Source organism: Argiope bruennichi, chromosome 11 (genome assembly GCF_947563725.1).
Source record: "Argiope bruennichi chromosome 11, qqArgBrue1.1, whole genome shotgun sequence".
In the NCBI taxonomy this organism is placed as follows: Eukaryota; Metazoa; Arthropoda; class Arachnida; order Araneae; family Araneidae; genus Argiope; species Argiope bruennichi.
The window spans coordinates 7,681,954-7,803,849 of record NC_079161.1 but is presented as its reverse complement, the minus strand read 5'-3'; the positions used below and the strand labels follow the sequence as shown (position 1 = coordinate 7,803,849).

Genomic DNA, 121,896 nt, shown 5'->3' with positions numbered 1-121,896 from the left:
CCGTCTTAAATAATGACGGGGAGAAGACATTCGAATACAAAGGGTTAATTTTGAAATATATGTTAAGTTAGGGCCATTTATAATGTTCAGTTACTTTATCTCAGTAACTATAAAATGTGAGAGTGCCTCGAAGTCATTAATCCAAATAAATAAATTAATAGGAGCAATCAATTTTCAAAAATTAATAAAATAAAAATATTGACTAAAACAAATCACTAACATGTTGATATATTTAAAAATACCTTGAAATGTGAGACTAATTTTCCAATTTATTAAAGGACGGGCCTCATTTTGTAGACTGCCTAAAACCGAATAATGCCCAAATCCGCCACAGGGGAATAATTTTCGGAGAGTTGATTGATTCCACTATTTGAAAAAATGTGTAAATGTAAAATTCGCCGATAGCCATTTTTATTAATGCTTTTTCAAAAAATTTCTATATAAATAATGTTTTGTTTATTTTCACCTAAACAGTACAAAAACTATAGATAAGTTTGAAATAAGTAGCTGGAGTCTACATAGCGCACGATAGAAAAAAAATGAATTCACCCATATACCGAGAATGGAAAAAATTTAATAAATAAATCATAATAAAGTCTTTTAGCAAGTAACGGTAAGTAACAATCATTTCATCCTTTTTTCAGTCATTTCTTATATTAAGGCTGATAAGTCTCTTTTATCATTTGGCAAGCTAAGAAATGTGCCTATGTTCCTTTAGAATAATTTTAATAGTGTTTTAAATCTTTTTAAAAATTATTAAAAAATAGCTTTAATAGCATATTTTCAAACCTATATCCTTTGTTTGTTTTACCATAGTTTAAAAAATTACTTAACAGTATGAACTTCATTTGGTTGTCAATATAAATGATAACATTTTATTGATGTGTAAAATATTTAAAAAATTGCATAACTTTTTTTATGTAAAAACATAAACGTTTAATGAAAGTAACAATTAAAATTCTGAAATTAAAAATAAATTCAGTTATTGCTGAAAGTAAAAATCAATCTTCCTTTCATTTCATTTGCTCTAGTTGAAACTGAATCAATAAAATTTAAAATTGAGTTTTAAAAAGTGTTCAGTGAATTTATTTGCAATGCATTTGTTTCAACAATTCCGTCTGTTTATGTTATTCTAGTGGTGATCTAAGAATGAAACACGAGAAAACATTAAAAGACATTTAAAAAACATTACATGAACATTTAAAAAACATTACATGCACATTTAAAAAAAGAAAAAAACATTTCCTTATTCTCCAATAAATACTTCAAATATGCATACTGCTCCTTAATAATAAAGAGTATAAAACAAAATTTTGTTCTCTTTTTCAAACATAGATAAACAAATTAAAAATGCTAAGCACTTTTTACTTTTAAGAAACGAAAAGCAAGATTCAAAAAATATTAAATTTCTTTTTCTTTTCTAATTTTAATTTAAAGGTCTTTAATGCTTTTTTTTTTACAGAATTATTTCACTTTATTTTTAATTTAATTTAGGTTTTACAAAAATATTATGCAACAGCAATGAAGGTAATGAAATTTCTAGATGATATGCATATGGTAAATGGAATTAGGTGTTTTGTCAAATGGCGCGATAAATCATTGCAAATAGTTAACAATAAAAAGAAATGCATTAATTGTTCTTCATTTCAAAGAAACCATAAGCAAAAAATATTTCCAGTTTTTATGGCAGAGATAATACATCTTATCCGAGTTACTATTTTTTAGATAAGTTGAAATTAGTATTTTTTTAGGTTAGCTAATCATTAAATGTCTGATAATTATTTAACAAAAGAAATAATGAAAACTATTTATTTTATTCATACAAGTCACACAACTGCATGTGAAAAGCAACTTACATTTTAGCAGATATACAAATGATGTGACTAAATCAATCCATCACTTCTACTAACACACACAATTTCCGTACAAAAATAACTATTTACATACAGGTGGTGCATCAAAATATAATTTACAATGAGCAACTGACAATAACTAACATATAGGCACAAAAATATTTATAAAAAATTTCACAATCTGATTCTTGAGAAATTTTCACAACAATCTGTTTAATTTTCGAAAATAATAACAGGCAATTAAAACAAAATGGCCCTAAAATATTTGTTCCTTAGATATAAAAGGTTTTATCCAATATGACAAAATAAAATTACTATCACATCAAAATAACATGCAAACATATCTTGGGAGAAATCAATTATTTGAGTCTAATTTCGAACTTACTCAGTAAATACTGGCGAAAAAAAATCTTCAACCACAATAACAAGGAAGGGACATAAAATAACAGTTCTCTCACTAATTTTAACAATATCTAAACATATGCCTTCTAATTTTTAAATACACATCATGGATGGAATTCACTGAAAATCAACTTAAAAGTTTGTGACATTAAAAATAAAGATATAAAACTGCCACTGGCTGCGAGCATAAATTTGGAATGAAGAATTCAGATATTTATTTATGCAAAAAATATTTTTAAATCAAGGGAAAAGAGTGGTGAAGAGCAAACTACAATAAATATCTTTTATACAGGAATGAATTGGCACAATCGACTGTCTGAATGATGAATTAAAGGGAAACTTCAAATACTTTAATTCAGCATCATTACAAAATACTTCTTAAAAATAGTTTGAATTATAATACCCAAAAATGGTTCCATTAATACTTCGGAAGCATAGATGAAATATTGATGCTCATATTTACACAGATACCATGGAGGATTGCATTGCTGAATTTTTATACCAATTACTTCATTGATGTTGTCACACATGTCAGTGGGGCATATAAATTTAAAAATTGCTGGATAGTATTGATTATAAATTGCTTAAAGTACATTTCATTGATGCTGCAATGCAAGTATTTTACATTTTTCGTATCTTCAAGCCATTCCATGAAAAAAAAAAAAAATACATGGTGCATATTAAGTGTGTGTGCAATAATGGGCATTGCTAAAGCCATGGAGCTAAATTGTGGGAGAGGATGTTAGATGTCTTTTAAAAGTTATTAATTGGTTTCAAATAAATAAATGAATGAAAATAAAAATTCTTTTATTCACAAAAAATAGTTGAACTAAAATACCTACTTTTGATGAATTATTAAAATCATTAATTAAAATATAACTAATAACTATAAATATATTAATTATGATATAAGAATATTTTTACTTTGTTATTAAAATAAAATAATAAACCATTAATATGTTTATTAAGTGAAATGAAGTAGAATAAATCAATAATATGTTGATAAAGTAAAATAGCATCAAAATATGAAACTAAATCAACTAGTAATTATAAAATGGGCCTTATTATGGGCATTACTTGAAGGCATAAAATGCCTAAATCCAATACTTGCACACTACTTTCAGTTTGTTCCATAACTCAAAGCACATTATATTTTTCATGACACTTATTCATTATTATTTTAGTTCCCATGTACAATAAAGAGACCCCCCCCCCATTTAAATATATATCTAAAAGCAAACCTATAGAAAACAGCTTGAAGGAAATGTATATGGGCTGCTAATATTTACTTCATCCAAATATAGGATTTCACCAAAATATGTAAGCATAATCACTGACATTAAAAAAAAAAAAAAAAAAAAAAAAACATCTTTTAATTTGAACATTGGGTGTTTAAAAGCAATTTTTCAAAAATTTTAACTAAAGTTTGTTTTAAATTAACATAACATTAGAAAACATTATATAATTTAAGTTATATTTTCAAATTTGTATTAAAAGAAGAAGAATTTGCCTACCATAATTTCGAAATATAGTTTAACAGCACAGAAATGGAATTGAATCGTATTTATCATTAAACATTAAATCAGGTAATTTATTAAGGGAAGAATATTTTAACTATTCTTAAGATTTGTGTTTTAAATAAAATTTATATTCATAAACAAAATATTTATTATTCTATAAAATATCAGTTAAGTAATAAAAAACTGTATTTCTAAAAATATAATTTTTTCCTAGTTAGATGATAACTTGCTTGTATTTAGTTGCTGAAACATCGAGAAGTGTAATACTTTCTATAAAGATATATTTCTTAAATAATAAAAAAAATTATATTGAAAAAATGGCCATCTACATACAAAATGATGATAAAAATGAAATATGAATTACACATAAACAAAATGGAATGGTAAAACAACATACATCAAAGTCAACCATTTACCTGATCAGATAAAATTAAATAATATTTACATCCTTATGAAACCTTTTCAACAAACTGAAAATAGGCGATCTTAAATAGCAACAAGCATTGAGCAACATCAAAAAGTGGAAGTATTAAAAAATGCCTACATCTGATCAGTTAAATGGCCAAGTTGTTTCAAAAACAAGAACATGGTGTTTCACTGTACAGTGTACATGGAGGGATATAAAAGCACATATTTACACTATGCAGTAAACAAAAATGTGACTCATAATTTTAAAAGGACAAAACCGCTTCTGCAAAATCTCATACCCTTAATACCTGCATGATTTGTAATCCACGAACATTGGGTCTTAATGCTCATGTTCAAACGACGAAATGCCTTCATAACATGCAGATAAATGGCCTGATGCTGTATATAAATAATCTTTTGGCCCAACAGAGCATGTGGTTTTTCAGACCACATTTAGACCACATATTCTACACTGAAAAGTCCAAACAATGTTCTTCATCTTGCATTCTCTTAATCTGAAAGTAGTTGATATTAAATTGTCTATTGTAAGACTATTGGAAGAATTTTCAAATTGCATACATTTTCCTGAAATGATGCTAACTTAGCTCATCTTGATGATCATCAAAACCATGCAGTAAAAGTCTTTATTTGCATTGCTTCATGATGAAAAATTTTGTCTCGTCCAATAGGACTGTTATATCACACACAAAAGTTACTGCTGGAAACATGAAAGCTATAGAAAACCATATATACATAATAAAGCCTTCAATACTGTTTCCATGCAGCTGTAAATTGAAGTGAGAAAAAAGTACATTATTGGCATTTCACACAATGATTTCTCTAATAATTCTCCTTGACCGAGAATTAGGAGTTGAATATCCACTTTCTAAGCTTTCATCAAAGCACATAGAGTTGGGATGCATTTTTTCATCATCTCTCATGCTGTATGGATCTGGCAGTCCACTGACATCATAATAAGGAGAATCTAAAATAAAATAATTGCCTTCATGAAAATTTTGGAAAATAAAATAATCAATAATAACAAAGTGTATTTTTAATTAAGATAAATTGTACAGCAATTTGATATTTCTAACTTCTCTTTTAATGAATTCATCGTGAAAGTATACACTATTTAATATCAAAATTTAAGGAAAACATTTAACATTTGGTGTTATGGAAAAACGTTTCTCCTTAATCAAGACAGGATGCTATTTACCAAATGTTCTAATTCTTAATTTGAAATTAATGAAAAGTAGCAATTTTTAATAATAAAAAAAGAAATTAAATCTTTAACTTAGTTATAGGCCTAAATCTCCTGATATAATATTTGAATGACAGCTACCAAATCTCTAAAATAATAAGAGTATAAATTATAATAATTAAACTCAAAATAATGATCTAAACATCAACTATATAATTCAGTCACTAATTCTTAAATGAAAATTATTAATTAAATATGTGTTATTATTATCTCAGAAATAGACATATTTTCGCTATTCTACAATTACAATATATACATTCTTAAATTATGAAAAATTTTGAAAAATAACAGCTTATTTGAAGGAGATATTTTAATAACTGTAGTGAAATTAAATTAGCCAATTTTCTTTAATGCCTCATATGAATTTTAAAATATAAAAATATAAAAATAAAATATAAAATATAAAAAGCAAATTTTCACTAAAGCATTCTATCAAAGGATATTAAAGGCAAAAATGTTTTATTACGGTCAAAGAATATTAACAAGGGAAATATTCAATCTTTGATGAAAAATAAATTTAATATAATTATAGTAAGAATTTTCATGAATTTTGATAAAATTATATGTTACAATGTAAAATTAGGACTGAAAATTATATTCATTCCAAAAAATAATAATTACTAAATAGCTTCATCAATTAAAAAGTATATTTACTTATGCACATAAAACTGAAAAAACAGTTATATTCTATAAAATTATAATTATATTATTTCACTAATAGAACTTTTCATAGCTGTTCAAACATAAATTTTTATAAAGCTGTTGCGAATAAAATGCATTCATTTTCAAAACAAAAAATCCAATTTGATTTATTTAAAATTTTAAGATGTCAGATAATAATTCTTTGAAAATTAATTTTTTAAAGTATTTTATTAAAGAGGAGGGAAAGAGAAAATACATACGCAGATGTTCTCTGTTTTTCATGTTCATCATGTCATTATTGACAGGCTTAAAGTCATTTCCACTATAATAATCATTGACCATTTCACCTTCAAATGGATAATACGAGCCATCGGGAATATCTCCATTCTTGAGAAGCATATTCAAATGACTATTGGGTCCCATACCTAATCCTAGATCTCGGTCACCTGGATACATTAAACCTGAAAAAGGAGTAAGCATGCATTAATTTGAAAAATCACTTTTAGAATCATAAATAAACAATCACTTTTAGAATCATTTTAAAACACGGTCAAATTCTCTTCTTAAATTTTTCTAAATACGATTCATTTTACAAATCAGCTGCTAACTCTTTATTTTTTAATCATCATATATCTCCCATAGAAATTGAATCCGAATATAAGTTACTTAAAACTTGTGTCTGCAGGTGAATATCTCCTGCTTTTATTAAATTTTGATAGCAGAATTACCAAAAAGAAAGAAAAAAAATCAGAAAGCTCAAAAACATGTGATGCATTAAGCTTTAATAAAATTTTAGATAGAGAAAAATAAAAAAAATTATACCAAATGTGTTCCATTTTAGTCTGGATTAAAAAATCTTTTTACTAAAACAAAAACATCATTTAAAGTGTTCAAAACTGAAAAATGTTAAGCAAAAGTTAATTCTATAAAATTCATACTTTCTTAATACAAGAACAGTAATGAAAATATTGCTTTGACAAATTTCTTTAATTTAAAAGAAATTTGAATGAACTATGGTCAAAGCAAAGCAAGGTGAAAAATCGTTTAAATGAATTTTTTAAATTACATTTTTTAAGATAAAAGAATTAAAAATTTAATTTAATTATTTGAACGTACCGTGATCATTTGATCCAGGACACATATGATCATTTGGACCATCAGGCATTCCAGTCATATAGATATTTCCTTTGGGGTTCGAATCTAAAACATCCCCATGTTTCGTAAGATTTTCTTCTGAATAATATGGTAATGTGACAGGTGGGGGTCCAGCACTACAAAAGAAAAAATCTATTAGCTAAAAATAGAAATCAACTATGTAAATTCACATTACTTAGTAATTTTGAAAATGCATGCGGTGAGATAAATATTGAAAATTATGTTGAGAAATTCAATGATATTTCAAGCATACTTACTTCAAAGTCTTGATTTCTTGCTTCTTCTTATTACCTGAAAATGTAAGAGGACACATTATTGATTTAACTGAAATAATATTTTGAATTTTTATATTTACAACAAAAAAAATAGTATTCAACAAAAAAATATGGATTTTAAATCAAAATCAATATGTGCTTTTGCTTTTGCTCTTTCACCCAAATTGATTTAACCAGAAGATTATATCATAAAATATTGCACTAAAAATTGAATTTTATTAGTATCCATACTTTGATCCTAATACACTGATCATTGTTACATTTCTCATAATAATTTTAAAATCATGACTTTACAGCACATAAAACTAGAAAAGTTTTGAATAAATTTTTAACAAATAGCAGAGAAATGCAATTTACAACAGACTAGAAGGAACTATTTTACGCTACCTTGGTTTGATTTTCTGCACATGTAATAACATATGAATGCAATTATAGCAGCAACAGAAATGCATCCAGCAATAGTTATTATCACATACATGTTTTCTACACGAACGCCAGCAGTTTCCACAGATCGAGGTGCTGAATCTAATTATATTAATAAAAAAAAGTATTAAATTAAGTTTCAGAAACAAAAACAACATAATATTCATAATTATTGATAAAAATTAAATTTATTAATCACTTTTGAACAATATGAAATGATTAAATTCATAATTACACATCAACTAACCTGTATGCATCTTCCTTATGTTAGCATGAATATAATAAAAAAACGATTTAATCTAAATTTGTTACTTTTAAAAATATGTATAGTTGAAAAAAATTCTAAAATATGTTCTTAAATTTAAAATTATATAAATAATACATTTAACACACAATTGAAATACATTTGAATACATGCAATTAACATTATTTTTTTAATAAACAGTATGTACTATAATGTGCATTAAATTCAAGGGCACCATATGTGTAACAATATTTCTGTAATTATTTCTAAGTTTAAAACAAATAATAGGTTATTCAGATCACTACATAAATCTGGCTTTGTGAAACAATGAAGGAATTACAATTGTATACAAAATTTTTCACTTAAGTAGGTTGAAATAAGAAATTCCATTCATATTTTATGATTTTTTTTTTTTCCTTTTCATTTGATTACCAAGTACAAAAAAAGGTATCTATGCCGAAGAAAAAAATTATGTTTCCTGGAAGAGGTTAATATGTGAAGTGTTTTCAGGATAGTGCAGGGTATAAAATTAATAAAAGTCGATTGAAAGAAATAAGAATTCAGTTTACAAGTTTGTTTGTTTTTCTAAATTAGGTCAAATAAGAGTTTAATCATTCTCTGCAATGATACAAAATAACAGAATTTATTGGAACATTATAGAAGAACAAAATTATAATTGTTTTTAAAAAAACTTATCAGTGCTTCAGGGAGTGGGGTGGGTATATCATATTAAATATGATATGATTTCAAATTCTCATACAAAATATATCATGCCAAAATGAGAGGAAAAGCCATGTTTATGAAGCAAATATTTTTAAAAACAATGTGTGAATAACGACTACAGTAAAAGATCTATTTTACATAGATTAATAGAATATATTTTTCTACAACAAAAGAACTGTTTTACAAACATTAACATATTTTTCAAACACAAACTTTAAATGAAATTTTTTTATTGAAATATCTTCAGTGATATTTTTATACACTTTTCTTTAATATATTTAATTTTCAAATCACACAGATTCTCTTTTGAATGATAAACTTACCATCAAATGGGCTTGCAATCTTCGCATCTCCACACCAAGATTCATTGCTTTGAAGACAAAGAGTAACTCGAACATCACTGAAGCTCTGATCACCAGGCTTTAAATACACTTTCATTTCAGTTGATTCAATTTCAATATATTTTTGATGAATCCATTCTTCAGAATCTGCATATCTTGCCTGTACCTAAAATTTACATTTATAATCATTAAAAAATCATACATTTATATTTTTTTTTCTTTGAAATTAATCAACTTATGCAATTAAATTTATGTACACAATTTAAAAAATATTAATCATAATTATTCTTTATCCATAGCACATATATTAAGCACTAAATTGCCCTAAATGCTAAAAATTGTATAAAATATAATAAACATAAAATTGAAAATTTCATATTTTATTACTGCAATTACAGTTTAATAATAAGTAAATTTTTAATAATTTATTGGTATAAAGAAAAAAAGGGGCAAGTAAAAAAAGTGTTAAAAAGAGTTGGTTTTTTTTTTTAAATCCTTTTATTTTATTTTTTGAAGTTTTATTACTTTTATACTGCTTTTCAAACACTATTCAACCAAAATCTAAGCTTCTCAAAATTTAAGAAATGCTAACTATTATTTCATATAGAATAATTAAAGCTAAAGAGAGAGTTTTTATAACCATAAATAATTATTTCACAAAGTAATATTTCATCAAAAATTATAAATTTTTAAAAAAATGTTTATTTTAATTTTAAAATCTTAAAAAATAAAATGAAGGTAAGAAAATAAAATGTAGATAAAACTAAAACTTACTTTTGCAGACAAAGGAATAGGAAGAGGGTCAACAGCAAACGTTAGTTGACTAGTTTCTTTGTCAAAGTGAGCATCAATAGCACGAGGTAAATCTGTGAAAGAAAATATAAATATATATCACTTTAAAATGCTTCCTTAATAAAGGAACAAATTATCATCTAATGAAATTACTTTTTATATTTCAATCAATTGATTTGTTACATTAAGTCATTAAAAATTTACTTAAAAAATAAATTATGTAAAATTCTTATTTGTGTTTTAGAAATATTTTTTAAAGAATAAAACAGGAAATTTTTAATGAATTTTTAAAAAATGAAAAAACTTACCTCTTAGATTTGCTGCACAAAAAAAAAGAAAAGAAAATATATTAGTTAAAATCAATTCATGTTATTTATTACATTATATATAATAATATTCAAATATATCTCTTCAAACTATATCAAAATTTCAAAAATATTTTTCATACAATTATGCTTAAACATTATTATTAAAGCCACATTCTATTATTGTTATTAAAGAAAACAAAGTGAAAACTAGAAAAGAAGTATTAAATTTCAGAAGAAATTTTGCTTGATTAGTATTATACCTTGATTTACAGTACAGTATTATACAAAAGTTTTTATAGCTAGAATTTAAAAAAAGAATCATAAATTTAATTTGTCACTAAGTTTTAAAAAATAATCAAAAGAAAGAATAATTTAAAAAAAGAGACACAACTTACGTTTTGTTTTGATAATAATTTCTTCTGAATATGGACTGTATCCTTTGGGATTAACAGCTAAGACTTTGAATTTATATTCAGTCTCAGATTGCAAACCTAGACAAATAATCAAATTTTTGTGAAATTAAGAACCACTGTGAATTATAAAAACATTGATTCAAAACATCCATAATAAAATGAAAAATTTTATATGAAATCTCTATTTCAAAGATAGCAATAATTATTTTTATTAATTACTAACCAATGATTTCACAAACATTTTGTGATCTGCATGACTCATTTCTGCCTTTAACATTTTCATTGGCTGGCCAATAAGTAATCAAATATTGAGTGCTTGAAAATCCACCATTAAATCCTTCAGTCCATCGTAAAGTAATTTTGTCAGAACTGGCATCTACTAATTCTATATTAGATGGTCGCTCAGGGACACCTAGAAGAAAAATCAGAATTTATGATTTGACAATTTTGCACTTAAAATTAAATTATTACAAAAATTTAATAAAATATACTATTTATTAGAGTATCAGAAGTCATTTAATAATTTTTGAAAAACATAATTATGTAAACAAATACAAATAAAAAATTTAAGCACTTTGAAGTTAAAAAAAAATTAATTATTTACAAGGAACATTATCAATATTTTATACTTTTATTTTATTTATTTTGTTATTTCTTACTACTTTTAATTATTACATGTACCAAAAAATATTTTCAAAAAATTTCCCCTTCTCTTTTTCATTGACAGCTAATAACAAACTATGGAACCTTTTGAGTGGCTCTATTTTCTAAAAACAAATTTTATTCAATAACTCCATTCTTTTAACACAAATAAATTAATATTGATTGCTAAGTTTTCTTGCATACAAATTATTGTAAATTGAAAGAAAGAAATTAAAACTGCATTTTATTGCTAATGTATGAACATGATTTACAAAACAAAAACAAATATGTTTTTGGCTAAAATTTGCAATCAATTTAAATAGGAAATGATACATATATATTCAAACAGGGATTCTGATTTCACAATTTTTTTAACATTAATTACACCTACCTATTACATCTATGTTTTTTAAAAAGAAAAAATTACACAAATATCAACTTCTGCTGAATTTAGTAGAGAATAGAAAATTTCTGATTATGAAATTATGATCATGCAACATATTAATTTCAAAATTCTTTTCCTCAAATATCATTTCAAATGTTCACATAATACATACTTGCTATTAATTCTGTACTTAAATTAATAAAATTAAAAATACCTAGTGTAAATTTAAAATTATATATGTAAAAAAAAATTATATCAATGAACTTACCTTTTTTAACTAACTTGATAATAGTTTTCTTGTCACCAATTTGATTCCATGCTCGACATGTGTACTCCCCATAATCATTTTCTGTCAAATCTTTGATGGACAAAACACCAACATATGTATCACCACCAATATCAGTAACGTTTGTGCCATGATTTCCATAGTTATCAAGTCCTCTTCCATAGTGAAACCATTCGAAAACAGGTTCAGGATAAGCTTGCATAATGCATTTAAGTACTGCAGTCTCACGTGGATCAAAGGCAACTCTGTTGTATGTGTGTTTTACAATAGGCGAATCTATTGGAAAGAAAAATATGGTTTTACTTTTAAAATGTAGCTAATTTTTTCAATAAAATGATTCACAATTAAAACAAATATAGAATATCAAATAAAGAACCAAAAATACATAATGCATTAAACTACATATATTTTTTATATTAATATAAAAACTCATACAAAATTAACAATTTTTATCAAATTACTTCTATGATTAAAATTAAAGAACTATTGAAGAAAATCAAAAGTGAGACATAATACATTTTTCACATATTTTTTATGACAAAAAAGTTAGTTTCAAAAAGAATAAATCGTTAAATAAAATACAAGTTAAGTTATGAATGAAATTTTGAACTTTGTTATTGAAATACTAAATAAATTCCTATAAATTAATAATACATGAAAAATGTTCTATTGTTGAACCTTTTTAATTTAATTTCTATTTAATATCAGAAAGGAAATCCCATATTAGAAGAAAATCAAAAATCAAAATCATAACTTACGTTCTACTTTTAAGTTCAAAGTAGAAATCACTTCTCCAAATCCGTTATCATATACACAGGAATATTTCCCCCGATCCTCAGAAGTAAGACGGCCATTTTTTCTATCCCTTCCCTCAAAAACAAGCGTACTTTGTAGAGAATTAACATTATTATCCTCAATGCTGTTTGTAGTAATTATCTTGAAGAATCCACTGTCAGCAGGTATTGTCTGCCCATTGTGTACCCACTGAACCTGAGGGATAGGCTTTCCTCTAGCTCTGCAAGTGATGCTGAAATTTGCATCTGTCTCTTTTCTGATAACTTGAGGTCTTAAAGGAATAGTAAGGGAGACCGGTTCTGCAAAAATAACATTAAAAATTTGTCACAAAAATTTTGTAGGATTTACATCATTTAAATTTTTTTTTTAAAAAAAAACTTATCAATTTTTACAATTATATGTTTGCAAAAATATATGCATATTATAAAATACTATCGCATTATTTGAAAAATACAATGAAACCTAAATTACTAAAAAAATTGAAATGAAAATTTTATTCAAATGTTCCTAGAATCTGTGTGCAAGATTCATATTTTAAAGAGAACTTACAGATCTATTTTTCAATTAAATTTGAAGAAAAGAAACATAAAATTACTTTAAAAAATTCATAAAAACAAAACCTAAAAAAGTTTTAATAGTGATAAACTAAAGATTTGAAATAACAATCATCGCATGCATAATATCAGGATACATTTATAATTATGAAATGAGAATTCTACTGTTACATTATTAAAAAGGGAATAATTTAATTTTTTTTATGGAATCATACTAACCATAAACAGTCAAATAAGCTGAAGCTATGGAGCCATAACCTAAACTGTTTTGAGTCTGACAATAATATTGTCCCTCATGGCTAACATGGGCAGAGAGTAGAGTGTAATTTGCTTTACGGCTAAGTTCAACCTTTTCCTGGCCTTCTTTCCACCAGCGGTATTCAGGTAAGGGATAGCCTGGAGGTTTTGCTGAGCACATTAGAGTAAAGGGTTTGCCAGTCACAGCTTCAAGAGTTGCAGGTTGAATTACAGTCTCACCAGGTTTGTCTATAAAGATATCAAAATAGTAATAAATTCATTAGATATACAGGATCTCTACAACTAATGGCTAATAATCTTTGGGAAGGAATTTAGAAAATAAATTTATATTATCAAATATATTATATCTATTATTCACTAACCTGGAAAAAGTGTTACAAATAGCTCAATATAAATTTTTTCACTAACCATAATTTCTGAAATCTCCAATTCAGTATTTCATTAAAAAATGTCAGTTGTTATTTAAGCTTTTTTTCTAACTTGCTAAAGCATAGAAGAAATAACATTAAGTTATAAATTTGAGAAAATTGATGTCATTACTGAATATTAATTATAATTATTTTTAAATGTTTTTTTTTCTAATTATAAATGCTTAATATATGAAATAAACTTTTGCTTTTCAAATTTTTCAAAAAGAAAATCCAATTAAACATTACAAATATTTAGTAACAATGGAGTTCAGATAAATCTTTATCAATCAAAATAAACCCCTTAATTTTTACCAATAAATCTTTATCAATCAAATAATAATGATGATGATGAAACTTTAAAGAAAACGATTTCCTGAAAATAATAGATTTGGTATCATATTTATTACTAAAATTCCAATAACAAAACTTCAAATACAATTTAGAAAATTAAGAAATCAATTAAGAAGAAGCAATATATATTTTCTCAAATAAAAAATATATATATTTTTTAAAAATAACAAATTCTTACGTCTAATATTTATTAAGATTGATGAATTGCTAGAAGATTCTCTTTGCATAGATGATCCAGATGGCCGAGCAGTAGTCGTGGCTTTACAGAAGTATCTTCCGGAATCTTCAGAAGACACAGATTCCAATCTGAGGGTGTCACCACTCTGTCTGAAGAAGGGATCATTTTCTTTCATCCATTCAATGGTGTGAGGTGGAGGGTAAGAAGCTACATTGCATTTGACAGCTAGGGATTCTCCCAAAGAAACTTCTTTTTCTGGTAAAAGATTGACTGTGGGACCATCTGAAATTTGATAGCACATATCATTAGCAAGATTAACAATATTTTTGTTAAAAAATTTTTAAAAAAAACTTTGACAAATAAAATTAGAATCAAAATTTAACACAAACTAACAATGTGATGAGATCATATTAAAATGTATTCTATTTAAATTGCTAAATTTTTTTAGCTCCTGCACTTAAAATTCATTCAAGACACATTCAAACAGTCAAACTAGTTATGGATTTTGTGCAAACTTTGTTAGAGATTTGCAATACTAGTAATATGACCATATGGCAAATTTTATTCTTTCAGCATTTTGGTGCTTACTTTTTTTAAGTTTTTTTTCCCAATATGACAACAGATGGTATGGCAGACGTATTTCTTGTAGATGGATTTCATCTAAAATATTATAATAATCTTCTAATTTGGTATAATAATCCCACACTACACTTCATCTGTTTGACTCGCTTTGTTTGTTTAATTTTATTGATAAACATATTTCAAAAAATTATTTTTCAGAAGTCTAAAAATCTAAAATGTGGAGATTAATTAAAATCACAGGATCTAATTTTTGAGATATCATCATACAATCTCTTTGAATACTTTTATATGAGAAAGTAATTTCCTTATGGCTTCTCAATAATTACAAAATATAAATATTTTTTAACGAACACAGAAAAATAATTTTTAACAATAATGAAGTATTGCAAATCATATATTGAATAGTTTTACAGCATTGACAGAAGAAATTCAGGTAATTTAGGCAACAAGCTTTAGGATTTTTTATCACAGAAAATTATGTAAATCGTACATTTTACACACAACAAAATAATGATCAAAAAGAGTAAATAATTAAGTAAGGATTCCAGGATTGACAAAATAAATAACAGAAACTTCAGCTTCTTTTGACTTTTAGAATTCAAATATGCAGTCTTAAAAATAAACTGAAAACAGATCTTTAGAACATAATTGAAATTCAAAGTGAATCATACAATTTTAAAATATATGAATATTTTTTACATATTAAATAAAAAGACATAAAGTAACAAACAGATGAAGCCCTTACATAAAACCGCAAGCTCCAAATTAATTTGAGTTGCTTCTCCAATACCATTTTCAGCCACACATGTATATGTTCCACTATCTTCTGGCTTTACAGATGGAATGGTATGGTTCATAGTATGAGACAGCAGCTGCCCTGATTTCAACCATCTTACAGTACGAGTAGGAGGATTAGCATTTACCATACAAGTAAGTGTAGCATCAGCATTCACCATAATTCTCAGAGGATTAAAGGGACCGACTTTGATCCTAGGAGCATCTGTGCATTTAAAAAGAAACAAAATCTTTTAGTAATTATATCTGATAAAAACTTATATTGTTTTTTCTAAATATCTTTTTAAAAGAATTATTGTGGCAGTAGTTAATTCATTGTTTTCTGACAATTTGTTTTTAATATTAAATTAATAATAACTTTTTTAAGAATATTTTATGGCAATTCAGATTGAAAAAAATTTTACAGCTTTTATACGCATTTTCAGAGGAAAATAAAAATGAAATTCTTTATGAATAAATAAAATTGCTAGGCCAATACAATTTATCATAAAATTCAATAAGTCTATTTTTAATTTAATATAGTTTAAAAAATAATTTAATACTAATGAGATGAATGAAATTGTGGTTACATTTTTAAAAATTACATCTTGTTATACACATAAAAAGTTTTAAAATACTATTTTAAAACCCAGGATGAATGGGATAGATCACTTAAGCCTAATTTATGATTTACACTGATCAAGATATTGATTAAAATTTTTAAAATCCTGATATTTTGTAAATTTTAATTAAATGTCTACATTATGATTTTTTTTATAATTTTCTATCAATTTGAAAGAATGACAAAACTAAATTTTCTCAAACCTTTATAGACTTAAACATTATATAACATGACTTTATACAGAGTACTGTCCCATTATTTAAGAAGCCGAAATTCATTCATAATATCTTAAAAAATAAAAACACTTTCACTCTTTTACCTTAAATAGATTTGAAAAATTTTCCAACTCTATTAATACAAACCTAATACATACTAATATAATAAGATATACATACATTTTGGATCATTAATATACACATTTTAGATTCATTAATATACATTTCAGATATCAATTTTAAAATGCATACATATTCCAATATATTTCAGCTAAATCCTGATATAAAAATATTTACATTGAACTCTCAGAGCAACTGTTCCTTCCATTTTCAGTTCTTCGGGAATGGCTCTGTTCCAAACTGCACAGCGATAAGTTGCATTATCATCCTCCATTCTAGGATTGATAGATAAGACACTTGTAGTAGGACGATCTCTAGAACCACCTTTCTGTAGCTGAGCTTGAAGTGGAACATCTTCTCTATACCACTGAACAATTGGGTCAGGACTTCCACCTTGACTCATGCAGGACAAGGCAAAGGTCTCACCCTCTCGGGCCACAGGTTTAGGTGGAGTGATTTGTGGTGGACCAGGAGGAACTAAATTAAAGTTTGGAAATTTATTCGTTTTTTTCAATACTTTAAAAAGTACATTTATTTTAGAAAGACTAATTCAGGATATAATAGGTACTATTGAATTTATTTTCATTTTACAGCTAGAAGACTCAAGAAAGTAGTTTTCATTAAAGAGTATAAGTCCAACATATTAACTTTAAAAAAAAATTATGACTTCCATAATAAATTATGACTTTCATAAGAATTTTCAAATTTAATACTGTTCATACAATTTCGGTTTTATTAGTTTTTGATTTTAAATGGGCTATGAAAAAAATTTTATTGCATAATTCTTCCGCTAGATGGCAGCAGGTAGAGCCAAACATTCTTATTCTCGATCATTTCAAGATTAAGATTTTTCATTACATATATTATTTACAAAAAAAAAAAAAAAAAAACTTTTATGATATGAAAGCAATAACTTAAAATAATTTTCACTCAAAATAACACAGTTAATTTAATGTTTACAATATATATATATATATATATATATATATATATATATATATATATATATATATATATATATATATATATATATAATATTTTTTTAACAATTCTAATTTTCCACGACAGGTGGTAGCCCTAACTGTTAAATATATACAAAAAAATTGATAAAATTATTGAAAAAAAAACATTTAATCAAATTAAAAATCACATTCAAAATGCAACACTCTATAAAAGGTAAAGATCTTAAAATTTTAAATAAATGTAATGCCATAAGTTACTGAAAAATTATTTTTAAATATTAGCAACAAATATCAAAGCATTTTTAAACTCAGAAAAATATATTACTACAAAATACAATATAAAAAACATTTAAAATTATATTTCCATAATTTTTTGTGGAATAAACAAACTTACTCAAAACAGTAACACTGAATGCTGCAATAACTGTATAACTTAATTCATTTCTTGACTTATCTTTGAATCTACATTCAAACTGGCAGTTGTCCTTTTCATATTCAGCTCTTAAGATAGTTAGGTCATACCGACCTTCTTCTGGTTTAAAATCAACTTTATACAGACTTTCACTGTGAGAATCATTATTAATAGAGATGATATCCGTATTTGTCTTTATTCTCATCCAATAAACGCGCATCTCTCCAGATCTGTACTGATTGAACCTGCAAGTCAGTCTGATACTCTGGCCTTCCACGACATCTCTGCTATCGACTTCCAAGCACGAAACATATCCTAGTGCTGAAAAAAGAAAATCAAATTTGTAGCATTTCACAAAATGTATAAAGTGACAAATTACAATTTAAAAAAATTATACATTCATTTTTTAGCATAATTTAATGAGAAAAATCATGAATTTTTCAGAAGATATTTACAGTATAGAATTTAGTTCATTGTTTTTTACTTGGATTTTTACGTACAACAAAGAGGTTAGGATCAGAAGCGCTGAGATGGGGAAAATTATGTTGGCTAAAATCAGTGTGTCAAATTTCGAATACTACAGGAACGAAATTTTTAGGGGTCAAGTAGCGCAATAACATTATAAACTATAATCGTGTGTGTGCGAACTGGTGGGTGGAGGAGGAGACGATGCATTGATGTCGGGGCATCAACCTTAATGTGGAAGTGTGGATACGCTAATATAAAGTGCATATGCATTTATCGCGACTGTTTTATCCGACCAGGTGTGTTTATTTCTTGTTTGCGAAGTAACATGAGCAGGCAGGTGAAAAGCTCTGTATCCTCAGAACGCCAATTATTTTGCCACGCAATTATTTCTACAAAATTGAACAATATCGTTAAAATGTTAAACGACATACGACATCATTTTACTAAAGATTATAATTTCAAGTAAGTATAAAAAGCTTCAAATCCTTTCACCTTTATAATTTTTTTGTTATTCATTAAATATCACATTTGAAAAATAACTCAAACAAAAGCATGGAATTTTGAATGTTTTTTTCTTTGGTCCTCTTAAAAGAAATTTTTCATAACTGATATTTCTAAAATTACTTTATTTCTTTAAAAACACCGAAAGAAATTAATGAAGATATTTTATTCTGAAAAATTGTCATACTAAGGTGTTTCAGATAAAATTAAGATGATAAATAAAATAACTTTTAAGTAAAATTGATTTTAAAAACAGAAAAGGGCTCCTTACAACAAAGGTTTGACAACAATATTTTTAAAGTAGTATAGCTACTAACAAAATCCTAGCTTATATAGCGATTTTCGCTATGTTAATACAATTATTTAATATAGCGAATTTTTTGTAATAAAATAAGGCACAGAATTTTATAAAATGAACTTTCCGAATTTATTCACAATAACTTACGCATTTGTATAAAAAAATTAATTTTTCTCCAAATAAATAATAGCATTAACAATTTTTCAATATTCATTAAACAGGCAGTTTTAATTCCAAAAAAATATATCGCGGTTATGAATCGTCCATGTTGGATGTAAGCAGAACATACAATTCGAGCAGGTGATACTCTCCCAATATTTGAACTCAATACGAGGCTGAATATTCCGGACTTAACGTGAATCGTAAAGAAGACTTTCTTTATATATAAGCACGAAATATCAACACATATTCGTTTACCAACGACGAATTCCAGCAAATGCAAACAAGATTACCGATTTTCCCACCAGAGAGCAGCAGGGAGCGATCACAATACAGCAGGCGACAATCAAAGTGGAAGGGGGGGGGGAGACGAAAAAATAAAAGGTGTTCTTTTTATTCTCGCCTTGGGGTTTAGGAGTATTTGGCCTGGGTCAAAGACGTGCAAGACGACAAAACTTTTTAGCCTAGACAGCTGTGTTTGGTTTTGGGATAGGGTTCGACACTCAGTAAACACCGGTTCTACCGGCTTTTAGAGATTCAGGAAGTTAAGCGTCCAGAATGAATTCTTTCTTCTAAAAATCAGCCTCCAGGTAAAGATGCCGTGCTGGAATCTTAGCAGAAGAATATTAGCCCGAAGTATTTATTTGATCTTGGTATATGCGGTATTAGATGCACTTTTGTCCTTTATTCCTAAAGAAAACGGAAGTAAAATGGTTTTTCCATTTAAATTCATTAATTACCATCAAATCGAAAAATCGATTCAAACTTATATTTTCCGGTAATACTGAGAATTTTCGATAGAAATAAACATTCAATGCACTAGAAAATTTCATAATTTGTTTGTTTGCAGTTATTTCAAATTCTCAATTTGAAATAACTGCAAATACATTTCAAATTCTCAAATTTTATGGTACTAAATTACTCTCAAATTTTATGGTATACATTTCAAATTCTCAATTTGAAATGTATACCATAATAATTGCTTCTACTGCGAACGGAACCATTCATGCATAACCATAATTTAACTTAAAAATATTTCAAACAATCAGTTAGTTTGATAATAATAGTTGTAATCATAGATTTTTTTTTTTTAAGTAGAATCAGCCAACATGATCAACCAAGAGGAACAAAATAAAATCTTCTTAAAACATTTTGTATTTGGAAAGACAACTTTTTTTTCATTAAAAATTTTAAGTAGGAAAAATTTTATTGATGCTGATTTACAGCATACTGATTCATTTGTTAAAAAATAAAGAATTTCATAGATAAAATAGGATACATATACAGTTTCCTGTTATTGTCGGTAGAGATATTTCAATACATTTTTTTTTGCCAAAATAGTCTTTACAGTCCTTTTGACATCAAAGATTACCTTAAGGTCAAGGAAGTTGTAATCACCATACAACTACACTAAAACATATTCTCACAGAAAATAAGTATAATTCAACAAATATAAACATTCAATCCATATTGGCATAAAAACATAGGGAAAAACACCAAACAATGTTAAGTTCAAGGTCTTTGAAAAATATACCATTCACAATACATATGAATGAAAGTGAAAGCAGTAACGAATAAATAAATAATAAAAAAAAAAACATTATTTTTTTTTCGTCGAAAATGACAAAAAATCAGATAAAATATGAATAAACTGTATCTTCTAACGCACCATCGACTTTCCGACAAGATCTACACTCATAATGCGATCCGAGAACAACTGAAAGCATTTTTCCACTTTCCTGACTATCAACGATTTCCATTCTTCAGTGACTTTTAGCAAATTTCCTTGCTCTTTCAACAACAGTTAGATTCTTATCGCGAGGCGCGCAGAAGAAACCCACCTACGTGAGCACTTAGTGGCCAATTTTCGAGGCCCATCATTATCGTCCTTTTCCCGCCATTTTTTCCGTAAGCTCGTCCACTCTCTTAACAAAGACAAAAACGTCGAACTTGACCATGAAAGCAAAAGAAAAATAATCTTTTCTGGTAGAGGCAATGGATGAGTTGAAATAATAAAATGGCTGGACTTCTCATAATGTGTAGGACAATAGGTTCGGTCAGATAGCGAAGTCACGCTTGGCTGGTCACTACTCTCTGAGGGAAGGCTTTTTCTTGAGAACTTGGCGTCTCTCGTGACACCCTTAGCTTCCGCTGTCGTAGCGGTGGGGCAGGTAATTTCACACACTTTGTCTTGTCGCAAATTATCTATCTCGCAGAACTCCAAAGCAACCGCTACAGTGAGTCAGCTACTTACAAGATAAGGGAGGGTTTATAAACCTTTGCATTCCAATGGGTTCGAAGGAGTTCAGATATATTCGATGTGTTCTATTTAAGGAGGTTTATCAGGACTGAAAACGAAACTTAACTGTTCTTTGGAATAAAAAATCATAACAAGCATCCGTTTAAAAGTTTCGATTAAAGTTATAAAAAAAAAAGAATTTTCGTGTCATTTCTACACATAAGTGCAATTATTAAGTGGCAAAATTGGTCCACGGACCAAGGGGATTTTATCCGAAGATGCTATGGTTGCGAAGGAATGTAAACATTGCTGCTATCTTAAGACCCGTTCCTACGGCCTGTTGCCTTTATAGATATGGTCGTAAATCTGCCTACTAATCCATTGTAGGACCACCCCAACCTGTGGTAGGGAGTTTCCCGCAAATTATTGGTAAAAATGAAAAGACATCAAAGAACCCTAGAAATCACAAGAGAGAGTAATGAGTGCAAAAAGTGCCTGTCTGTTCACAAGATGCGCACAGGCCGTCGGAATGGGCTTAACAGGGCAAGTGCAAAGATATCTGTGGCCATTAGACAAAAAAAAAAATTTTGTGTTACTAGTTAGTACATATTAACATATTAGTGCACAGCTAACCTAAATATATTCATATTTAATATAAATAAATTATTGTTATTTCTCCTAGAAAACAGGTTTTTTGAGGGGCAGGGGATTTATTCCCTTTTACAAATTAATGATTCAATTAAAATAAGAAATTTTTTATAAAAGTATCCTTATTTACTGTGTGTTAATTTTTTTCTTATTACACTTAAAAGGAAAAATGATAAAAATGGCGTGAAATACTCATAGGCTGAGTAATGAAAGTTCAATGAATTTGGGGAATAAGCATGTCCTCTAACATTTAGTGAAACTGAAAATAATTAACGTCAAAGACTTATCGCACAAACTGATTTTACTTACTACCACAACTTAGTGCACATATCTCTCACGGATGTATTTTAGAAATTTATTATGAACAAAAAGGGTTGAATAGAACAACTAAAAAAGAATAAAACAAAAACATATAACGGTGATGGGAGACTACCTTTCAGGTTTAGGATCATCAAGATATACCAAGTGAAAAAATATCCGCTTTGAAAACCGCAATGAATACGAACCCTCGAAAGAAAAAGACTGGCTTCCTCTTCTCCGAAAGAATACCCCTAATTGGCCAGAGATTCATCAAGAGAAAATGACCGACGCACTCTGATTACATCTTGGAACATCTAAAGGGTAAATGGTAAGAGAACAATCCTTCTGCATCCTCTACGTCCTTTGATCGGTTAAATAACCACTTCATGAAAAACGACCACTGTGTGGAAAGGCCCTTTTGTGAGCATTCTCAATGGAAAAGGATGGATTCATTTACAGCAAAACGTGGTTGCTGAGGTGCGCTAGCTTTCATTGTTTTGTAATTGCCCTCTTGGAAGCTGTGAAAAAACGATCTGCTCCACAAGCTGAATGCAAGATCCTGTTTAATTAAATAAATTTATAGTTTAGAATGAAGTATTAATTAGATAATAACTTGGCTTTGACGTCTGAAAATCTTTCTGATGTAACAAAAGGTGCTTTAAAAGTTGTCAGTCAAATAATTACAAAGAAATAAAACACCAAGTTTCACATCTATTCTTTGGAAGATATTAATTGAAAAGAAGAGAAGCTTTATATATTAATAGGCAATAACATAAAGCGACCAGAAAAACATCCATTACAACAAAGGATTTGCTTAAGGAACTCGAATTATTAGGTGTATGAGAAACAGTGCTTATTCAAATATTGTTTCTGAAATCTTGTTCTTTGTTGTCATTGTCTGTTCTTTTAAATAAAGCTTTAAATAAAATAAAAAATTTAGATAATTTTGTATACTTTGATTTCAGTTTATTCTATTATTTTGTGATTACAAAACAAAATAAAGTATACAAATAAAGATCAATTCTTTTAAAGACCTAATTTAAACAGGTTTCCAAAATATTTCTTCTTTCCCCTTCCATTAGAATAGTCAAAAGATATAAGGAATATAAATTTGGAAACAATTTATAATCTTGATTCAACTTCACATTAATATCAGGTAGAAACATATGGGGGTGGAGAGATTGCTCAATGGCGTTACTGTTATTTTCTCATGAAATATCAAAGCCATCACAAACTTCAAGCATCCACAAAACTTTGTTTAAAATAGAAATAGAAAAATCAAAATGAAAATTATGAGAAGCATAAAGTATAGAAATTTTTCTCTTTTTATTACTTTTAGTTATTAGTTAATTTTCAAATTTAAATGAATCACTGAGGAAAAGAATTCCATAAGTTCAAATTCTATTTTCTCTCTCTCTCTCTTTTATGAATCAAATGGGTATATGCAGATCTAAATATTAAGTGTAAGAGTAGTTTTATACTAGCTTTATTTCATAGGTTTCAGGTATGTTTCAAACTGGAATATATAAGAGAATAATACTTAAATTTTGATTCATTTGAAAGGCAAATTTTGACTCATTGCGCTTCTCTTTGATTCCAATATAAAATTTTAAAAAGTATTGCTCTGCGCATTCATTCCCATTTGGAGATGCAACTGTATATACATCATTGATGATTTCGCAACAAAAACAAACAACTTCACATTCCAAGAATGTTACTTATTATTCTGCACGAATAAAAACTACAGTTATAAATTTTCCTTCGATTTGCTGAAAGAGGGGGGGGGGTAATTGTCCTTCTTCCCACTCAATCTTCGTCGATAATAAATTCTTAGACCGATATTTACCGATCAGTAATAAAAGATTGACAACTCTAGGGGAGGGGGGGGGGGGGGAAATGGAAGAAAAAGGTTTCCTGAACTGCCCTGTGTGGGTCTCCTTCAAGGCCAGCGATTTCCTTCCAGTTTCAAAGATCCATAATGATAAGGCATGGGCGGAAACTAAACACCTTGAAGTCTTGACGGCGGGGCACCCGCATTACATTATCACCCGCATCCACCGAATCCTCATTATAATGACTCTCGCTGAACATTAGACTAAACTAACATTTTCAGCTGCCGCTACGGAAGAGCACAAGCAACATCAACAGGAAAGAAAAAAGAAAAAAAAGAGCTTAGACCCCAGAGAGAGCAGATCAACGAAATTTAGTATAACCCAATTAAAATCAGTAGGGGGATACAGCTGCCTTTTTATATATAAAGAGTCAGTAAGTCCGATGTAGAGGATATAAACAGACAGCCATTAACTTAACTGCAATGGCAACAAGTTTGCAGGTAAATAAACTCACGCGCCAGCATAATAGGGAAAAGTCTATAGCGTTTGTGGGCCCACCACTGCACGGATCAGATTCGTTAATAAACCTCCTGAGATTTGCTGACATAATTAGTATTGCCACGGAACACGAAAGTAGAAAGTGCAGACGAGAATTCTGAACAATAAACAAAAGAGCCCAATAGTCCCTTGGTCCCCCCTTGGCAGTGTACTAACTGCCGCAGCTAGCTAAACAAAGCTTCATTAGGGCAGCTGCTGTTGTATGGTAATGTAGCTGACTCATATAAGTTTTAAAACGAGTCATATTAAAACAAAAGAAGAATTGCCAAGGGGGACCTTTCGCTTAAGTCGAAGCGCTTATTGAATAAACTGTTGTAGGAATAAAATGCAATTCAGAGTGGAATTGGAAATATTCTTTTTTTAAAAATCAAGAGTGGCATAAACCTTTAAAAATAGCAGTTTTCACAGATAGCATGAAGCAAGTTTCACAGATTTGAAACAGAAAGAAAAAAGAAGAAAAAGAAAGAAAAAAAAAACGACAATTAGGAAAACCAATCCTTATAAAGCTTTTACAGTTTACTTACGAATAATTCCAACTAGGAAAAAATTAGAATTATGAAATATACATTATGTATTATATAAAATTCTAATATTTTAGCACAAAATTAGAGTTATAGTCACAATCAATTTCATTTATAGTTATTTAAAGAATTTCCAGGGGGAAAGTTAGTAAGTGAAAAACGAAGTATCCTGTTAAGTTACAATGAAATTTTAAACCTTTGGGCGATTCTTTTATAAACAAAACTAATTTATTTTGTTTTACTTTTTGAATTCTTTGCATTTTAACACACAAAAAGATTTCAGAGTCACTAACAAATATCGATATCAATGACGAAGCAAATATCACTTAGTAAAGAAAATTAGAATGTAAAATATTATCTGAAAATTTTAAATGGTTACATCTTAAGGCAGTTTAGATATTACATATACTTCTAATCAGCTTAATGACTTAAACGCACTAATAAACTCAATGCTAAAAAAAAAAAAAATCATTTCACCATTCTGTATCAGTTGCTTTTAGAAATAATCTTTTTAAAGGTAATCATACAATGTTTTTGTAAATAATTATCCCATCAGTCTGTCCACTCATTGTATTGCATTGATAAATAAAATGTATTTTATAAGCTGCAGATCTGATAGGAGGTCATGGGTCCTTATAACAAGATTTTTCATTTCTTCTTCCATTCGAAAGGTTCGTTTTAAAGAAGCTATATAATTTAAATGGAATTCATTAGCTAAAAGTGTTGTTGCAGAAAACTTTACTCAAAACAAGTCACAGTTTCATTCTTCTTAAAATTTATGAATATTTTCTTTTATTGACCAAACTGTCGAATGTAAACAAGACCAGGCCTATAAATGTAGCAGCCGAGAATGCATGTATGATTCTGAAAACGCCACCTCCAAAAGAGTTCACGAAAAATCGTCTGTGGAGTTCCGAATCTGTTTGTTAACCTCGAGAACTATCGTTTGGGGTGCAATTTAGCCTCAAGGACAATGGCACCCCCTTAGTAACTCTTTAATAAGGAACACAAAGGTCTAATTGCAAGGGGCAGGAATCCATTGTGAAAGAGTCAGTGAAGTGTGGAGGAAAAAAAGATGGTATCGAGATACCGATATAATCAGATGGAGTGATTGTTTCCCGCTCAAAACTTTAGTCTACGGAATATCATGTGACCCCGCCTCGGCCAATCAGAGTGCTTGGCTACCAGATACGTTTGGCCTGATTTAGCCTAATAAGGCACGCTTTGCGAAAAATGGCGGTCCAGGATTGATAATTTGTTCTCGGTTCTTTGTCTAATGAAGAAAACAAAGATACCCGCAGCTAGGTCAGTTGCAGTTAAGAAATGGACTCGACAAGAAGTCGTTTAATGGCTTCTTGTCGAGCTCTATCAACTTCTTAAATCACATTATCAATATTTATGTCGTTAACGATGCAAAAAAGGAGTATCGTGTATGCAGTTTCCTGTTGGATTTTTCCCATCAGTCAGCACGGAACAAAAGAAACCTCTTTAAATAAATATGAATTAACTTATTTAAAAATAAAATACAACTCAACTCAACATTTTTGAATACCGTTTGAAAATACGTTAGCATAATTATAAAGTTCGTATCCTTATTTATCGGATCCAGTTCTTATCCTGGATTGATGCATTGGTTGTTTGTTACATTTTACCATCATGGGGGGGGGGGGGGGTGCTTGTTAATGAAATTATTAGATTTCGAAAAGGTGAACTTGGAAACTTTTAAACAAATATTACGCTTACTTTTTGAAGTAGTAAATTAATCATTATAAAACATTATACTCATGTATGAAGATCTGAAATACACACGCTTTCAACATTTGCATTTCTCGAAAGTTAAAAAAAACAAACATATAAATTTATTTTTATTTTTCAAATACAATAGTCTGCAGAGTTTTGAAGAACTCTGCAGACTATTATGCATCATAAGGTTTTCAGAATCGAAATTTTGTTCCCATATAATTAATTTTCTTATTGATAATAATTAGATTTTCAAATGCCCTTTTTCACCAAGAAATTTATGAAAATTTCAGCGTTAGAAGCAATTAATACAAAATCTAGTGTAATGAAAAAAAATTTTTAAGTATAAATGAAGTATAAATGCGACCATTATGTCTTTAATTAAAAGCAATTTTATTAATTTAATTTTGTTATATAAATAATTAATATTTAAATAATAACAATACATTAAAATTAATAAATTATACATTATAAAATATTTTGTAAAAGAAGAATTTTAATTAAAAAAAAGTGTTTTAATAAAACTTTTATACTCAAAATCGAACCAATTGATGTATTTTTTCATCCTATTAAATACATTTTTTTGAAGTTCTCATTACTTTTAGTTTTCAGATTTAGTTACAGATCTTAACATAATTTATATTTTGTTAACAAGAAATAACTTTATTTAAATCTTTTCTTTTAAACCTATTATAATCTTTTTTATTCTTAAGGATTTTTTTAAATCCAGAGTACTATTGAATACCATTAAAAATATGCTTTCATAAACATATGTTACCATTGAAAATACATTTTCATAAACATTCATTTAAAAATATGCTTCATAAACGTGATAACATTAAAACAAAACGCAAATGCCAAAAGAATAATAAATTTCTAAAATAAGAATTCCATTCATCATTTCAAATTTTATTAATTAAACAAATGGCAGAAAACTATACAATTCGGCCCATTTACAACCACCCTAGATCTTAAAATCCAATTCATGCTCCAATTTCAACTGAAGATGAAATAAACGTTTAAGAAAACACAGGTTTATTACAAACCGCATAACACATTACAAGACGGACTTATTCCGGTAAGTTTTACAAATTCTTTGCAAAATTCGGTCACTTAGCAAAAGACAAAATAGAAAGAGAAAGAAATAACAGTTGCCAAGTAAGTTTTTCAGCAAAAAAACGTTTCAAGACCGGATCTTTCGAAGAGTGACCTAATTTTTATAACACTGCAATAACTCGAGGATGAAACTGATCCTGATTATTCTGACGGGTGAGTCAGTTCTGTCTGATTTCTGAAATGACGGTTCAGATTCAATTAATTCTTATTCTAATTTTTCTTCTGAAACATTGCAAGTTTATCGAAATTGTAATTTTGATCCTGGTTAATGAACTATCTGGTTTTTTTCAGTTTTTCTCAAGAACAAGGATACATTTCTATACTATAGAGATTCTTTTTTTTTCTCTCCTTTTTTTAAAAAATTATTCTACATCAAGAAGATGAGTTCAATGTTTCCGGATTCAATAAACAACTGCCATTTTTTTTAAAAAAACTAAAAACAATTTAAGAGTTTCTTTTTTTTTTTTTTTTTCCCCTTCTTCTTCTTTAACTTCTTGGAAAAATGTTGTTATATCAAATTTTAAAAAAAAGGCTTATTAAATTCTTAACTTTTTAATTTTTAATAAGAAAAAAAAGCAGATAAAAATAGACATTCAATATAATTTACAAAATACTGATTTAACGATACGAAAATCAACAAAATAAATTGTGTAAAGATAATTTGACAGCTCAAATAGGGTGTTATTATCTTCTAGTTATAAATATATTCGCACAGTATCCCAGATCCATAAATGATTATAAAAATGAATAAAAATTAACAGAGACCTTCCCTGTTCTAATAATTAAATAACATAAATTCATTGCATAGTGATTTTTACCGCCATGAAAATTTTCTACTTCAATTAAATATGGGAAACAGATTATTGAAGTTATTTAGGGTAGGCTCCAGAGTATTCGAAGTTATTCGAAATTACTGGGGCGCCCTCTTTCTCCTGTATATCTATCATATGTTTGTATAGCGAGTGAGTGAGTGAGTGAGACAGAATCATTGGATGAGGTCAATTTTTGGACGGCGTAGAAATGACGTGAAATAACAATTTCGTGACAATTGTCACAAAAATAAGTTTGCATGTTATATACATCATGTTATAATATTCTGTGAGGTCACGCCCTTTATCGGTTTTGCAAGATTTAAAATGGATTTCAAAATCAAATTGATAGAGACGTATGTTAGGAGTATGAAATGATTTCAATATTTACTTTCCAGCACTTTTTTCTTTAATCATCACAAAAGACAAAATTGAGCTTGTGATACATTGGCCTTCATTGTTTATGAACATGATACCATTCTTCAAAATATAATTATAAAATTATATCATTCCGATCTTTAACACAATAACTATGACACACAAAGAAAAATCAGTGTTTTCCCTAAGTAGTATTTTTAGATTTAAATTGAATTCGAATATTATTTTCACGGTAAGAGACCGGAATGTAAAAATCAAGTACATATCGGCAATAAATAATTTTTTTTTTCCGTCTCTCCCTTCCATCAAATCGAATTAGATTTCTCAGAATGGCGGATATAACGAAAGAACTTAGCGGAAGAACTGCGGTGCGATGCGTAGAACTAATTGATGCGTGGCTTTGGAATGTCTTCTTAAGAAGAGAATATATGACTTCCAAATGTCTCGAATTCTGTTTCGCCGCGATGAAGAAGGATTATGTTTGCTTTTGCCTCCAAGGACAACTGTCAATCAAAGATTCCAAAGAGCACTCCTCTCCACTAACACAGCATTTCCATAACCGCAGAATGGACAACAGATGGTAAGGTGTATGTATCATCTGACGCATTCTGGGTTAAAACCATGGTCGAACATAGAGATGAATCATGTTGGTGACTAAAAAGATCTCGTCACTCGTATTTTGAAAAACTGTAACATTAAAATAAATTAATAGCAAATTATTTTATTATACATTTTCATATATTCATTTTTTTGTTTTTGTTTGTGTCTTGTCTCGAACAAATTGAAAATTTGCTAAATAAATAACTAATAAAGATGGAAAAAAGTGCTTTTGTCGGAAGGGGAAAAAAAGTGCTTTTCGTCAAACATTTGCAATGATTTTTTATTTCTTTTATTTTAAAATGAGTTAGATACATTTTTTTAATTATATGCATTATGTTAATGGATAAACTATTAAACATAAGTTTCGAAGAATTCGTACGAAACAAATACAAAAAAAAAAAAAAATATTTCGTTCAAATAAAAAATCTGGAGCTTGTAAATGAAAAAAAAAAAATAATAAATGCTTTTTCTCAATTATTTGAAATAAATTATTTTACTGCATTTATTCTAAAATGAGTTACATATCTTTTTTTAATTATATGCAACATTATGTTATTGGATAAACTATTAGATATGAGTTCTGAAGAATTCGTACAAAGCACTAAAAAACAAATTTCGTTCAAACAAAACAAAAAAATCTAGAGTTTGGAAATGAAATTTTTTTTTATTTCCATTTATTTTGTATAACAACCAACTCCTTCAAAATTTCATAATTGTATATATAACTAAATTATATTCATTAAATTCAAATGATTATCAAAAGAATAGTGTCACAATGATTGTTGTCTTCAGTTTCATAAAAATCGTCTGCGTAATAATTGCAATGTTCGTCATTCTAAACAAGTTCAAATTTATTCATTTCCGTTTCCAAATGTCGAGGAAATAGAAAAATTTTTAATTTAAAAAATGAGAAAAGATTGCTTTCGCAAACAGGAAAAAAAACAAAATACCAAACAGGAAAAGAGAAGAAAATAAAAGTCATAACGTCACGGTGAAATTAAAATCTACGAGAAGCGGATGGCAACGCCTTGTGGTTTTTATTCCAGCCGTACTTCCTCCAGACCATTTTCTTTTGTTGACAAGACGGAGTGTTTTGAAAAGGTATCTATCAGTGAGAAAATCTCATGACAGCAGCTTTCATCACATCTCTTTGTCAATCAGTCTAATTGAATGCGAACAAAATTTTACAACAAAAAGAAACTCAACAGGCGTTTTGACATAGGCAACGAACTCTTCCAATATTTCGTGGTTAATAATGAACTGGCGGATCGTTAGTCATTGCTTGTAAATTCTCAGATTTCTTTATTTAAAAAAAATAATTGACACTGCTTTGCTATTAGTAGAAACCATCCAACCAACAACAAAAAAAAAATCACTCATAAAGAAAATGTTGATTCTATTAATTAGCAATATACTAGGAAGTGACTTAGAAAGATTATCATTTCCAATAAGTTAAAAATACCAAATCATTAAGTAATGTAAACCTTAACTGTCATATAATGAATATTGGTTCTCCCCAGAGATGTGATAGAATTCATAAGCCAATTTATTTCGAAATTTGGGGAGGGAGAATGTGAAATCTATAGAATTTTTGCAGTTTCCACACATTTTACAATTAAGGAGTTTATAAAATTTCAATCTATATTTTCATAACATATCTATTTGATAAAAATTACTAAAAATCTCATAAAATTACTCCCCTCCCCTTTCAACATAGCAATTTTTCTAATTAAAATCAAACAAATAACTTGAGTTTTTGATTTTTTTTTTTTTTTTTTTTTTTGTAACCTCTAAACGGGACATTTCAAAAAGTTATTATATATATCAAATGATCAATTAAAATCTGTGCGATTAATCTTGGATCTTATGCATAGTTCACTTATGCATCAAATTATCAATTCAACAACCTCTTTGACGTAACAAAGCTCAGTTTCCAACACAAAATAAAAACTAATTCCAGCTTGTAGCTGGAAAAGGCAAGAAGGTGAAATAAATAAAATATTAAGTCTAACGATAAGACACTGCTTACAATTAAAAATAATAACGGTTTATCATTTCATGACTTAATCTCCGAATATTTATTGCTGTTCAAGATAATTCTTTTTTTTTTTTTTTTCCCCTTACGCCAGAATAATTGCACTAGAAAGGAAATGAAATAAAAATCGACACGGCACGTGCATTGTCGGTTGCCATAAGATACGCAGCTCAGTAAAAGTTACAATAAAATGACACGTCAGGATTAGGCAATATCACAGGCATTTAATCCACTTGTATCTGGTTCAGACACAATGCAACACAACAATGCAATGGCTGAAACGCAAGAAAAATTCTAAAAAATCACATAATCTTTAACGAATGCTCTTATTATCTGCAAAAGGCATTCAGTGACCTCTAAAAAACAATCAGGAATGGGTGTGACCCAGAACCAACGCGATTGGACCACAAATCCTTATTTACGCATTTTGGCGTTAGTTCCATTATCGTGGGTTCGTAATCCGAATTGTGAGTGACAGAAGACAAATAATAAAAATGGCTCGTTACTCTTTTTGAAGTGTTCTGCTGGCATCGGCTGAAAATGTAATCCGCTGAAGTGCTTGGAAGAAAATGGAAGAGTCGAACGAAAAAAGAGAAAGAAAAAAATCCTATTTGCATTTAAATTCTTTTTTGACACATTCATTTGCGGCCATCGCTAACATTTTGAACAGAAAGCGCAATCGCAATCCGAAGATATTATTCTAATCTTTTCGAAAGACGGTCATTCGAAGTTTAAACAATCAGTTTTAGCAAATAATTATTTTTGCAATGAGTTCATTAATGTTAGAAATATTTAAAGATTTCCTTCGGAAAATCAGTAATGTTAATACTTCGAAATATTTTTTTTTTTTCAAATACATCCAATTATTATTATTATTATTTTAAATACTCCGAATTATTACTATTTTTTTTTTTTCAAATACATAATTTTTTTTTCAAAACTGCTATATATATATATATATATATATATATATTTGGTCTTTATAAAAATCTCAAAGTTATTAATATAAATTTTGATGAATTCAGAAAAAAAAAGGTAAGCATTGAATACAATTAGCATTTTATAATTAAATTTTAAGAAAAATTTTGTTTCAACAATTTACAATAAAGCAGAAATTTGAAAATTTGAAGAAAAAAAAATGAATTCAAACTGATTAAATAAGTCTGTATAATTCAAACAGTAATAAAAGTTTGCGCTTATTGTTGATTTATTCCTATAATTTGAAATATATAATCCATACCTTTAAGTAAGGAAGTGAGAAATGAATGTTAAAACTGAATACTGCTATAAGCCTAAAATAATTTGGAAATTCGTTGCTTATGCATTGCGTCTGTATGAGATAATATATGAATATGTTATGACAGAGCTGTTAAATGAGGCGATAATATTCCCAAAGATATTTAACACCTGCTTTAAGTTTAGGAATTGACACTCTTAAATACAATCGCGTTATAATTACTTTTAAAACATTGCGGCATTATTTTAATAGATTTTTTACGAACCGTTTTTCTAAGTAAGAGTTCTTTCAGAACATTTCTACTTTTTCTGTTCCAGATCAGTTCTCCCCAATAGGTGCTTTACCGTTGTCTTTCCTCCCATTGACCTTGAAAGTTCAAGAACATAATTTCGACAATCGAACGAAGAGTCAAAATTCAAGGATAAAGAAGGAAAAAAAAAAAAAATCTTACATCAGATCAGAGTTGATCGCTGATAAGAAGTCATAAAAGATGCCCCAAAGTAGTGATTTAAAACCGTTAAAAAACATTTAATGTTCTATGGAATCACAATTCTGCAATCGCAAACGATTTAGAATTTCAACCAGTGATCAAAAGCAAAAAGAAATTTTTTTTTTTTTTTTTTTTTGTCTTTTTACTGATATTTACATCCAAACCATTAATATATAGGAAAAAAAGAGAGAAGAGGAGTTACTAAATCTACCTTCCCGACATAATCATGAGCGGAGCAGTTTGGTCACGATTCTTTTTTTCAGTCGACTAAGTTCATCGTTCGCCTCTGCCTTCTCCAATGGCTAATAGCTAAGGCAAACGAATACTCAGCTCGATATCAACTCATTTTGGATATAAAATAAATAAATAAATAAAAAAGAAGTTGCGCCACGGTGATTTTTTTTTATTTGTACTATAATATTATCGGAAGTACCTTTAGGGACCATCTACAAGTGATTTTGCGAATATATATCAAAAGTTTGTGACATCGTATACATTCAGTAATATTCCGATTACTTAATTCTCTTTAAGTATTAAAATTAAATGCTTAAAATAATATTGTAAAAATGATATTTTCAAATATAAAGAACCAAAAAAGGTATTATTTTCCCTTATTCACACAAAATTGATTGCTTATCATAAGTCAATATCGCAATAAAAATTTTGATATCAATTTTTTTTAACTAAAAATAAAAGGTAAAAAATTTCAGATTTATTTTTTGCTGCAGTATTAATTCTTTAAAAAAATAAGTGATTCTTGCCACAATTCAGCTATAAAATAATGAAAATATATCAGAATTTTTTTTAAGAAATAAAAAATTTCGATTCTTTTTAACTATCAGAAGATTCTTTTTGACCTTTCTCCATTTATTGTGTTCCGTTTGTCGTTCCATTTGTAAACAAGTTTTGCCTCGAATCGATAACTAGAATTGAATTAGAAAATAAAAGTATTAATCGACGGTGACTGAAAAGGAATTTAATTAAAAATAACTACTATAAAAATATTAATGAAATCTTATAAATCAAGATTATTTCTATCTACAAATGTTGAAAAATTATGAAATAAGAAGATCCTGTGAAATGTAAATGTAATCCAGCTATGTTCATTTACAGGATTTTAAAAATAAAATCTTTACGCATTTAAAAGGGCAGTCAAATGCATAGTAAAAATTTGTAATATAAAAATGCATACGTAAATTCAGTAGCAAAAGAAATATTAAATTTCCGAATATTGTTGTTTGATAGATACAAAAATAATTCCTATACTATATTTGTAACACATTAATTTATCATAAATTTTAGTTTTTGTGACGGAACAAAAAACAATGTGTCCTTAGTTGTAGTAAATTTGAAATACGGAATAACCTCTTCATTATGTGGGAAACGTAAAGAAGTTTAAATTATATAGTTTATAGGTTTAGTATAAAAATAAAGTATTTTCTCGCCATTAAAAGGAAAAAAATAATCACCTATATCAAACTAACAAAAATAATTAAAGCATAAATATTGTTACCAAGTAGTCCATAAAAATTGTGGCATAAAAAAAATTGATTCCATAAGTGACGCCTTTTCGAAATGCTTTATTTCCTTTAATAATGCTGCCAATACTGAAAACTGTTAAATTGCATTTGATTTCGAAGTTAAGATTCAACGATTTTCAAAATCTGCGCATGAAAAAGATCTGAAAACACTACGAAGTAGAGCTGAGAACTGTCCCCCTCCTGATCAACCTGCTGCAATTAACATCGGGCAGACCACGCCCGAACATCGCAACGGGTTTTTCTGGCCCGTCAGACAGGTTCTGGCAACCGGACCCTCCGAAAACCATTAACCAGGGCCTCTTAGGCCGAAAGGGCCCACAACTGTTCCCTTCCCTCCCCGCTCACATACGGTTTATAATTTAGGTGACTTCTTGTTTGCTTTTTTTCTGGAGAAGTGATTCGATGGCCGTTTAGAGAGAGGCGACTTATTTGAAAAAGATGGTGGTTATTCATTCGGAAAATTGTGTGGGGTTCTCGGATTGAATACATGATTGTCTGATGGATTCTCTAACTGTTTACGTTTTAAACCTATATCTGTTGATAATCCACTACAATTAGCATTCGACATCAAATAAATAAGAATTTATTTTTAACTTTTTTCATGCGTGAAGACATTCGGCTGAAACTGCAATTTCTTTATTTGTGATATTAGTTATTTTAAAGAATATTCTTAGGTACCAACCGCGAATAATTAAAGAGTGCTGCATTTCAAATTAAGACGGATTTATGACAGCAATAGGGGGGAAGGGGGACGGATAAGAGCATAAACTGTTATAGACATCAATTTTCAGCGAAAGGTTCCATGGAGGCAAAATATTCCGATGCTTAAGGCCCAAGAGAAAAAGCAAAGAAAACAGCCATGCTGCTGAGTACTGTCAGCGTTTTCGAAGCATTTAAGATTTCCGAAACCATAGTTGAAAGAGATGGGGAAAATCAATTGGTGTAAATGTAATTTCTGATAACTAAATATTATTATGTAAATGTAATTTCTGATAACTTAATCCGAAGACTTTACTAGGCATAACCTAAAAAACGTAATCATTTCTACGATTCATTACAAATAATTTTAAGCTGAAAAGGTCTTTATTTAATTTAAATTGATAATCCTGCCTCCTTTGACGACTAGCTGGTTCTTCAGGATTATAAATATTTTATGTAACTTGGGATTAATGATTTCTTTAGAATATTATTTTTAAGCTTCAAATTTTGATTCCGGTATAAATCATATTGACATCACCATACTGAAACAAGCTTGCATAAAATAAAACTAAATTATTGAATTATAATGGAGATATTTGAAAAGTCACGGAAATTTCATTCTAATGTCATTTTTCTAGAAAAAATCATTTTATATTTATTTTATTTAATATTGTTAGATACATGTAAAAAATTATTTTCTAAGCTTAATTTACAAAGAAAATTGACTTCTTAATCTTTTAATTTGAGCATTACTTGGCATGATGGCAATACACTGATAAAAAACTAATTTTTTTTACGCAAGAATAACGTGTTCGTAACTTTTATTTCGTGTTAGATATACTGTTGGGTTTTTTGCTTAAAATACTTTTTTAATTCATTACAAATGAAAAAATAAATTGTAGCATAAACTAATAGGTATCATTGAAAAAATAATTTTTTTAAAGGTTAGGAGAGTAAAGAAAATCATTTTTGTATTGTAATATTTCTGGTACTGTAACTGTTTTGATTTCTAACATTCTTTTTCGATTTTTAATTAAAATTCTATTTACTATTTCAAGGAAAAAAAAAATCCCACCATGGAGCACATATTTGCGCTCCAATATATATATTTATTAAATTTAGTAGCTCTAGGTGAAATGATCTAACCTGTAGAGCGCCAACACATACACACATTCATCTTTATTATAAGTAGCGATGAAAATAATTGAAACTTATAAAAAATTCAGGGATATCTAAAGTCGTACGCCAAAGAATTAATTACACGTAATATCCATAGAGATGCAGTATTATGCACCTGAAGGGCACACATTCTGAATTATACCCAGTAAAAACAATTTTTACCTAATTTAAATTTTGGTAGAATTTGTGTTGGTTATAAAAACAAATAATCGGAAGTAAAATTCGATTATTTACTTGCAAGAAAGTATATTTATTGCAAATTTCACCAAATAATACTGAATTAAATTAATAAAAGAAAGTAATTATTAAAATAATATAGAGAGAGGTATATAGACAAGTAATCGTTTGCTATACTGAAATTTTATAGTAAAAATATTTTATCTTTATATTAAAATGTAAGAAGAAGGGGAAAAAAAAGAAAGAAAGAAAGAAAAGACACACTCCTATTTTAGGATGAAAGAATAATTGAGTTGCAGTTGCTCAGGTGGTAACTGAAACATTCAACAAAACTCTTATTGTGCGGGGTCGTCTTCTAAACTGAAAAATATCGACGCTTCACTGAAACCGTCACTGTAAATTTCCGGCCACGCGGGAGCACAAAAATGAAAGAAAACGTACAAAGCATGAGTGAATTTAAAATCTATTATCGCTATTTTGGGCGAACAGTGAAGTTGCTTTCTTTTTTTCTTTTTTTTCCACGCTTTACAACTCCTTTTCTTCTTATTTAAAACTCTATTTACAGATGCCACGTTTATGGTCACATTTACATCAGACCACAGTACGAAGGGGAAACATTTTATAAGAAATTCAATTATCTAATATCGCTCAATTTTTTAAACTCTGAAATAAAAAATATTTGATCATAAACCTGCGTGACACCACATTTTTTTAAGTGCATCATGTTATTTTTATCTTTAAAAACACTAAAAATAAAGAGCAATCTTCCCATTTTTTAAGAATTCTGATTCTTTTGATTAAAATCGTTCTGAAAATTCGCATTATTTCGTTTTTCAAAGTATTTTTGTTATTTAATAACAGTTTGTAAACGGAACAAGCCAAATCTGAAATTAATTCTAAAGTTTACGAGAAAACGTTATTGATTTATTTGACATTACCGGCTTAAAGGACAAAAAAATGAACACAAAATTTCTTTAAATCGCATTAATTACATCATGATAGCTGGTTCATGATGAATAGATAAAAAAAAAATTTAGAAATTGAAAAGCGATATCTTATTAATTAATTAATTTATATTCTATGCTAACTTATCATAACGCAAAATTCGTAGCATCAATTCTTTTAAATAATCAAAACAAGTACTCCTTTAAAAATTTAAGTGCACATTAAAAAAGAAAAATTAATGGGAAATTAAAATCTTTTTGCTAATTTCTTACCCAAAACAATATTATATATATATATATATATATATATATATATATATATATATATATATATATATATATATATATATATAGAATAACGATGCCACAAAAATTATATAGTTAATTTACGAAATAAAAACCGTCTAAAAAATCGCTATCATTACAGAATCCCTTCCAGCCTTTCTAGGAAAAATTATTCAGCTTAAGATCCATGCCGCACCTCAAGAGCAGGATTAAATTACAATCATAGCCGAGAGAGCAGTCCAAACCAGGTTGGTAGGGGGGGGGTAGAGAAGGTAGATTGCGGCACGCCTCTGAATCCGAAAAAAAGTCTGCCCTTTCTCATAACCTTGATTAAAATAAAATCCTAACCGCAATCCTTTATGCATTTTAGTAGCATAGGTTAGAAGAAAAAACATTGGAAGGGGGGGGGGAGAGAACAAAGTACACAACAACAGCTAAATGAGTAACTAACCCCTAAAAATGAAATTACTATTTTTTTTTAATTTAAAAAAATCAAATAAAAATCAGAGATTGAAAATGGAGGATTTATTTGTTTATAAAAGAAAAAAAAAGCAATAGGAAATATATAATTATTGCCTACCAAAAAAAAAAGCAGCAAATATTTTTTTTTTTTTAAATTATTGAAATCTTGAAAATGGCAATGAATATCACTTTTTTCACAGTAATTTTGTAAGAATATTAGAATAATTCAGAATAATCTTGAAAGAATACTAGAATAATTCAGTATAATCTTGTAAGAATGCTAGGAGCTAGAATAATTATTTTGAAACCGAAGCCTTATTTTACTTATTGGTTACCAATTAATACAATAAATATTCTATTATTACGACGAAATACAAATGGGATATTTTTCAAATTTTCCTAACCAGAAGAGAATTTTCAACAGCATAAAAGTGACATTAATCATTTAAATGAATGTTTTAAGTACTTTAAGTACTTTTGCAGCCACTTAGACATGTTCTATTTTTATGATTTGATATTTTAAAGTTTTTAGAATTCAAAAATTTGAGATTTTAATGCAAAATGATTTGAAGGAATCAAAATTTGGACCTTTATTTGACCTCCACTTTTGAAATAAATTTTATTAAGTTTTAAACATTTGAAACAAAATATATGAAATTTTCAAAGTAGAATTTAAGTAATAAATAAATATTAAAATTATTTTTTAATTAAATTTCTTCTTGTGCAATATTCTTATAATAACGCTTCTTTAAGTATAAATAGAATTAATAAAATATTTGGTACAGAAAAAAACTAAAGTACATCGTTACAATTACCTCTCCCTGGATCATTCCAATACTTTAAAGTGTCGCCTCCCCTCTCCCCTCTTCGCTATTCCAGTCATTTCGGAATGCAACATTTACTATAGATTAAAAGCATCATAATAAAACAAACAATCCTAAAAAAAGGATTAAGAGGAGGAAGGCGTAAATCAAGGTGGACTCTTTGGTTTTGATTTCCACTTCGATTCAACGAACTTTTAAAAAATATAAACTCGAAAACTTTCTCATACGCGATTTTTCATAAGCCATTCTGAAAATTCATTTCAAAACTGAGTAAACCGGAAACAGTAAAAGGTGGCCGATTAGTTTCAATGGGATAAATAAAAACTCGTCTGCAAGGTTCATAAACACCACGATAAAAAAATCATTATATCCCCCAACATCCTTTGTTCTACACAACAGATGTTATAAAAATAAGCAACATGCGGGCATAAAATTAACAAAGCCAGCTACTGAATCATCGCCAAAATCACCTGCTATTAAGCTTATATCTAACTAACAAACGATGGACTTTTGTATCTGCAAATGGCGTGAGGTGAAGAGATGAGCTGTGTTGAAAAGGTCCTGAGGCCAAGACGAACCTGTTTGCTCTCTGACAATGAACTGCCTCTTATTTTTTTTCTTCCACCTCGTCGGTCGTTGACTCTAAATGACTTTTTTACATCATTAATTGCCTGGCAATGCCTCTTTCTCGGTGAATAAAGATTGTTTATTCTTGGATTACAAAAGCCAAAATAAATGTCTTTTTTAGAAAAATAAGAATAGTGACGGTTCGCTGCAGGGTTTTGCATGATCAAATATTTATTTAAATGAAATGTAGCATAATTTTAAGAAACTATTATTTATATGTTTATCGTGAAATTAATTTGATGATTAATATACGCAATTATTGAACGTAGTACCTAAAAAAACTTTTTTTCTGTTTTAAAGTATCTGTCAACAATAACTAATAAAAGAATTGTCAAATTTAAATATCCAAGCAATGCACATCGTAAGGCCCTTCTTTTGTTAAATAATCAATTTAGTTTCATATTTTAACATATTTATAAGATAATCGATATGATAATGGTTTATTTTATTTTAACAACTTTCTGAACCATATTTATTTTAAAATAAAGCAATAAAATTATTTAAAAGTTCATCATAATTATTAGTTAATAATTATTACTAAAGCAGTTATTTAAATAATATTATACAAAAATAATAAGTTTTAAGCAGACATAAAATTAAAATATTATTATTTTACAAGATCCTCCAAGTGAAAAATAAATAACTAATTAAGGAATAATTTATATTCCATATTTTTAAATAATTACTTGCACTTTCACTTACTCAGTAATTATTTAAATAATTTAATGTATTTATTAGCTTTCAGCTATTCTGTAGTGTATAAAATGAATATTTTTTTACAAATTTATTCATAAGATAGCTCGGTTTAAAAAAATGCAGCCGCTATCGAATTATTGGTCTACTTTCCCACCTTCATTCCATTAATAATAAAGAAAGATAATAAAAAAGAAGGATTTTCGCGCCGAAATCATTTCCACGTGCCTTTCACAGTCTGCATATAAAATTTAGTTTTATTCCGTTTGGCGCTTTTTAACTGACCACAGCAGAAATTATTTTATGGCCACACCGCATTAGTGTGTGTATGTGCATTATCTTTGTTTTTTATTTTTTTTAATGATGAATGAAAATAATGTTGTTCAATAGAGATGAAAATATATCTAAATTATTTTCAAATTAGCCTTTGTTATAATACAAGAATAAATGTGAAATTGTTGTGTACTGCTTTTTTTTAAAAATAATTCACGGGGGAATAAAATTTCTTTTGCAATTATTACCAGGTTATCCATTGTAAGTCAATAATAATATTTATCTCAAAATACAATATTACATCTATCTTTCCCTTTCTAAAAAAAGGCATTCTCAACAAATTCACAATGCTGCTACATTTAATTATCTGACAAAAAAGAAATTAACTAAAAGGATTATTTGGTTAAAGTTTAATCCACATTGGAAAGAATGTTTGCCACAAAATATAGTAAAATACTGTTTATCTTTCGTTTTAACAGTAACTAAAAATTAAAATAATTAATGAAAAACAAATTAAATTATATTTTAATAATCACACTATTAATTACAAAATTAAATGATCTTGTGCAACGAAGCGAATTTTTTAATAAAGCTGCGCTATCTATAAAGTTTTTGGAAATATATTACAGCATTAAACTTTTTTTCGGATCGACACTTGCTAGAATGTTTGTTTAAAAATTTATATAGTGAAAACCAGGCATGTAATTCATAACTGCACTTTACTGAAGTACAACCTTTATTCAAAAGTACAAACTTCAAATTTTTGATTTGCATGTTGAACTTTGAGCGTATCAGAACACCACAGAGAATAAAAATAAAATACATGCGAAATGCCAGAAAATGAAAAACGTTCTGCACAGTTACAGTTAATATGATGCTTCAGTAGAAATAATAATAATACAGTTAACAATGAAAAATTGGAAAATAAAAATTATACAGTCACACAGTTAATGGATTAAAACGAGTTCTTCAATTCCTTTGTTGCCAATCCGCTACACATGAAAAACATAACCAAAACTGCTAAGTGGTAAATTACTAATAAAGTCCAACAATGAAAAACATAACCAAAACTGCTAAGTGGTAAATTACTAATAAAGTCCAACAAAGACATCGTGTTGAAAATTAACATTCCAATTTTAAATTTCTAAAATAAAATTTCTTAGAATGGCAACAGATTTTTTTCTTTCTTTTTGAAATTATTATTCATTACTGTTTTTATACAAAACGGACTAACAATAGAGGTTGGATCGTTTGTAAAAATCAGTTCATTTTAAATAGTTTAAAATAAATTTGATATTGGCTAAATACAATTTGAAACATCATGAATGGGTTACATTTCTCACAAACATATTATAATAATAGCACATATAAAACATTTGCTCAAATATGTATGTTCTAACACCATGAAGCACGAGGCCTAGGCGAAAAACAAACCATCACGAAACACTGTTGGGTTACGGTTACAAGGTTATCTCTGCTCCCAGTCACGAAATCAACAAGCGAAAAAGTTCCGGTCACCATCTGCATGAAAACAGATTCACGAAAGAGTAGCAAGTATCTTGTAACGTAAAAAAAACAGCCTGACTTTAAAAAAGGATGAGTGACAAAGGATTCAAATAAGAGATTGTTTGGATTCGTTGCAAGTAAAAAAATACTCTGCCTTAATAAGCTTCACAGATCGTGGCATCGCCAACAAATTTAGTTAACCGGAAATGGCATCAACAATAAAAAATAAAATTACTTTTTAGCAAAAAAAAAAAACAGTATAAGAAATAATTGAAACTAAGAAAATAAGTTTCTTCCCCTTTAAAAAAAAAAAAAAAAAAAAAAAAAAACTACTATTTTTCGAATCAACTATTTCTAAATATATTATTAAATAAATCACTGGATAAAAAATTCAAAAAATTCATTTAAAAATAATGATAACATTACAGATATTGACAGAATAAAGAAATACATCGTACAGTTAAAAATAAATAGCTAATTCAGATATGCTTCCTGATTTTATATAAATAATTTTAATTGATAAAATGCTATTGCCATATTTAAAAAAAAAAAAAAAAGATCCATGAAGCGTCTCGTACACAGAATGAATGTATAATAATAAAACTTCTAAGACTAATAAAATTCATACACTTACAAAATTTCATTTACGGTTACTTTTTTTTTGGGGGGGGGGGTCTCCATTCGCCGAATGTTCCAAACAAAAAAAGAGAACTAATATCGTCTGTTTTCTGTTCGTATGTTTCCATGGTGATTTCTATGATTTAATGTTGCCACCAATTTCAAACTTAACTTAATCAGAATTAAACAATTGATAGTGATGAAATAATAAATCGACATGATCGAAGTGACACTACAATTCATAAAAGCAGAATTATTTTAAAGCTCTTTTCATACAAACTTACGTATTTGCATTTATCATTTCTCTACGGTATTATTTAACGTTGATTTTAAGATTTCTAATAATTCATTTTTTTAAAAACGTAAATCGTACCAGGAAGTAACATCAAAATATACAACATCTACTTTCTACCAAAAATCGTTTATAATTGTTTGCACATTTATATTTGTTAATTAAGTATAAATGTAATAAACGGCATCACAAAAAAAAACATTATTTGTTTATTCGAAACAAATAGATTAATTATTATATTAATTACAATTTTTGAAGAAAAAATATCTAAAAATTACTATTGACATTGATTGAACAGATGAATTGATATCTGCAATACGTCGAGATATTACACTGATAATTAAAAGATTCTTTTTGATTCACAAAAAAAACCATTTAAAAAAAAGACAAACAATGGTTTGAAATAATATGAGAGAATCATTTGAAAGAAAAGGTTATTTTATATTATTCTGCACTGAAACTATGAGTACTAATTATGATTTAAAGAAGTCAAAAGTAAAATACGTTTTTACGAGAACGGCTCCGATTACAATGCTAAAGAGGTCAAATCACGGTCATTTTTTTAAAAGTCGTCTGCGCTGTAGGTGGTCTTAAGATTCTTTATCACGTGTCATGAATCAACATTCATAGATGAACAAATACGCGTGAATAAAATAAATGTTTCAAATAATTTAAAAATTACAATTAGCTTCAAACAATAGAGTTTTTTAAACTTTTTTTTCAGAAAAATGAGACGTCATTCATTGTTTTTCGAATGAATATTTTGAATAACATTAATATTAATGAAATTGAATTGAATTGAATTGAATCTAGAAATGGAATCGAAGAAATCGCCTAAATGCAAAAAAATTATAATCAAAATTCCTTCAAAAATTAACACCATTAAGATTATTGTATAACTGGTAAAAAGACAAATTGAAAGATAAAGTAATTTCCACTTAAATAAATCAAAATTTTCCGCATAGTCCAAAACATACCTTTAATTAGAGGTGCAATGTGAAGAGAGAGAGATTCAATTTAATCGTCGCGCTTTTCAAGTTTACGATCAAATATTATCAGCAAACAATTTTAAATGCTACCAATTAAATTTCTATTCTACACCTAAACAATATATTCGATCGCTTGCCTTTAGAGAAAGGGGACCTCAAAAGATAATTTTACGCTTTTAAGATTTTCCAACATTTATCAGTTTAAATTGCAAGATTCCTTACTTTTTAATTGAAGAAATTTTAGTTAAAACCATCACATTATCTTCATAAAACAAAATTCTTTAAAGTTTTACTTTGATTTCGGTCATTTTTCTCCTATCTAAAAGTTCGTTCCAAAAATTATGTAAACACAAAAATTATATAGTTATAATTATTATTTTTTCTATCACATGTTTAATAAGGAAATAAAATGACAATCAGCAATTTTATGAAATTATTTGTAGACAGTGAATAGTCATTATTAAAAGACATTGACATTAAGAATCGAGACACACACAAACAAAGAATAGGTAACTTTAATTAATTCACTTAAAAAGACGACAGAAAATAATTTTATAATCCAACAAGTGATATAATAACCTCAGTTAGTAAATGTATGTCGTATCAGTTTCACTTGCAATGAAATGCGATTTAGAATTGCCCTATATTTTACAAGACAAACGAAACATGAAGGCTCAATTATTCTCTTATAATAAGAAAGAACCTTGATCTATAACTACGAACAAAATAAAAGGGATTTGGGGAAAACAATAGAATGATTAATAAAAAAAAATGTTTAGCTAAACAGCCAATCACGCTCTTGGCCATTCTTTTTATTCGCCGTCCATAGAACGGTTTAAATCTCTTCTACACGAACAGACTATGTAATTGTGTTATAAGTACTAAAGTACGAATTTATTGTTCTAGTAGAATGTAAATAATATATTAATATATCGTTTGCATTATTCTGCGACCTTGAAAACCATGATTCACTTACTCCAGTTAAAAGTTATATGTTTCATTATGAAAGAAAAATTGCTACAAAAATAAAAACGGAAGGAAAAAAATTTCTTTACAATATAAAACTTTCGTTAGTTAGCATTAACTCTTAAATATTTTAAGACAAAAAGAAATGAATTCATTCAGACATTGTAAATTTCATTTAAAAAACAATTGCCCAACTCAGGAGTAACGGACAGTTACTTGTGCGATGATGTCATTGTGACATCATGGGAAATGACTTCATTTTTCATAAAGCATTTGTGAACTCTTCACAACGGATTTTGAAATTTTAAGTAACTAATATTAAAATACAATTTTGTTTGTTCTTATATTTATTCATTTTTCGGTCAATATTTTCTTTCTGTATTCTTAGAATATGTAACTTTTTATTTCAATTTCTATAATTTTTTTTAATCGTTTTCTTAAAATCAAATAGTTATAAATTTATTACATGTGCTTTGAAAACAATAATAGAATACTGTTAACTTTGCATTTTACAGAAGTAAAAAACGTACTATGCAATAGTGCGCAGCATAATAAGAACAAGAACTTGGAGTTTACTGCTGCCTGTAATAAATGAATAATGTATTAATACATCGTACAATTCAATGATTTTTTTTACCGTTTTTCGTTTCGAAAATAAATTCGTTATGCAAATGTACAAAGTAAATACAGATACAGGTTACCCATTCTAATAGTGGCCCAATGGCTAATTTTCAAACCCTTAGAAATAGGTATAAGTTACAGGTTGGTAAAATGCTTTCAATATGATAGATATATATGTATATATATATTTTTTATGATGTCTCTAATTAGTAAATGGTTTGCTGAAAATAATCGTGAAAAACATAACACAATCCAGGGAATCAAGCTCTTCTGTGAAGAAAATTGGGGGAATGAAACAGAACAGATCGAATTGCAATGATTATTATTTTCCCTCTGTTTCTCAGAATTTTTTCAAAAGTTTCTCAGAAACATTTTATATAAAAATAAAAGACATGCTTGATTTTGTACATTAATGATTACCACAAATCTAGTAGAAAAAAAAAACACGACCTACTTCACTAGTATTCCCTAATTTTCTCTCTCTTTTACACATTTCATTAAAAAGTGCTGGTTAAAATCACGCCACATAGATTTTAAAAGTTAAAATCCTAACACGTCATTAGCGAAAGATTAAAATTTATATTTTTTGAGTCAGATTAGGAGGATTCATTAGTGTATAAACTTAAACCAATATTTATTAAAATTTAAAAACATATTCTGGGTTAGGAAAAACCTGCATCACTTCAAAAGTCATGTTCATTTATTTTTTTTTCGTTTATGAAATTTATTAATAATTTAATTCCTTTACTTAAATTTTTCACATTACTTATGAATTCTTAATTTAAAAACAGATTTTTAATTAAAAATGTTTTAGTTTTTTATGCTGATAACTGTCTGATAGTCTTCGTCAAAATAACTTGCAGGGTACGATTTGGCGACTAAACAGCGCCGAGAAAATATTTCGGAAAATTATAAAAATATACACAAGTGAATATATATATACGTGACGTGCGAATTACATGCTATATAGTTAGACGATTAAAATCGCCAAATTGGCGAATTTTTTTCTCAGCGCTTTTTGATCACCATTACAACTGACATTTGCAGTATGCCAGTGGTTTGAAAATAAGTGAAACAATTCATGAGCAATAAAGATCGAAAATTAATAATAGGGACATATACGCAAATATTTTTGTTTCCGATATGGTATTTCTCATTTTCATTCCAAAAAAGAAAAAAAAAATACAAAGTAGAGAAAAACAGTGCTGAAAAGCTCAACTTCGGCCGGAATATATTCTAATTTGCTGAAACCTCGGTCGTCCGAAATTGCTTGGGAAAAAGGCCCCAAAATGGTGATTTTGGAAACTAAGATCCGCTATTAAAGCTATTCAACGAGGTGAGAAGTCATCCCAAACTTGCCTCTTCCAGCACTACCTCAAACATTACCACGAAGTGTGTTTGGATTAAAAAATAAAAATAAAAATCCAGCTGGATAGTTGAAATAAGTCTCGTGACCCCTGGCCATCTTGATGACGCGGAAGCAGAGACTGTGCGGCTTTTTCAACTTGACCCGACCTCGAGACCTCAACAGTTTTGTTCCAAGGTGCAGAAAAATAGAATGAAAAAGCTGGCAGCACGCGGGATTCTGTGCCACTCTTCGCTGACGGCGATGTAAAGAATGAGCCTATCTCTTCCCTCGAGACAAGTCTCGAATTCCAAAGCGATGTAATTGGTCTTCAGGATTTTTAATTCAACTAATGAATCGATCGTAGATACAATGATAGTGGTATGGAAGCAACAGAATAAATTAATCTGTACTGTGACCGAGGATTCGAATCTCTTCTTTGGGAAGAGGATTTCAAATTAATCCATACAAGTTTCTTAATGTTGAAAAAAAATGGTATAAACAGCGCGACGTTTAAATTTTACCAGGATGCGCTCTTTCAGCCGAAAATCAAGCATTATTTTCGCAAAAAAAAAAACTACAGTTAACCAAAAATGAAATGTAATTATGAGAAAATGGCTCATAAATTATAAGTTTACATCCCGAAATCTGATTCAAAAATTATTTTTACTTGCTTATTTTTTTCAGCTTTTAAAAATCGTTTCATAATTATACCTTATTTGCAGTTTTTTGTTTGTTAAATTTGCATTTTAAATGAAAATGGAAAGTTTAATTCTTAAATTTAAAAAAAAATCTAGACTAGTATTAAATGAATTTGGTTTTAAAAATAATTCAAACATATGTATCGTACCAGATGAACGATCAGCTACTCTGCTATTGGTCCGAGTTTTAGAATATTCACTGAAAGCAGTCGCTTCTTTATTTTAACGAATGCAACATTCAGCATTATATAAGAAGTGTAAGTATTTCATTTGGTAAATTATATATTCTTTATTTGGTTTTCTATTGTAAGAATAGCAACACTATAAAAATAATGCAAAAGTGCATTTTTAACTCGTCTTTCATTAAAAGTATAAAAACATTATGATTATAAAGCAATTATTAATTTATTTTATTTTTCTGCTCCTACAACACTCCTATCAATGAAAAAAGATTATTCGGAACACTTAGCGGTGAACTTGGGTGGGTTATGGTAGATAGCACAACAGACAGATTTGATCTGTGCCAAGGAATACTAAGTGAAACGGAAACACCGTTCCGCCAATTGAAAACAGATAATACGGTATGGTTATAGTTGATAAAGGAAAAGATTGTACGTAACTGTAACTAATTTTCTTTCTGCACTTGAGAGCAGAAGGAAAGAAAGAGAGCAATCACACTTGTATTAAAATACACTACACTATGGTACAACAGACATTACAATTCTCTAAGCAAAGAAAACAGTTTCCCTTGCGAAGTTAACTCAAAAATAGAGTAAATTACCCATCAGTGTGCCAAGGCCACCCGATCTTTCAAAAACGCGCCCCTCTTTGCGAGGGGTTAAGATTCTAGAATTCTAAGAATAAATGCAGATGCCATAACTCAATACTTCGGGGTCCAGCCTCCCTTGATCGTCGCTTCTCATTACCGAAATGCCGATCTATTTTCCCGCCCTTTCCTGGTAGTAAACTTAAGAAGCAGGGTTTATGTTCCGTCGTGCCACTGTGTTCTAAGCCCCAATCCCCCCCTTAGAAAAATGGCGCCAGGCCCCCTCCCTGCCATCCACCATGCAGACATGTATTCCAGGCACATTCTTCATCATACTCCCCCAACCAAGCCGCGCGAAAAGAAACAAGTTAAGTCGTCAGCGGATACATGATCCATTGTGAGAAGACGGTCGCAAAGAGATAAAGGTCCCTGCTACCGAACACCCCCGTCAGCCCCAGAGAGACAAAGGGGTCCGGGATGGAACCGTATTTCAGCGTCTGTGAGGTGATGTCTCTTTTGAAGGTCTAAATAAAGATTTGGACACTTCTTGGAAAACGAATGGCCTCAAGACTACTTCCAGCAGAGCGGCTCAAATAGTTCTGCAGATGTCCCGATTGCCCCAGTTCTGCTCATCACTGCAGGGGATGGCTAAATGAAGACCGGACTGAAAAAAGGTGTGGTCTTTGCTTTCGACACACAAGGGCACGTGTGAAAAGAGGTGAGAATGCCAAACTTATCCAGCATCAAAAGGAGTGACCACCGTGGGTTTCTTCTTTAAAATATGTCAAAATAATTCTGTAAAAAATCGGCATATAGAAGAAAAATACACATTACTGAGAATCAACATTTAAAACATCTTTCTTCACATTCTCAATAAAATATTCAAAGAATAAACAGAAAAAGAATCTCAACGAATTCTAAATCTTTCTACAACATATATTTAAAAAAAATTTTTTCACTAAGAATAACTTTTGTTATTAATAAGAAAAGCACTACTATTAATTTTAACTAGTTAATATGAAACAGTATAAAAATTATATTTTGTTATAAATCATCTTGAAAAGCTAAAATTAATTTACCGCAATCGAAAATAAATTTGTATCCCTTATTAAATTTCTTAATTTAAATTCAAATCTGTCTATAATTTTGAATAAATTTTACAATTTAACTTTTTTAAGAGGCAAATTTTTTCTATAATTTATTTTTGTATAGTAATTTATTAAGTAAGTCAAGAAGAACAAATTTTGAATCTTTTATAACAGATTTTTTTAATAATCATAAAGGCGTCTTGTAAAAGATTTGAAGCACACATTTTTTGATATTATTCCAGGAATAACACAGCATCAGCAGAAGTCAACAATAGTAGTCAATTTTAATCATTTAACATAGAACAGTAATATTTATGTGAACCTAAAAATAAAGAAATAAAAAGAATCTTCTACATGCCATATAAGTCATGAAAATAAATATGTACACACACATATACAACGAAAGATATATGAAGCCATGTGTTAATAAGAAACTGCTAAAATGTCAGTGTCGCCGACAACTTGGCACGATGGCGACATCGCAATCACCAAAAAAGTCTCTTCAGAAAAGATATGAAACAGATTAAATCGGCTCTCGGAGTCCAGTGAACAAGAACAACATAAACAAAAATGATGATAACTGAAATGAAATGCGCATGACGACGTTTTTCAGAATTTGTTTCTAGTTCTGATTTGTTGACATTCGAAGATTTCAATGAACTTATTACTTTTTTTCCCCCACTTCCTTATAACTGAAGCCAATCAGATACTGAAGTTCAAGAAACTCTTCCAAGAAAAGTGGTCTTTGTACGTTATTTTTCTTAATTAGAACGATATCATTTCTCCACCAATTACATATCACGCGATTTTTTACCCTTATGATTCGTTTTTTAAAACAATACGGATATAACGACTAATAGAACATGGTGCAGCAAAGCTCTTGCAGGAAGTTAATTGTTTTACATAGTTAAGAACCAATTAAAAATTTGAAACACTCACGAAAAACAATCCGAGTCTGAAGCTATTGCTTGTTCTTTTTCAGCGTAAAATAAATAAGGAAAATCTATTTTGTTATCAGTTTAAAGAAGGTCCTATTTTTAATTCTAATCTTGCTCGAGGCAAATTAGGTTATATCAACTACAAAACAAAGCAGCTAAAATTGGGGTAATTAAAATAGGCATTCTTTCATTCGAGCTCATTATATTTAAATTAGATGTCAATCAGAAATAAGTTTCTCAGATAGAGTTTCAAGCTGAGATATATGTACCATATATAAATGTTTATTAGTGATTTCATTGGTTAAGTAATACAAAAATGGAGTAACGTTTTGTTTAAATTCAAAAATAATATTTTACTGCAAATGCTTAGTTATACTACGTGGCGTAGAATTGTTTACTTTTCAAAAAAAAAAAAGTTTTGATTAATAGCCAATGCAATAATAATTATTTAAACACTGCCATTCCATTGAATATATTTACGATTCAAAAAATTGCAGCTCAAATATCTTAAACTCAAATCACAAATTATTTTAATTTAAAATTTCAAAAATGTCTAAATAAAATATAAAAAAAAATCAAATTGAATGAGCCATTTTTAATATTTTTGTTTGAAAGCGACAAATTTATGATAAAAATGAAGCACTTATAAAAAAATCATTTAATAAAACGATGCAACATTATTAAAATAGATAATGGCAATGTCTTATTATTTACTTAAATTTCACGGTATATCAGTAAATAATTCAACGCATTAACAGATAATTTCTACTTATTATTTAAAAAAATATTTATTTTGTGACTATAAATCAAAAATCGGACCATAAAAACAATCAATTTCAAAAATGAGTGGAATTAGCTCTGAAGTTAAACAACATTTATACATATGGTTGAAAAGCTTCACATTTTTACAAGGCAAAAATTTACGAAGAGATTTTTCAGATGCTAGTTTGGTGGCCAAATTGGTGAATTTCTATGTGCCCAAACTCGCTTTGGAAAATGCATATCCATCTTGTATGTCTATGACAAAAAGAATTGACAACTGGACAAGATTAAATGCTAAAGTTTTAGTTCATTTAGATCTGAAACTGTCGAAAAAGGACATTAAAGACTTGGCCAGCTCTAAACCAGAAAAAACCGAGATATTTTTACTAAGACTGGCGATTAATCTCTACTTAAAAAATAAACAGCAAATAAAAGCAGTAATTGAGAGTTCAAAAACGAAGAAGCTTTCAAAAATTTAATTTTTAAGGAAATTATTTTAAATAAAATTTTTAATACTCAAACTTGTGAACATAAACCTGTTTGTACAGCAATTTTTATATTTATACACACGTTTAATAAGCATTATGATTTTAGCATCTTTTTTATCTTATTGGAAAGGCTACCATCATTTTCATTACATTTTTTGTTTGCAAAAAGTGATAATAACATGCCGTATTGGTTATTATTTAAACATTATCCAATCAATATTAATAATTAAGTGAAGATCAATCATAAGCATTACTATTTTCCCAATTACCCCCCCCCAATATCCTGTGCAATAATCTTCCACCGATAAAATATTTTAAGGATAAATATCAGTTATTTTATGCAGTACTAAAGAGATCAATCGCTTTTATTAGTTAAATGGGGTACTCGATTGTGTTCACGAAATTCTACAACAAAATTCTTCTCTCAAAACTCTTAATTCCAATATCGTAAAGTCAAAAATGCATTCAACCAAATATCCAAACAATAAACACTTTTTCTTATTCGTACATTTTAGGTAAATTTACTAGCTTTCCATTCACGCAAAATATCCCACTTTTATTTTCATAGATTTCCGGAAAAATACAACATAAATTCTTTTTTTCATTATTAATATGAAATTATACTTAAAATGTGCATTTTTTTTTCTAAATGCATTTATTGTATAAAATTCATACCAATGAAATCGGCAACGATCAAATGACTTAACTTGTATTCGTTCTCATGCGAAAAAGTTCCACCTAGGAATGTTCCCGTTCGCCTGAAACGCTCCAATAAATACAAATAAGATTCCACTATACGTTCGTTTGAAAACAGAACTTCTGAGCGTGTATATATACAATCAATATCGTAAAAGCTGCTACGCTCATTGAATGTGGAATTTTTAGAATCGTTATGTTTTAGTAACAACAAATCATTTTACCTTTCTTTTTAAATTTATTTTTGCAGGAGGAAATAATGTGTGTTTGGAATTCTTTTTATAGCTTTCGAGCAGTTCGAATTCCATTTTCATTTTGACAAGTACATATAAAAATGTATATTTAACTCAGCAATTGTTCTAAACTTAGAATATGGTTATTTCCCTTACCTTAAAGAACATGTTCAGTCAAATATAATTCTCAAAACATGCGCATAAAATGACAATTTCTAGCAAATATTTGTATGTAAAGATTAAAATAGCTTCAAGCAACATATTTTTATATTTGAGATAGAATTCGTCACTTCAGAATGACAAAAGTAAAGCAAAATTTATTATTGTTGCCAACAATAACTTAACAACTTAAGTGGTCTGTTAAAAATTTCGTTTGGTTCTTTCGTTAAAATAAAAAATAAATAAAAAATTGAATTTTCACATTAAACAGGGTCTGAATGCACCCTGTTTACAAAATGGTACGTGATCACAAAATCCCTGTATGTGCCGAATACATGTTAAATGGCAATTACCGAATGGGTATGTGTAGTGATTGATGTGTCATAAAAAACGTTTAATGGGCGGGGCCATATCTAGCATCTACCAATCAGGTCTTAAGGTTTACACCTAATAGATCAAGCTGCACCCTGGTAGAAAGCAGAACAAGTAATTTTCGTTTTAATTTGTCTTCATTATATCCTTCTTCGTATGAAAAATTTGTCGTTGGCATTAAATACTACCTTGTATGAATATTGAAAGCAGAAAATTTAAAAACATTTGTAGCGATTCATAGCAATAAACTCTGCAAAGTAAAATCTTTTGACAACAGAAAATTCTTCTAAATTAGATCAGCCAGAATTGATACGCAATTTAAAACACTTAATGAACATGAAACTAAAGAAATCTGGAAAAACTTCAGTGTTATTATCTGCACTCTTTAAATAATATAAAATTACAAAACTATTTACTATCATTTAATCGCCCTTATAATATTCTTTCAAATTTACGAAGGAACGTTGACTTTATTAACGCTAAATTGTAGATATTCCACCAATTACCTTTTTAACACTGCTGATTTAGCCGGATCTAAAACAAACATTATTTTAATACACGAAATACAATAAACAAAAGAAGAAAAAAACTTTGTGATGGATGTCTCGGCTGCAGGGTCATTGGTGCCATTTTGCGTTCATCTCATGTATCCAATTTACTGTCTTGTGGGCCTGATCATTCAGTTTACCCCGAATGCTTTGGCAGAGCGGGATTAGCTCCTTTGTGGTTAATGATATTTAATCAATATTTGTAAATTATATCTTATTTAAATTATATATCAAAATTTACAATTCTTTTGCCATATTACGTATATACACATTATTGTGCTCCTTTCCTTTTGTTATTTCGCGATTTTCTAAAGGGATGGATCCCACGGATTGTAAATTGATACAATACAGTTCATTAAAAAAAAACTGATACAGTCTTCAGATACAGTAATTTTGAAGAATAAAAATAAAACACAACACTCCTGTAATGATTAAATTCAGTTAAACATTAAAATAATAATAATAATAATAACTATAGAAAAATTTATCTGAATTTTTTCGAGACACCATCATTTTAGAAAACAATTTATTTACACGTTCCTATTAATAAGTAACTAATATTATAATAATTAATAATGACCAAAGACAATTTCTAAAATAACACATGGTGATTATCCAAAAATTACAAAATTATAAATCTTTCTTCCTGCTATAAAAGAGCCTATCCATGCTCATGTGCTCATGAATTGCTCAACACATTAATTAATTTTGAAGTCATCTAGCAAAAAGAATGACGAGAAACAACATCCAGTTTCACATTATCTGGAATGCGCTATTACGTTTAAAGTGTCACTGTGGCATCTATCATTCGGAAGTTTCTTTATTAAAATCACCCATTAGTCAAAACCACGCCATATAGTACATTCGAAACGTGTTAATGAATGTTTCAAATATCATTTTTCAGTATTTAAAGCACCATTACTTCACAGACAATTACTTGAAGGTGCGTCATCCAAGATGACTCTTTGGTTGTTACAGAGATTTAAGATTGTTGCAGCGTTAAAAGGAGACATTTTTCTTTATACACAGCAGCATAGTTGAAAGCAGGAAGCATGAATTTCCCCTCCCCTTCTTAAAATTGAGATCATTCTTATTTATTTCCATAACAAAAGGAAAAGGGAAAGCATAGAGATAATGATAGCAAGGTGGTCACGATTCGGCCATGCAAACAACGGGCTTGTGCAAGGAAGTGGCAGCCGGCGCGTGGCGCATGCGCCACTTAAATTTATAAGGATACAAAAGAACCATTGGCTGATGTTAGCTGCAACGAAATGCACCGCCAATTTGCCGCCAAATTAAAAGGTTTTTCTTCTGCTTTAAAAGAGATAAAAAGATCTTGATTCGCTAATAAAATTTTTTATTCGTCTGACGAACATCTGGTTTTAATTTTTCACGTGTGATTGTCTGGGCGTTGACATTACATCCCACATCTAAAACTGCATCGCACTGTTTTTTCAAAACTTGGAGCAAGACATAATTTAAATGACCGTCCAATTACTTTTTTAATTTTTTCCAATGCAGCAAATAAAGTGAATTAATTTCTTCTTGAAACTTAAAAACATTTAAATTTTTCATAGCACAGTGAACATTATATTAAATTTTCGATTTTCATAACTATAAGACAGGTGTTTGCATTCAATTATTCTCAACTCCACAGAAAAATGGAATATGTGCAATGGCATGAGAAATTCCAGAAGTGACATACAGCACTATTTGAAACAAGATCTTATGTCGAAAATAACCACGCATCATAAACAAGGTTTTAATGAAGTTCATCAAGAAAAATTTCATATAAATATTACTTATAAAAAACAATTTTATCAATTCTTGCAAACTGCTCCGTCTTAGAGACGCCTTTTTCCCATTCCAGCTGTGATTGTCATGGAAACCGGCACACGCGCAGTTTTTCTAGAAATTTGATACGTTATTGTTATTTTTGGATATTCAGAGCTTGTAATGTCTAATTAGAGATGTAACGGTGCATATCTTTGTATTCGTGTTCGTCAATAAATGTTATTCTATGTTTAATGATCTTTGAAAATAGATTTAGATAGTTAGAAAATAGATTTTAGATGCTAGATCATAGATAATTAAAATCACTGAATCACATAATTGATTCAGAATGGCGTGATTGCAGTTAGAATATTTGGTGAAAGCTCTGGCGCCATACACAGAAACCTTAAATGCTATAAATTTAAGGTTTGTAATTTTCTGTAAAAAAAAATTGTCGTAATGCAATGCAATCGTTCGTAATTAATGCCTCTTTCATTTAATAAAAATCCAAGAACATTGTGAATAATATATACAGAGTTTCTCTGAAAATCAACATCTTAACGTTAATAGGAGGAGATGAGACTCTCCTATTGGCAATCTTAGGAGATTGAATTTTCATTTAGAGTTGATATTCAAAATGTTAGCATTAAATACAATGTCAAATGCGGCCGAACAATAACGTCTTTGTATTTCACAAGTCAATTTTATCTGTTAGTAGAGTTAAAAGGGGAGAAATGAGAATTTTGAAGATAGTATGTTTAAAAATAATAAAAATTAAACACAGGGCTTAGTACTGACTTAAACATTCACTCGGTTTTTAGACTAATTCAGCATACTAGTCACCTTTGGCAATTAGTTTGTTCGTCCATATTATTGATTTTCTACATTATTATATAATACATGTAATATATTAAAAAAAAACATTTTAACTTGTTATTGGATCAACTGAAAAACACGGAATAAATTGAATCAGCAAACTTCAAATTAAAAAGTGTACATACAACGACATAAAAGAGAAAGGAAAAATTCTACTTCGGAGTTAATAAGTCGCAAAATCATGTGACTGAATAATTTGATGGAGGAATTTGAATTCCATCATTACATTTTAAAACAACGTTACATATAGCGTATTAAAATAAATTTAAAACATTCAATACAACTGTAAAAACGTTCAATGAAGCAGTCTGAAATTCGTATGATGATTTGTTTACATTTGACTGTTGCCATTCGACAATAAGTTATAAGCGTGATTTCTGTGTTATTAGCGTGATTTTTCAATTTTTGGACAAACTATTTTAGAAGGTCTACCTGGGAAGAATCCAATATTTAAAGCTATTCAACACTTCAAAAATGCTTTGAAACTCTTGAAAAGCAATAGGCAGCCAAACGTGGAACTCCCACCTTGAGACATTATATCCTCATGGCCAAGAAGAAAAAGTATGCAGCTTGTGCAACTCCACCCGTTTAGCTTAGCATACACCACACCCACAATACAAAATATTCGGGTTGATATCCTCGAACCCATTGTGATCCAGATTCTAGTCTCGTAATAAGTTTTCTTCGCTAGGAGCCGCCATCATCAACAGTCACTGGACATAGTTTAGAAAACCATTATTCGTCTGACTGAGTATTCTAAAACACCGGGAGATAGGATACAATTTTCTTTACCGAATGAGGCAAAAAATAAATAAATAAAAGAAAGGCAGCCAGAGAGTTAATGGTTAGAAAGTGAGAAAAAGATTATTTTTGATTTCCTTATTGCATTGACAATCGGAACAGGTCATCTGGAAATACAGAATCGTTCCTTTTGTCATTTTATGGTTGCTTGGCTTATCGGTTTTCATCAATTGTTTCGTTGCTGTGATACTTTTAGAACAAAAAAAAAAAAAAAAAAACTTTAGGAATAACGCGTGACAAAACAAAAGTTGCAAATATTCTACGACAGAAACGTTGCTCTTCTTCCACAAAGATTGATTCAATAAGCACAAATATTTGAAAGGCGGAGTTATTTCGTTACAGTTGAAGTCATTTGGTTAAGAATATTATTTGCTTCCTTATATAAAAAAAAAAATTACGATCTAAATTAAAATTATATGGTTTAGAAGAAGAAGGAACAAATTTTATATAACGAGGAAGTTTTTAAGTAAAATAAAATTTATTTTCGGCAGGTTCCATTTCACTTGTTTATAAATATCTTGGATATCAATTTTGGAAATAATTATGAAGTTGATTGTTGGAAAGCTAATGCATTTTCATAGTTAAAAGAAATGAAAAATTATATCAAAGTGAGAAGTAATTTTACGAATTAAAGAAAAAAAAGCTTTTTTTTGGAAAGTATTTTTTTAATTTCTATTTATTGTACTATAAAAAAACAATAAAAAGGTGATGTACAAAGTTAAGTTCCAATACAAACAGAGTGGCAACTGTTTAAATCAGTTTAAGGAAGAAATATAATTCCTTTTTAATCTTGGATGGTCTAGTGCACACAACTTGGAATGATTCTTTAAAAAAGAAAAGAAAAAAAAAACCTTGATACTTAAAGCAGGTGCGAGGTAAAACGTGCAGTAATCTTCATTACTTTGGGGATCAGAAATTAAAAAAAGGGGAAGGGGGGATACTAGCAGATTTTTCTACTTCTATTTGAATTGAAGGGGAGGATTTGAACGATGTGCTACAATCAGAAACGCTCTTCACTTCACTTAAGATCGGCAGGTGACAGACGAAGAGCCTCTTGTTTATCGTCTGCTAAAAGCAAGGCCACCTGTGTACTCACTTTTTTTTTCTTTGGTTTCGGGTTTTGGAATGGCGGGTTTGGTTCTTCTCAACCCTCTAGTGGTCATCAGGAAACGAAATTACAATAATTAACTACTGTTTTTTTCTCTCCACTCTACAATTCCAGCTAACGATAGAGAAATGCCTTTAAAAATGACAATTGTTTTTTTTAGATATATTTCGTATTTTTTAATGCTCTATATAATGAATGTAAAACATGAAATCTAATGCAATTCTAATAGTATTTCAGACAATCGATTGTTGAATTTATAAAAGATTTCCACCTATACAATTCATGATAAAAGCACATGATAGCTTAAAGCGGTTAAAAGAAATTTTTGAAAACACGCATTATTTACTGCCGTAATAAATATTTCAGGCATATAATTTTATATATGGTTATGTAATTTTTTTTCATAATTTGCTTTGCTAAGAATTAAAATCGCAATATAATAAATTGATGATAAAAATTGATTGTCTTCGAATAAATGATAATTTTTAAGCTCCATCTTCAAAGCAATTCGTGGCGAGATTTTTTGCGAGATAAAATGATGGATCACAATTCACTATTCTGATTCCATTCCGGCTTATAAATAGAAGATTTTAAAAAACAATATTCCAATTTACATAGGAGGAAAATATGCTGACCAATGAAATGATATTTACATAGTGCTTTCGCCTCTATAAAGAATGTTGGAATAGCAGGTTAAAGCCTTAGATTTTTTAAAAATTACAGTTTGCTATTTTTTTTTACTTGATTAGCTGTATTCTCTTTTTATACAAATATACAAAAATAAAAAATATATATACACAAGAATCAATTTCTAAAGTAATTACTTTTACATAAAAAGTTCATAAAAAGATCAATCGAAATTCGAAAAGACTTCATTTTCATCATCTTAAACGAAAAAACAGGGTCAATTTTTTTTTCCAAAACATACTGATGTTATGCACTTTCACTGCGCACGGAATAAATAGCCATATGAGAAACCATAGATTCTCAAAATATTAACTTCTTAAAGTAATATGGGGAAAAAAAAGCGCTCTTTACTGATTACTTCAGCATTACAGATCAGATAGTTATCACTGCAGAAGCACTTCTTGGGAATGACAAACGATTTCTTTGGCAAATGAATAATTAAAAAAAAACGATGTCATCAAGGAATTACTAATTTTTTGCACGACTGAAAATACTGGTCTAGATCTAAGAGCTATATTTCGGTCGATGTATTCAAAACGCAAATGAAGAAACTGTCAACAATACACCTTACCAATTTTAAAGAACAACCATTAAACTGTCTACAGCCAACAAATGTCAACAGTCTAAATATTTAGGAACAGCACTAAACCTGTCGACAGCCCGCAACCAAAGAAACAGTTTGGTTGTTTGGCAACAACAAAAGCAAACTTTTTTCGGTTATCTTTGGGAAACAACTATTGAGATCAGACGTGACTTTTACCGAGTTTTCTTTTCCAAAAGGAATCTAAATATTTTTCTTTTCCACCAACAACTCGCTACAGATTTAGAATATGCCCGCAGGAACCCACGTGCCGATGCCATTGTATGCGTTATTTATGTACCCCCACATCCAAAACACAAAAGACCCTCAGTAAAAACAGAAAACCATTCTTTTATTGCCTCCCTCCACCCTAAGAAGCACCTGGGGGAGCAGCTGGTGCCCTTTTTCTTCACCGATTCCAAACAACGAAATAAGAAAAAAATAGCAATAAATAAAATTCCAACATAAATGCAAGAGAGAAGAAATGTAACTGCAACTGTAGTTGTTCCTCTATTCCGTAATGGACTCCGAAATGTCTTTGCGGAACGCCTTCGCACATGAAATAGCGTTTCATTTTAGCCCCCTACTTGTCTTTCCAAATTGGAAATTCTTCCATTTTCTCGACCCCAAGGGGCGAAACGCATTTCGACTTTTCGAACTCACTTGACGAATCTCAGCGGCGCGGACTTTTAATGAATTTCTGGCGAGCGCAGCAATTGGACTGTCAGGCGGGAGGTAGAGAGGTTGATTTTCTTTTTCTTTTCTTTTTTTATTTGTTTTTTGATGTTGTTTATCTTTTTTGGCCTTCGGGAGAACTAGTTTGGACACCTTGGTAGAATGGGACTACCGTGCTAATGCAAGAGAAGTCTGATTGGACCACAGCCTCAAACCGCAGCTGGGATTCGACGAATCCAAATGGTAGGTAAGATAATTAGTGCTTTTAACTGAGCTACACAGAAAAAGAAAACAATCAAATAACCAGACTAAAGAAAAAAAATAATGAAATAATATAGTATAACTTATAAAATTTCAACTACAATCAATTATGAGAAGAATCAACTTACGAAATGCAATCTTAATACATTTACTACCATGACTCTTTCCTGACAATCCCACAACTAAATTAATCCACCTTTTTATACTATCGTAACTATAGTAGAGAACTGGTTATCTGGTTAGATAGATGATTCGGTATAACTGGATAGTAGGTGTGAATCACGCGACAGTCAACGAGTTAAATAATAATATTGATTAGTAAGCACTGATTGATAATTTTCACAAATCAGATGATTGAAAAATTGATAATCAGCTTTCGATCCAAACCACGAATAAGCGAAATCAGGATCGACTATAAAGATTTCTGAAAAGTTTAGGATATCAAACGGATAAAAATCTAATTGAGAATTTAAATAAAATGCATCTAAGAATCACAAAAAAAATGACAATTCATTTTGTTATATTTCTTGACACTTCATTACTAATATGTATTAGAATAAATGTCGATCTTTATCATTTCCAAGCTGATGAAACTCATTATATGTAAGCATCAAGATCGAAATTTAAATAATCACGTAAATTTACTATCGATTTTTGAAAAAAACTTTTTTGCATACGAAGTATAGTAATCAATAAAAAATTCGAACTTGAGATTTTGAGGAATCTCCACGTTCCGGACCTCTCTGAATTCGAAAAACACATTTTTGGCGTTATATATGTCTGTCCGTCTGTCTGTAATAAAGATAATTAAAAACTGGTTTGAGTTAGAGAGATGAAATTTAGTACATGGTCTTTAAACCACATTAATAGATTTCTATTAACTTTTGAATAAAACCCATTCAGAGGAGGCCTTTCCAGCTGTCCGAATATAAGGTAACACGATAATACACAATAGTATACGATAATTCAAAAATGCAGTAAATAAAAATATATCAACGTAAACGCGGTAATTAAAAAACACAGTGACTTAAATATTTCATTTTTGGGATTGCAACTGGAGTTCTGTGCCAAATTTTGGTTCAATCTGTAGTGGAAAAAAAAATGTGTTCAAAACACAAATTCACTTTTATTAAAGAGTATGTGAGAAAGTTTGGGGAAGACCCGTTCCGCTGGCTTTCTATGAGATAAATAAAACTTTCGTGCTAATAACAGGAATCTCGATGCCGTAGAAAATTCACTTCTCAGTTAATCAGTGTATCTTCATGCATGGAAAAAGCACCAGATAGCAAATTTTCCGCTAGCCAAGATGTAAAAAGGCGCCAAAGTTTAAGTGCTTGGGGGTCAGATGTTGGCGGGTGGATGCTATCTTCACCTCACTTCTTTTTCCACCTGCATGTCAATGGGCCACTGGCCGATTGTTTGGCAAAAGCAACCATAAACTGTTCGCTCCGCTTTAAGCCTAGACGTCCGGGAGGGCCCCCCCCCGCCCCCGCCCTCATCAACCCCGGGCGTCAGTTCCTCCCTTTTTTTCGAGAAGGGGGGGGGCAATAACCACTTGTAGCACCTGATGCCTTCGTAATGAGAGAGCAGGGAAAGACCGCAGGAGGGGGCCCCGAAAAGGAAAATTAACTTCTTGGGGTCTTCTTTTTTATCGTTTGCTCTTAGTTCTAACTTTTTTCTATTTTCTTTTACACGGGTTTTCACTCAAGGAAGGCTTTAGGGGCGATGAAAAATTTATGGTCTTTTAAAAGTCGGATTGCTTTCCGAGAGTCAAGCAGCTGCATACTAAAAATTAATTTCTGCTCTAGAAGTCGAATAATGTAAGCAAACGTTGTATAACTGTCTAAAGGCTGATAGCCGTCACCTGTTTATAAACAGGTGACTGCTGTCTTACGAGACATCAAAACCATGATGGAGATTATTTCAAAAAAGCACTTAAAGAAGCTGTTATTTCAATACGTCAAAAAAGAAAAAATGGTTAATCCGCTACAAACAGCATCAACTATTTATTATTATATATTAAGAACATCTGTAAAAAAATCATGCAGATATATTCGTCAAGTACTGGCTCGATTCGTTTAATAGAGTTAAAAAAATATATCTTAGATTTATTTGTCATCAATTGCTTATGCACACGAACATTTTTTTTTAATTTATCAATTCAAATAAGCTTAAATTTCAAATTATTGGTCTCTGAAGTAGTGAAGACAAAATGATTAAAATGATAAGGAAATGCTTGTCAGCAGCGGTTATAATCTATAAATGCGAGCACGAGAGTTCAAACTAATTCTTTTTTTTTTCTTTTGCACAATGAATTTGAATATAGTTTTAGAAATAATTAAATATTCGGAACTGCTATTAACAATGTAATTTAATTTGTAAATTAATAAAATAAAAATTTTATTACATTTTTTGCAATTTAAATTTTTAATTAAAAACTTTGCAAATATAAATCACTGAAAATTGTTTAAATCATTCACATATTTACATATTAAAGGTTTAACGTTTGCATAACTGTGACTACCCACTTAACGTGAAAGTCTATAATTAGGCTCTTAAAATTATTAAACAAGCATGTGGTCAATTACGATTTAATATATGCAAAAGATCTAATTATATATTATTGATACTAACGACAGTAAAGGCTTAATCATAATAGGAAAAACAATTCCGAAAATTGAAATTCTAGACAAACTGAATCTTGCTTAAAATCTATACACAAAGAAAGGAAAAGAAAGCACTCAAATTCTATTCTCTCACAATTATTTCTTCTCACAATTCTGCCATATTTATTTCACTGCCAACATTCATATTCTTTCCATTCAGAATGTTTTTAAAGGAAATACTTTTTTTTCCCAATAGCGGAAGACAGCAAAGGAAAAAAAAAGGACTTTAATAATAGAACAGCAAAAGTAAAAAAAATGGCGAAACAACAGCGGGGGGTTCAACTTGGGATTGTAAGAAGCATTCTCTTCACACCACGATGTTTTTATTTCTGGAAAATAAGAGGAAAGACAGGCCGAAAGCAAATGGACGGGACACCACGAGATAGGATTACATTTGACAAACCGCGAGCCATTTTTTTTTTTTTCGAGTGTGTGTTCTATTTGTTTATTTTATTTTTTTCCACATCCAACTTGGGCGGATGTCCCATGGATCTTCAGTAGGCGTTTTGAGACGAAGCAGAACCGTCTCAGCAAAAGTTTTTTTTTGTTCCCTTTCCTGCCGTTTTGTTCCTTACATTCTGGGAAGATAAGAATTCTTCTTTTCTTTTCTTTCTTTTAATTGATGTGTCAAGCAAAGTTGCAGAGCCGCTGCTGCTATAAATTCATTTGCGAATCGCAGAGGAACTCAAATAATACTAGATATTAGGAAGTCGGATAGATTACAGCCTAAAATAGAATTCGGTCTGGCTAGTTGTTGCTAATTTAGATTGAATAAATGGATGTAAGTTTAGATTTATGATGTAACACGTTATCAAAAGAACAGTTCATTCATGTTCTAATGCATTGAAATGAGTAAAAGAAAGAATAAAAGAATCTGTTTACCATCATAAAATCGATGTAAGTTTTAAAAAAGTAATAAAGGTTTAAAAAATGTAGTTTCTGATCTAAGAAGGAAAAAAAAAGCATTCTTCTTCTGCTTTTTTTTTTTGTTTGTTTTTGTTTTTTCTGCTTTTTTTTTTAATTTTTCTATAAATTTTACTTTATTTGTTCTGTTTTAAAGAGGAAGAACAGTTTTTCCTATAGTAAGGAATAACTTTAGTAAAAATATTTTATTGAATACGTTCATAATCTGAAAGAATTTCAAGACATTAAAAAAAAAATGTTTACTAAATTCAATAAATGTCACCAAATGGAATTCTAGGCTTACTAGTGTGATTTTACAAGGGATATGAAAAAATGCACGTTTCTTTCGAAACTTCAAAATATACGCCTTTGAGTCTTGAATTAATATAAAATTATAAAATAACTTTATTCTGCCTGTTATTCGATATCAGACAAAAATAAAATCCAGGTATAGGCGATATTATAAATCAAACTGATTTTTAAAATCATGAACAACTGCAGGTACACGTTATCAATTAAAATTTTCTAGTAGACCTGAACTTCCAATAACAGAAAAGTTGAAGTTCACAGACGATAGAAATGCATCGTTGTTTTTAATGATAAATATTAAATGCATCGTTCTCGGTAGTCACAGAGTCGTAGCGCAGGTGCAGCTATCCAGTCAACTGCAACGTGTATTTTTGGACTTTTTAAACGGCACGTTACACGCAAAAACCGAAAAAGATTCTTTCTACGGTCGCTTGGGCGCGTGACGCCTCCTCACGAGAATCATTCGCGCGTGGGGAACAACTCAACCCGCACAGTTATTATTTTGTGTATCAGTGTTTCGAGCCGTTGCCATTTCGTTCTGGCAATCTCTGAAGAAGAAAAACCGTTGAAAGTGCAGGTCTTTTCCTTATCGGGCGCTTCGTTTTCTGGTTCGTCGATTGTTTGGATTCACAGGTGGTTTATTCCAGTTACAGAGTCGAATGGCTTTATTTACAGTTACAAACGATTATCTGAAACAGAAGCGTCTGACTGAATTCATTAACAAAAGGTAGAACTTCGTACTTCGAATCTTGCAAGCACACAGATGCATATGTTGAAGTCTTATGATTTAATACTGAACGATACGTTAATGACATTCAAAAATATTTTTTCAAATATTCAATAAAACTAAATATTCTTATGGCATTTCGATTGATACTGTAGTGTAAATGAATTATAATTGCAGTAAGGAATATTTCTAAATAAATTTACTAATTTTTTTAAGTGTAGTTTTTTTTTCTTTTCTTTTTTTTTATTAGTTCATTGAATTTGCTATCTTGGGTCTGACTTATGAAAATAAAATATGATTTTCAGTCTTTTCTTTTTAATCCACGAAATAACGCACTGTTTTTAATATATATATATATATATATAAAACATAAATAATGACTTGTGATGATTTAGCAATATTTCACAATATTTATTTCATCTATCAAAAAATAACAGAAAATAGTAAATTTATAAATTAAAAAACAAGAGACGAGGGATTGTCCTTGTAGGGGACTGAATTCAGAAAACATATTTAATATAAAACTTTGAGTGTCACAATAGCAATAAACTGATAGTACGCCAACTTATGGACTGAATTTGTGAAGACTAATCCTCACAAATGCCACAGAAGAATAAGAAAAACGACAGTTAAAATAATTTATTCCAAGATTAAAATCAATCGTATTTATCCAAAGTAACACACAAATAAAGTTATTGTTCTTGAATTTTTTGAAATATAAAAAATTCGAGCAACTTATTTTCTCAAGTGAATTACTTAACTCTGGATTCATATTTATTATTATTATTATTTTATCGATATTTTCTATGGAGAAATGAAAACATAAAACTTGCAGGAATGATCTACCTCGTTTTTCCCATTGAGATGTATTCTAAGTGAACAAAGTTAAAATATTAAGACGGCCAGTTTATAATATTCTGTTAATCAAGATGTAAACCAGAGGCATGTAGTAAGCCTCTCAATAATTTAAGATTTAGTAATCAGACACAACTTAGGAACAATTTTACCAATCGGGACTTCAGGTCATCGCCTAAAAGCGATATGACAATAAGGCGGTTGATTATCAGATGGAATTGGTTCGTCAGACAAGTTTAAAGTGCCAGTTAATGATTGTTACTGAAGTAGTTTTATCAATTGGTGCAATTTTAATAATTCAATATATATATGAAATATGTTAAATACGTAATGGTAAGGAACAAATTCATTTTTTTTTTTTCGTCTAGGACAGCCAGGTATTGTTATACTGATTTGAAACAAGTTATATACGAAATTCTTTTTAACTGGCAATATTTCCAACCATACTTCAGTTTACTTCTTCAGGAAAAAGATATTATAGAATGAAGAACACACACAAACAAATTGTAACAGATTCATCAGTGTGTAGAGACTGCACAACAATTTCAGCGTTAAAAAAATCGGCACATCCCAAGCCAATTTGGTTAAAAATTACACCTTTGCAAGATAACAACACCAATTAAAATATCCCCCCCCCCCCATTTCTGCTTCACTCTGCCAATTCAGAGAGGCATACCGTGAAGCTGGAACGGCTATTAAAGGCGTAGACAGTAGCGAAACAACGCAGCTACCAATTTACTTTTTCTTGTTTTCTTCTAAAGTACAGTAGGTCCCACCCTAACTGTAACTGATATTTTTGGAAGATTCAACCCTCCATCCCCCAATCTTCGCGTTCTCTCTTTTTCCCCCTCCTTCTAAATACTTTCCCTCGCCTCCACTAGCAGGGCCAACACCCACATGCCTCAATAAATCATTGGAATCTGCTAGACCGAATCTCCCTGAAAATCTGGAGACGATTAGAATTTTTTGTTGTTGTTGCTGTTGAGAGATTTTTTTGAAGAGGTGAAAATATTACCGCGGGTGTGGCGTCTGTAACCGTGACTGACTGCTGCAAACTGCATGGTAACCCACATCGTGTCTTACTTCACCCTTTAGTCGGAACGCAGAAAGAAGAAACATAACTAATTGTACGCTAAGCCTACGCAAAAAAGAATCGAATGGTACAAAGTGGTTTGAAGAAATGTTAACTTAAAAGATGCACATAAAGATAAAAGCAAATAAGAATTTATTAAGATGTTCTTTTATTTTCGGAATTAATTTAATGAACTGTTCTTTTATTATTATGATGGACAAAAATGAATATGAGAATTAAATTGCCAAGAAACTAAGCATTGTACTAGTCCACAATTGATAACATTTTTCTTTTTCCAATTCCATTTCAGCTGCAAAGGGGGAAAAAATCCAAATTATACGGACAAAAGCTTTTCGGGGTCCTTAAAATATATATAAGAAAATAAACTGCAATTAAAGTATTAATTAATTAATGACAAACAAAATGAAATTAAGTTTGTTTGAAAATTTGTAATTAAGTATTTGAGTTCTAAGCAATTTTGGTTTGAAAATTTCCGACAGGATATTTTGCCACTACTTTCAAGGTCACATTTGGGTTGTGGATCACAGTTTTAAAACTTTATTAAATCGTAGTTGTAAGAAATTGAATTTTACCTTGAAGTAGCATCGACTGTGAGAGTTTTTAATTACTGACTTTAAAAAAACTTAAGAGAACTTATAATTAAATAGCAAAACATTCGCTAATCCATACAGAACTTCAATCAATTATTTTAATATCTTTTCAAAATTTTACTATAAATCAATCACAATTTTTTTCGGTAGTAATTAATTCTAGTTCTATCCTTCTATACCTTTAAAAAAAAACAGCACATGTGTAAAAAAAAAGACCTGTTGGTCTACTGAACGGAAAATGACTAATTCAATTTTGTCAATTACTGCCTGTAGTAAAACGAAGATAAAAGCTTTTTATATCGTTTTTAGCTTTACGACTGAAAGAAACACGTAAGTTCACGACTTTTCACGCTTGCTCAACAAAAGTCTGTATGTCGCAATGTATTCCAAAATGGGCGAACGAAATCATAAACAATCTTGAACTCTTTTCTTTTTTCTTTCGACAAATGTGAACAGCACGGTCGACTCAGAGAAACAAAACATGGAGACCGTGTAGCAATCCTGTTTGTCCCGAAAAAAAAAAACGAAATCGTCATGAGGTTTCGCTACGCTGTCCTTGCGCCAAACTGGATCAACAGCAGAAGCAGCAACACCTAAGTGACCATGAAAGACATGTCGGAAAACACGACAGGAATCCTTCCGCCTTAATTGCTTTTCATTCGCGAATTGTGAGGCCATTTTGAAGAAGATTAGATAATTCCAAAGATTGAATATCGCAGCGCCCCAATCAGGCGCCTTCTGAAGATAGGTCAATTTATCTTACAAGTTTGCATTTTCACTTGTGGCAACAATCGCTGGTGGTCAATAATTCTTGCATCGCCAGCATTCAACCTCAAGAATGCTGCGGAATACGTAATCACGTCCACTAAATTATGTTCCTAGAATGGAGGGATGTGGTTGAAGGAATGATTATCAGTTTGCGGATGGTAGGAAATACTATTGCAATTTCTAGATGGCAGGAAATATCGCATGGAAATTAAAAATGCTGTCGGTTTACAAAGGTGTGGGCAGGTGTTCGTTGAGGTCACAAATAAAAGTTACAGGAGAATGATTCAACGTAGAGAGGTAGTATAAAGAATGAATAATATTCTAATTAGGTTCCGGTTTTTAAGATGGTCCAAAGTCCCAACCCATTTCTTGTTCTATCCCGAATTTTAAATACTTCAAGGATAGGAATATTTTAATAGAAAATTTGAGCCAATAACTGAATTATTTGCAGTTAATCTGATCCAGTTATAATTTCTAATCAAGCTGAATGATTGCTACTTTCCCGTATGTGAAGTATAAAGAGAATATTGTCGCAAGAGAAAGATCTGCACATAGTCAGTATGCTTTACGAGCTTGGAAAACACAAGGTCGGATGTTCAAATCCCTGCCAAGTCGTATTAATTTAAAGGTTGAATTTTAATTTGAATTTCTTTATTATTCATTTGTTAATGTTCTCGAATATTCTATAACCTTCTTTATAATTCTAGTTTATTCTGTAAAAGTATAAATTCTGAGTTCCACAAGCAGTGGAATCAATTCTTCGCCTGTATGTTACGAGGTGGTTAAAGCTAATAAACTTGATATAGTGTTACTTTGTGACTTGTTATTTTTTGCATCTTCGTGGCAATATCGTAATCGTCAAAAGATTTTGATTTGAAGATACGTAGATTTTGGAGATTCGTCAAAACCTTCATGGCTTAAGACTTTCCCGAGTTCGAAAAACATATTTCTGGAAAAAGTCTGTCTGTCTGTGACAAAGATAACTCAGAAACGCTTTGAACTTGGTGAATGAAATTTGATATATGTTCTTTATATTTCTGTCGAATTTATTCAGTGGAAGTTTGTTTATCCAGCTGTTCGAATATGATAACTACTAAACGAAAAGAGCCAGACAGATACAATTTGGTACATAGATTTAACATCTATAGTGTATACAGACATGTATCAAATTTTGAACCAAATATAAAAGAGGTTGAACGGTCTCTACTTTCAGAAGCACATACGCACGATAATTGAAAAACGCAGGCTTAAATTTATTAAATTTGATATGTTATTTTGTGACTGCAGTTGTAGTTGGTCAAATTTTGATTTCAAATGTTTGGGACGAAACGCGTCTAAAATACAAATTCACTTTTATTATAGAGTATGAGAAAGATTTTGGGTGACGGCTCTCTGTGGTTTTTGATTATGACTCATTACGATAAAAAGATTAAAAAATATATATCAAATAATAATGGAAATGAGTTATTCTGATCTTTCTGAAAATATGAAATATGCCATCGCCGTTGGCGAGGGGAAAAAAATTCATGCCACTAAAAAGAGAATGTTATCTTACTACTGTGCTGCGCTCGAATTATAAGAAAAGGTATGGTTCACTTACATAAAACAGGTATTTACAGATATATATGCGGACATAAATTAATTCGCGAACACAGTAGGGATATTTTTTACGATTCTTTTGCGTTCTAGGAAACGCTATTTTTGGATCGCAGTCAACATGGAAAAAGACATTGGCGAGACGTGCGATTATCGTTTTTCTATTAAAAAACGAAACTGCGATGTACATTATTATTTGTTAAATTATTTTTATCTCATTATATTGTGTTAATAAACTACATTATTAACTCATTATATTGTGATTAATAAACTACATTATTAACTCATTATATTGTGATTAATAAACTACATTATTAACTAATTATTTATTTATCTTCTTTTTTGGAAAATAAAAATTATTACTATAGTCTCGGACATATAAGATATCCCTTTTTTTTTCACGCAGGTATTGAAATGAACTCATCGAGGGTCAGAAATACGACGATGATTCATCGGAGATGAGAGGAAGTGTGGAGAATCAATAGTATCCATTGTTCGATCACGATAGACGTAACTGAACTCGGCAGAAACTGTAAAACTGCTGGCATAAGTAATACGCTAATAGTCGCACGTTTAATATGCAACACGTTGAGCACGCATATGCATACTAATGGAGCGATGTTAAGACGATAATTGCATGACGAGCGAAACAGCTGCATTGAAAAAAAAGATTACGATGAATTGGCAAGAAAGAGTGTATAAACATTTTTTGAGATTGGTATTTAGTAAACAGCAATGCTGTTGAATTTGGCTAATTCAAGGACAGTCGAATCAAATAAATTCTATTGTTTTCACCCCGAATACAATTTATACCAAGTGGAAGAGGTCTCCTTTAAAATTTCTAGTGTACTCGCATAATAAAGGTAAATTTGTGCTTTAAACGCATGTTTTCCCCACTGAATTGAAGTCAAAATTTGACAGAGAACTACAGTTGCAGTCACAAAATCACATATCGAATTTGATTTATTTAAATCATTGCGTTTTTGAGTTGTCGCGTTTATTTATTTCTGAAAGACAATCCCTTGTTAGATTTCGTTCAAAAATTGATAAGTCTATACTTGATGTTAAATCTGTGTACCGAATTTTACTCATCTAGATCGTTTCATTTTGTTGTTATGCTCATTTATATTTGAACAGACGAAAAAGCAAGCTTTCTCTGAATAGATTTTGCTCCCAATTTGACAGAAATCTATAAATTGGGCGTTCAGACCCTATATCAAATTTCATCTGTCTAGCTTAAAGCGTGGCACAGAGACATAATGCCACAAATGTTTTTTTCCGAAATCAACTCCTCCACAAAATGGAGATTCGTCAAAATTTCAAAGTTCTACTTATTTCACGACTACAATACTTTCTCTATACTTCGTATGCGAGAAATTAAAAAAGTATGATTTGCTCCTTCAGGTATGAAAATCCGATTATGTGACATTTCAACAGAAGAATACATAGAAAAAAATTAAAATATTTGTAGTTTCGTGAGAAAGATTATAGAAAATAAGAAATAAAATTTTTCCACCCATTTTTCTAATTTCTTCTACTCATTTGGTAAAATTCAATTATATATTTTGTCTTTAAGCCTAATTCGCAGCAGCCTTTCAAACTAATTTTAAACCCTAACTTCAAGGACATAATCTGTTCGGAAAATTTAGGATGGATGTAACTATTTACAAAAAACGGTTCCTAGCGGTGCAAGAGGAGACATTCAAGATGAAACGCCTGTTTGTCATTTGTCCTAATGGGGTAGAGGAAACTTTTGGGGTTTGTATCTCATACATCACTACAAAAAGCAATTATTTTCAACACTGAATGTGAAATGGACAGCATCATTACGTAAGAAATATCCAACGGTTTTTGCACATATAAATAAGACATAAAACAATTTTAAAAAGAAACTTTTTTTTAACAAATCCTTATATAGGCCATGAACATACGCATTCACTTTACGGAAACACTGTAACTGTTGCTTTGTAGAGCACTTAGTTTGTGTGCATCATCTTCAGAGTACAGTTAAATTTAGTAACGCTATACATAATGCCTCTTCTTTCGGAGATAGGAAAGCTTTCTTGGCTTGCAGATGTAATAAGAAGTGACCTACACGTTTCGAACGATGTAGCATTTCGACCTTAAATGATGACCCTTTGGGTGCGCCATTCGAGAGCATTAAGGAATGAGATGTTTTGAACCTGGACCTAGGGTCAAGGGTTTACGGCGACGTACATTAACATACTTTTACGAGACTTACGGAAAGTAGATTTACGACGTACTTAGTTGGTCCTGACATCGATTGCTTCAATTTGAGCATAAGGTTGCCCAGAATCTAAAAGGCAAGTAAACTAGTCGCCGAAAAATATGTTCTAAAGAAAAGAAGTAATGAAATCGCAATTTACGCGTTCGTCCTTATGAAATAAAGAGATTTTCATTACCAAATGTGAAATATATTTTATTACGCAAGTTAAACTATTTAAATGTTACAGCTTTTAATTAAATGATAAATGCATAATTTTAATATTATATTAATATTAGAAATTCAAAAACGTTTTGATTCAAACGTAGCAAGTTTTAACCCTAAAATGCACGACACATTTTTTCAATTTTTACAAAAAAAAAAAGAAAAAGTTTTGAATAACTGCATATAATTTAGAAAAATTATTCAAAAAAAAAATGTTTAACTTTTTTTTTGAGAAATTTATTTAAACAATTAAAATGCGCTAAATTGCTACCTTATGAATTAAACAATATTCCTGTGACACAAATCACATTATAAGAATTCTGCAATGTAGATAAATATTCCCTTTTACTATACTTTTTACAATACAAAAAGAAAATATTTTGACTGATGTTAACCTAAAATGCATGATTATTTTTAATGATCGAACTTTTCATACAACAACCATCTTCGTATTCCCCACGTTCCCAGTTTAAGCCTTATTTTAGTATCGTTTTGGTCTTATATCGGTCTTTTCAATAAAGGTTTATCAAAAAGCATTTAAAAGAGGATTTTCAAACATTTACTGTTGCCCTCTGGATCTGTCATATGAAGTTTACAAATGGAAATAAAAACGTGTAGCCAAATGACTATCTATAGGTTTGCACTGAATTGTGTACAACCTAATTGTAACGCCTAAATTGTGTTAAGTCGAATTAATTAATTCATCGACTACTTTATTAATCTAAATAGGAATTTCTAAAAATTAAGACCTAATGCCTAAATGAGTTCGGATGCATGGTTTTTTTTAACGCAATATTAACAGAATATGCTTTAATCAAATTTGGCAATATTAAACAGTAAAACCAATGAAGAAAATAAGGTTAATTTTCTATATAAATATATTTAACTATTTGCATTTTCACTTCTTTAATTAATTTTCCGCTTATAGCCATTTTATTTTATACTTTCTGTTTACATACTTGGAACAGGGAAAAAGTTTTAAGCGTGAAGATGGGGAAAAGATTTATAAAGTGTAGTCCATAGTATTGGTACATTGCAATTGCATATGACAGTAAGATGCGCAGTCAAATCTCATATTCATTCAAAAAATGTTGTTTTTAAGTATTAAAAATAAAGCAAATGATTTGAAATATCAACACAAACTAAACATTATTGCAGGTAATGGCGAAACTTCAACGGATTCAGAATTATACAAAAAAAGTAATACACGGCCATCTGAACATTAATTACTATACAAAAAAGAAAAACTACTTCTAAACAGGACTCATTACTATGTAGTTTTGCAAAATTCCGATCGTTTCAGGGCTGCAGAATATGCAACTGCAGGACGAATGCCATTTCAAAATTCTAACATTTATTGTTGGACAAGATACATCATGTAGTTAGTGGTCAACCTATGAATTGAGCATTTTGTTCGGTATTTTAATCCTTCAAACCACTCGATCAATAATAATCTCTTTTACTTAAGAAGATTTAAGGTCGGGTGCACAGCGCTTATAACAAACAATCTCATTGTACAATAAATATTGAGAATCTGCTCGGTACGTTCCTCAGGGCCAAAATGGAAAGGAACAACAAACAATGCATATCTAAACCGATTACCAGTGGGAGATTTTAATCCGTGAGCGATGTATTCGTAAAATGTCGGATGATTCAGGATTTATTGGTATTTCGAATTTAAATATTAATCAGTCATGTGAGAATGTAGATATGAGTTAGATAAGAATTAATCTGAGAACAGGAAAAGTTATTTATTATGATTAGAATTTTGAAGAAGTGTGAGAAATAATAACACTTGCGGTTTCATTCTACTCTTATTTATTCTCACAATTTTTCTCTATTTAAAAGATGAATGAAGTCAATACTCTCTGACGTAATACTTAATATAAAGAAAAAGTGGAATCATTAGAAAATGAGCATTAAAGTTTTTGAGGAGTAAACAAGTATATTCCCTCTATAAAAAAAAAAAAAAAAAAAAAAAAACATGATTAAGAAGTTAAAATTGTAATAAAGAAAATTACTGAATTTGTTTTTTAATTATGTCAGAACTCTTCAATATAAATAAATTACTTTTATTAATTTCGCCTATTTATATTCATTTATTTCACGTTTATTCTAATAATTTAAGGTCTTTTCTTATAGTTATTTATTCATATATTTCAGCTAATATCCGAGCAGTCCTTCATGACTCAAACATGCCATGATCAAATATCGATATAATTCTAAACGCTGATGGAATTATATAAAATCTTGGATACATCTTAATAGTCATTACACGTATGGTTAACTACTATTCGTCACAGAAATTGTTTTTTGAGCGGGTGCAATACAAGATTGCATTCGATTTATTTTTGCATCAATAGACGAATTCCAAAAACATCTGGCTTTTCTAAGATAAAGACAGAAATGCAATAAAAATTAACTTTTTTCAGGTAATCCATTCAAATTTTCTGTTATCCCACACTTATCAGCAATGAATTTTTAAAAAATTCATTTGTCCGACGCTTTTCTCAATTGACATATGGCAATCTTTATATTTTTATTTTTATAAATGCTGGGAATAATTTCAAATAAGCGTCGAAAAAGTTTTAAAGGCATAATTGCATAAACATTAACATTTTAATTTAATTCGGAGGTGTGGCAACAAGTCGGTTCTTCCTTCCGAGTCAGATCGAACTATGTCATCCGAACTGCAACATATGAACATTTTTCTTCGCGAAATTTCACAATTAGGGCATCTTGGATTGCTTCGTCCGGCTGTAAATTTTTTATATCTAATTAAAGTTATTTTTAATTAACGTTAAATTTAACTATGTATAAATATTTTGGCCTAGAAATTATTATATTTCTACTATCAAAGAAAACTTAAGAGAGTAGTAATAAGAAAAGAATAAAAATATTGATAAAACTATTTTTTTCAACATACATATATTAAAAAGTTTCAGATTAATTTTTAACAAACACATCTTTAACATTATGTCAAAAAAAATTTTTATTCAATTATTATGTTAAGCTATGAATATTTTGGAAGAAATTAATGAAATAAATATTTTAATGTATTTATATCGAATTAATTAATTTAAAAGGAAAAAACTGTCGTATTTTTGATACAATTAGACACAAGTGTATCCAAGTAACACAGCTACATGATCTTTCTTTGTTATTGTTATGATTTTTTTTTTTTTTGATAAAGTAAAAAATATATTTACCTATAATCCGATGAAAAATACACAATATTTTTACAATATTTGAAATAGTAAGCGGATTTTCAGCAAACTATTTTTAATATAAAAAAAAGCACGCGTGTTATTTTTAATGCATTTAATATGTGTGTTACTTAAAATACGTAATACATGTATACTTTCATTTATTTCAATAAAGTTATCTTATGACTACGAAGAAATTTTATTATTTGTTTTAAAAATGATATTTAAAAGTAAGAACTTGTGCATGCTATCAAGATATTTTTTCATGCTGAACTTCACGAGTTTTTTTTAGAAAATAATTGCACTGAATAAAAATTCAATTTCCTCAATTGAATTTAAAGTCAGAAAAATAATTTTACTTTCGTTTCAGAGGAAATAAAATGAATGGAACACAGTAGAAAAATTACAAAACTCTGAATATACGGCATTACTTGCAGATTCAAAATACGTTTGACACAATCTACAGATCTATATATGTATCCAACACAATCTATGGGCAATATGCCGTGATTTCATTTATTAAATATTTCGTTATTAACTATGGGAAACTAAATTAAATCAATGAATTTTCTTTTTCAAAAAGGCACACTACAAGAAAAGCGCTTTTAGAAACGCCAAAACTAGTTTTCTACATCTCAAATGGTCCTAAATTCAAGATCTATCATAAATTACGACTGACTTCGCCTATTTCAAAAATGTCCTAAATTTTATTTTGATTAAAATGCCGTAAATTTATGATTTATTTCACCAGATGGTACAAGAAAACGAACCACGTGACAGTAATTTAGAATGAAAATATTCCTTTCTCAAAACTGAAGTTATTAAAATATTTAGAAGTAATAATAATCTTACCTCCAAAAACAAGAACCATCCCCACTGAAACCACTTTCGTCCACGCCATCATCAGAGAAAAGATAGGAAAGAGCAAAAAAAAAAAGTTTTAGTCCAAGACGCACATGCGATGATAGTCAGTTAACGTCCAAAACGAGAGCACTGCTGGGAAGCCAATGTTACGGGGTAAACACACACACACAAAAACACACGTTGCTAGCGAAAAGAGGCGCAGGTTCACATACAGTCCTTCCGCCAAGACGTCTGGCTTAACTGTGAGGAGGATAATCCGGTTGAGAGGCGATGGCTGAGGTTGTCAGGGTTGCTGCACTTGCTTGGCTCGGGGCTTTCTTTGAGGTGGGATCGGGTGGAAGTCGCCAAGGTGGATTTCGATGGGGATAAGAGAAATCTGAGAATATCGTCCGTAAGGTGAACTTGCTTAAATTTAAGGTTCTTTTATTCTAATTTTTTCTCTGGTCCTCTTAGTATTTACTATCAACATAAAATTTAAATATCGCCTATTATTCAAATTTCTTTCAGTTAATACATAATCAAAACTAATATTTTTTAATTTTTTTTTATTCGAGGTTTTTTTTTTTTTCTCTCTTTTACGTTTATTTAAAAAGTGGGTACCTCATCTTATTAGTGATCCAAAACAAAGCAGATTTTAGATTAGATGAATTTCATTAGTTGGAAGGATTTCTTTTATTAGAAGTTTTTCATTGATCCCTGTATTGAAATTTTCTGTTTATTTATTATTTTTTTACGACTTATTATTGCCTTTGATTTAATGGATATCACCGTTTTCCAAAGTATTTCCAGTAACGTTTTGCAGCTTCAGTAATGAGCAAAATATAGAATCAAGCGCAACAATGTTAAACATTCAGTGGAACGTTCGTATTGTGATTTGTTTATATTTCACTGTTACCATTCACAAAAAATTAATAAGAGCGATTTCAGTGCTACGTACGTTTGCGTTTTATATAGAGAGATGTTTAATTTCATTCATCTAGCTATTTGCCTTATTTTGTTATTGGATATATGTGAACTATCAAACATCTTATAGAAAGATTTTGACCCAAATTCGACAGAAATTTGCATAAGATCAAGTATCAAATTTCAAATCTGTAAGTGGACGCTTTTTTTTAATTATCATACTTTCGAAGTGACACACATAATTCTAAAACAATGTGTGTTTCCAACTCGGGAAGATGTGAAACGTGATGTGTTCATAACCATCTGAAACGTAAATCTTTTGATGATTAGAACACTTTATCTTTACCAGAGTTTATTTTAAGCCAGTTTGCCAGTCCGGTGAGATGACGCATGTGCAGTAAAAGTAGACAACAGCTAGTACTTGCTCGATAGGATAATAATGCGCGATCTTATTGGATTGATAAAATGAATAATTTTTTGGCATTTCTGAACATGCGCGATCTTATTGGATTGATAATACTGTCTTAATATAAGTCCTACTATTGTATACTTCATTCTCAAGTGATAACATTTTTTCATTTTTGTGATAAAGAAGTGAACAAATAAAGCTTACTCGGACCGTTTACAATTGTTCAACTGCCGACAAAGTAATCACTTTATATCCCCGACGCTACATACACTCCTATAGCGCATGCGACATGCTCAAAAACCTGTAAAAGTTTCATTTGATGAAAATGAAAGAAGGCCACAATTTTAAAAGCTTCAGTTTTGATCATCTTGTACCAATATATGTAAAAAAATAACTTTTTTTTTTGTTTCCCGCTAAATTTTTCAAAGCTGGACCTTAAAATTGCAACTCAGTGAGCATAGAAAGTTCTTCAGCAGATTTGGCTCAAAAGCAAGAATATAAATACCATACCAGAATACCTCACAGGTTGTTCTGAAAAATTCAAAAGAAACCGTCTTGAGATTTTATGTTCTTAAGGCACCAAAAATGCCAAGAACTTTAAATCCTTGTAAATCTTCAACAGTCTTATTGCAGCGGGTAACGAGAACGGATGACATTCTTTTTTACTTAACCCCTACTGGACAAAGGTGAGAGAGGGGACACTGCAGGGGTTCATCTCCGGCCTGGAGAGAAGTATTTACCTTTTCTTTGTACGTACGCCAGCGATGTTGTAGCCACTGGTCAAGATACAGCCCTACCTACATAAATGAAGTTGTAAAATGTCCAGTAGTAAAAATTCCACTGTGCAGCCGTTTCGGTAAATCTTTACTTATATTTTATTTGGTCAGTTGTTTGCGCCTTTCACTTTTGGTGCATTTTGAAGTTCGCCGCATTTTGGCGCAATAATGCCAACATAAAATAATGTTAATAATTGTACAGATATATTAATAACCAAACACAGTAGTTATTATTATTATTTGACATTTTTTATAACCCAACGAATCTTTTAAAAATTTAATTATGTAATTCAGGAAATAAATTCTTATTTAATAAACTGGATATGAAATAATCTATTTTAAAACCAAATATATCAATTCATGTAAACGCCTTTGCTTTTTGGGATATCTTGAGAAGAAGCGTGTTGTTTGTCTCTAAGCTTATTTTCACAGAAAAAAATAACGAGAAACCCTGTTTGAGATAACCGCACAGTAGAATTAATCCTAAATTTATATTAAGTGTATTTGAAAGTCAGAGTCTATACTTTTACATTAAATACAAACTACAGTAGTAGAAGTACAAAAATCGAGATGAAAATGACAAAAATATTTACTTAGCATAGAATAGTTTGTAATTTTTGATGAAATTGGGATTTCTTGATTGTGGAGGGTAAAAGAAGAACTACAACAAATAGTTTGTAATTTTTATAAATAGCAGCAATAAAACATGACAACAACACCAGAATGTTTATGAAGGTGTTTCCTAATCTGGAGGATACAAAGTACAATTTCAGGGTACAACTACAACAAATATCAGTTGGTTTTTCACTTAACCAAATGGTAGAGAAACGCTGTTCGCTAAAAGGGAACCAGATGCGAGCGACCCCAGCCATGCTAAAGCGTCCGATGAAAACATGAGGATCAAATCGTAACGATAGAAGAATCAGACACCGGTTGATTTTGTGAAGCTTTACGGCGCAAAAGCCGTAATCAGGCACTGAAATAAACGCAAAATGACCGCTGTTGTATTATTGTCCATATTCCCACCATCTACAAAAGGGTACGACCTAAAGCCCCGTTCCAACGACATGTCGCCTGACAGACGAGGCACGCTTTCTCCTGTTTTCCTTCTCTTGCGGTTTTCTGGGGTGCATTAATATTTGTCCAGTTTACCGACAGTTACTGTAAAATAAGCGCACATTCATTTTAAGTCTAGCCATATCATTGTGACTTCCCTATGGGAAATTGATATTCATATTTTCCAAAACAAATATCTTATAAAAAACGATCTTTGTATTATCTTAAGACTCAAAATATTATCTTTTTAATGATATCAATTTTATTTCAGTACAGTTTTTTCTTTAATAGAAATGATATTTTTTCATTCATTTTGATACATTATCTAAAAAAAATGTTTTTAAATGCTATTGAGGAATTCCAACTATACGTCAAAGCATTCAATCGCGTGTTTTTACAAAGCATTGAATCAGTAGTAGGATTTTCACTTTTGCTTTTATTTCGTTACGTATGTACTTTCTAATTTGCTGTATACTGAATGAATCCATGTTTTTCAGTCTATCAAATAGCAAATTAATCATTTAACAAACCTAAAAAGTTGATAAATTGAGCGAACGAATGGGTCGCTATAAGCGGCTAGTAATTAGCTGAATGCCCGAGTCAAAAGTGTCAACAGTGAAAATGCCCCCCCCCTCCCACTAGCGACCTCTTTACAAGCTCTGTCGAATTATTTAGAGGACTTCTGGCTATTTGTCCTGTTTATCACATTATAAAGCGAGGACCATCCAATAATTAAATGTGAAAAACTTTTTGAAAGTTTTTTGCACTTACATAGTTTACTATTATGCTCTGTTCTTCAGATATGGAAAGGACGAAATATCGTGTGAATGTGAAAAAGTCCAAATATTGTACATTAAATATCTGATCTTTGAGTGTCAAAATAACGTAAACTAATGTATCTGGACTTATTTTTATAAATTGAAAGAAATAATTTTGAGAGACTGTCGAAATGTAAAAGGTATGATCTTAAAAATCAATCTGAAATATCCGGGATTTCTATTCCCCGAAGTAATAACAGTTCCAATCATCTAGCTTAATTCTGATTTGACATTTATAGCAACTCATTTTGACGAGTGAAATATTCTGAAGATCAACCAAAAAAAATTGGTATCCCCAATCAAATATCCAATGACGATGCTTATTTTTTTTAAAACTACAATCATATTATTAAATATGTTAATGGATTATTGATATACGAAATCAAATAAATGTAAATTCTGTTTTTTTTTTAATTTTTTGCAATATTAACTTTATTTTCTTAATGAAAAAAGGTCAGTAATTTTTTAAATCAAACTTGTGTCTATTAGTTGTGTATAAAAGTATGAAAGAATACTTTGATTAGGAGCTAGTGAATTCTTCTCTGTTGTTGGGGTCCTGCTGTCTGTGCAGAGACTCTGAGCTTTGGTTAAGTTTCGATGGGTTGAAAAATGATATTACAACAAGATGTTTTAGCATGGTTCTGACGTTGGCAGCTGATATTGGATCGCATATAGATGAGTGCATGCCTTAACAACGAAAAAAAAATATATGAAACGTAGAGTAGACGCTCCAAGCACCTCGACAATTGTTGAACATCTCCAACATCCAAAGTCGGTCATGATCTGAGGAGAAATTTGCGCAAGTGGCAAAAAATCTCCGATATTTGTGGATAAGAGCGTAAAAATAAACCAAAAAATGTACCAGCGGGACATTCTAGAAGCTGTTGTACTTCCGTGGGCCAAAAAGAACTCTTTAAAGCAATCTCTTCTTCGGGAATGGGATAGATTAAAGGCAGAAGACTTGCGGACCACTGCAAAAAATTTCAATAAGCGTTTGCGCCTCTGCATCGTTGCAAAAGCCGATCACTTTGAAAACAATTAAATTTCTTTATTAGTAAAAGTCTACTCTTATTATTAGTTGTTATATTACTTAATTAATTTATTTTTAATAAAGTTATATAAAAATTCTATGTACGGGTTTCTTTGTCGCACCCTGTAATAGTAAAACGATTGCCGGTCAGCAACATACCGCATGCATATGAACTGCAAGTGCCCCACAAATTAAACGGAAACCGTTGAGATTATTTATTACATGCAAAATCGCTTTATTTAAACCCGAGCAGAGGAAGAGGCGACCGTGCAGAAGATTTTACTCCAAGAAACCGAAGGCTGTGATTAAACGTAAATGAAAAAAGAGTATCTTAATTAAATTTTTAAAATGAAAAAAAAAGTTGGAATATGCAAATTCCGGTTGGTGTGTATCTGTAGATGACTGATAGCAAAAATAGGATAAATTGGAGAAAATTTCGGGCAGATAATTACACATCATTTCAAGTGTTCCTTACAAATAAAAAATATTTTGAAATTTTGAAAATAAATGACCTTGATAACATGTTTTTTAAGTAAGATTTTTATTATTTTGAATAATTTATAATACATTTATTACACTCGTGATAATTTAATTTTTTATGAGATTCTAAACTAATGGATGGCATTCATTTTTAATCTAATTAAGGATAATCTTTTAAAGTAAAAAATGATGCTTAATAATTAATTAATAAAATGATGCTGATGTACAAATCGCGAATATAATGAAAAATCTTGACAAAGGCAAATCCGGACTATAATTATAAAATTGTCTCTGGAATTTCTTCTTCAAGTGCGAAACGATAAAAATCCCGCAAAATTTTATTATATCTCTAATTTTGATTTATGAATAAAATGATGTTAGGCTATTTTATTATCGTACTGTGTTTATACACCTGATGATTCCTGAATAGGCTGGTGTGGTGCGGAACTTTGGAAAGGGGGATGCAAGCTTAGGTGTCGTCCTCGTCATTTGACCACGATTCAAGCTTGTATAATTCGAACTCGTGATTTTGAAGTATCCCCAAGTTTTAAATCTTCCTGAATCGATTTCCCTGGGTTCGAAACACACATTTTTAGATAAAAGCCTATCTGTGATTAAAAAATGCTGTTATTCCGCAAATGAAATTTGGTACATGGTTTTTACACCAAATTTATTGATTTTTGTCAAATTTTGCGTAAAATCTGTTCTGAGAAAATCCGTCTGTCCAGTTATTCGAATATAAGTTGACGCGATAATATCTAAACGAAGAGAGCTAAATGGAAAACATTCGGTACACAAATTTAAGATCTAAAACGTAGATACCTGTCAGACTTTCAGCCATATTCAAAGAGGGATTGACCGTCTGTCTGCTTGTATTCTGAGAAACCATATAAACACGATAATTCAAAAACACAATGATTTAAATGTATCAAATTTGGTATGCGATTTTGTGACTGCAATAGCAGTTCTGTGTCATATTTTGGTTTCAATCAGTTGGTAAAAAATATCTCTCTAAAAGAGAAATTCACTTTTATTCGAGAATATGCGAGAAAGTTTTGTTGAGATGTCCCTCACTGGTTTGAATTATTATGTTCGCATACAAACAGACAGACTGTTAAAAAAAAAAAAAAAAAAAAGACTTCCCTTTGACAGATATTAGTCGAATTTTTTGGAAATCCAGAGTTTTGCTTTAAAAATCATCATCCCACATTTCACTCATCTAGCCTGCTGAGTTTTTGCGCTATCATAATCACAGGCGGATAGATTTCCAGTTCTCTCGTAAGCTTCCTCTCATGCTCTCTGTTAAATATACTTGTGTGTTATTTACCACATGCCATTGGCGCACAGTAGTTACGAAAAAGCCTTTTTACGTGCTATCTATGATGATTAATCTCTGTTTTGAGATTAATAAGCAAGTAAAAGAAAAAAGAACGTGAATTTTGGATTCATTTTTTCCAAAAGCTTTATACCAAAATTTGGCATAGAAATATAACTGTGCAAATCAAAATCACACACCAAATTTTATTCATATAAGTCTTCGTTTTTGAATGATCGCATTTACATGCATGCAAAAGTACAGACCGACAGACAGTCAACACTCTTGTCGGATTTCGATGCATACTACACTTTAAATGTTAAATCTGTATGCCAAATCTATCTAAATCTATATTTATCTTTTATCTATCAAGTTCTCTTTGTTTTGTAATTATTTTGCTAACTTATATTTGGTTTATCGGAAAGATAGCTTTCTCTGAATGAATTGCGTTCAAAAAACTTCAAATTTTGTGTAAAAACTATACATAAGATTTCACTGATCTAGCTTAAAACCTTTTTGAGTTATCATTATTCAAAGACAGACATCATTCCAAAAACCTGTTTTTCGTACTCAGGTAGTCTGAAAAGTGGAAGTTCGTAAAAAAATCTCGAATTTTTTGACAATTTACTACACTCTCTCTTGTATATTTCGTATACGAGAAAGTAAAATCGGTTTTTCGAAATAAGTAGTTTGAAATCGGAATGATCCATCAAAATCTCTTCACATTTTTTTTTAATCACTTTGTATATTTTGCACGCGAGAAAACTATTCTGTAAGATATAAAATTGCTGATGGTTCCTTAGCATTGCGTCATTTGCATCATTTGTTTGCCAAATCGGCAGCAGTTTGTGCACCGTTTCAGCTTCCCATCATTTGGCAACAGCTTTTACCCTTAAGAGAAGTTAAGAATGGGCAGGGTTTTAAGTGCACCGGTTTTGGGGTGGGGCGAGAAGGATTAAGTACTCCAACGGACTTGTTGCTTGCCGTGAAATTATTCTGAAATCCGTTCAAGGAAAACCTTTGCATCTCACCGCCTGTAATTCCACATTTATGTCTCACACAGCGCTTAGAAAACGTTCAAAGCATTGATGTTTCCTACAGATTGAAAAGCGAAATTGAAAATTTATAGTTTTATAAATGTGTTTGACTGCTATGCCAATGGCAAGTGCCATAAGTAACAACAACAACAATTGCTATGCCGCTGCGAAATATGATGTTCATATAATTAATGACACTTGGAAGTACTCCGGATTTGCTATATTTTTGTAGTCTTCCCGTCAAAGAATTAAACCGTAGAAAATATAGTAAAATTTATGGAATTCGTGTTTTTTTAATTTCTTCTAATATAGTCCAGTTTGTAGTTTATGGGATCAAGAGCTAGGCATCAAACTTTATAAATGAAATTGGCGAATTCTAATTCATTTGCAATTTTTACTTTTTCTGATACGAAGTATGCGAGAAAAGGTTTTATAATTGACAAAAAATAAGATGTCAATATTTGACGAAATTCCACTTTTCTGACCTATCTGCTTCATGGCGGTCGGTTATTTCAGTTGTAAGGGATGTCGTTCGGGATGAATTTTTTGAAAAACGTTAGAAAACTATTACATTTTTTAATATTTGCATAAAAAAGATTGAAAAATATCTATGAAATCAAAATACACCAGATAAGTTACAAAAGTTTTTTTTAAAAAAAATTGTAAAGAAGGGCATTTTTTTTGGCTAAAAGAAGGTATAAAACAAAAATCTTCAAGTTTATTGGTTTATCAAATGATTTGCTTAAAATTTTGCGGATAGCTTAAGGAATATATTATACAATTTCTGAATTAAAAATAAGCTGTATTTCTAACCATTTTTTAAATACTGGCGTTCGACTGATAAATAACATGGAATATTCCTTTTTTTTTTTTTTTTTTTTCACATTGTCAAGCACTAAAACAACCATAAAATATTTCTAAATGAACAGATTACTTATTCTCTAGTACAGGAACTGCAGAGCATATTGAACATATTTTACCAAATTTGAACAAAAAATATGCATTAGATTTTAATTTATGAAATTTCGGTAAGAAAATTCAATCATATTCTATATTTGAGAAAGCAGCATTTAAAGATGTAAAATTACATTAAAACATATATAAGTGCAAATATAAAAATCAGAGTAACTTCCCAAAAAATAGACTTGGAAACAAAATTTTAACGGTTTTATAAAGAAACTTATTCAAACAATATTCAATTTAATATTAAATTTTTTTAAAAAAACATCATAAATTCGCAAAAAATCGACTTTCCAACGTAGTCACCTACCAAAATATCAATACCTATAGTCTGTATATGTTCTGTAGGTGGTTCAAGATCACATTTTCTACCTCGTTATTGGTTGTCTGGTTGCAGTAAAACGCGGTAGAAAATGTGATCTTGAATAGCCTACAGAAAATATACAGGCTATAATTAAATGAAGCGTGAGTGTCAATCAGTCCGGAGTCACAACATAAAGATATTTATATTATTTCTAAGCTACCGAAATAAAAAAAAAATTAAGCAAATAAGAATCATGCTGATGACGGTAGAAATGTGTAAGCGGGCGACATTCAATTTACCAATAAGGGTATTTTCATAATGATCATTGACTAAGGCAGTGAAAGGATTCAATTCGCCACGACTGTGCTTTGATGGTCACTGTCATTTTATGCACTGGAAAGAAACTGCGTTACAATGTGAAAAAGCATTTAAATCTCCAATCTTCTGTGCCTTTTATGATGCCACGTAAAATTCAGGTGTGGTTTTCTTTTAAGGGCCCAGTGCTACGTTTTGTTCTTAAGCCTTATACCCTGCTGCGTGTTTATCAGGGTTATTACTGTTCCTTTATCCTAATCTTGCACCTGTCTGGTAGCTTCACTTGTCATAAATAAGGGACCGAAATTTCGCCGCGATAAGATACAGAAATCCAAAGAACCTCTCGCACCCCAGATGCTCCTGAGGTTCAACGCCTCCATTCGGTGATGATTATAATAGGGCCTCTTAAACTTTGAACCGCGACCGTCATAGGGAATAAGAACAACATATTTTTCACTCGACATCTTTTGAAGGATACGTTATTATGCATTTTTTCGTACTATGCACTATAATACACACGTGCATTGAATTTTTATGTTTTACTATCAGTTATAGTTTAATACTCTTTTATGTGAAAACTGTGCCGTAAAATATAAAACTGATTTACGACCTGGCAGTCGAAGTGCGAGGGGCCCTATAATGAAGATATTCGATCTCGAAATTTTGAATGGCGCATTTTAGACCTCTTTAGACCCAAAGGTTAAACGAATTGGATTCGTTGTTCCGAATTTAATCTACGTTGATACAATTAATAAATATAATGCTTCAATAAATGTGCTTTCGGATATACTAAAAATGACAATACATAAACTTTGCGTGCAAGAAAATAGAAAGTGTTTTAAAGAGAATGTAATATATACTTTTTTAATTTCTCTTATGCGAAGTATAGAGAAAGTATTGTAATCATAAAAAAAAAAAAATTAGAACACGAGATTTTGACGAATCTCTACATTTTAGACCAACTTGAGTTCGAAAAAAGCATTTTTTAAAAATGTTTTTCTGTCTGTGACAAAGATAATCAAAAAACGCTTTGAGCTAGACGAATGAAATTTGGTATACGGTCTTTATTGTAGATTTCTCTCAAATTTTGAGCAAAATTCCTTATGAAGAAATTCGCCTGTCTGGATGTTCGAATATAAGTTAACACTATAACTACAAAACAAAGAGAGCTACATGGATAGAATTCGATACACAGATTTAGTATCTTTATTGTGGACACCTATCAAATTTTGATTCATATTCCAACAAGGGGTTGACCATCTGTCGATCTGTAGGGGCCGCGGTGGCCTGGTGGTAAGGTCTAGGCTTCGGAACCGGAGGGTTTCAGGTTCGTGCCCCAATTCCACCGAAGAACCGTCGTTTAAGGGGGTCTGTTGCATGTTAAATCCGTCATGACCAAACGCCCTCCCGCTGGTGTGGTGTAGTGTGGTGTGTAGAGGGGGTGCCAGCTCATTTGTCGTCCTCGTTATCTGACCACGGTTCAAAATTTCGAGGTCCGTCCCAAAATATCCCTAGTGTTGCTTCAAACGGGACGTTAATATAACCAAACCAAACCAAAACTGTCAATCTGTCCTTTCAGAAACATGTAAACGCAATGACTTAATCAGATTTGGAATGGGATTTTGTGACTACAAGTACTGTTTTTGCTTTTAATTTCTGTTTCAAGCAATTGAGAAAAACGCATCTAAAACACAAACTCAGTTTCGAATACTATTAACCGCATGCCAGGAAATAATCAGCGAGGATCACACGACAGATTAAATAAAAATGATAAACTCACGCCAAAATTTCATACTTCTTAACTATTGTACGCCAATGCAATACAAATTCCTTAGGATAAAACTTTTATTAGAAATTATGCGAGAAAGTTTGGGGGAGAGCATATCCTCTGGTGTTATTGTATCATATTTTTAATCCCGTTAAATGAAATTATTGTACAATTTTTAATTATTCCCTTCATTCGCAAGTGGACTCATACTGAAAGAATGGTATTAATTTTTAAATATTACATTTTTTTTTCTTCCTTCTTTATGTCAGGTTTACACTCGGCCAGTTATAAGACGGCAAATAGGCAGCGCATGCGTAGAAAAGGTCTGATTTATGTATGTAACAATTTCTTAAGATAGCTTCAGACATTCCCTGCTTCGCTATAAATTGTTGTTTTGATGTCTCTGAAATATTATTATTATTGTTGCTCGCAGCGTCAAACACTTCATTTAGTCAGAAGAAAAGAAAATGCACAAGGAGATCAAGCATCCGAAGACGCTGAATAAGAAAGTTTATTCTAGAGCGTCACTGGATGGATAATAGCTACGGTTTACCAATGGAAATAGATGACCCTATCTTCCAAAACAATTTATGTCACAAAAATGGTTTTGTATTGCTTTAAAACTCAAAAAATTACTTCTGTAATGATACTTCTGCTCAGGTTTTCTCCATTACTATTAATACATTTTTTAATTTAATTTGCAGTGTAGCTATGATTTTAATTTAATTTGCAGTGTAGCTATGATTTTAATTTAATTTGCAGTGTAGCTATGATTTTAATATTATGATGAAATTCAAACTCATCGATCGAATGTTGGCCATTGTATTCAACAGAAAATTCGATACAATTATTACCTATTTAAGAAGTGGCTATACAGTAGATTCCCGATTATCCGCGCCTGCCGCACTAATTTTTTTTTTTTTTTTGCTTCCAAGCAAAAAGAAAATGCTTCCAAAGCAAGAAGCAAACACAAATGACTGATTTCTTCAAAAAGGTGTAGTTTTAGAGTTATGCTTTTGTAATTACATAATATATTACAGTATTAAAACAGTACATATGTATTAATTTTTCTGTGTATCCTTGACGCCTCCCTGTAAATACAAAGCACTTTTCTGTTTTCATTCACAAAATGCATTTTAGGTTAGTTTTGAGTGATATACTAAAATAGTAAGCGTTAGTTAAACATTTCCTGCTGTTTATTTTACGTTTTATTGTACATAAATGACTGCTTTGACTGCTTTATTGTACATAAATGACTGCAATGACTGCTTTCTCTTTTGCTATACCCATTTTTAGCTTCTTTCGGATTATCCGCGGCGGCCGTGCCACCCAATTCCGCGGATAATCGGGAGTGTACCGTACTTGACTTACACATAGGTATTTGTTAACCGCCCCTCGATACACAATATGCCATTGCCTAATGACAGTTCGGAACATTTTTGTAGAATGCCCATGTTTTAATTGTCAACGAATTCAATGTTTTCATTCTTCTCACATTATTTGAAGACATCCTTCATAAAGTGCCTCATCCTCATCTTTTTACCTTTTTAAAAATGATTGGTTTCTTCTACCTTATATAAGCATTGTTCATTTTTTTTAATGCTTCAAAACCTATACAATAGTTTTTAAAAAAATCCAGAATAGAATATTTTTAACATTGAACAGAGTTTTTAATTAACCTTTTCAAATATGACCATATACCTTTTCATGAACCACATGTTTGCATATACCTAATGGTTGGCGCTGCATAATCCAGTAAACTCCATCAAACTCATCCATCGAAATTTTCGCGTACTTTTGCCAATGCTAGAATTAAGATTTTAAAAAATGTATTTATTTCGACATTACTTACGAAATAATATTTTCACTTCTGTTTTTATTTCGTAGTATATACATTTTTAATTTGTTACAGCTTGGTTTAATTAAATATATATTTTTAAATCATGTTAAATAGACTGAATTAAAAAAACATTCCGCATTAATCATTCAACAGTCTAAAAAAAAGCAATAATCTGGACGAGCAAGCTGGTCGCCCAGATTATTGCCTAGTTTTACAAATCTATGAAAGGTAATGGATATTTGCCTCCTGCTTGAACCAGGAATGTTATGTGATACTCTCTTAAAATTTTTGATTCAGCACCGTACCGGAATCTTCCCAGCGTAGAGGGCCCTCCCTTATTGCACGCATATTACCCAACCCTCGATATTTTATGATGCAGAAGTGAGAGGTATCACTTTACAAACAAGTCGTAAACCCTCGACTGCAAAATGGTCGCGTCGAGCACTTCAAACTGGCAAATTTCTTGTGGTCAAAACGGCGAGAACTAATGCAGGGCCCTTCAGTGCGGACGATTTGACATCGCTTTTCTTCATGCAGAGTGATTTACAAGAGAAGGTACTTCAGCTATAGAAGGGCCCCGATGAAAGACGTTGGGGACGTTCCCTGAAAACCTCAAAGGCAAATTGTTCGCCTTCAATGGCTTTTGTGCCGTCCTCGCAGGATGGAAGGGAATTTTCACGGTGGGGAATAAAGGAAGAGGCACTTCCCTCAACAGTCCTGATTCTTGAATGGATCTTGAAAACATCGCGTTTCTGCATAGATTTAGAGGTATGAAAGAAAACCGTGCTTTACTGGGAGAAAAAAAGCAGGTACTTACTTTAGATCGGCACTTTATCGTTAGTAGTTAGTGGCATTTTTTTTATTTTTTATTATTATTATACTAAGGAACTTTTTCTCATCCTTCTTCAGATGAATATGCCTTGAATACACTTAAATTAATTGTTCCTATTTTTTTAAAAATAACTGTTACCCTATTGATTATCTTATTTATAAAGTATTGTAAGCGTACAGAAATTCAAATATCCCACTTTTTGTCGATTTCGTTGTATAATAAAGAAAGCCATTAGTTTTATGTTATTAATCTAATGTCATTGACAAACAATAATTACGAAACATCAGCTTTTAGCGTGAATCTAGCATTTTCAAAGTGCACCAATTGGCGATTAATCTCCCCTCCAATTCTAGGTATCAAGTAAAACTAAAATTTTGTACTCCTCATGTTCACTAATATTCGGATAACCGAACAGATTTTGACTGGATTTCCAAAAGTTGTTGGAGAGCCGAGGTGACCTGGTGGTAAAGTCTCGTTTTCGGAACCGGAGGGGTATCAGGTTCGAAACATGATCCCACCGAAGAACTGTCGTGTAATTGACTCTGGTGCACGCTAAACCCGTCTGGTACAAACGTCTACCTGCTGGTGTGGTGTGGAAGTTTGAAGAGGGGGCTGCCAGCTCAGGCGTCGTCCACGTTATCTGACCGCGGTTCAACATTACAAGGGCTATTCCAAGATAGCCCTACTGTTGCTTTAAAACGGGACGTTAATATAACTGAACTGAACTGAACTAAAAAAAAATCAAAAGTTGTTGGAAATTCCGTCTTGAATCTATATATCAAATTTCATTCCTCTCTCTCTCTCTCAATGATTTTTTTTTTTTTTTAGTTAAGCGTGTTTATGGACAAACATAATTCTGAAAATATGCTTTTTGAACTCAAATAAGTCCCTCGGGAACTGGAAATCCCTGATAATCTCAAGTTCGAACACTATGACGAGTACAGCACTTTCTCTTTGTACACTTTGAATGCGAGCAAGTAATAAATCTTCTGTTTAATTTAAATGCTTAAATATGAAGAACGGATGAAATGTTAATGCGACCCTAAATGAACGTTGACGAAAACTCCAAAACGATTGGGTGATAGTTAATAGGATGAAAAAAACTTTTTCTTCAAATCAAATTTGTAGATATTTTTTCGAATGTTGAGCAAAATCTATTCATAAGATGTTTGTCTGTCCAGCTGTTTGAATTTAAGTTATCACAGTAACTATAAAGCAAAGGGAGCTAGACGGATGAAATTCTGATTTAACATCTATATTGTAAACGCCTATCAAATTTTGAACCAAATTCCACGAAGGGTTGAATGTTTGTCGGTCTGTACTTTCAGAAGCAATGTCAAAGCAATAACTCAAAAACGCGAGTATTTAAATATATCAAATTTGGCATATGATTTTGTGACTGTAACTGTAGTTCCGAGTTGATTTTTGATTTCAATTCACTGGGAAAAAACGCGTTCAGAACACAAACTCGCCTTTATTAAAGAGTAATGCGGGAAAGTTTTGGAAAGACCACTCAGTTGGTTTCTAATCTTTTCTGATTTGATTCGGTTTAGTTATATTAACGGACCGTTTTAAAGCAACACGAAGGCTATTTTGGGACGGACCTCGTACATTTGCAGTCAGGACACTTGAGCTGGCACTCCCTCGCCAAGCTTCCACATCTCGCCAACAGGACGTTTGGATCCCACGGATTTAACGTGCACCAGATCCGCTTACAGGACGGTTCTTTGATGGAACCGGATATCGAACCTGAATCCTCCAATTGTGAAGCCAAGACGTTATCACCAGATAACTGCGGTCCTTTCCGGATTTGAAATCTTGATTATCGGTGTCTAAATTAAGGAGATCTTCATGTATAATTTCACTACAATGATATCCTTGGCAGTAAACAAAGCAGAACTTGACCGGGCCCAGTTTTCAATAATCAGTTGAACTATATATATATAAAAAAAAGATTGATTGATCGATTAAAATAAAAATGACTGTATGATAGAAAAAAATTGAAATGCCATCGATAAAGAATATTGAATGCTTTAGATTAGAAAAGGCTGAAAGATAATAAATATACTTCTATAACAGTGATATCCGTAGTAATTCGTAATCAAAAGATAGATTACTTAAAAATATCCCCTACCTTCAGAAAAAAAAAAATTAAACATATATATATATATATATGGGCATTTTATGCATTCATTGATATCGGACTAAATTTGTTGGAGAATTATCTTTTAATCTATGTATATTTCAAGAAAAGTTATATTTCTACACATGTTAAAAATTAATTTCTTTCATTTTCTTTGTCACAGAAAAAAAAAATTAATCTGCAGAAGTGTCCTCGTTTACTGTCTACACAGAGATCCTGCTTATTTGGCCCTTTTGACTCGTATGATTCAGCAGAGGCATGGTTTCCAATTGACATCCATCCAACTTTTTGCATTTTTGAGTTACTTATGCCCCAATTCGCATATGAACGGACACACTGCCTTACTATCGATAGAATTGCCTTAAAATTTGACGCATTTTTGATTATAAATCAAACTTTACCCATTTAGTTCATTGCATTTTTTAGTCATCGAGTATTCCAAATTAATAACCAATCAATTAACCTATCAGACCAAAAATGGATTTTTCGACACAAGGTCTAAGATCTCATGATAAATCTAAAATATAGGGATAATCATCAAGTTCTCGAGTTCGGAAACTTCAACAGTTAAATACTTTCTCATTATGTTTTTTAATATAAGAAAAATAATTGGCATCCACATTCGCATTAAAAAATTATCATTTGACTAATTTTTTGATAGTGGATTCAATTATCTATTAAGTCATTATGTGCCTATTAGCTACAATTAGTTCATTTTTTTTTTTATTTAACATCAAATTCCATTCACCCCACTTAATAAAATACGTATAAACTATTCTTAGGTGATGATCGAAATAATGTTTTTGAAACTATGAACTGTGATCGAAATAATGTTTTTGAAAATTACTATAAAGCATTTAATTTTTGAACTTTGCATACAACAGTTTGATTAAAAAAAAAAAAAAAACATTATGAAACAATAACATATGTTAGAAATAAAAGTGGTTTAAAAATCTGAAGAAATGTGCGTTTCTTTTTTTCTTTTGACTAAAAAAAAGCATAAAGCAAAGAACTTCTAGTTCAGTTTATCATGTGTTCTATCCAGAATCATGCAGAGTGAATATATCTCTGCTCGAATATATTTGTGATACATTCGATCACTATACATATGTAACATATTTTGGGTTTAAGTAGAATGCAGTTTCGAAGAGTGAAGAGACTTTGCATTTTTAATTCCGTTTTATTCTCTCTCGAGAGGCAAACATGATTATTTACAAGAAACGCAGCGCAGCACATAAACAGGAGACAAAATGGGACGAACAAATGATCACTAGTCTTATATAACATAGGATTTCTGGCCAGGTGCCAATTCAATATACGTGTGACCTTTGACACCTTTTGAAGGGTACAGAAGATGTCACTTTCATTTGATACGTAGTACTGATGGCGCATTATTTTTACAAAGGGATTAATTTGACCGAAAGTGGAATTGGAACAAGAAATAAGAGAATATTCTAGAATGAAGTTACGATGGGCTATAAATTAAGATAAAGTTTTGGAAATTAATTTGGATTAAATTAAGAGTTCAAAATATCATAATAAATTAATCTTTCATGGAAATTCAACTTCAAACAATTATAGTATATATTTATTTTTTGGAACAATAAACTAGCCCTTGTATAAGGTGAATAATTATGTGTTGGATTACATTTCCGAGTGAAAAGGGTTAAACGAGCATATAGATTATTTCGTAGTTCAGGAATTACAGAACATAATGTGGAATTATTACACCAAATTTGAATATATATATATATGCATTTTTTTTTTAATTTATGAAGTTTTTCGAAAAATGATTTAACCAAAACTATGATTTTGAGAAAATAGTTATTTCAAGATGCAAATAGATAGTATAACAAAAGCATTAAATGCGCCATTCTGAAATTAAAAATATTGAATAATTTTTTTAAAGAAAAATTGACCTTTCAACGTTGTTATCTACCTATTAAAAATTCATTAGTTGCCAACTGACAGTCAATATACACTTCAACCAAGCAATTTGTGGTGCAAATTAATATACAACGAAGTATTTGACTTTTCTATCAAAAGGCAGCAAATATGGCGAAATAAATCAATTTTCACAATCCATCTTTCTACATATAGCGAAATACGAACACTGTGAAATATCGGACTAATGTATGTCATCTTTTTCGAAACATACCCAACAACCTCTCATCGTCTTTCAATTAAAAAGTGCTGAAAACATCCTCCCAGCTGCACTACTAAATAAAATACTTTTTATTACCGCTAACATTTAGTTCCTGAAAAAAAATATTATCAATGGCGCGAGCTTCACTTAATTAATCCGTTCATAATTTATATGAAGTCGTAAAACTTTCGAATCCTTTCGTAACAGCGAAGGTTTTCATCCCTAACGCGGAAGGAATTAAACACGGCAATTAATTCTCGTCTCTATAAACATCCGATTGAGTAATGGAGATGTTTCCCATTCTTGCGAAGGGTAAAGCGATGATACGCTCAAGGTTCGAAAGTTCTTTCCCAGACATTCAGGGGGGGGGGGAGCTATGGGGCAACAGTGTAAATATGAATCATATGAGAGAGATTTATTGATGAAAGAAAATGGAATCCATATGATTCAACAGAAAGATTTATTATTGAAATGAAAATAAGATGTGTGCTATTTCAGCGTTGATACCAATTTGATAGAATAAAGATTTGTTGCTCTTGTTCTGTTTAACTCTTTTTTAAAGCTTTAAAATACGCAGCCTAAATCAAGGGTGGGCACACTTTCCCAGGATACGGGGTATTTTTAATTTTTTCGACGTTTTGCTGTTCTCCCAGTGGTGCAGATGTGGTGAGCTAATAAAAATATCTATAATTTTATAACTTAATAAATATGGAATATGTACTTGCCTACATAATTACAAACATAATAATAATAGCCACAGTAATAATGATATGAAATAATTCATTTAATATCAAACAATTCGAAATACTTAAAAAATATTTTCATCTAAAGCTAGTTTTCGTAGTTATAGTAAGTAGAAGACTTGGTCTGCATATTGTTTGCCAATCTTGAATGTCTCAGTATATAATTAGTAACTGCTAATCTTGCATCACCAAAATATACACTTACTATATTCAATAAAAAAAACAGCAATATAAAATGTATTATTCTATAAAAAGAATATTAGAGTCATTAAAATATATTTTAAAAGACTTTTTTCTCAAAACGATGTTCTAATTAAATTTAAATATCTTCCAAATCTTCCAAGTGTTTTACTTTTGGCGAAATTAAATAAAATTGTCGATGATTTATTTCTTTTAAATCTTAAAAGAAAATCGGGTATGCGTTTTTTGTTTAGACTAATTTCAAATAATTAAAAATCAATTTTAGTTCAGAAAAACAAATTATTTATAAAAATTTAACCCAGGTGCATAAAAACGTTTCTGAAAACTTACCTTTTAATTGGAATTCATATACAAAATCATATACAGTTTTGCTCCAAATAAATTCATATAGGATAATAAAGAAAAAAAAAATTAAAGAAGAAAATTAAAAATTAAATTGCCTGAAATATTTAAAAATTTTGAAATGCATGTTTTTAATTAAAAAAAATATTGTATTTCTTTTTAGAAAGTTTTTTTTAAGATATTTGATACATTTATATTTTAATACATTTGCATAAAAACGTTAAGTGAATAATTCACAATAATACCGAATAACGAACTCTTAAATGAACAAATTATTTTTTATGCGGAAAATGTGGAGTAAAGCGGAATGGGATGCAGTCACCTATGCTTTAAAACTTATTTTCCATACCGAAAAACGAGGTCGCAAAATTTATTCTTCGACCTAAAAGTGGTCGCGGCAGAAAAAAAAAAAGATTTTAAGAAACCTATACTTATCCTATTTGTAAATTCAACCATTCTTTACCAAAAACAAGAGAAACGATTCTCGCATGAATTTAAGGGCACGCGACCATTTTTTTCCCTCAGAAAAACTAAAAATCCCTCTAAAACAGGGAAACTATGGAAAATGGTGATCGCACGCTCGATGCTGTGGTTGCACGGTCCATCGAGCGACAAAGCACCGTGCAGAATTGGCTCTCAAGAAATCGGGGTGCGTAATTTCTTAGCGGCTAGGGGGGCACTTCGCATTGAATATATCCATTCATCGCATATAAAAGAGGGGAAATATCTTCTTTCCCCCCATCTGTGCACCCTATTCGCTTTTACCTGCGCCCCATTCTCATAGATCGCGTTTACGATTTTTGATATTGAAACTCTCTATATTCGAAGATTAATGTTTTCTGGGACTTATGTTTTGCCTGAAATGTCAAGTGGTGCATAGTTTTGAATGAGGTTAAAGTACGTGAACTAAATGGGCTTATTTTGAGGGAAACACCCAGAATGATACCATTTTTTATATATAAAAAATCGAAACTTTTAAATTTAGGTAAACAGCTAAATTTGGAATAAAATCGCTATATCTTAACTTTCTCGTATGCAAACAAAGAATGCAGCCAGGTGCTTTGATTTGTTTGTTTGGGATTTTCTGGCGCAAGAGCCATGATGTTAACCATAAAATTATATCATGCCAGGTTCCTTGAAGCAAATTTTGTGCATCAAAATGATAATGTATTGCATTTCGCTAAGTGGAGTATCATGATCCAGCTCATGATATTTCTCTTTAGAAAATGGTGTAAAAATACTAACGTTTTATCCCTGTGGTGCCTGCCCCCTAGAGCCTGGTACCTCCCCTCTTGCCCTTCCCCCCCAATCTTTGCGACACTGATTCCACTAATTATTACATTGTACCAAATTGATGTGGTTGTTTAAGAAATAAATGAAAATGATTAACAACTCATTTTTATAAAATTAACAGTTTAATCAAAAAAATAATAGTTATCTGATCAGATAATAGAAATAATTCCTTCGGAAACTTACAAAATACAACTTATAAAATCGGTTCTGGTGCGAAAGTTTTTAAATCGTCAGGCCCTGTATGCTCAATCATTGGTAGGCCATCTCTGAACAGCCGCGATTGCAGTGGCTTAGCGATGGTAAGTGGCACTCGCAACGGCAACGGCAACGTCGTGATGTTTCGGAGTTCCGCGATGTGACAAAGTGGTCACGAGCACCTCCACATCATAATTTGGAATAGATACTTTAATTTGTTAGTTTAGGGAAAGTTAAATTTAATTGAACTAGTTTAGACGAGCGCAGTAAAGCTCTAACGTCATGAAATTTGGTAATTAATTTAATTTATACATATTTTTCAATATTTGATCTAATTTAATTAATTAAAATAATAAAAAAGATTATTTATGGGGTAAATAGATAATTTTAATGGATTTACGTTGCACGTGCCTTTTTTCTATGGGGGACTGATCATAACTGGGCTGAATAAAAATTACAGAAAATTATCACGCGTGTAGCACATCGTAGCTATCTAGGGCCTAAACAGTAATAATTTTGAGAATTTTAAGCCACCAAATTGGCAACAGAGTTACGATGTCCTCAGCTTTTTTACGGCTGGGAAATTAATGTAAACATTATCAATTGCAGCTCTAGGTCTTTTCCTAGAGCTGGGTAAAGCAGGATCGTATGCAGGTAGATTTAGTAACTCGTTGCGAATCTGGGGTAATTTTTCAAAGAACTTAATTGACGTTCTTTTAATAAATTCCGAAACAGGTTCAATTTTGAGGTCGTTATGTATTATTTTTCCTCTGACGTACCAGGGTGCGTTAACTATTTTCCTCAGTTGTCTGTTTTGAAAAACTTGCAACCTCTTGATGTTAGTGGCTGATGTCGCCCCCCATATTTGGGAGCCGTACATCAGAATTGGTCTTAAAATGGCTTTGTAGAGCAGAAGCTTGAGCCTAATCGATAGCTGGCTCCATGGAGCAATTAAGCTGTTGAGTTTACAACTCATTTTGGTAGCTTTGGAGAGGGCTGCTTTAATATGACTATTAAAGCTTAATTTTGCGTCTAAAACTAACCCTAAGTATTTGTATTCATTTACAAAGGGGACGGGTTGGCCGAATATTTGGATTGGGGCTAGGTCAGGCATATTCACTTTTTTAGTAAATAGGAGGCACGCGCATTTACTTGGGTTGACTTTTATTTTCCAGCCGATGAGCCAAAGTGGCACTCGGGGTGCAGCACGATATTTTCATCTCTTACCATCATTGGATGCCGTCCTCGTTACCTGACCGCAGTTTAAAATTACGTGGTTCGTCCCAAAATTGCTCTAGCGTTGCTTTAAGAACGGAACGTTAATATAACTAAGCTAAACTAAACAAATTTACTATCATTACTTGTGTAAAGTGTTTGGCACAGAATTGTTTTTACGCCCTTTCATCAAATCTGACTTTGATTTTTTTTTTTTTTCATACGAATTAATACTTTGTCTCCGTGGCATCAGTGGATCCTATACCTTACCTCGCCTTTCGGTCGCCATTGCAATCGTCAAAAAGTTCAACCTCAACGGTGTTAATGAATTTTGACACTTTAGATAGGATTAACATATATCCGAATTTCGCCCAGGAGGTGCACATTTCAATCTCGCGTCCACGCTGATGTTGTGAGCTTTAACAATCGAATTGACGCCAGTTTCAAATGAAATAAATTGACCAGCAATAAAGAAACTAACTAACTAAAGAGAACGATGTTATTTCGGCAATGAAAGAAAATTTATAAATTGCTCACTTGGCGCAACGGCGCATTTTTTTGGCGATGGGCCCCATTTGGACAGCTAAGAAGGAAAGGCTGGCTGTACCAGTTGTTATAAAGCTGCTGAACACTTAAATGAGTTCCATTTAATCCAGTCCAGTTAATTACTCCGAAAATAATAATATTTTTTTAAATGAAAGGCTTTCCAGAAGAAACATCTACCGAAAAATGGAAAAAAAAAAAAAAAAAGATGATGAGAAGATCGATGATCTCCTTTCTTTACCCAGGGCTCAACTCAAACTGAAACTGAAAATTAAATTTTACTGATTTTGTTTTATTCTGTTTTTCATAAATGTAATTTTGATTTATCAGGCATTATAAAATTGACATCGTCTTTTCATTCTGACTTCTTAATGTTTATCGATTCCTTAATATATTTTTTTAATGTTAAGAACTTTATTCATCGAAATTGTTTTGCTCGGTTTCTTTTGCTTCATTCCTAAATCGAAAAAAAGCGAGCAATTTTTTTTTTTTTTTCATGCTTCATATTTTGATTTTGCCCCGAATGCAAACTTGCCACCATTGCTTTTACTTTAAATTTTATTTCACTGGACACTAAGTATGTTACTTTCACTTTCATCTTACCTTATATTTTTATTTTTACCCGAGCACATTAAAAACGTTTATATTTACCTGAATAAACAACTATATTAATAACTCTGTTACGTAATATTGTAAAACTGGAATTTGCAACCGATTTTTCATTCAGTATTTCGCCTATTAGAGTTTTTAAATTTTGCTCACTGGTGAAAACACACTATGTCGATAAGTTCAGATCTTATCGATCAGAAAATTGCCGAATTTAATTATATTTTTATTCTATACTAGCCGCCTTTGGCTACCAGCCGGTTCACCAATCTTAATGCTTGTTAAAATTTTAATAATTAACTATTTTATGTAATTCCTACTTTAATAGCTTCTTCATTAAAATATTTTAAAACTTCAAATTTCAATTCACTCAGAATATTATAAAGGCCTTCAGTCATAACGTAATCTGTATCTCTCCAATTTTCCCTTAGCTCCCGTAGAATTTATGCTTTAAATTAAAGTGGAAAGGATTAATCTGCAATTAATATAATAATATTTTTTACTGAAACAAATCATTTTTTTTTGTAATATGATTACTGAAAACAGAGTCACTGAGCATTTAAACCTTATGGGCACTAAAGAATATCTTTCTTAATTTTTGTAATATAGCAAGAATTTGTCAATAAAATTTTTTCAGATTCATCTTGAGCAGGTCTATTTATTAACATAGTTTAACATTTTAAATGCATCGAACACTAAGAAAATAAACAGAATCGTTTAAAATAATCGGTCGAAAACAGGTTTAAAAAAATTACTTAAAAAACGATGAACTTAAACTAACATAAATACAATTTAATTACAAAAGCATACAACTAACCTAAAAATAATTTAAATCGAGTCCGCTTCCGTTGAAATGTAAACAATCAGAATACAATGAGCATGCGTGAATTTTCAACGCCAGTTACGGTAACGCAAATGCTTGAAGTTTCTACGAAAGTTGGGGTAACGCTATGCGGATTAGAAATTTGTAATTTCCTTTAATCTGTTTTATTTTAATTCAAAAGTACTTCAGAATGAATCTGAAAGATCGATTCGTTAACAATGTTTAATTTTAAATGCATAATACATTAAGAAAATAAACAGAATCGTTTGAAATAATCGGCCAAAAAATGTTAGCTCTAGCCTCATTACTGTTGGAAAAAAAAAAAAAAAAAACCCTGAAGTCTTACTCATTTGGCGGTGGGGAAAATGAAAGGATTTTTTTGGCTGGAACGTTAGTTTTTAATTAATAATTAAAATTCTAATTAAAATTTTAAAAAAAAGGGACCCCAGGTGCACATTCCCGACCTCTAAGGTATACACGTACCAAATTTGGTAGCTGTAGGTCAAATGATCTTTTCTGTAGAGCGCCAACACACACACACATTGAGCTTTATATATAAGTATAGATAAAAGAAGCCACTGGTAGTAAATTTGTGATAAGAAATTGATTCCAATATTACATTGTACCTTTATGGGTGAATTAGAATTTATTAAATTAAAATTTGGAAAATAATTTCTATTTTTTTTAAATAAATAATATCAATTTATATTTCCTTATACACGAAGGGAAAGCGATAACTAAAAAACTCAACTGTCTAGGTAAATGAAATTTGGACCACGTTTTAGCATCTAATCTCTAGAACCTTACCGAATTTTAAACGAAATCCGCTAGCAGGAAGTTTGTCTTTCTGTTTGTCCGAGTGCAAGAAAACCCGATAACTACAAAAAGCAAGAAGCTAGATCAATAAAAATTTGGTACACAGTTTTAGTGCGTGTAAATGTGATAGTTAAAAACGCAGTGATTTTTAAATAAATGAAATTTGTTACGTGATCTTATTACTAAGATCTTAGTTCGGTGGGAAATTGTGGAGGAAAAAAAAGAAAAAGACATCAAAAATCTATTATGCATAAAGTCCTCATGAGTATATTGCTATTATGTACAAAATGCTCATGTACGAATATTTGTAAATAAAAATCTGAGCAACTGCGGTGTTCCCGGTCTTCCAATTCTCAAGGGCCGAGAGCAATAAAACTTGTTAGGCAGTCTGCGAAAAAGGTTCGGAAATACCATTCTAGCTGGTTAAAAACTGTTTATATTAAATTTACTATAAATAGGGCAGTAAAAGCTAAGTTTGTTAGTTTGGTTCTTTTATGACGCAAAAATCAGATTTGGCCATGCTGCTCCAATATTATGGTAGGAGTTATTTGGTCTATCGGTCCGGTAAAATACATCAGTAATTATGAAATGCAAAAACAGGACTGTTAATGATTGACTGTAAATTCAACATAGCTCGTTGTACATTTGATGGCAGTAAAAGAATATGAATGTAAAAGCTCAGTTTTTGTAACCTTAATATTTTTATACTACACCCCGCTTGGTGTTGGGCCACGGTTGCCTGGTGATGAGGTCTCGGCTTCGGAACCAGAGGGTTTTAGGTTCGAGACCCGATTCTACCGAAGAACCGTCGTGTAAGTGGGTCTAGTGCACCTTAAATCTGTAGGGGCCAAAGGTCCTCTCGCTGGTGTGGTGTGGAAGCTAGGAGAGAGGGCGAGCCAGCTCAGGTGTCTTCCTCGTCGTCTGACCACGGTTCAAAATGACGAGGTCAGTCCCGAAATAGCCGTAGTTTTGTTTTGAAAAATCGGAACGTTAATATAACTTAACTAAATCAAACCTCGCTTGGTGACGCGGCTGATAATTTAGAGTCTTGATATACTTTAAAAGAAGTCATCTCGACAAAAAACAAAAAAGTGACGAAATTTCTATAAATCTAATTATCGACTGGGATATTATATTGACTCAAATACGTAACCTTATTTCCTTAAATCCTTATAAATCGCAGGCTCGGTGTTTTGTGCTCGTGATTACTGGATCGCTTCCTCTTCACCGATGGAAAGCCGAATCTTCCTCATGATCACTACAACGTACAAAGGGCAGTCATCTCGGAGCTGCGACGTGCCGCGCATGCTGTAACTAAAATTTGACACCTGCTGATTCGGGAGATACCATCTCACAAAAGCTGAACTTTAATAGGGTCGTCATTTTGTCGCAGTGGCAGTTTTTAATTGGCCGTCAACGCTTCGGGTCACACCTGCCTCCTGAAGCGTACGGTTGCTTACTTTGTGATGATAATCGATTTGGCGTTGGAGATTCTTTATTAAACGGTGGAGTTGCCGATGGAAAAGAGTTCTAGAAAAATGGATTTAGTTCCAGATTTAAAAAAAATCACTACACGTTCCGAAACCAGGCTGGATGAGAAAGCGAATTAATCTAATACATAAAAATGAATTTTTGCTTGTTCGTATTTCTTAAATTTTACAATTTATATTTATTTACATAATTTGCGTTAATATATTTCATTGTTCAAGCTGAAATTTAAACAGTTTTCATGATTTCATGTAATTTTTAATCACCCGATTTTCTCCTGCCAATTTAATTAAGCTAAAAATAGAGGATTTTTTAAAATTATTATTTGTAGGTTCTTATAATAAAAAATAATTAATAGTTTCAGTAAAAAGTATATGATATAGGAAATTAGAGAGAGGAACAGAGAATTTTAGAGACTTTCACTACCTGAGGACCCCTACAAGACTTAATCCGTCCCTGTTCTTTCCTATCGAGTAGGGGCTAAATTTGATACAGATTTGTTAGTGACAGAACAACAAAATGAATTTCATTTGCTCAAGTCGTTGTAATAATAATAATTATTATTATTATATAATTCATATATTTGGAACTATATAGACTGTCAGTCCTTTGAAGAATTGGGTTCATAATCTAGTACAGATTTGCAATTCTAATTATTAATCTATATGCCTTATTTCATCTGCCTTCTAAGCTCTAGAGGCATTTAGAATTCGAAGTGGCAAACTTCGAATTTCACATTCGTGGAATTTGTTCCAAATTAAATAGGAATCAGCAAATTTAATGCTATAATTGCAAACAAAATGTCATCCATCTCTACTTAGTTGCATTTTCCAGTTTTCGTTATTCCCAGACAGACACAGCTCTAAAAATATGTTATCATTCTTCAAACCCTCATGGCATAATTATTTGATGATTATCAATACGTCCTTTTAGCAATTGCTTCATATACAGGCAATAACTGCCTGTAATTGAAAGTCAATAATAATAATTGCAATTTGCTTCATATACAGGAAAGTAAAAAACGAATTAATAAATAACCGAATTTTCATATATGAATGGAGTATTTACTTATAATCTAAATATTACTATTTAACATAAAATATTATCGTAAAAGAAAAAAATCCGTATTATTATTCTTTATTTTATTTGAAACTAATTTATCTGTTATTTCTCCATATATTTTATTTCGTGTAATACCAATCTCTGTGTAATTTGCTTCCAATAGAAAGCGTCATAGAGTGGATGGTCTTTTCAGTGTTATTGTATATTTTAATCATTTTTCTTTTTGTTAAATTAACTTTTGAAAAATTCCACCCAGTAACAATGTTTATTGGAATTATTCATGGACTTCTGAATCAGATAACTTATTCTTCAAGGAAATCACTCCTACAGAAATTTGTCTGTCCACTTCTATAAGCAATTAGTTTACATTAAATTTCAGATAATAATCATGATGTATTTTTAGGTCAATAAACATACATTTAATCTAAAAAAAAATATCATTTAACAACAGGTGCATAGTTCAGCCTCAGTCTTCCTTACGTGCCAATAACGAACACAACATATACCTGGCACCGAGTAACTATCAAGAACTCGGCATCAACCTGTTGATTTAGGTCCGTGAGCTACAATTTCCGTCTGGTTGTTGGCAGCCCTTCAAAATACACATTTTCAGGAAAAATCGGCAGATGGTTCCTTCCCTGAAAATCTACCCAGCCGGAAACTTACCCCCATGAAAGAAGAGGGGGGGGGGTGAAGAGGGAGGTCGAACCCCTACCGCAAGGTCCTTTGTCCCCGATGCTCCTTAGCAAAGCAGAACACCGCCACATTATACGCTTTTTCAAGAGGAATGGGGGAATCGGCACCCCCTCCTTCCAATTCAGCTGATTTACCCCCTCTGGATATGGTCATTCCACCACTCCACCTGAGTTTGCCACGCTCACTCGAGCAGCTGTTACGGGAGACAATCCACCACCTTGCGACGCCAGCTGATGGTGGCTGTGTTGGAGTGAGCCATCTGTCGCCAAGAGGCATCGCCAATTGACAAGAGGTTACGGACTTGTGAAATAAGAAACCCGATGCTCAGACTTCTTGGTGGGGGTGGTAAATGAATCCTTCGTTTTCCAGATGCTTGGAAACTACGGCTTGACGCGAGGTGGTTGGGGTGTCAAGAGGCAGAGACAGTGTGGCAAATGGGATTGGAAGAGGTTTCGATTAGAAGAACAGGGAAGACAAGCCTAACTGCAAGGACAGAACAATCCCCCCCCCACTTCGATTTGAGAATTTTAAGGCTGTGAGGGATGAATAGAAAATTCCAAGGGAATTGACAGAGCATGAAGACTTAACGCTCCTTTGCAGGATTTTTTTCTTCCTTTTATTGTATTATAAATTAAGGTAATATAATTCAAGCTCTAGATTAAAGAAAGAAAATTAAAAAATCCTAGTTTATATATATAACTCAGTATGATAGAAATATCCATCATCATGCAAATTTACATGTTAAACTAAGCACAAAATAAATATAATACATATATATCTTTGTATCATTTTCATTCCTGATGATAATTGGAAAACAATTATTATACTTATTTAGACACAAATTCATTTCCCATTTACTGAATGAGATTGTAGCATACCCTTTGCATTTAGGGCATTTGCACCAGAGTGACCCACCTACTGTTGGCGAATCTTCAATGTCATTCTCTTCAAAATTTCTCTACAAAAATAACAAAATAAATATGTAGTAAAAAGACATTTTCGTCATACATTAGAAGTGAAAGAACTGCATAGTGATGTATATTTCTGTCGCATGGTTTTGGGAAGATTATTTGGGGTATTCGATATAAATAGCACGGAAAATAATAGACAGAAAAAAAAAACTTTTTTCCACTCATTATCGCTTTTATTAGCAAAAAAATCTCAGATCAGTTATAAAAAAAATATTCAAGAAATCGTACGTATCTTCCAGACAGCGGAATGACAAGTTCGAATCCGCTATAATGATTGAGACATTCGATTTTTTTTAATAGCTATGTTCCTTATTACGCAATAGTCGTGAAAAAAAAATTGCCAGCAACCACCAATTTACAGTACACCTGTTTTTGATAATCTAGATTTAACTATAATACACAATAAATAAATAACCAGTAAGTAGTTTGAATTAATAAAGGGTAAATAATTATTACTTAAAATTATTACTGTTAAAATTTGAAAAATATGTAAATAATTGTTATAAATAAACAGTATAATAGAACTTTGGACAAACAATAGTATGCTCTAACTTCAAAAAAAAAAGTATTCAAGTTTCGAATTAGTTAAAGAATAGCGGAATAACAGGCAATATTTTAATATTATATTACTACTATAAAATTTCGAATTACTATTGAATATGACTAGCTATGTTCCACTATAAACAAAATCTGAACAGAATGGTAAAAATGCCATTTCATGCAATAGTTATCGACTATATAATTTTATAATCCAGTGCTTCGATAGCTGGACCACCAGTTTGGCATTTTCAATATTCTGTTCATACTATTCCATTGTGTGAATCAACACTATTCAATTTAGAATAATGTTCACAGATTGTTTTTAATTAGTTTTCATGAAAAAATAAATCTCTACATGTCTGTGTCAGTTACCATGAGATAACTTAAGTAATAAGCTGTTGCTCAGACCAAGATAATTTAATCCAATATTTATTACATCTATATAAACATAATCAAGAATAATCAGAGAATCGGTCTCCTAAATCAGACTACTGCATCCATTTCGAAAAATTGTTTTTTTTTTTTTTTTTTTTTTTTTTTTTTATGTGAAAGCTCACGAACCCTTGAACGTAAGAAAGCAAATCCCCTCTCTAGCACCCTCCTATTTTGAGAGAAGTTCCAAAAATGTTATTTCATTCAGCATTTTCTACAACGCAAAACATTGACAGAGTACCCTAGCCACAGTCATTGTGCCTCTTTAGAAAATTTTTATTCGTATAGTCCTTAAATATAGACGCCTGCGAACGCCGTCCAAAAGTTTCGAAAGACGTCGCATGATAAAGCATTGGCTGAACTCCCAGCTTTAACAACTGGCCAGAATTTGCCGATTTCCAGGCATTATTAACCAATCAGAATGGACTGCTTTTTATTGTTCAAGATTAATTTAAAATAGCACTTTTTGTTGTGATAAGATGTAATTCATCTAAATTGACTGACATGACTGAATGAATACCACTAATGCCTGGACCAACGAATGCTCTTCCTAAATAGATGATATATCGTCTTCGGGACTTTTATGATTATTCCTTATATTATTCCCGCAATAATATAAGGGTATTTGGAATATTGAAGTGCTTCTAAGTGATTTTTTTAAAATTTTAAATTGCTTGATACTTGCACTTAATTGTAGATTTAAAATTAGAAATTCAGTAATTAAATGCGCGAAGCGGACTAGTCATTGTAAGCGAAAGGGTTTATATGGATGGCGAACAGGTGGTATTTGGCGTTTTATACCACAAAAGCCGGTGTCGACTATGCTGCACCAAACACAAGATTAAAACATGAAACCACGTAAAATGACTTAAGTAATATCAATTACTATCAGTCGGAAACTTTTAAACAAGGTTGCAGCTTTATTAAAAAATCAGAAGGAAAAACAAATATTATATCCTTTGAATCGTACAAACATATTTTCTGAATTTTTTTAAAAATTATGTAATTAATTTACATGCATAGGGTCTAAGGAAAATATATATATATATTAAAAAAAAATTTTTATAGTGGACTGCATCATGTGGTGGGGAGATTCATTGGAGTTCCACCACGACATAATCTTCTGATGAATAATTAATAATTTTTAATTCGTTTTGTAACATAATTATTCATTTATGGAAATACGAAAACATACAATATTATCAATAAAAATTACTTATACCATCTTATAACATGAAAAAAAAATTATAAAAGAAAAATAACAATTTTAATAGCCAGTAGTCCTTAAATAAAGCTAAGCCACTACCCTTAAATAAAGTCAGAACTTGCCATTTCTGGCTTTATTAAAGGATAACGAGTAATCCTTAAATAAAGCCAGAAATGGCAAGTTCTCTACAAGGCATTTAGACTTTAAATACAATCAACAACTATACTTTAAAAGACAGATGTATCCCAAAAATTAGTAAAAACATGGATTAAAACCTTAATGAGTATAAGAGCAATATTTCTAAGGAAAAGGAACAAATTGGGAAGGGTCTCTCTCCCACTAAGTCTTCCAAGCCTAAAACGGTAATTTTAAAATAATATAAACGAGAAGAGTTAAAATCAGGGCATTTTGATGAAATATGGTCTGTAGTTTGATTTTCGTTGCATGTTGTACATGTAAGTACTGAATCTCTAGAGAGCACGTGTTTGTAGATATGTGTGTCCAACTCGAAGGTGCTTCAATTAAACACCAAATCTTCGTTTAGGAAAAATGGGCCACAATGCAGTAACGGGCTTAATACGATGCAGCTTGTCATTAATTTGCAAATCCCATCTTTCCTGCCATTTATTTGGCAATTGGTTGGTTGGTTTGTTAGGGTTTTTTGGCGCAAGAACCATATTTGATCATGCTGCGCCAAGCAAATGATAAAATGATACCAAACTATGAAACCAGACATGATAAAATATAAAGGAAAAAGTTATCTACATACAAATTCAAAATTAAAAGTTCAAGTACGTATAAGGTTAAAATCTAAATGAAACAGCGGTGCAAAAAACGCATTACAATGAATCGTTGAAGAAGTCAAGCGCATTTATTTGGCAAGGTTTTATTTTTTTCACGGAATTACGTATATCTGCTAGAGCAACTGAATACTCGAAAGCAACAGAAGCTGTACGAGGTAAGCATAGGAGAATTTTATACGTTTTGTGCGATAAATAATATATTGCTCTTAAAATGTGCTCTTTTAGTTTTAGTGAAGCTTTTCTAAATCCGCTGTTTCGTTAATCCAAACAGATTCCTGCTCCGATTGCTGAGATACTATTGCTCATTTCTTAGCTGTTGAAGTTATCACTTCACAACTTTCAACTTTTCACCAGCAGTCGCAGCGGGTTGAAAAACTTTTTCATTTAGATTGCCCAACTGCAAGTCCCGCCTTGGGCTGATCGATGAGCTTTTCAACTTTTACCTCTTGCTGTTCGCAAGAAGAAAACATTAAAAGAAGTGGACATTCAACTCGAATGACGACCTCCCGTGATGCTTGGCTTCAACTTTATTCAATGAAATCCCGTAATTCAAGCGAAAGAGAATCATTTAGGCGACCCGAGAGACAGAAGCACAGCGGCGGACCAACGCCTAATAGTTTCAGCGGCACAAGGTTCTTGTTTTAGCAGAATGCAGTATTCATTTTTGCTTTCGCTCGATAGATTGGATCTTTTTTTTTCTTCTTAGTGTACTAAACTATTGAGATGTAGCTGGATAGATGGGGGTGGTTTGCAGACCACACTGAGTTTCCCCCAGGTAATTGCAATATTTTCTAATTTCTCATATACAGAAAAAAAAAAAATGTTGGGAAGTAAAAAAAAATGATTTTTTTTGGTGATTTTCGACGTTTAAAGTTATATTATATATATAAATTGGAATGCTTCCTATTTGTCTCGTGACTGTTCTGACTGTGAACTCGAAAACTCAAAAATCAAACAGAGCCAGGCAGATGAAATTTGGAATGTGATCTTAACACCAAAATTATAGACATCCGCCGCCAAATTTTGGATGAAATCCACGAACAGGAAGTCTATTCGTCTGTCGGTCTGTTACATGTTACTCAACCAACTGGAAAGGTCACCCCAAAACTTTCTGTTATAATCTCCAATAAAGATGAATTTGTGTTTTAGATGTATGTGTGTTTTTCTCTATCAATTGAAACCAAAATTTGACACAGAATTACAAATGCAGTAACAAAAACATATACCAAATTTGGTATATTTAAGTATTGAGTTCCTGAGTTATCACGTTCTAAAAGTACAAACCGTCAGGAGGTCAATCCCGTGTTGGATTTGCCTCAAAATGTGATAGGTGTTTATGCTATATCTCATGCCTCTAACCCCCACTTAACCGTTTCGGTCTCACGGCTGAAAGGGGATGAAGTGGATTTGGATTTGGATTTGTGGATTTTATTGGCACAAGAGCCATGATTTTGGCCATGCTGCGCCAAACTGTATTTTTCAGAATTAAAATATAAAATATAAAATATAAAATTTCAATTATAAAAACAATATGAAAACTTTTGAGAGAGATGAAGAAAACTTAAATATGTGGATAAAAACCTATTGATTTCAAAAATGTAAAAATTTGAACATGTGGTGTCTTACCAAGTAAGAAAGGTAATGGAGTGTTCGTATTTTGAAAGAAGTGCAAACGTTGAGCATTGAAATTTGGGCATTCTGACAATATATGTTGGACAGACATTTGACGGTCACACTGGGAACATAGAGGTGGTTGTTCACCTAGTAACAAGTGGCGATGGGTGAATCTCGTATGTCCAATACGTAAACGGGTTAATACTGCGTCTGCTTTTCGATTAGGTAATGAAGGCCACGGTTGTACATGTGGTTTAATAGTATGTAGTTTATTGTTAGTTTCAAGGTCCCATTGAGCTTGCCATTTGGAATAAAGAAGCCTTTCAGTGTGCTTATTTAAGTCGCTTACAGGAATAGATGTGAACGCTGGAATACTTGCCAATTTAGCAGCCTTGTCTGCCTCTTCATTGCCCAGAATTCCTACATGAGAGGGTACCCAACAGAATAAAATAATAAAATCCCGAGAAGTCAGTTTGTTAAAAATATCTAGAATTTTGAAAACCAAAGGATGATTATGGCGACGAAGATAAAATGATTTTAGCGATTGTAACACACCTAGAGAGTCGGTATAAATAATAAACTTTTTTGCCTGTCTCTCTGAAATTTCTTCTAATGCATATAAAACCGCAGTTATTTCTGCCGTAAAAATTGAACAAAAGGAATGAAGTGTAAAAGAAATGACTGTATCTGGTAAGACAACAGCGAAAGAGACATGATTAGATGATTTTGACCCATCGGTATAAATTGGAAGAAAGTCTTTGTATTTCTGTCTGTGTTCAAGGAAAATTTGCTGATATATAACTTCTGTTGTCTCAGATTTGTTAAAAGTGTTGAATGGGTTTAAAAGTTGTATATTAAGATTTTTCCAAGGTGGAAAGTCATTTACCAGCTGTGGAGTAACTTGTAGGTTAAGTAGGTTTTCTGAAAGGAAGTTCTGGACTCTTGTAAAAAATACTGGTGCGGACGACTTTCTAGCCTCTTGCAGTCTAACTAAGTAAGGGCGAAGTTTAAAATCATAAAATGGATGTTTTGTGTATGACTGAATTCTAAAATAATACTTCAAAGTCAGCATTCGTCTTCTTATATCAAGGGGAGGTTCGTAACATTCGATATAAAGGCTTTTCACAGGGGATGTCTTAAATGCTCCGGAACAAAGTCTGAGTGCTGTATGATGAACTGGGTCCAGTTTTTTTAAAACACTTTTTCTGGCAGATCCATAAATTTCGCTGCCGTAATCCAACTTAGAGAGCACCGTGGCTTTATATATTTTAATCAAAGAGTCTCTATCCGCTCCCCAAGCTGTAGATGATAAGACTTTTAAGATATTCAAAGATTTTTCGCATTTTTTCCTTAATAATTTTACATGAGGGAGAAAGGTTAGCTTTTTGTCAAAGATTATGCCCAAGAACCGGATCTCGTCCAAAAATGGAATGATTTCCTCATTTAATTTGATTTCTAGGTTTGAGTGTAAATTTCTTTTACGGCAAAAGTGAACACCCGCAGTTTTTGATGTAGAAATATTAAAACCATTATTATTGCACCATTGTGTGATACCATTAACTGCAATCTGCAACTGTCGTTGTATAAAACTCATATTTATCCCCGTACATGAAATGTAGAGGTCGTCAACGTATAAATGGCCCTTAACAGTAGGCGATAGTTGTCTAAAAATACTATTCATTTTTAAAATGAAAAGCGTCACACTTAAAACACTGCCCTGAGGGACACCTTCCTCTTGGATGAAGAAGTCTGAAAATTCGGACTGCACTTTAACATGAAATTTCCTGAGTTTCAAAAAATTCCTTATAAAAATAGGTAGGTTTCCTCTTAGTCCATGATCATGCAAATCTTTCAAAATTCCGTATCTCCAGGTCCGATCATATGCCTTTTCGATGTCGAAAAATATGGCGACTAAGTGCTTTCTTTGTAAAAATGCGAGGCGGATGTCTGTTTCAAGGGCCAGAAGATTATCGGTGGTGCTACGACCCCTCCGAAATCCACTCTGAGATGGATGAAGAATGTTATTGTTTTCCAGGTAATAAATTAGTCTACGATTAATCATCCGCTCAAGTAATTTACAGAGGCAACAGGTTAAAGCAATGGGACGATAGTTTGATGGATTCTGAGGATCTTTTCCTGGTTTCAACACAGGAATTATTATTGCGTTTTGCCAAATAGTAGGAAAGTAGTGTTCACGCCAGATACGATTGTAGAAAAGTAATAAGGCTTTTTGAGACTCGACTGTTAAATGTTTGATCATGGAGTAGCTAATATTGTCCGGTCCTGGAGAAGAGTTGTGGACACTAGATAAACATGATTGCAATTCCAGAAACGTTAGATCACAGTTGTAGGGCAAAGTAGACCGAGAATTAAAGTTTAACACTTGTTTTTCAGCATTCTTTTTGTAATTCAAAATTTTGGAGGGGTAATTTTGGCTGTTAGAAGTATACGCGAAAGTTGAGGCAATGCAATTTGCAATATCTTTTAAGGATGAAATTGTATTTCCTTTATGTATTAAAATAGAAACGGCGTTAGTGTGAGAAACACCTGAAGCTCTTTTTACTTTATTCCACAGAGAACGGCTAGATATTTTAGAGGTGATATTAGAGACAAAGTTTCGCCAAGAAATTCTTCGACTGCGTCGTTGTATTTTTCTGGATTCTGCTCTGGTCTTTTTAAAATGGATAAAGTTTTGTGTGGTGGGATATCTTCGAAAAATACTCCAGGCCTTTTTCTGTTTTTTGTATGCCTGTTGGCAATCGGCATTCCACCAGGGCTTGTTTTGTTTTCTTCTACTACCGGACGTTTTTGGGATGGAATTGTCTGCTGCATCGATTATAGTGTTGACAATATGTTTTAATGCTTCCTCAATAGTTGAAGATTTAATTATATGAGAATTAATATTAGCCAGAGTGGTGAATTTCTGCCATTCTGCTGCATTTAAAACATATTTAGGTGGATGATATGAACCAGTGATACTGTGTCTATTATCTGTTATAATTAAAGGAAAGTGGTCACTATTATATAGATCATTGTCAACCGTTAAATTTAGAAAAGGTAGGAGTGCTGGAGAACATATTGCCAGATCAACTGAATGGAATGTTCGCGTTGGTAAGTGAAAATGTGTTTTTTCATCTGTATTTAAAAGTCATAAATTATGGTCAACAAGAAGTTGTTCGATTTTTTGACCTCGAGTGTTTGAATTACAACTACCCCATAAGGTGTTATGACCGTTAAAATCTCCCAAAATAATGAACGGAGATGGGAGTTGGGAAATTAAGTTATTCAGATCTGTTTGATTAACTGTTTCGTTGGGAGGCAAGTAGAGACTGCAAATAGTGATCAAAGATTGCGTGTGAACGCGGATTGCCACTGCTTGAAGATTAGTGTTCAGAATCAAAGGTATAGATGGGGTATTACTCGCTGTAAGAATTGCAACGCCACCAGACGCTCTATTTTGTATATGGTGTTTACTAAAAATTTGGTAATTAGGAATATTATTTTTATCTGTTTTAAGATATGTCTCTTGTAGTGCAATACAGGTTGGTTGATATTTATAAATGAGGTCTCTAAGTTCTGAAGACTTGTTCATAAACCCTCTACAGTTCCAGGAAATAAAGGCAGCCATTAATTACAAACCAAAAAACAGAAAAAGGAGAGACTGAAGAAGAAGACAACAAAGGGAGCTAGAAGTCACCAGCCTCACTGGTGGACATTTCCTCTTCAGATGGATGAACTTTAAAAAGTGAATCACTATCTTCACCATCATCATTAAGATTTTTCTTTCTAGAATCTTTTAAAAAGTCTTGTCGGGTAGGTGACCGATTTGCAGAAGTATTTAAAATATTTTGATCTCTTTTATTGGCTAGTAGGCGAACACGTTTGCTCGATTTCGATTCCTTCACTTTCTCTTTATCATTTGACTTCTTCATCATTTTTTTATTTTCCCGAGCACTTTTTGAATTTGTCTTTACAGGGGATGAATTGTTCTTTGTTGATAAGGATATATTCGGATTACTTGGAGACTTATTTGATGCCGTCTTTATGTCTAATAAATTATTTGTAGGAATTGCAGATGCATTTGCTTGTTCATCATTGCTAATAGTGGGATAAGGTGGGTTTGGTTGGATTTCTAGTACTGGAGTTGAATTGGTAGTTGCATGTGATACGGCGGGGGACGATGAAGCATTCTCCCAAGACTTTTTAATTGCAAGAAGTTCTAGCCAGTCACTTTTTTTAATTGTTATTAATTCATTGTTAACCGGAGTATTTGCTGTTGTAGTTGATGTAAGATTATTTGTGGCAGAAGTTGTTTGTTGTGATGGGGAGACTGATGGATTTAGTGCAGATGCATAAGAGAGGTTTGGTTTTGGTGTTCTGTCGGCAACTATTTTTCGAGCATCTGGGAAAGAGAGATTTTTTGTTATTTTAACCGTCAGGATTTCCTTTTCCAATTTATAATGTGGGCATGATCTGGAATACGATGGATGATCACCATCGCAGTTATAGCATTTTGTTTCTGTAGAATTGCAGGTGTTGCTTTCGTGATCTGAACTAGAGCACCGAGCACAAATTTGTTTTCCCCGACAAGCTGTTATTGTGTGGCCAAACTTTTGGCATTTAAAGCAGCGCAGTGGATTAGGTATAAAGTGTTTAACCGGGCAGTTTATATAAGCTATTTTAACGGATTTTGGTAGTACAGGAGTGTCAAATGTAAGAATGAGATGTTTTGTTGGGAGGTTCAGGCCATTTCGTTTGATTGTAATTCGGCGGACTGCTATGACTTTTTGGCTTTTCAGACATTCGAGAATATCTTCTTCCAGATCTTTTTGAAATTCGCTTTCGGATATTACGCCTCTGGATTGATTGAGTGTACGATGTGGAGCGACTTTGACATCTATGTTCCCTATTTTTTCTAGTTTCAATATATTTTCCGATTGTTTTATATTCATGACTTCTATTAATAGTTTTCCGCTGTTCAGTTTTTTAATTGATTTTACCTCTCCGACAAGGGCAGAGATACTTTTATGGATTAAAATGGGAGAGATGTTCTTCAAGTTATTATTTTCAGAAAAAATTACAAAAAATTTTAAAAAAGCATTACTTTGTTGATAATTAGAAATACCCATGCGATATTTAGAAGTATTCGGGCTCGACGGCACCGCCCACCACGGAGCCCAACAAGGGATGGCAGCCACCGGCTCTGGCTCACCCCAGCCTCGGCGCTTACCATGGTGCTGATCGAAACCTATACGCTGGGAGTCACCCCCGGGGACAGTGACCACCCTTAACGCCAAGCCCAAGGAGTGACCCCTTCGCTTGATCCCCTTGAGCAGCCCAGTTAAATGCCCGGGATACCGGCCGAGTGATACACCGGAGACCGAAATGTACCACCCGTCTAATGGGTCGCCACGCACGGCAAACACGTGGGGGTATTTGCTGTCCATGAGAAGCAGGAAGCAAACAGAGCGGCAACAGCTTCTCATGGAGAGCTCCCTCGCCTACCCTCGAGGGAAAGAAGAATGATAGTCTAAAGCAGAAGACGGAGGGGAGAGTAAACATAAAGGGAGTACAGATCCCTGGGTACCTCGGGATTGGGACACCCGTACTCACCTATAGTAGGTGAGCCCCTGAGGGGCGGGATGAAGTGAAGAGAGGAGTTGCGCGTGGGAGTTGGTTTCTGACAACAGTTTGGTTTTGGTTTAATTATATTATCATCCCGTTTGAAGCAACACTAGGGCTATTTGGGGACGGACCTCGAAATTTTGAACCACGGTCAAATGACGAGGACGACACCTGAGCTGGCACCCCCCTCTCCACACCACACCAGCGGGAATTCTGACATCGGTAAACGTGTGTGTAAGAGCTCCGGTGGGAAGAAATGAGTTTAAATTTTAATTGTGCATATGTAAACAGCTATCTATTATTTAATCGGTAAGATATAATAAACTCGTGTTCCCAAGAAAAGTGTCATTACTTGTGTCAAGGCACTGTAGATTAAATTTGTGTACAGAATTTTATCTATCTAGATCTCTTTATTTCAGTTATTGCGTGTTAAAGTATATGCGAACAGCCGGACAGACATACTTGCATTGAATAGAGTTCGCTTAAAAATTGACAGAAATCTACAAATTCGGTGTAAAGACCATACACTAAATTTCATCCGTTTAGCTCAAAGGTGTTTTTGAGTTACCTTTGTCACAGACAGACATAATGCCAAAAGTGCGTTTTTCAGACTTAGCAAGACCTAAAAAGTGGCGATTCTTCAAAATCTAGAGTCCCAATAGCTTGACAATTACCATACTTTTTCTATATTTCATACACGAGATAGTAAAAATCCAAAGAGATGGCAGGATGTTGTGCATATAGCGTTATCATTCAAATTGCACTTGTATATAAATTTTTTGTTCAAGTCCGTCAGTGGCGTTTCCGTCTGTCTATTCGGGTATCCTCCTTCATCTGCATGGTTCTAGTCCTAAAAATGAGACTCAGAAATGGCAATTATTGAACTGAAAATTTTTCGGAGTTTGCAGTTGTCTCGAAGCTAAGAGTTGAAAATTGATTTTGACTTCGGTCACTTTTTGTGCTAAGTGGGAACCTCGTTGGTAGGCTTTCACCTGCATTCTCTTCGGCTGTCTTCCATGTGCATAGTTCTTTTGACGCTTATGAAAATAAAGAAGGAAATGGAGTAGGGGGGTATATATTTTCTTTTATATCATCGGACAAAGAAAATCTACATTCGTCTTCCAACTTGAAGACAAGGAATTTTTTTTAACTCAGACAAGTATTGCGCATAGAGACCATTAAAATCTCTAGTTCCAATATTTTGACGATTGCAATATTTTCTCTTTCATTATTACTTCGTGTGAGAAAAAAAAAAAAAAAAAAAAACCCTTGCAAAATTTTGCAAATCATTTCTTTTCTTTTTCTCTCCCATAAGATTCCAGAGGATATAGTGAAGAAGTTTGAAAAGAGAGAAACAAGCCCAAGTGTCAGTTTTCGTCATCTGACCAAAGGTGAAAACGAAGAGAGCTTGCATAAACAGATTAATTAATTTTTTTGAGTGAGCGGGAATGATCTCCCCATATTCTCTAATAATAGTATCATGCCAGAGAACGGCTTGCATAGCATTGGCTTACAATAGTATCATCTCAGAAAATGGCTTGAATAGTATTGACTTACAATAGTATCATCTCAGAAAATGGCTTGAATAGTATTGACTTACAATAGTATCATCTCAGAAAATGGCTTGAATAGTATTGACTTACAATAGTATCATCCTAGAAAACGGCTTGAATAGCATTCGCTTAGAACATTATCATCCCAGAGAATGGCATATATAGCATTGGCTTACAATAGTAAGGAAATATTGCCTTCCACCTGAATTTATCATTTTTATGTAATCCTTTGTGTGATCTTTGGCGAGATTTTGGTGATTAATCCCTGACATGCAGTTAATAGTTACCGAAAATCAAATTTGTGTTTTAGAATGTTTTTTTTCCCAACCAATGAGTCTCAAAATCACATATCCAATTTAATATATTTAAACCTTTGCATTTTTGAGTTATTGCGTCATCTTCTGAAAGTACAAACAAACGGTCAATTGCTCCTTGGATTTTAATCAAAACTGCATAGGTGTCTACTCTATAGATGCTACATCTATGTACCGAATTTTATCTATCTAGCTCTCTTCGTTGTTGTCCTTATCGTGTTAACATATATTCAAATAGCCGGACAGATAGACTCCCTCTCAATGGAATTTGACAATCTACAAATTTAGTGTAAAGAGCATATACAAAATTTTTTCTTTATATTTCGTATGCGAGGAAGTAAATATGTAGGATTTTTATCATTATTGTAAAGAATCCTTACATCGTTATTTGTATTTTCCCTTCATTTATTTATTTTTATAACCTATTCGTTCATTTTTTTAACCCCCCCTTTTTTTTTGCTAAAAAAATATTTCAAGAATTTTATTAAAAAAAGCATATCATTGCTAATTGCTATTCATTTTAAATCGTTGAAGTTTCTTAACGTGTTTAATAGGGAAGTAATCTAATCGTGAAGTATCTTAACGAAAAGTTTTCAAAAAGAATTGAAGTTTACAAACATGTGAAGTTTTAAAAGATAGGGAAAAAACAAATTCTCTCCAAAATGGATTTAAATATTATTTTTTATTGAGAAGCATTTTTAAACAGCTTAAAACGGGTCTTACCATTATTTGGACCGTGAAGTAACCCAGCCGAAAATCACTAAAGCCCATCCTCACTGAACATCCGCGATGCTCAAAATCAAAACGGATTGAAAAGAAGGTGGATTATTTTACCCATCTTTACATGAGCACATAAATTCATAATGGTAAAAATTCAGAAACAAGGCCATTTCAAATGACAGTAGCTTAGATACTGTTGTTAAAGACTCAAATCCAGCGTTTCAAATTATTAATTGCATATCTAAACGCAGTTAATTGCTAAACAATTCTTCTAAACTTGAGTTGTAGTGATTCTTAGAAATAATCTTTAAAAAGTTCGAACTGTGTAGTTTTAGAATTATTGATTATGAAAATAAAATTTATTTGGAAATGGTTATTATCTGTGAAATTTATGCAAATGAGGAAAACAATGATATTTATTTCACGATTTGTGAAATTTCTATGCTTATGTTTTAATTTTTTTTATTAAAGTAAATACTTATTTTGATTTTCATATTTTATATTTGTATTATTATTATAGTTTGTGCTTCCATTCTTGCTGATTCATAAATCTGCTGAAGTAGAACTAAGATTTGAAACATTTGAGAAATTTCCTGCCATAAATACTTTGACAAAAGTAAATTTCTTTAACACGTGAAATGTGTCACCAAATAGGGATGACGAAATGGATAATTTCTAAGCTGACAAAGATGATCATTCAATTCTAGTCGGAAAAATACTTTAAAGTAAAAAAAAAAAAAAAAAAAGAGTGAAGAATTATATTTTATATTGTTTCAGTTCATATTTGTGTCACGAAATATATAATAACAACGGCTAAAATTTTAAACAATCCTCTGGTCCCTTTAGCTTCACTCTTTTACCATCAAAACTAACTGGTCATGCGAAATCATCTTTTTTTTTCTTCTTTTTTTTATTAATTATCAGCTTTCTCAAAGAAATGGCATCATTTGATCGGATGAACTTCCTTGAGGCAGCCATTGAAATGATCTAAATTCTCCTAAATTATGATATTCAGTTTCATAACTGGTTCAATTCTGGTCGCAGATGAGTGAAACTTTCTTTTGCTTAAAATGATATAATTACTTTGAAGGAGAAATGGGATGACTGCATGAAAAATTAGATTTCGCAATATTTTCAACATCGTTTATTGATTGAAAAGAAAAGTAATATAACCACTTAAAGCATTTTTTTAAAGTAATATAATCAATCACACAAAGATGAGTGATTTAAAGCATTTTTTTCAATTGTAACTATATGCCTATTTTTGACGGATTTGAACCAACTTACTTATTAGGCCATAATTTGAGGATTATGTTTTTAAGCAGACGAAAAAATTTTCTACTGCTTTTGGAAAAACTATTAAACAACCTTTATTTTTATAAACGATTGACCAAATAATTCGCAGTAGCTATTGAATACATGCAGAATTTTTTTTAAAAAAAAATTCTTTTCATGATGATGATATTGCAGAAAGGATGGTCTGCATATATTTAAACAGACGAAAAATGTTATCTAATATCCGTTTAATATTAAATAAAAAAATGAATCAGGGTAGGCAATTTTTATTTTAACGTTGATTGTTTTCGAGAGAATGATTCTAGCAAAAGCAATTAAATCCACACAGAGATATTAAATTTTTTTCTTTTTATTTAATATGGTATTGAAAGAAAGAAAACTTTCGAAGACTTAATTTTCATGATTCCATTACTACGTGGACATAGCACTAGTATACTGAATGATTCATTCAGTTTCTGCGTTCTTTCCGCTATACAGTTATATAAATTGTTGGTGGTATTAAACGAACATTTTTTAAATTCCGGTCAGCATGATATTAAAATATCGTAAAGCATTCGTTGTTTGTAGTCGATGCTTTTACAAGTATCCTTTCTTTATCATATTCGACAATATGGGTATTTTGATGAATGATGTTATAGTTTTTCACATAAGGTTTTTTGACTGGCACACTCTCTGTAAGCTGCGTGTTTCAAAAACAGTTCTAAACATTCTGTGGGGCAAAACTTTGGACCTAAAACAATCAAATTCGGTACACATTTCTTGGCGATAGATATTATAAAATATTCTTTCTACATCTTTGGTAGACTTATGATTAATTAAAGTTTTTAAAGGTTAAAAATTAACGATTTTATA

The 121,896-nt window shown here is 30.9% G+C and overlaps 2 protein-coding genes across 2 annotated transcripts; both read right to left on the bottom strand.

Annotated features, from left to right (window-relative positions):
- Positions 1 to 1,795: 1,795 nt before the first annotated feature.
- Positions 1,796 to 78,042, bottom strand: LOC129957121 (hemicentin-1-like). The gene is made up of 18 exons (XM_056069280.1): positions 77,803 to 78,042; positions 18,289 to 18,627; positions 17,110 to 17,409; positions 15,947 to 16,201; positions 14,620 to 14,901; positions 13,642 to 13,908; positions 12,832 to 13,167; positions 12,056 to 12,349; positions 10,984 to 11,172; positions 10,743 to 10,838; positions 10,348 to 10,359; positions 10,022 to 10,113; positions 9,230 to 9,413; positions 7,904 to 8,041; positions 7,499 to 7,532; positions 7,203 to 7,357; positions 6,347 to 6,547; positions 1,796 to 5,168 (listed from the first exon to the last, which is right to left on the bottom strand). The coding sequence occupies exons 1-18, from the start codon at positions 77,852 to 77,854 to the stop codon at positions 5,008 to 5,010; spliced, it is 3,387 nt and encodes a 1,128-aa protein (XP_055925255.1). The 5' UTR covers positions 77,855 to 78,042; the 3' UTR covers positions 1,796 to 5,007.
- A 37,180-nt stretch (positions 78,043 to 115,222) lies between these two features.
- Positions 115,223 to 116,488, bottom strand: LOC129957313 (uncharacterized). Its single transcript, XM_056069581.1, has one exon. The coding sequence runs from the start codon at positions 116,486 to 116,488 to the stop codon at positions 115,223 to 115,225; it is 1,266 nt and encodes a 421-aa protein (XP_055925556.1).
- Between the last annotated feature and the right edge of the window lie 5,408 nt (positions 116,489 to 121,896).

Bases quoted from the DNA above. Each gene is read 5' to 3' on its own strand.
- LOC129957121 (XM_056069280.1), bottom strand. From the start codon at position 77,854: ATGATGGCGTGGACGAAAGTGGTTTCAGTGGGGATGGTTCTTGTTTTT. The intron at 17,410-18,288 runs GTAAGTTTGTTT...ACTTTAATTTAG, and splicing joins ATTCAGTGTTACTGTTTTGA to TTCCTCCTGGTCCACCACAA. The intron at 9,414-10,021 runs GTAAGTTTTAGT...TGTAAATTTTAG, and splicing joins CTATTCCTTTGTCTGCAAAA to GTACAGGCAAGATATGCAGA.
- LOC129957313 (XM_056069581.1), bottom strand. From the start codon at position 116,488: ATGAATATAAAACAATCGGAAAATATATTGAAACTAGAAAAAATAGGG.